The following is a 144,179-nucleotide window of genomic DNA, read 5'->3' on the forward strand; positions in this document are numbered from 1 at the left end:
GTAGAATTTAATCGGATAGATAAAATATCTACTCACCAAATGGCGACAGAACACACACATTCGGTATTACGTATGCAAGATTTCAGAACCAGTGACGCCTTCTTCTCTCCTTCTTCTGGGAAAAGGGTTGAAGACGAAGGAAGAGGGGTGAAGGAAAAGAACTGACAAGATTTAGGAAAAGGGATACAGTTCAGAGAAGTCATTCAGAACCCTGGGTCAGGGGAGACTTAGTGGACAGTATTAGATTTTCTTTCTAATCCCGTCCAGTAAGTCTCCCCTGGTCTGGTTTTCTAGATGACTTTTCCATACTCTACCCCTTTTCTAAATATCATCACCAGTCTTTTGCCCCTTTTCCTTCACCCTTCCTCCTCCTCTTTCAATCCTTCTGCCAGAATAAGGAGCCACTGGCCCCGAAAGCTTGTATATGATCAAAAATTTCTTCCAAGGTCTTAATAACTGTGTAAAAACAATGCAGCATAAAGAGCAGAAACCACTGGCTAGAAAAGTAAGAAAGAAATAAAGAGCCAGTCATGAAAAAGGGATTGACTGCTGTAAATCTCGTCTGAAGGCACATGTCAAAACTCAGTCCTAGTCTATCCACGTTGATAAACTCTGAGCAGGGTACAGACTACAAATAAGCATTTTACATACATAGGTCATAACAAAACTCTGTTGTGATTCAAGGTGATACTTTGCTGCAATAGCAATCTTTCCCACTACCTACATAAAACAAAATATTGTTAACTTCAACTCTTCAGATGGCTAAGAAACACTTATGGAGGGGGAACTCCTTTCTTTCATTCCAATATATTTCTTATTTTCTGTTGAAGGTCATACTAAACCAATACTTGCAGCTCACTTGTAGGTAAAAGGAAATAGTTGTAATGAGCAACATGTAAACAAACAGCCTACTTTTGAACAGTTCCGCACAGTCACTTCCATCACCTGTCAGTAACCAGTGAGGTTTAGTCTCCCTGCGAGTGCCTTACCGTTAAGTCACATTCAACCTCCTATTAAGTGCTCATGTAAGGCCTGGCGAAATGGAAGGTATAAATCCCCACACCTCCTCCTGCCATTTGCATAAAGAAAGCCCTTCCCCATTGTGCTTCCTGACTGAGAGGAGCACGTGCAAATACACACACACACACACACACACACACACACACACACACACACACACACACACACACACACGAACTTCACACTAAAATGTCTTCACAAAGGAAATTAGTTGCGTAGCACAGTTCATAAAATAAGAATACATGTGCACTTGTTAGTTATGTTATGTGTGTGCACTACTGCTTTCAACGAGTGATTCATCAGAAACTATTTAGGGAGCTGTTTGCTTCTTAAATTATTTCTGCGGCATGTAGGTTATTCCAGATTGTCTAGTCTGAGCCACGGGACATTTTGGCAACATTCACTGTTTGACTCTTCACTTCATCCTATATTCACACTGACAAGATGTTTAGTGAATAGATGACTCTAACTTGACGGTGCCACACTAGTATTTATGCTTTATGTTGACAGCTTCGTACACAGCATATTTTATCATCATCAATGTTGAGTGCCTCATTTATAACCAATTCATTCCAGTAAGCATTCAAACTTTTTCATTAACTAAAAACTATTTCTTCACTTTCACTGTAATCTCCAGTGCGGTCTCAGACTTCCTTTCTGGATTTCAGTGGAAGAGTATGAAACATAGCATTCTGCAACCTGCAGTGACAATAATATGCAGCTTAGGATGCAACCTGAAACTGGATTTTCCTGATTTTCTAGTGATAATGAAGTTAGGGCTTGTAGCAGTTTGTTTATTAAAGCAATGCCCACAAAAATTCAATGATGCATACCATGTTTTGCAGAGCTGTGTGACAACATTTGCCACGTGGAACTCAAGAAAAATTAACTTTTCATTACCTTGAAACAAGCTCTAGCATTTTGCACTGTGAAGCTGCTTCAAAATATTGGTCAATACACCATGCCACATAACACATGAAATAATAAAATTGCCTTTTTATGGATGTTTGTACACATATTGTATCATCTCATAGCATTGTGATATATAAAAATAAGTTACAAGTTAGTTAGAGAGTTCTTTGCGTCATGAAACATCAAGAGACTAAAATGATACATTAAATTTCAGCTGTTCTCCAAAACACAACAATGAGAACACATGGAAAAGCAATTCTATCATTCAATGCTTCGTATTTACATCTATCACTTCTTTCAAAAATGAACAATTCTGAATGTCAAGCATTTATTGCACATAAATTATTGTGAGGGTGAGTCAAAAAGTAAAACTACAGAACACCTTTATTTGGGTCCCATTTCATTACACAAGACCAGGGATCTGAGTACTACTTCTCCCAAAAATGTGCCCTGCGTGTTGAGCATTATGCAGTCCCCCTTAGTAATTCATTAAAGAAGTTATTCAAGCATCTGCCATACAATACTGAGCTTATTTCCATTTTCATGAGCCAAAAGTTGGCAGGTGACTCATCACTACGTTATAAAAAATTAAAAAGAACTTTTCCATACATGTTTCTTCATGTTCAGATAATTGCTGATTCATCCAAAGATGTCAAGTCTGAGCTTAAAATGGAAAGACTATAAATAATAATTAAAAAAAAAAATGGTACTGAAACAAATGTCTTCTTTTTAGGGAATTCACTTTTTGACTTAGCCTCATCAATAATACTACCATCACTAGTCATATATCAGTTTTTATTTGTATTTAATATAATGGAAGGAAACATTCCACGTGGGAGAAATTATATATAAAAACAAAGATGAGGTGACTTACCGAACAAAAGCGCTGGCAGGTCGATAGACACACAAACAAACACAAACATACACACAAAATTCAAGCTTTCGCAACAAACTGTTGCCTCATCAGGAAAGAGGGAAGGAGAGGGGAAGACGAAAGGAAGTGGGTTTTAAGGGAGAGGGTAAGGAGTCATTCCAATCCCGGGAGCGGAAAGACTTACCTTAGGGGGAAAAAAGGACAGGTATACACTCGCACACACGCACATATCCATCCACACATACAGACACAAGCAGACATATTTAAAGACCAAATATGTCTGCTTGTGTCTGTATGTGTGGATGGATATGTGCGTGTGTGCGAGTGTATACCTGTCCTTTTTTCCCCATAAGGTAAGTCTTTCCGCTCCCGGGATTGGAATGACTCCTTACCCTCTCCCTTAAAACCCACTTCCTTTCGTCTTCCCCTCTCCTTCCCTCTTTCCTGATGAGGCAACAGTTTGTTGCGAAAGCTTGAATTTTGTGTGTATGTTTGTGTTTGTTTGTGTGTCTATCGACCTGCCAGCGCTTTTGTTCGGTAAGTCACCTCATCTTTGTTTTTATATATAATTTATTTGTATTTAATATGTTAACCAGAAGAGACACATATACTTGTTTGGGGCACATGATTTTTGTATGAAAGTGACACAGGATGCTTCTTTCATACAACAAGTATGTAAGTACTGTAAGACTATCTGCATCCTCTGATACTGTACATGACATCTACACTGATTATCAGTAAGCACAGCATTTATTGAAGACTATGGTACACAGAAGTTATCACTTTGTGCCTTTTCATTTACTTTTGCAATCTATTTGCTTAAAGTATTGTGATGGTTTGGAATCCGCAGAATATAATGGTTTGGAATCCATAGAAAATACTTAGCACAACATTCGACAACAACTATATAAATATGTGGTTAATACGTTAAGAATTCAAAATTTAACATATTTAACATTGTTGGTTAAGGTTACAGTGTAGTTGTGTAATATCATAACAAAAGGTGATGGCATTTAGTGATACTCCAGTTATTTGCTGCCGATCAACAGTAACATAAATAAGAAATATGCGCAACCCACAATTATTTTGTAGACTGCTAGGTTTCTTGATCAGTATTATATTTCAAACATATCAGTTCATTTTCTTTTACACAGAAAATTCAAAGTGTAACACAATTTTAAAATTTTTCTTTGTTAGGCTATTTAGTTGTTTCAATGAATCAAAATAACAATACAAGTAATTTGGATCTGATGAGACTCAAATTAAAAACAAAATTCAAAAGCAATTAATAGGTAGACTACACCTACATTAAAAACCACAAATTAGTGGATAGTATGCTTGTAGCCTATATCCTGTCACAAAGCTACCAAAATCACAAAATATGTAATGCCCTTAATGACAATAACAACAGATTTCATCAGAATGCACCTGAAAACATATTTCGATTCTGTAATAACAAATACCGATTCCATTTGCAAACTTTATCTATTTGACATTATTTCAACACTAGCATTTAAACATTTAACCTACCAGACTCAATCTGAAATGCAGTCCAAATTATTTCCCTCTTAGCTTGTCAGAGTGACAGAGTTATAGTACATTACACATATACTACACACAAAGGTCTTAAAACACTTCTGAATGTTGTAAAAGTTTACTATTGATTCAAGATGAACTGATTCCACTGAGGTACCACCAGAAATTCATTTGGAAACTTTCTTATTTTCAAACTGAAAATGTAGACAGTGGTATACAACAATTAACACCACCAGTTCAGGCTGCGTATCACTCATTATGATAAGCACATAAGCTGCCATTACAGTTTATCTGTACATTCTGGCAATGAAACACAAAGTCCACAATGCGACTGAGGAACCATACACCATAGTACAAATACAAACAGCTTTGAATAAAACACTGAAATACTGGCATGACTAATGCAACTGCCCTACCAAGCACGATTACTGTTTTGCTAGTAATAATTTAGCTGTGTGCGTTATGAATGAAGTCTTTTCAACAGTAGCGGAACAACATTAATCTTTACCTGTCTAATTGTTTCAATGGTCTGACACAGTGAAAGAGACTGAAAACCTCCTACAATGATGCAAAAATGTAGATGACTATGGTGACCATGTATAACTTTGGATGTATGGAATGCATGGGCATATTTACACAACAAACTGTCTTAATGGTAAAAGTGAGCTTTGCAGAGTACATACTCCAGAGTTTGTGTAAAATCTGATACAATATGCCACACATTTTCCTTAATACTAAATGAATAATGAAATACTTCTGAAGGAAGAAAATCAGTCCCTGTTATATCAGTTCAAGACATGATCCAAACTATTAACCATTAGAAATGATCAATATGAAGTTGTAAAGTTTCACAGCTGTAAAGTTTATTCTTCACCCAGCTGCATTTGTTAAATACAACTGAGTTAAGTAAGGCACAACTAGTAGCCTCATTTTGTCATCTTTTGCATTCCTGTTCATTTGTTTTCTTCAATATGTTTGTAAAGAGTAGAAATGTGCATGAATCATTATTATGAGCCCTCATGAACCAAGCATTATTAATTTGTGTTCCTCGTGTTAGTCACTGAACAGGGATATAACACTTCTCATCTTGAAACTGATTAAAGCTGTGGAGATGACTAGAGACACAAAAATGCAGACATATGAATTAGTCAGCTATGGCTGTACTCATAAGTACAGCATTCCCTATGAACAGCAATGAGCAGCATATCAGAAATACTGAATAACCTGCTAAGCATTATTTGTAAGAAATAAAGAAAGCACCAGATACATCTGTGTGTGTGTGCAGCATCAAATAACATAATTTGAATGTTTTAAGGCACAAGCCTTCTCAAGTAAACAACCATATTAAAAACAAAATCTCTGTCCATAATGTCATCAAACATTTCATACATGCTCATTTTCTCTTCCTTACTGAATACATATAAAAAATTAGGAGCTATAAACCTGTGTTAAACATACAACATCTCAGGTCACCTTGTAACAAAAGTATGTCCAGTGCTTTAGAAATAGCACGGCATGGTTTCAACTTAGTCTGGAAATTGCTATAAATGCAAGCAGTGTTTGAAAATTGATTAAATCTTTGAATTTGTTAACAATATAATGAAATTCTAATGTCTCTTCTTTCCTGTGAGCCAATTCTCCATTTTTTATAAATTAATTACAACACTCTGAAACAGTTTTTGTTTACAGTTAGCATACTCCTACAAATTTCCTCAAACTTACAACTGCTTTTGCAGCAAACTGATTCTTAACAAAATTTAGGTTTTGAGGAAGGCTATAATCAGTCTTCTTTATTGTGCTGCTTATCACTAACATCTTCCTGTATGAAGTTTAGGCCAGCTCATTCCAAATTTCATGCACCAACCACTCATACAAAAAAGATTATGTAACAACAGAATAACCAAAATATTTGGTTCACTTTAACTGCTCCTTCTCTGCCACGAGACTTACATGACATGCATTACCTTATATGCGGAAACGCTTCACAATATCCAATATAAATACAGACATCATGTATGTCCACCTCCACATGAAACTCCTTTTCATACACAAATTCACTATATTACAGCACCATTTGAGTTCTTTTTCATGATGGGTGGTGTGTAGCACGACCTTTCTTGCTGCTACCAAAGGTAAACCAGGTGCCCATTTTTCGGCCCAGCGAATTACTTGAACTGTGACTTGTTGATGAGGATAGGTTGTGATGACTTGCATCAAGGTTATTCACAGGGTGTGAAGAATCACGCTTGTAACTCTTCCCTAGAAAATAATACAGATACAAAATTATCGTTCATTTCGGTTAAGTAAAAAATATAGTGCTCAGAAATGGTAGAATACAATCACACTTGGCATTAGATAAATATCTTACAATTACACTATGTCTTCTAAAGCATCTTTTCTGTATCAAGAATTTCTTTTTAATTTATCATTTTGAATGTGTTTATTCTAAATGTTGCCTTCATTATTTTCAACTCAGTTTACAAAACTCTTCTGTTATTCATCCTTGTATTCATTAAATGTGTGTCAGAAATGGATGCTGCTCACAATGAGCTGCAATGTTTTGAGGTTCTAAATTTAAGTCCGATTTATTTTTACTTTCAACATACAACTGTTAAGGCAGTAGAATATAACTAACCTTTTTAGCATACAGCCACAGATCAAAAAAACACCGAAATTCAGACCTTTAAATGCAACTTTACATAGTTTTAGCATCTCATGATTAAAACTAACAATTATTTGCTAATACATAAAATCAACAGATGATTGGCAACGTTTATTAAGCAATGAGGCAAAATATTCGCTATGGGTATATCACTGAAAGGACCCAGAGAATGAAGTGGAAGAGCCACATTATGATATTTATCAAAATGCAGCTATATGCAAATACTATATCATAAATAAAACAAAGAAACAATATCTCTGGTACATTATGTGCACGTACCTCGTGGTTTGCTCGGTGGCCGACGTCGTTGGCAGCGAGCAGCCATCCTGGCAAGTTGTCGGGCAGCTGGTGCGAACTCCAGCCCTTCACGAGCATCCTTATCTACAAGGCGACGTTCTTCTGTAAGAGCCTGCAGCCAGCGTGTCTTCTCAGCTGCCGAACGGCATGCGAAAACAAGCCCTCTCTCCCGACCCGAGCAGACTATCCGTACACAGTGTCTCACTGCTATTCCCAGCTGAGGATCTGTAAATTCACAGTACAGTACTTCAGCTACATTTATTTCACATTACAAACAGCATAAAGTACCATCAGTATACCTTTAAGTGAACTGCACATTTTCAGTTCATGTTACAAAGTGTACAACTTTGCTTCCGCCATTTTTTCCCCAACATCTGAGGCTTTAATGAAACAAATTGGTTACGCATGTATCATCCAAAGTATTTTCCATCGTTGGCCACTACTTTCTTCCATCTTTCAGGCAGTGTAGGAATCACGCATCGAAAAAATTGTTCATCTTTTGAAGCGATCCACAAATCGATCCACTCTGTGACTTCTTCATGAGATTGGAAGTGTTGGTCAGCCAGACCAGGCGCCATTGATCTAAAAAGTTGATAGTCAAGGACTTTCCATTTTAACGTTTCCAAGTACGCTTTGACCTCTTTTGCAACGTGGGGTCGAGTGTTGTCGTGCTGCAAAATCACTTTATCGTGCCTCTCGCTGTATTGCAGCCATTTGTCTTTTAATGCTCTGCTCAGACGCATTTATTGTGTACGATAACGAGCACCTGTGATTGTTTCACTTGGTTTTAACACCACATAGTACACAATGCCGAGCTGGTCCCACCAAATGCAGAGCATGATCTTGGAGCCATGAATATACGGTTAGGCCGTTGACGTGGAAGCATGGCTGGGATATCCCCATGATTTTTTGTGTTTAGGGTTATTGTAATGAACCCATTTTTTGTCCCCCGTCACAATGCGATTCAGAAATCCCTTCAGTTTTTGCCTCTGAAGCAACTGTTCACAAACACACAAATACTGTTCAATGTCTCTGTTTCGGCTCACGTAGGACCCAAGTTTCTTCTTTCTGAATCATGCCCATAGCCTTGAGACGTTTTGAAATGGCTTGCTGTGGCACTCCCATTAATCGTGCCAGTTTTTCTTGAGTATGACGCGATTGTTTACTCGGCAATGGCTCCAATTCTGCATCTTTGGAAACATTCCCTCTTCCACCGCTATGCCAGTCTACGACATTAAAATCACCGTTCTTGAAGCTTTGAAACCACTCACGACACGTTTTTTCACTAATAGCATCCTTACCATACGTACATGAGAGCATTCAATGAGACTCAGCTGCTGTTTTCTTCATATGGAAACAAAACAGTAACGCCTCCCACAAATGAGAATTAGGCTCGTAAACTGACATTTTTGATCTAGAACAACTTCATGATGCAGACACAAATCGACTAATGTTAGAATGAGGTTATGATGACTGAGGTCCAAGCTAACTGCGTGATGTCTGTGATCTGTTTCTTTCAACCGCTACTTACCGTTGTCACCACCTATCGGAAGCAAGCTGTACACCTTGTACATCAATAGTTTACTAATTATTACAATTACAAAAAAAAATGCAAGATCAATACATAATAGTTTCTCGGGGGAACATTGTGTCAAATCCAGATATGGAGATATGCAGTTTAAAATCAGAAAGCTATGCCATAATAATTTCAGACAAGTGTATGAACACCACCTGAAATAGATTTCATGCTAATTTCACCATGTCTGGCAATACTGTAATCAAATCTGATCACAGTCTTCCAAGAATATGCAACAGTCCAGTTAATTCAAGATGAACTTTTGCAGTTTTCCTAATCCACTTCCTGAGAATACCAGAATGATTACTACACAAGGTCAGAGCTGATTCTTTCTTGGATCTGTGCAACCTTGAAAAATTTTTACCCTTCGAAATTTCAGACAGGAAACTGACAATGTTTATGCCACAGAATGACACCACCTTCTTTGCGAGTGGTCAAATAGTCTAATAAGCCCTTGAGGTATTACAGGATTTGGAAAAAAATCATTCCTCGTCAGCCCTCATTTGCTCCAGAGGCTACACTGATGCAATAGCTCCATACTTCATAATCCTATACAGTCCCATTTGCTCGACAAAAGATCCGAACAAAAAGACTGGAAAGTTGCACAGGTCACACCAATATTCAAGAAAGGCAATAGGAGTAATCCATTAAATTATACATCCATATTATTAACATCGATATGCAGCAGGATTTTGGAACATATGTTGTGTTCAAACATTATGAATTACCTTGGCGAGAACAGTCAACTGACACACAGTCAAGACAGATTTAGAAAACATCATTCTTATGAAACACCAACTAGCTCTTTACTTACGCAAGGTGTTGTGTGCTATCAACAAAGGATTTCAAATTCATTCCATATTTCTAGATTTTGACATTGTACCATACAAGTGGCTTGTAATGAAATTGTGTGCTTATGGAATACCGTTTCAGTTATGCAACTGGATTCTGGATTTCCTGTCAGAGAAGTCTCAGTTTGTGGTAAGTGACAGAATGTCACTGAGTAAAACAGAAGTGATTTCTGGCGCTTCAAAAGGTAATTTTATAGGCCCTCTGCTGCTCATTGTCTACACAAATGGTTTAGCAGACAACCTGAGCAGCTGTCTTAGATTGTTTGCAGATGATGCTGTTGTTTATCATCTAGTAAAGTCATCAGAACACCAAAACAAATTGCAAAATAATGAAGATATCTATATGGTACAAAAATTGACAACTAACCCTAAATAATGAAAAGTGTGAGGTCATCCAGATGAGTGCTAAAAGGAAACCATTAAACTTCAATTACATGTTAAATCAATCAAATCTAGAGGCTGTAAATTCTAAATTCTATGAATTACAGTTATGAATAACTTCAACTGATAACAACACATAGAAAATATTTTGAGGAAGGTGAACCAAGGACTGCATTTTACTGGGAGACTTAGAAGATGCAACAGATCTACTAAAAGAGACTGCCTACGCTATTCTTGTCCATCCTATTTTGCAGTACTGTTGTGCATTGTGGGATCCTTACCAAATAGGATTAATGGAATACATCAAGAAAGTTCAAAGAAGAACAGCACATTTTGCATTACTAATAAATAGGGGAGAGAATGTCATGGACATGATACAGGATTTGGGGTGAACATCATCAAAAGAAAGGTGTTTTTCCTTGTGGAGGGATCTTCTCACAAAATTTCAATCACCAACTTTCTCCTCTGAATGTTAAAACTCTTTGTTGATGCCAACCTATTCAGGGAGAAATGATCATCACAATAAAATAAGGAAAATCAGAGCTCATATGGAAAGATGTAGGTGTTTGCTTTTTCTCTGCACTGTTCGAGATGGAATAATAGAATGGTTCAAATGGATCTGATAACTATGGGACTTAACATCTGAGGTCATCACTCCCCTAGAACTTAGAACTACTTAAACCTAAGTAACCTAAGAACATCACACACATCCATGCCCGAGGCAGGATTCGAACCTGCAACCGTAGCAGTTGCGCGATTCCAGACTGAAATAATAGGGAATTAGTTTGAAGGTTGTTCGATGAACCCTCTGCCAGGCACAAAGTGTGATTTGCAGAGTAGCCATATGGATGTAATGTAGAGACACAATGGGCGAATATGATTCTTCAAACCCAAACCCCAGGATGACAGAGACTGACTTATGGTGAGTCCTCATTACAGGTGAGTCTCTCTCAACTCCTCTTTTTTTAACCTTCCCCAGTCTGCCCCACTCTCTTCCCTGAGAAAAGAATTAATAGTTCTAAAAGCTAGGATTATGTCATCATATTTACTTTTAGGCATATCTATCGGCAGTACTAAACATTTCACCTTCTGGAGATAAGTACAAGTCAGAAGTTTAGTCTCATATTTATCAATTGTGTAATTACTGTAGATGTGTGGATGGACCGATTCCTGAGGATTCTTCCAATGAATCATCTGGATCTCCTTTACTTGTGAATAGTTTTATGTGATCATTCCGTTTTAAGTCACTTTGTATGCATACTCCTAGATTTTTTTATGGATATAACTGCTTCCAGTGATTGTTCTGCAATCGTGATATCATCCAATAACGGGGCTTCCTATTAAATTTGCTTATGTCCAGAATCAATTGCCAAGCCGCGCACCAAGCATATTCTGCGGGTCTTCCTGAGTTTTGGTGCAAGATTTATTGTCACAACAATGCATATGGAGCACATGAAATAATTACATTTACAGATCAGTAGCACAAGCGGTGTTGAGGTACCAATTTTCAAACATTGAAAGTTCTCAGCATATAACAGTATCATCCACAAAAATCTGGAAAAAATCACATCTTGAGTGAAGTGGAAACCTCTAAAAAGTAGTACATTTTTTTTCCTGGCAGTGTATATATTGTAAAAAGTAATGGTCCTCTAACACTCCCACAGACTACGGTTGAAGTTATTTTTACATCTAAAGACTGCTCTTCGTTGGGAATAATAGGCTGTGTTCCATTTTCTAGAAACTGTTCCATCCAATCACACAGCTGGTCTGAGACTTCCTATACTTGTATTTTAATCATTTGGAAACATTGCAGAACTGTATCAAACACCTGGAGACCAGGGATTATTGTTTCTGAAACCCATGCTGATTCCTGCAGGGGAGATTTTCGGTTTCCAGAAATGTCGTTAATACTCGAGCATAAAATGTGTTCCAAAATTCTACTACAAACCAACATTAGAGATATATGTCTACACAGCTTTGTGCATTTGTTTGGCAACCCTTCTCAAAGACGAGAATGACCTGCACTTTTTTCCACTCTTTATGAACACTTCACTCCTCCAGAAACCTACCTCATACTTCTGCTAGAAGAGGAGCAAGTTATTTCACATACTCTATGTACATGGGATTGCTGAAAAATAATGCCTCCAATTTTTTTATGTGGAATCTCTTAAAGATTTTTAAATAAAACAAGTATTATTAGCATTCTACATCTTTAATCTCCACGTCTACATATTTGCAGCCCTCTGTTGCTAGAATGCTCCGAACTGTAGCACGAAACACAGTGGTGTGTAACATAATTATGTCAGCACAAGAGAAACAGCATGCTATAATCTAGTTTTGAATCCAAAGAGTTTATCCAAACATGGAGCATCCTCTCTTTCAGCACGACAATGTGAGACAACACACGAGTTCTGCAACATCTGCAACGATCCAGCATCTGAGGTTCGCTGTTATCGATCATCTTCCATTCAGTCCTTACTCAGTCCCATTCAATTTTCAGCTGTTTCCAAAACTTAAAAATACCTTCAAAGACTTCACTTTGATACTGATGAAGTGATGCAAGCAGAGGTGAGGTTGTAGTTCCATCAACAAAGTCAAACATTCTATACTGAAGGTATCAACAAACTGGTCTCTTGTTGGGAGAAATGTGTTTGTCATCAGGGTGGCTAGGTTGAGAAATAAATATGTAGACATGAAGAATAAAGATGCAGAATGTTGATAATATTTGCTTTTATTTAAAAAGCTTTAGTTTCCACATAAAAAATTTGGAGGCATTATGTTTCAGCATTCCCTTGCCGAATCATAGTGGTACCCTATCAGGTCCAGTAGCCTTTCCTCTGTTGAGCAATTTCACTTGCTTTTTCTATTGCAGGGTCACTTATTTTGATACCTGTCATTTTGAAGTTTGTTTAGCAATTTAAATGACAAGCGACTGTATGATCTTACACAGTGAAATAGTTCTGGAAATAAACATTTAGTGTTTCAGTTCTCTGTGCCAACCTCCGCTTTGATGTTTTTTGGGTCGTGGAGTTTCTGGACAGATGGCTTTGATCCATTTACTTATTTAACATAAGATCAAAGCTTCTTAGGATTTTCTGTCAAGTCAATAGATACAATTTTACTTTTGAATTCACTGAAAGCCTTACACATGGCTCTCCTTACGATGATTTTGACTTTATTCAGTTTTTGTTTGTTGTGAGGATTTCGCTACTTTTAAGTTTGCACTGAACCTCTCTTTGCTTTTGTAGTAGCTTTCTAACACGGCTCTCGAAACACAGCGAGTCTTCCCTGTCCCTCACAACTTTGCTCAGCACAGACTCATCTAATGTATATTGTACTATATTCCAAAACTTTGTCCATTGATACTCAATATTATCAGTGCTGGAGGTGAAATTTTCAGTTCGACTACTTAGGAAATCTGAGATCCGTTTTCTGTTGCTCTTGTTAAGCACAAATATCCTCCTTCCTCTCTTTATATTCCTGTTTATTGCCATTAAATGAAGCTTTAATGGCTTTATGACCACTGATTTCCTGATCTCGGCTAACTAAGTAGAAAGTTCAGGTCTGTTTGTCACCATGAGATCCACATATTATCTCCGCAAGTCAATTCTTTGATTAACTGCTCAAGATAATTTTCAGATATGCATTTAGAACAATTTTACACAATTCTGTATCTGTATTACCCACTCTAATCACTTGAGTCTTCCAGGTCAATACAGGAAAGTCGAAAATGTTTGCAAATTATTCTCCAAGTTTCCCTTCTAATGTTATGGAATGCTTTTAGAAAATAACGAGACATGATTTCCATGTCTGTTGACAGGGAATGAAATAAGTGAGATGTAGTACAGCTGTGTGTGGTAATTCACTTGCAAGTACAATACTGACAGACAAGGTAAAATATAGTTGTGTGTTCTGCTTGTATCAGCAGGAAATGGTTATTACAATATTACTGCATACAGATACACAGACAATTATTGCATTGGCTACATAAAGCCATCAGAAACAGAAATTTGACAACTAGCTCTCTATTCTCACTACTACAAAGGAAAAGGTCACTTTTTAATATAATGCAAGACAGGGATCTATTACAAATTAGATCAATGACCTTAACTGGATATTCACTACATACCGAGAACACCCTAAATAAAAAGGAAGACTGGTGTCTAAGATCCCACCAACAGACAAGGTCATTGGAAAGAGGGCAAATGCTTAGATAGGGAAGGAAGTCAATCATTTCCTTTTGAAGGGAATCATCCTAGCATTTACATTAAGTGAGTTGGAAAAACGATGGAAAGGCCTAAATATGTATAGTCGGTTTGGATTTTGAACCTTCATTCTCCTGAACATAAGTTCAGAGTTCTAACCATTGTACCACCTCATTCGGTGTGTGACCAACACGTGATAAAAACTCCGAAACATCATTTGAGACCCGTTTGGGTTGTATGGTGATTGTTCCTTTCTGAAAGTGACAAAATGTCATAAATCTAATTTGCATTCTTCATATGTAGCCAGAGTAGCATATTATGACAATGACAGCACTCAGGATGACATAAAAAGTGAATAATATTAGCACACAAGGGCAGAGTATGGAAAAAGGAGGTGGCATCTCCATAGACTACAAAGGTAGAAGTCATGCCCCCAAAATACTATGTGATTCCAATGTTCTTCTGACTTGAACCTATCTGTGCATACTTCATGCATTCCATACTCATGATCATCATCATCTACTGAAGCATACCAACATTTTCACCTGAGATATCCCTCTAAATTTTGCACAAATCTATCTGAGGAGCCAGCAACTCTCTCAAGGTAGCAGCTCTCCTGGCCAATTTACCGTGTCACATTTAATTTAGGAAGCAAATATACTTTACAGTAGTTTAATGATAGTTAATTATTAATGTACTTTCCAATGGCTACTGTGCATATGACAGATAAAGGTAACAATTTACTCTTCACTGAAATATAAATAGATATCATTCAGATATTTCTTATCTGAAAAAAGAAAACTCACCTTTTCCATCAGGCACATCAATAACCTCACTTGCATCCAGAAGTATTCTACCCTTGTAGACAAAAACATTTCTTTTCAAGATGTCCTGAAAAAAAAAAAAAAAAAAAAAAAAAAGATAATAAACATGTTGTACATTAATACAAGGGCTATTCAGAAAGTAGATTACATTTTTGCCTGCAGCAACAATGTGTGGGGGTAACACAGTCATACTGTTATCTGAGCATTTGTCTGTTCAATCAGTATCCAGCCATGCTAACATGAGGTTCATCTCATTTCCCGTTATTTCACAATAAAAGTTTTGCACTGTCTGCAATCGAAAATCTTGTAGTGCAAGTTGTTAAGTGCTCTCAATAATGAGGTTTTTGTTGGCAAAACACTATAAACTGATTGAAATTTATCGGCAACTTTGTGAAGTGTACAAAACTAACATAATCGCTGAAGGTGGAGTCTGCCCATGGTTCATTACGTTTAAATGTGGCCAAATTAATGTTCATAATGAAGAGCACAGTGGACAAGCAAGCATTGTGACTCATGAACTGGTTGCAAAAGTTTATGAGAAGAGTCAAAAAAATTACTGTTTCACAATGACTACCATCTGTTTCCAAAGATTAAGACCTGGCTCGCAACACAATGCTTTGACAATGATGCAGAACTGCGGGAGGATGTAACTAATTAGTTGAAGTTGTGTGGAGACTATATTGAAAGTAGTATATCAGTGTTGTTTTCAAATGAATAAAACCTTTCTTGTTTCCTATACTTTTTTTAACACCAAAACGTAATCTACTTTCTGAACAGCCATCATAGATTGCCTCTTGAGCCAAAATGCTCTTGATGATGATATTTCTCCTGCACTACATGAACTCTTACCTTCTTGCAGTAGACAAGTTGATGATCAAACAGAAACAAAGTTATGTTATTGGTCCACATTCCAGTTGTCACACGTATTACTTCACCATGGTGAATTAATTGAGAACTGACTTCTATCAGATCTTCTCCCTGAAATAAATATTATGTACTAAACAATATCAACGGATAATCCATTTTAAAAAGAAAAATAATCCTGACTATTATTTTTAGCATAAATTACACAAGTCAGCTGCATTTAACAATAGTGGCTACAGCAATGACAGAACTTGATGATGTTTCCAAACAATCCTTTATCTACAATCAGTCTCAATCTTCCTCTAAGGACATCTTTTCAGAAAATACTATGTAATACACAACAATCATACAACACAACAAGTTCCTCTAACTTTCTGCTCATCTGTTACTACAACATGCAAGAGTCACAGCTATCATTGCTACAATGTCCTGTTGTATTGATGTACTTACTTCCCAGCCTTCTACTCTCTGTTGCCAAGCAGCAAGCTTCTCCAGGCTCTCCATTCTACGTTTCCGCTCATTTATAAGGACAGCCACATTCCTCATTGCTTCAAGAGCTTCTTTAATTTTTTCATAATCAGGATGATCAACCTGCAACAAAACAAATTTTCTTTACTTTTTGAAATAAGCTATGTAATTTAAGCAACAATTTTAAAATTTTTAAAATATCAGTAATCAAAGAAACACCCTCATCAAAGATATTTTTTACAGATACATACCTTGGTATACTTCAGAAGCTCTGCAAGCTGAAGAGGGTATTTGCATATCCTTTGTACTGGAGTGAGAAGGTAGCCATCCAGTGGAATTTCTATAAGACCACGCATGAGCCTACAAGCTTCAAAGAACTTGCTGTAGCTGTTGTGCTGATACAGCTCTTGAAGTGTTGCAGTAGCCATTGGTTGACTGTTACAATACTCAGAGTATATTCGAAATCCAGACCTCTGAATAACACACAAAAAAAAAAAACATATTATTAGGTCAAACTCAACGGGTGAGATCGCAAGCTCAGCCTCTGCCCCTACTGCTACACATATATGTGCATGTGTACATTTTTATTCACTGTTTTAACATAGAATTCATAAAGGATGATAATTAAGGATTTTAAGTAAAGACTTAATACATAACACAAAGCATGAGGAGTAGATTAGACAACCTACCAACCAGTATGTGAAAGCAAGTGTACCTGATGTCAGTTCCAGTTTGTCAGATGTTTTCTACCATGTCACTTTAATTTTATTCAGATTTCTTACAGTTATTTCCTTGTACGCTAATTTCTTTGATGTCTATTTCTCGCTGGGCAGCTTCTATTCCAGGGTGAATAATAATTGCAAAAAAAAAAAAACTACTTACAGGATTACAGGTCTTACAAAACTGGCTAATAAGTTTATTAGACATTATTTTGTGTTTCTGCTGTCTATTCTTCAGTCACTGAAGGAAGCTGTGCTTTTTCTTTACTATTTACTTTCACCCAATTGTTGTATCTTCTACATTTATTTTACCAGTTCATCTTTCGTTTGTAATTTCTCAGGCTTTCAAATCTTGCTGGCTGCTGCCAATGCAGTGTTAATTTTGACATCATCATATCCTGCATAGTATTCTAAGACCATGGTTGTGCAATACTTGCAAAATTCCATCTCCTCCAATTTTTGACAAACCTTTTTTGTCATAATTTTATCAGTCACTTGGATTCTTTTCTCCAACAATGGAAAACCCAGTATGGAATGCAACAATATTATGGAAAGGAAAGTTGCCACTCACCATATAGCGGAGATGCCGAGTCTCAGATAGGCACAACAAAAAGACTGTCACAAATAAAGCTTTCCGGTCATAAGGCCTTTGTCAAAAATAGATGACACACACACACACACACACACACACACACAACACACACACGCACAAAACTGCAGTCTCTCAGGCACATTGGCTACAGTTGCCTGAAACTGCAGTTGTGTGTGTGTGTGTGTGTGTGTGTGTGTGTGTGTGTGTTGTCTATTTTTGATGAAAGCCCAGGCCTTATGGGCTGAAAGCTTTATTTGTGACAGTCTTTTTGTGGTGTCTATTTGAAACTGAGCATCTCCGCCATATGGCAAATGGAAACTTTCCTTTTCATAATGTTGTTGGATTCATTTCTGATATTCACAAAGTTTCTACCTTATTGGGATAAAAATAAAATAATAATTTACAAGAATTTTTTGAATGATTCCATTCTTAATAAGTGTGGAATAAGTTCACAGAAAATTATATGTAAATCTGCTTTAAATTTAGTTATAATGCACGACTTACAAGACAGAATGTGGAAAGTGCAATTTCACAGCTACTACCATCACCACCATCACTCCCACTGCACCATTCCCAGTTCAAGCAAACTACGTGTTAACAGTTTTTTCTGCTTTTAGATTTACTCCTCCTTACAGTTTTCACATCCTGTCAGTACCAATTGAATACCTTAGTTTACTACAGGAGGAAGATGTGACCAGTGTTTAACATCCCATTGATATCAAGGTCATTAGAGGCGGCACAAGGTCAGATTAGGGTAGGATGAGATTAGCGTAGGATGGAGAAGCTATGCAACCCTTTCAAAGGCAACGTCCAAGCTTTTGCCTTGAGTGATTTAGGGAGATCTTGGAAAACCTACATCAGGCTGGTCAGATGCGAGTTTGAACCGTCGTCCTTCCGAATATGAGTCCAATCAATGTGCTAACCACTGTGCTACACCACGCACTCCCTCTGATAGAGCCTATCTCCGTTTTTGGATTCTTATTCCACACAGAATCCTTAGTAACTGTGCAGGATCTGTCTGAATTCATCCATGTTCCCAACAGTGTTTTGTGACATACTGTTTGTGGCAGCTCTTTAGTGCAATCCTGAACAATCTGCAGTTTTGTTTTCTTAGCAGTTATCAAATTTCAGATCTTCTCAGCTAGCCAGTAATTGTTGGCACTGCATATGTATTCATGTTGATAACTGATGTTACTGTCTTCCCTAGATATGAACTCCCTCTTTATAAACTTACTGATTGTCCCACTGTGCTCAGAGGCAAGATGCTTGAACCACACTATAATGTCTTAACTTGGCTCCAACGCTAGGTGTCTTCTTGTCGTAAAACCTTCTCACCAGATAATAGGCTCCATGTAACTTTAAGACCCTAACACTGATTTGGCCCTATTATGGCCTATCCTCCGGAATTATCACCTCACCTAAATATCTCAATTTCTTGACTTTATGTATTCTTCCATACTTGGTGCTCATACACTTGGGTTCATAATTGAGGTTTGGCACATAATAATAAGTTTACAAACTTACATGTGTCAAAAAACATTCACCAATGCAAGATCGATGTGGAGCATCCCAGTCCACACATTGCTCAAGGTCTTCCAGAAAGTTTGACTGGAATTGTAGCAACTCTTCCAAATTCCCAAAGATGGTGTTAATCTGCTCTGGGGAAAACATATCTGTTCTCCTCTTACATTCTGCCAGATAACCCTGCAAAATAATTAAAGAAAGCCAATGAAAATTTTTTGCAGTTTTTCATTTTCACAAGTATAATAGTATTTTAATCAGAGACAGCTAAAAAAGTTGTATCAATCAGGCTGTGGCAAAGCCACAATGAAAAATTTACGTAATCACCATATTTTGGAAGCAAACCTTCTGTCAGTCACAAAATGGAGGAAATGTGAGCGAATACTCTAATAGTGAGCGTCACAAAGATGAGTGTCATGCCCTATAATCCTCTGCTGCAACACCATACAGAGGTACATCAAATATGATAATTTTAGACTCTTTAATATGACTTCATATATTAATATAATTAAAATATCTATGCATGCATTTTTAAATTTTGTTTCAATATGCCAATGTATGTGGAATAACACATTAATAGTTAGTTACAAGCCCACATTAGCTTTTTCAATGTGAATGACAACCTTCAGTCGAAAAAAAAAAAAAAAAAAAAACAGAGAGAGAGAGAGGATTAAACTCCTGCTTGTTCTTCTGGTATTACGTCACTGTATTTTAAACATTTTAACTATGACGTAATCCGTATAGCTTCATAGGTTCACTTTTACCTTTTAAATTTATTTTCATTATTGTCTGTTTTGTAGGTTTGATGAGGGCTGATACCAGTTTATTTCTCACTGAAACTACGTGTGATTGTTCCAGAAAATAAACCATTTTTAAAAAGAGGAAGATCCGTGTTGATGGCCGGGTCTTTTGAAGCAGAACACAAGCTTGATTTGGTAAGACTGAGAAAGAAATTGTCCAAGGTATATCAGAGGAACCATTCTAGTATTTGCTGTTATTTACAAAGATTGTGAAAAATATAACAAAGCCTGACAAAAAAAGTGAAGCACTAGAGGGGGAAGAAGGAATGAAATGAAACCTCATGGGCGGCGATGGTGTAGGATGTTATTTCAGTGGTTATAAAATCAAGTGTACAAAGAACTTAGCAGTATGAGCACACTTATCAGTAGCATGCTTCCCCGACAAACTGATACAAAAAGGGACCTGAATTTCCCAAATGGTAATATCACCGACCAGATGATCACATACTTATATACGAGAGGTGCAAGGAGTGTATGACAGATATTAGGTCTTACATAGGGACTAAAGTGGACACAGACTATTACCTAGTAATCGCAAACTACAAACGCAGCTATTGTATAAAAGAATGAGGAATAGCATGACCAAAGGAAAGTTTGATATTGAGAAACTGAAGAATACAGAGTCGTGTCACCAGTATAATATTAAGAGTGCATAAAAAAGATAGAAATTGTGTAGAAAACAGGAAAAAGTCAAGAAAATGAAAAGAAAAACAAATACGACTCTGAAGACAGAGAAAATAAGTTAACGACCAAAGTATTAATGAAAAATGGGGGCTAATACAATGTCTGACAGCAGAAAAATATTTCAGATGATGAAACGTGAGGAATGGTCAAATATATGAGGCATTACTTATTAATGATAAGGATGGAAATATGCTAACAGACAAGGAAAAGATTCTGGACAGGTCGAGGGAATATATTGAGAAACTGCTGAATGCTGAAGATCCTGACTTGCTAAGTAGGCACATGTTGATTGTGACACTCATCTGCATGTATTGCCATTTTGATGTTCATAATCGAGATCAGGCATTCCCAGTGCATCTTCCATAGGTCAGCCTCAGTATGTCAGTTTCTAACTAACTGGTTCATTCTCATGCCTGAACTACCGAGGCTGTACAAATAGTGCCTGAGCTTGATAGTGAACATCAAAATGGCAATACATGCTTTATACAGCAATCATAGGTAACTGTCACACCATGTGCTTACTTAACAAGTCAGCATCAAATACAGATCAATAAATTATGAGACAGTATTTCTGGCTAACCCTTCTCTTCAGGAGGTAAAATATTTAGTACTAATAAAGGATATGCAATAGTACTGACCAGTAATTTTGTCTCACAATTTGTTAGTTTTCTTCCTCTGGTATAATAAAAATACAGCTCAGTTGTTGCTTGCAGTCCCATACAAGAATAACAAAGAGATGCAACTCATTATTATTTATCAAACAATGGAAAATCCAGGATGGAACATAACAATATTATGGAAACGAAAGTTGTCACTCACCATATAGTGGAGATGCTGAGACGCAGATAGGCACAACAAAAAGACTGTCACAAATAAGCTTCCAGCCAGCAAGGCCTTCGTCAAAAATAGACGACACACACACACACACACACACACACACACACACAAGCACGCATGCTAACACAACTCAACACACACGACTGCAGCCTCTGGTAGCTGAAGCCACACCATGAGAAACAGCAGCAGTGCATGATGCGAGTGGCAACTGGGTGGGGGTAAGGAGGAGGCTGGGGTGGGGAGAGGGAGGAATATCACGGTAGGAGTGAAGGACAGTGGAGTGCTGCTGCGGAGCACGCAAGAACGAGGTGGAGAGGCTAGGTGCCGTCTGGAGGCTAGACATAGGTGCAGTTTGGAGCCTAGACAAGAGGGCAGGGAAGAGGTGGGGGTAGGGGGGGGGGGGGAGGAGGCCAGGAGGGGTGTAGTGGAAAAGAAGAGAAGTAAGAAGACTGGTTGCATTGGTGTGACCCCCCCCCCCCCCCCACACACACACACACAGTGGTATTCCACCATCCACCGAACCTACATAATATACTCAATCATCCCTATATAGCCCCTGCTCCCAACCCTTTACCTCATGGGTCATATCCCTGTAATAGACCAGATGCAAGACCTGTCCCATACATCTACATCTACGTGATTACTCTACTATTCACAATAAAGTACCTGGCAGAGGGTTCAATGAACCCCCTTCAAGCTCTCTCTCTACCATTCCACTCGAACGGCGTGTGGGAAAAATGAGCACTTAAATTTTTCTGTGCAGCCCTGATTTATTTTATGATGATGATCATTTCTCCCTATGTAGGTGGGTGCCAACAGAATGTTTTCGCAGTCAGAGGAGAAAACTGGTGACTGGAATTTCATGAGAAGATCCCGTCGGAACGAAAAACGCCTTTGTTTAATGATTGCCACACCAATTCACATATCATGGCTGTGGCACTGTCTCCCCTACTTCCCGATAATACAAAACGAGCTGCCGTTCTTTGTACTTTTTCGATGTCAACCGTCAGTCCCATCTGATGCGGATCCCACACCGCACAGCAATACTCTAGAATAGGGCGGACAAGTGTGGTGTAAGCCATCTCTTTAGTAGATCTGTTGCACCTTCGAAGTGTTCTGCCAATGAATTGCAGTCTTTGGTTGGCTCTAGCCACAACATTATGTGTGTGATAGTTCCAATTTAGGGTATTTGTAATTGAACCCCTAAGTACTTAGTTGAATTTACAGCCATCAGATTTGTGTGACTTATTGCACAATCGAAATTTAGCGGATTTCTTTTAGTACACATGTGAATAACTTCACACTTTTCTTTATTCAGGGTCCATTGCCAGTTTTTGCACCATACAGATATCTTTATCTAAATCATTTTTGCAATTTGTTTTGGTTATCTGATGACTTTACAAGACAGTACATGACAGCATCATCTGCAAACAATCTAAGATGGCTACTGAGATTGTCTCCTATGTAGTTAACATAGATCAGGAACAATAGAGGGCCTACAACACTTCCTTGGAGAACGTTGGATATTATTTCTGTTTTACTCGATGACTTTCCGTCTATTACTATGAACTGTGACCTTTCTGACAGGAAATCACGAATCCAGTCACACAACTGAGGTGGTATTCCATAGGCACACAGTTTGGTTAGAAGGCGCTTGTGAGGAACAGTGTCGAAAGCCTCCTGAAAATCTAAAAATATGGAGTCCACTTGACATCCCCTGTTGATAGCACTCATTACTTCATGAGTATAAACAGCTAGTTGTATTTCGCAAGAATGATATTTTCTGAATCCATGCTGACTACGTGTCAATAAATTGTTTTCTTCGAGGTACTTCATAACGTTTTAATAGAGTATATATTCCAAAACACTACTGCAAATCAACGTTGGTGACATGGGCCTGTAATTCAACGGATTACTCCTACTTCCCTTTTTGATATTGGTGTAACTTGAGCAATTTTCCAATCTTTAGGTACAGATCTTTCTGTGAGCGACCTGGTGTATATAATTGCTAAATATGGAGCTATTGTATCAGCATACTCTGAGAGGAACCTGACCGATATACAATCTGGACCAGAAGCCTTGCTTTTATTAAGTGATTTAAGCTACTTTGTGACACTGGGGATTTCTATTTCCATGTTTCTCATCTTGGTAGTTGTTCTTGATTGTAATTCAGGAATATTTACTTCATCTTCTTTGGTGAAGGAGTTTCGGAAAAGCGTGTTTAATAATTCTGCTTTAGTGGCACTGTCATCAGTGCATTCACCGTTGTTATCGCGTAGTGAAGGTATTGACTGTACCTTGCTGCTGGTATGCTTTATGTACTACCAGAATCTCTTTGGGTTTTCTGCCACATTTCGAAACAGAGTTTCATTGTGGAAATTATTGACAGCATCTCACATTGAAGTACGCACTATATTTCGAACTTCTGCAAAACTTTACCAGTCTTAGGGATTTTGCATTCTTTTAAATTTGGTATGATTTTTTTCGCTGCTTCTGTAACAATGATCTGACACATTTTGTGTACCATGGGGGACCAGTACAATCACTTATTAATTTATGTGGTATGTATCTCTCAATTGCTGTTGATAGTATCTCTTTGAAATCATTCCACAACTTTTCTACGCTTACATGATCAGATCGGAAGGAGTGCAGACTGTCCCTTAAAAAGGCGTTAAGAGCATTTTTATCAGCTTTTTTAAATAGATATACTTCGTGTTTCTTTTTGATGCTTGTAGGAGTTACGTATTCAGCCTAGCAGCTACTGCCTTGTGGTCGCTAATCCCTGTATTTGTCACGATAGTCACTATTTGTCCAGGATCATTTGTTGCTAAGAGGTCAAGTATGCTTTCACAACGATTTACGCTACAAGTGGGCTCATGAACTAATTGTTCAAAATCATTTTCTGAGAAAGCATTCAGTACAATTTCGGATGACGTTTTACGCCTGCTGCAGGCTTTAAACATATAATTTTTCCAGCATGCCAAGGGCAGATTGAAGTCAGCACCGACTTTAATTGTATGAGTGGGGTATCTATTTGAAACGAGACTCAAGTTTTCTTTGAACTGTTCAGCAACTACGAGGGTCGGTCAAAAAGTAATGCCTCCCATTTTTTTTCTACTTAAAGAAATTAAGTTAAGTGAAAAATTTGAATTTGGCGCCATTCCTCAAACCTTCTTCTGCAATCCACTGCAGTAGTAACTTTCTGTGTCAACAGGTGGCAGCACAGCAGAAGTTTGTAAGATGGCCGACATCGATGTTCGTTTGAGACAGCGTTGTGTGATTGAATTCTTGAATGCAGAAGGTGAAACGCCCATACGCATTCATGAAAGACTGAAGAAGGTGTATGGTGTTGTGACAGTGGATGTCAGCACTGTTAGACGATGGGTTCGTCGTTGTAAGGAAGCTGAAGGGCAAACACCGTTGACTGACGAAAAGCGGAGCGGCAGGCCGGTGAGTGCAGTGACTCCACACAACATTCAGCAAGTTGATGACATCATTCGTGGTGACCGTCGGGTGACTGCAGATGAAGTGTGTCGCATTATTTCTCTTAGTAAAGGCAGTGTGATCACGATTATTAAACAATTAGGGTACTCAAAAGTTTGTGCACGGTGGGTTCCAAGAATGTTAACCGATCAGAATAAAGAGGCAAGGAAAACAATAGCCTCCCAACACTTGCAGCGCTTCCGTTTGGAGGGAGATGAGTTTCTGAAAAAAATTGTGACCGGGGACGAAACATGGGTGCATTTTTTTGAACCCGAATCAAAGAGGCAGTCAATGGAGTGGCGTCACACAAGCTCGCCGAGGAAGAAAAAATTCAAAACTGTGCGATCGGCAGGGAAAGTTATGGCAACAGTTTTCTGGGATACAGAGGGTGTGATTCTGGTTGATTTTTTGGAGCAGGGATGCACAATAAATTCTGTTCAATACGTCACAACCCTCAACAAACTTAAAGCACGTCTTCAGCGAGTTCGCCCAACAAAATCAATGGCAGATGTTCTTCTTTTGCATGACAATGCAAGACCACACACCAGTCGTCACACCTCTGACGAGATTGTCAAAATTGGATGGGAAGTTTTGCCTCATCCCCCATACAGCCCTGACCTGGCACCATCAGACTTCCATCTGTTCGGGCCACTAAAAGAAGCTCATCGTGGGATTCATTTTGAAGATGAGGAGGCCGTCAAAACATCCGTGCGTCAATGGCTTAGGAAGCAGAGCTGTGATTTTTACCGTGCTGGGATACATGCCCTTGTTCAAAGATGGACCAAAACTGTAGAGATGGGCGGAGATTACATTGAAAAATGACAAAATGATCCTCAATGTTGTGGTTTTCAACCTATGTAATTGCATTTAAATTTCCTGACAATTAAACGTAGAAAAAAAATAGGAGGCATTACTTTTTGACTGACCCTCGTATATCTTCTCAGTATGGGGGTCGGTAAACGACCCAATTAATAGTTTAGTCCGATTGTCAAGTATAACCTCTACCCATACTATTTCGCAGGAACTATCTACTTCAATTTCACTACAAGGCAAACTACTTTTGACAGCAATAAATACTCCACCACAAATTGTATTTAATCTATCCTTTCTGAACACTGTTAGATCGTTAGAAAAATTTCTGCTGAGTTTATTTCCAGCTTTAGGCAGCTTTCTGTACCTATAACTATTTGAGCTTCAGTGCTTTCTATTAGGGCTTGGAGACCTGTTTCTTTCCCAACACAGCTATGACAATTTACAACTACAATACCGATCGTATCTACAACTAACTTACTGTGTTTTATATGCCCCCTTTTAGACAGACGCCCTTTCTGTGCTTCCCTGAGGCCCTCTAACCTAAAAAATCACCCAGTCCCTTCCACACAGCCCCCGCTACCCATGTGTAGCCACTTCCTGTGTGTAGTGGTCTCCTGACCTATTACGTGGAACTCAGAAACCCACCACCTGATGGTGCAAGTCAAGGAATCTGCAGCCTACACGGCACGGTCACAGAACTGCCTTAGCCTCTGATTCAGACACTACATTCAGTTCTGCACCAAAGGACCACAGTCAGTTCTATCGACAATGCTGCAGATGGTGAGATCAGCCTTAATCTCAAAAGCAAGACTGGCAGTCTTTATTTACCACTTTTGCTAGCCACCCAAGACCAAAGAGAATCTCCTCCGATCCAAAGCGACATGCGCCATTGGTAAAGACATGAGCCACCACCTGCAGTTGGCTGCACCCTAACTCTTCATGGCATCCGGAAGCAGCCTTTCCACATCCAGAATGACTCCCCCCCAGTATGCATACGGAGCGCACACTGGCTTCCTTCTCCTCCTTGGCAGCCACGTTCCTAAGAGGCGCCTAGCACTGGAGTTGCAATTACCAGCAAAACCAACCCTCTGCGAAAGCTCAGATCTTCTGGGCCGAGACGCTTCCTCTGGAACAGGGTGGATGACTGCATCCGGCTCAGATACATCGTCAACCACAGATAACGTCCGAAACCTGTTTGTTAAACGAACCAGGGAGGCCCTACGATCAGCCCCTCGGAAAGTTGTTCGCTGTCTGCAAGACTTTGGAATGATCTCCCACTTGATAACAGGTGAGGGGTCAACCTCAGTGCAGGCAGTACCCAGGGCGGCCACAGCAGTGGACCAAACAGGGGACACGTGGGATGTGCTCAACGTCTCTTGCATACCCACATCCAACACCCCACAGTGATGCCCCTTGGCAGCAGCCTCAAGCTGTGTGACAGAAGCCAACACAGCCTGGAGCTGTAAGCGAAAGGTCACCAACTCAGCTACCATCTGTACACAGCAATCACAGTTCCTATCCAATACTGCAGTTGCTCCCATTTGAAGCTCGTAAAAATATACAACAAACGAACAGTGTACTCGGCTTATTAGCAACAGGAATTCGAAGTGCTCTCTCACTATCAGTCTAAATGACACTGAGCTTCATTAACCAAAACAAACAAAAGCCTGTACGATCTGAGGGTCGATAGCAACGGTGGTGCGGTATGCTACACTGTTATTAAAATAAAAGCTTGTGCATATTAAGCACTTGAACACGCAAGAAATTACAAAAATAATCTAGTAACTACACAGGTATCTGTCGCTCCTACTGGAAGCTCATAAAAATGTACAACAAACAGTGTACTCGCCTTCTTAGCAGCAGGACCATGAAGTGCTCTGTCACTGACGGTTTACCCTCCCACCATCACCTACTCCAGTCTGGTGACAAACATCACCTATCCCATCACAGGCAGGGCTACCTGCGAAACCAGTCATGTAATCTACAAGCTAAACTGCAACCACTGTGCTGCATTCTATGTGGGCATGACAACCAACAAGCTGTCTGTCCAAATGAATGGCCACCAGTAAACTGTGGCCAAGTAACAAGAATACCATCCTGTTGCTGAGCACACTGCCCACCACATCTTTCATTTCAATGACTGCTTCACAGTCAGTGCCATATGGATCCTTCCCACCAACACCCACTTTTCTGAATTGTGCAGGTGGGAACTCTCCCTGCAATATATCCCACATCCCCATAATGCTCCTGGCCTCAACCTTTGTTAGTCATCTTTTTCACCCATACAGCATGTCAGAAAGGTTATGCAATTGCGAATCAAATTCATACATTTAGTACAGCTGTGCAACCCTTACCAACGTCTGTTTCCTTCAGGCATTCTTAAAATCAATATATAACTGTTATAATTGTTTAGGCATGATGTTCATCACCATGTAATCACTAGAGATGTGCTATAAATCACTGACTGATAATGCAATTTAAGAGCTCTTGGCCATACAAATGTGAGTAAGCTGTGGAGATTTGTCCAACAAAGTTTTGAGCAGTTTGCACTGCTTAAAATGGATCATACTATCACAACAATAGTGTGGGGAAAGTGAAACGTTTATTTTATTGAAGTGGCCACTATCTGAGCTATTCTGAGGAAACTGTATTATGTCTCTAGGATCAGTGGAAGCAGTGCCTTACAATGGATTATGCTTTTACGCTGCATTACTTGAAAGATGGAAGTGAAGTGAGGATTTTTGGTGGCGCATCAGCAACAGCAAATGGTTTGTGTGTTATACTGAGAGCTCAGATTGAGGAACTACACTCGAATTGTCAGCCAATGATTAACTTTGGTCTAGTTCTGTCTCCATTACTGATCCAATAATTACCAATCATAAAACAATGTAAATAAAGTTTTGCATTCTCTGAAAGGTTTATTAACATTTTCAATGCTCTGCTATACAACCAGTTCAACACAAAGATGTGTGTAGAAATTCATAAGTCACGCAAAGTAGAAACAATAAGTTTAATTCAGATTTAAACACAAAAAATAATTAGTACAAAAACAAACCTCTGCCACATCTGTCAGAATCTTCACAAAATCCCGTTCAGTGTTTATTAGCTCACGGACGACACTAGACCTGACCTGGTCATTAGACAAGAGGGAGACACTTGTGCGACGCCGAAGTTGAGATGTAGCAGCTGAACCTGCAGCCATGGCAGCAAGACAGTCTTCCACTGTATCCTCTTGACTCACACGTAACTGGAACAAATTATCATCAAATATTTAGAATTGGAACTAACTGCAACTAGGTACATTCACAGAAACGAACAGAAGCACTGTTAACTCCACAATGTCCTTGAAAGAAGTAACTTTCTTGCATGAAGGTGTTTTTATTTAAAATAAACACTTTACTTCACTTGCGATAGGCTAATTTCATCTCCATAGCCATTATCAAGTACCATAACACAAATATTACATTGTTTGCTTCCATGCTGACAAATGAAAGCATATTATAAATGTCATTTTGTTCTGATGCTTCACAACGCTATACGTGGCAAAACAAAATATCGCAAACTGAACAAAATTTCTGTCGGATTCAATGCAGCTATAGACCCAAGCAAAAAAACTGTCACTATGTTTCTTTTATTCTATACACTGGGCAAAGTATTTCAACAATTAAATATATTGCTGTGAATAATTTATCAAGACTGTAAATAATTTTGTACAGTGTACAACATTACACATTAATTTAAGACAGCTGAAGAGAGAGACTTTTAGCTTCAGGCAGAACTCACCCTGACAAAGGCAGCTGGAAACCACCCACTGTCTTCTCCTCTCGTCCCCCACCACCAGTCCCTGTTGACTGAGTCAAGAACTTCTATGACATCTCCTGCTCGGAAAGCCAGCTCTTCAGGTTCCATTGTTACATGATCCCACACTGCTTCTGCCAAGATTACCAGATCTTCATCCATGGCCTTATTACAACAAACATGAGACTTCATAATTATGTTGCCATGAAATACATCTAAGATTATAGAGAAAAAGACACTCAACAAACACAATTTCAAGTTTTGATGACAGAACGACAATTTAAATTTGATTTTTGCCACTCATCCTAGTAGCAAAAAATCTGAATTTTCTGAATATGGCTCTACTTTTGAATGTCCTCAAATCACTTAGAGAAAAATTTGTTTCAACTATCACTTAGAATACCACAGAAAATTGATCTCAGATCTTTATTGACAACAATCTGCTTCAGTTTTAATTATATTTAGCATGAACATAATGGACAGAAATCTTCTATCAGTGGCAATTTCCATGATAATACTACCACAGGTCACAGCTTAGTTGAGGTTTCCTTTAACAGCCACAGGTTTGAGACATGCCCATGTGAATTTCCCTCACAGCATAGCACTGCCATCAAAGGCTGTGATAAATCTTTTACGCAGGCCATGTATAAGCAAGCATTCTTCAGGAAAACTGCATATGTGCATACACCCAATGACACGTAAACTGCTTCTGTTATTCCACGCTCCTATCACAATGTTCCCATTCCCATTCCCATCCCCATTGTAAAAATTACTGACAATGTTGTTGGATCACACATATGGTTTCCCTTCTCTCAGACCCCATTTGCGACTTTGTGAGATGCACAGTGAACTCCACAGCACTTTCTCATTCCTCAGGGATTGCAATATTTTGCTACCTAGACTGCTTTACACAGCAGGAGAATCTAAGATGTCATCATTCTTGGATGATGCACAGAGATCTAACATATTGTTACTGCACATATGTAATATATATTTTGTGCCATATCATGTGATCTAGGCATTATCAATCCATGGTAGTGCAGTAGTTATCATGTGACCTACACATTGTGAATCCATGATAACAGTATTGTTACAATTACATACTAAATATTGTGGGCTTCTATTACAAAAACTGCAGTAATTTGCAATTTGTAAAATCAATAATGAAATCTTCTTTCAGATGTACCCAGAAAATACTACAACAAACAACTCAGTGAAATATATTTGAAACTGTAAAAAAATACAGTTTATTTCTTAATCTAACTACAGAAAGGGGCATTGATACGTATCTGTGGTGCAATGACAAATAATTATGCAAAAAAGATGTACCGACAATTATTCTACAACGCTAAGTCACTTGTTTGCTTTTGGGTTTTCTTAAACCATATCACACACTACCCATTAAAATAAAACAAAAAATAAATCTGCATACCAAGATAAATAAAGGGCAATTTTTGTGAGTGTTAAGGGCTACTGACAGTATGAGAAAATAATGTTGATTCTTAGACTTCTGCAACCAGAAATTCCCACTTTGGAAATTAAAACACATGGAGAAACAGAAAGCAGTGCAAACTCTTTTATTTGAATTAGAAAACTAATTTTACATTTTTCATACATTATCATAAGATTACTCATTATCATTATAGTATCATCATCATCATATTACCACCATCACTGCCGCTTGGAAAAACTCGTAGCTATATTATCTGTTCAGGCTCCACTGTCTCAGGTGCAAGCACCACTTTTTCCGTCATTTGACAACTCTGCTTAAGAAAAACAGCTATGATAGCACTTTGTTGCAATTAGATTTAGGGTGCAGAACCCAGGTGTTTTTTAAGATTTTGCCTCATGTGGATCGGTTGTTGTGTCATTTGGCCCCCTTGCAGGAATCAGCCTCATTTTCCTTTGACGAAATATCTGATTAATTGTCCTCTTATCATCACAAGCACACCCATGTTACTGCAGATATGTGGTTCATCTGTAAAGGAGACTGCGTACAGGCTGCTAGTGTGACCTATTCTTGAGTACTGCTTGAGTGTTTGGGATCTGCAGCAGGTTAGATTAAAGGAAGACATCACAGCAATTGATAGGTGGGCTGCTAGATCTGTCGCGTGTATGTTTCATCAACACACAAATATTGTGGAGATGCTTTGGCGACTCAAATGGGAATCCCTGGAGGGAAGGTGAAGTTTTTTCAAGGATCACTAATGAGAAAATTTAGAAAACTTGGATTTGAAGCTGACTGCAGAACAATCCTATTGCCACCAACATACATTTCACATAAGGACTACAAAGATAAGATATCAGAAATCAGAGCTCAGACAGAAGCACTTAAGAGTCATTTTCCTCTTGACATATCTCCGAGTGGAACACAAAAGGAAATGACTAGTACTGGTACAGGGTAACCTCTGCCACGCACTGTATGGTGGCTTGCAGAGTATGTATGTAGACATGAATGTACGTAGACGGTGTCATCCTTTTGTTGGGTTGTGACTCCCATGGTAATGCTCCGGGCAGTCTTAACCTTGCTACATCAAGGTCGCTGGGGAGCCTCCCATACTAAACAATGGGCATGTTTTGGCCAGGTATGGAACACAGGGTAGAGCACCTCGTCGTGGTGTGCTGCCAGTGTTCGAATCAACAGGTGGCACCACACACTGTACTTTCCCTCGGCCAGCACCCATGCCAACTTGGGAATGAATCCATACAGATTCTGCTGGACCTTTATTGGAAACTTTCTGGCTGTTGATTGTTGACGCCTTTTCCAATTTTCTTACACTATTCATTGCCTGTCTACCATGGCAGAAATGACAGTCAAGGCATTATCAGTAAATTTTCTATCAAATGCATAGCTTTTAACATTGTTTCGGATCAAAGTCCTCAATTTGTAGCTCAATCCTTTGAAGATTTTTGTTTCCGAATTGGCACCTGCCACATCATGGTGGCGCAGCCACATTTTCATCCACAGCCCAATGGTTAGGCAGAATGTCTCATGAGGACCTTCACAATGCAAATGCTTAAGTATGTCACAGAACTCCCGGTGGAAGAGGCTCTTATGTTCTTTCTCAGTTCTTACAGGACGACTCCAACTGTGGAAGAGTGTGCGTACAGTCGACAGCTGCAGACACTGCTCTATCTTCTACTTCAGGATGGGCACTCTGCAATAGCATAGATGTCATCACAATCTGCACCTGGCACTTAGGTCTGAGTTTGGACAACACCTGTGTTGCCTTTGAGACATCAAACACAGCAAGCACACGTGCCATTTGTTAATGGTGTGCACTGACGAGCACCCTGTGACATGCCAATCCAATTAGCTGCGCTCTTGGTTGGGCATTGAGACGTATCAGCGGCCCATAGTTCTGGTGCCTCTTCCACGGCATTGCCTTTTGTTGATTGCCCACCCTCCTGCTGTGGTCTTCCACTGCTCTGGCAGTGGCGCAGACACACATGGGTGATGCGGCTTTGCCTCTTACCGCCCCTGTGGTGCTGGCTCTTGCGGAAAGGAGGGAGGGGGATGCGGGGACTTCGTTGGCACACCCATGGGCACCTCTTCACTGACATCAGCTTTACCATCCCCCTTCTTACGCTGCCTCCTGACCCCAAGTATCCCCAGCTCCCGGCCATGATGCTGCCGTTTGCCAAGTCCATTGCGTACGAGGAGCTGGGTCATCCGCATGCAATCCAGGAGGGGTAGGAAGATGCATGTGTCTGTGCTCATGCCACTTCCAGTTCTACGCACGTTTGCATGGATCGGGATGGGTTCACATCCAGAATGAATGTCTTTGACACCATGGACTTGTCAGCCATATCAGAGCGTTTTGGAGGAGCCAACATCTAGCCTTCTTCCCCCTCCCCCCCCCCCCACCCCCACCCCGAAGAAGAAAGGAGTTTAGCAACCCACTGTTACTGCATCTCCACCACTACAGCCACGGTGTGCATCTCATTCAAATGGCGTGCTTTTCAGCAGCTCCAGACATTTCCAACAGAGACTGAGAGACTGTCACCCTTGAACAGCACCTCAGTCATCTACAGCAGGAAGCCAGCGACCGCTTGTTGGCGAATACCCTTTATATTGTCTTGTACTGGCTCTGGCCAGTCTCTCTTGTACAAGCTACTAAATGACCATGTTCCCTCTTTACTTTGCTGTGTCTATTTACTTTGCAGTGACTCAAATAAAAGTTATCAGTTTATTATAACCATGTTTCTTATTGTGTTCAGAGTCAGAATACACATGGCAGACCTCACAGCAGATAGCTTGATGAAATCATAATGATTAACGCAAGTCATACTGTTTCATCTACTGGAAGAGGAAGTGATTAGTGTTTAACGTCCCATCCACACAACAACAACAAGCTCGAATTAGCGAAGGATGGAGAAGGAAATTGGCCATGCCCTTTTAAAGGACCTATCCCAGCATTTGCCTGAAGTGATTTAGGGAAATCCAGGAAAACCTAAATCAGGATGGCCAGACACAAGTTTGAACTGCCGTCCTACCGAATGAAAGTCCAGTGTGCTAACAACTGCGCCTCCTCACTCAGTATTTCATTTATTAAAATGTAAAATGCAAGGGAATCACAGTTATGTCACAGTTTAGGCTTTATTGCAGGCTTATAAGCAACATGTGAAAATTACTGTATATAATACTTGTTCTGTGAATGGGAAACGGTATTAGAAACATGGCACATATTTTAAATGTAGCTGCAAATGTTCAAATCAACAGGATTAATTAATCAACAAAACAGCAATTTTAAGTGTAATAGGGCTGGTTATTCATTTTGTCAACTGTTACTTGGGGGATTCTTCCAGGACAACAACATTTCAATGTTGTAGTTTGTTGCAGAGCAAAGCTAAATCAGCTAAGTCTGATCTTCCATTGGTACTTCAAACTGCCTATGAGTGCAGAAATATTTGAAAGAATGATACTGCGACAGGACCTGTCATTTGTCTTGACAGAAAGGAGTAATAGTTTGCTGAGTGGAGACCAATGAGACTCAGTCTTGACAAAGTAAAATATTTCATACGGACATTTTCACAAAATTCCTTTTTTTTTCCTTGTTTGGCACTTCCTTTTGTACTAGTTAGTAAATGTTGCTTCCCCATACGAAATTCTGTATTAGCAATGGCAATACATTCCTTCAACAAGATTCTATGACAATAATGGAAAGTTTCAGCATAGTGTACTTTTAGAACATATGTAATAAAGCACTAATGTATTGAGATTGAAACCAACATGCAAAATCAAATTCATAAGATATTTCATCTTCAGTTAATAATCACTTCCAAGTGCTGGAAATATTGTGTATTAGTTAACTTAATTCTAACTACAATGCAGAAACATGTAAAAGTTATATACACTGTACCTGTTCAAATGATTTCTTCCTATCTGAAAGAGATGCAACAGATGACTCAGAATCAGACATCATCTCGTCATCAGAAGTTCCAGCGCGGGCATCATGTTCATCTTCGCTTAACACATTACTGGTGGATGTACGAGGTTTTCTCCGCAGGAGTGGAGATAATTCATTCAAACCTAGGGGCTGGCTCAGAGATCGCCTGAGTTGTGGCCTCGCAGAACGCCGTTTTGAGCTGTAAAAAAAAAAAAAAAAAAAAAAAAAAAAAAAAAAAAAAAAAAAAAAAAAAAAAATTGTGATTGTTTTATTTCTGATCAGAAAATTCATGTGTGACACCTCATGTTCGTTTTAACACTGACAACTTGAACGAAATTCAATATTGTGCAAGCACCACAAAATTTAAGGCTCTGCAATCATTTATATATAACCATATGTAATGAAAAAAGCTAACTGGTTAGTTATATTTTCACATTCCATGGGGCATCATGTGATGTAACTACTGAGCGTGTCAAACAATGACCTATTTTGAACATTTTAACAGACCATTAAGATGTAAGTTATACATTATTGGTTACATTGTTTGAAAGAACACTTCATACCATTTTATTAGACAAGTCAGTTGCTATAAATTATCTCCATTAGGAGGCCGCAACTGTTGGCAATGCAATTTTCGGCATGAACATGCACACTTGTCATAACCTTGCAAAGAGTGTCGCTTGTTATTGGTTTGATTTTGGCATGAATGTTGTTTTTGAAGTGCTCCAGAGTTGTTGGTTCAGAAATCCCCACAGAGAAATGTCAACAGTCAATAAATGGGATAAATGTGGTGGCTAATTGACATTACCAAAGTGGAAAACCAGACAGACTGGAACTATTCTGTGTAAGGTTGTCATGGATAATCCAGCATTGTGACTGATTGTACCACCATCTCAGCATGGCAGATACTGCATATGAATATTCTCTCTATGTATTTCCTGCATTACATACTGTTGCAACATAACAATATATCTACATTACTTTGGCAGTACTACCTGCACCATTCTCAGAAAAGTATGGACTGGTAACACCCAGCACAGACACAGAGTACAGAGTGCCTTTGGCACTTTGAACTGGCCTTCCATGTGTTTAATGAGAATTGGTTGGCATCCAGTACCTAAAGTTTTGATTGCGCACACTGTCTGATTCATGAAAAAGGGCCTCATCAGACATCTTAAAATCATTGAAAAAAATGGGACTGACTATTGTTCATCCCCAGAATCTGCATACATCACTTGTGGCTTGCTTCCTGGTCTCTGGGCAATAACTGTTACATCAGCTGGTGCTTGCAAGGATGAAATAATTATCCAGATGCATTATCCATCGCACACTTCTGTTCAAGATGTTAAGGACATGTGAATGTTGATGAAGTGATTGCACTGGGCTTCACTGAAAAGCAGCTGTCACTGATGCAATACTGTCCAATGCACAACCCGTTCACGGTCTGATAGGTGGTGACTGATTTGTTGCAGATGCTGTTGCTCTTAACTGCTAAAGACATCTCCTAAAAGACTTCTGGGATAGAACTTAATATTATGACCAATGTCAACATGTCGCCAATACAAATGTTACATTCCTATGAAACAATCACTAAATTTGAAAACCGTTTCAATTGGGAACACACGTCGTTCGTTCGACCAAAAATTTATACTAATTAGTGAGGCTTTGAACCACACTATGCACTGATACCACAACCTTCTCCCTCGGAAGCCGTGTTCAACAATGGTGCACCATTTAAAACAGGTCACTGTTTCTGCCGTGCCCTGTGTTTTTAATATGTAATTTGGCAAGTGGTAAATATTTTGTGACACACAATAATTTCTGTTTTGAAGGTCAAACTTTTACACAAATCTGTCAAATATCATTGGTACCCTTGCATATCACTTTTCTGCTATAATCTGTTTAAGACACTTCTAGTCCACTTGATGTCTTAAGCTCTTTATGTGGTTCAAACTTATTTTCTTCCTATTTGCCTAAAGGACACTCGAATTTGCACAATGTGGCCACTGCACATAAATAAATTTCTCAAATATGTCCATAAATACTCAACAGGGTAATAAAAGTGTGAAAATGGTATCCATTTCATTGTATTTGCCCTCCAATCCTGATCAAACTGAATTTAGTCACTCACTGCAGTGGTGGTGATGGGAATCCAGACAAAGTAATAAAACACAGTACAAGATATATAGTCTCAGCTTGCTGACATCATGATTAATGTATCATTTAACAAAGGAGTCTTCCCATTAAAACACAAAAACAAAAAATACTATTTACAGGAAGGATGACCATTCTGATATCATTAATCACCTACCTACATCACTGTTCTCCAATTTTTCAAAATTAATTGAAAGGATAATGTATAATAGAGTCTCTCTTTTTCTCAATAAAAAACAAGTATTGGTTAATGGGCAAAACAGTTTTAGGAAAAGTAAGTCAGTCACACAGCCATATATAACTTTTTAAAATTGATCACTAATTTCATATATAACAGTGCATTAAATTGTGGCCTGTTTTTTGATTTATCAAAGGCATTTGATGTCAGTAGTCATAATTTACTGCTAAGAAAACTATACTGTTATGGGATTTGTGGAATAGAATACAATTAGTTCCACAGAAGACTGAAATAGAATATCAGTTTCTTTATACATTATGAGACAGAACTGCACTTGGACTATCCTGTTTCTTCTTATGCCACTCATAATGTTAATATTTTTTCTGTCTTCTCTCATTTTGTTATTAATACCAATATTATGAACAGGACAGTTGCTACTCACCGTATAGCGGAGATCCTGAGTCGCGGATAGGCACAACAAAAAAGAGTTGGAAAAATTTGTTCACAATAGAAAACAGAAAAACACACAAACTCATGCAAACACAACTCACACATACATGACCACGGTCTCTGGCAGCTGAAACCAGACTACGAGCAGCAGCATATAATGGGAGAGGCAACTGGGTGGAGGTAAGGAGGAGGCTGGGGCAGGAGGGAAAGGATAGCAGGGTACGGGTGGGGGACAGTGAAGTGCTGCTAGTGGGAGCAAGTAGGGACGAGGTGGAGAGAGGGTGGGGCAGCTAGGTGCTGGTGAGAGGTTACACGGAGGGCGGGGGAGAGAGGGGGCGGTAAAAAGACTGGGTGCATTGGTGGAATAGAGGGCTGTGTAGTACTGCAATGGGAACAGGGAGAGGCTAGACTGGTAAGGACAATGACTAATAAAGGTCAGGCCAGGAGGGTTATGGGAACATAGGGTATATTGGAAGGAGAGTTCTGTGCAATTCAGAAAAGCTGGTGTTGGTGGGTAGGATCCAGAATGCACGGGCTGTGAAGCAGTCACTGAAATGAGGAATGTCATGTTGGGCCGCATGCTCAGGAACAGGGTGTTGCAGTTGTTTCTTGGCCACAGTCTGTCAATGCCGATTCATGCGAACAGACAGCTTCATAGTTGTCATGCCCACATAGAGTGTAGCACAGTGGTTGCAACTTAGCTTGTAAATCATATGACTGGTTTCACAGGTAGCCCTGCCTATGATGAGATATGTGATGCTTGTGACCAGACTGGAGTAGGTGGTGGTGGGAGGATGTATGGGACAGGTCATGCATCTAGGTCTATAACAGGGATATGAGCCATGAAGCAAGGTGTAGTGAGCAGGGGTTTTGCAGGGAGGGATGGGGATATTGTGTAGGTTCGGTGGGTGAAGGAATACCACTGTGGGAGAGGTGGAAAGGGTAGTGAGGAGGACATTTTTCACTTAAGGGCATGTCGAGAGGTAGTCAAAACCCTGGCAGAGAATGTAATTCAGTTGCTCCTTTCCCGGGCAGTACTGAGTCACAGGGAAATGCTCCTCTGTGGCCAGATGGTGGAACTTAGGGAGGTGGTGGGTGAGCGGAAAGATAAGACACAGGAGATCTGTTTTTGTACAAGGATGGGAGGGTAATTACGGTCTGTAAATGCCTCAGAGAGACCCCTGGGTATAATTCAGAGGGGACCACTTGTCACTGCATATATAACAGCCATGGACAGCTAGGCTGTATGAAAGGGACTTCTTGATATGGAATGGGTGGCAGCTGTCGAAGTGCAGATATTTCTGGTGGTTGGTAAATTTGATATTGATAGAGGTATTGATGTAGCAATCTTTAAGGTGGAGGTCAACATAGAGGAAGGTGGCTTGTTGGGCTGACTAGGACCAGGTGAAGTGAATGGGGAGAAGGTGTTCGCGTTCCGGAGGGATGTGGATAGAGTCCTCACCATTTATCCAGATCACGAAGATGTCATCAGTGAATCTGAACCAGGTAAGGGGTTTGGGATTCTGGGTGTTTAGGAAAAATTCCTCTACATGGGCCATGAATAGGTTGGCATAAGATGGTGCCATGAGGGTGTCCATAGCCATACGCAGAATTTGTTTGTAGGTAATGTCTACAAAGGAGAAAAAATTGTGGGTGAGAGTATAGTTGGTCATGGCGACTAAAAAGGAGGTTGTTGGTTTGGAATCCATGGGTCGTTGGGAAAGGTAGTGTTCAATAAAGATAAGGTAAGTTCCTGTTCCTTTACCACACAGTGCCCTGCTCGTCGCTATTGACGTCACCTCCCTTAACACCAACATCCCTAATGCCCATGCCCTTACCGCTATTGGCTACTGGCTCGGGAAATCTGCTTTTGAACTTGGCTAGTGAGTTAATTACATTCTGTGGAGGCTGAGGTGAGAATGGTGGTTTATAGCTGGAAAGAGTCTACATCCGAACAGACAAGTGTTCCTCAAATGGTGAGACTGTATGGGAGTGAACATTTGACATGGAAAGGATGGCAACTGTCAAAATGTAAGTACTGTTGTTTGTTAGTAGGTCCAATGTAGAGGTTAATGTGTAGCTGGGCTTCAGTGAGAACTAGACCAACATCACGCAAAGGATGGCAACTGTCAAAATGTAAGTATTGTTATTTGTTAGTAGGTTTAATGTGGACACAAGTATGAAGCTGGCCTTCAGTGAAGATGAGACCAACATCAAGGAAAGTGGCATGTGATTCAGAATAGGATCATGTGCAATTTAATTGGCAGAAGATTTTTATTTCACAAATTTTAACAGGTCATCCCCATCATGAGTCCATATGGAGAAAGATGTCATCAATGTACCTAAACCGAAGCAGGGGCTGAAGACTTATGGATCACAGGAAAGTGACCCATGAAAAAGTTGGCATAGGTAGGAGCCATCCTGGTTCCCATGACCCGTGCCCCTGTTCTGTTTGTGTGAGTGCCCCTCAAAGGTGAAGTAGCTGTTGATAAGTATGAAGCTGATTAAGGTGAGCAGGAAGGGTGTCATAGGTTTGGAATCAGGTGGCTGCTGACTGAGGAAATTTTCAGCAGCAGACAAACCATGTACCTGGGGGGATGTTCATATAGAGGGAGGTAGCATCAATGGTGACAAGTAAGGGGTGTGGTGGGAACGGGATGGGCACAGATTTCAGACAATCTAGGGAATGGTTAGTGTCTTTAATATAGGATCAAAGTCTTTTTACTGTGGGTTGCAGGTGTTGATCAACTAAGGCAGATATACATTCGGTGGGTGCTAGAAGCCAGCAACTATGTCGGTTGGGGCAAGAAGTTCTATGTATTAAGGCGTTTGTCCACGTGAGAGGCTTGAGGTTTTAAGGAGGGACTGCAGGTCAATTTGTATAAACGGGATGGGATCTTGATGGCAGCTGCTGTATGTAGAGATGTTAGACAGCTGGCGTAAACCTTCACTAACACACTCCTGTCAGTCAAGCACAACAATGGTAGATTCTTTGTCTGCTGGGAGGATAATGATAGAGTGATCAGCTTTTAGGTAACACAAAGCCTGGAGTTCTGCAGAGGACAGGTTAGCGTCACGTTGTGGGGACCTGAGGAAGGGTTGTGAAGCAATGCTGGATGTGGGGAACTCTTGGAAGGCTTGGAAGGGATCACGTTAGGATCACAGTCAGAACTGTTCAAGGGTCCTTCACCAAAGCAGCAAGATTAAATGCAGGTTATGGCTCAAGTGAGATCCTTGTATAATACAGATAATTCAGGAGGGGAGAGTGCTTCACACAATAGGTTTCGAACACTGTACTGTTGTGACTGGTTCTTGTGATTATGAATTATTATTGGTCTGGAAGGCAGTGGTGAAGGCTGTGGGATGTTAACGTGGTGGTCAAGCCTGGTTTTCAGGGGAGGAGTGGGACTTGATGGTGTGGCTCTTTAGGTAGCTGCAGAGGGACAGGAAGGGAAACACCACTGTTTACGAGAAGGTGGGATGGCTTTTTGAGCTGAAGTCTGGCATTTTGTTGCAGTTCGAAGTTGGCTTGGCAAATGATACCACCAAGGAAATATGAGCAGCAGATAACTGTACGATTTTGTAGAAGGAGAAAAGTGTGATGGAGTGGAAATTGCTAGATGAGGCATATAGGTCTCAGATTAGTTGGGTACGTGTAAAAGATTGCTGTATTTGAACCTGTAAAAGATCTCTGTGTACAGTAGGATTACATCCAGAATAAGGACTTTCATTGTTAAGTTTTTGGGAATAACTTCAAAGGACAAGCAGGTTTCAAGAAACAGAAAGTGGGACATTAGTTTTGATAGTGCAAAAGTATGTTTTTCAAAAGAATGGATGTAATATGTGATGGGATTCATCACAACAAGAGAGAATGGTTTGGAGTCTTAGAAATGGTGGGAGTGGTAAAAAAGAGAAGCAGTGTGGGAAAGATAGAAAAACGGAAGAAAAGCAAGGAAAAAATTCGGAAAAAATCAGAAAAAATCATACACAAATTTTAAGAACAGATAATGGTTTACAATAGGTAATGAGTGGGTGAGAATTTCTCGCCAGAAAATGGCCTATATAATGTTTCAGGCAGGTTTTAAGAACAAATTTTCAAGAAACACTTTCAGCCAGAAACCTGCATTTAATCATGTGAAGCACCTACTTTTCTTCACATGTAATGTCAACTGGAAAAATCACTCTGCAACCCAATGCCAAAACCTTTACAACAGCAAACCTGACACTGAAACCTGCCTTGAACAGCTCTGACCACAATCCCGACCTGATTCACCATCACTATCTCAAAATCATCCCTTCCAAGCCTTCCAAGAGTTCCCCACATCCAGCATTGCTCCACAACCCTTCCTCAGATCCCCACAACATGACACTAAGCTGTCGTCTCCAGAACTCCAGGCTTTGCGTTACCTAAAAGCTGATCACTCTATCATTATCTTCCCAGCACACATAGGACCCTACCATTGTGGTGCTTGACTGACAGAGTATGTTAGTGAAGGTCTGCGCCAGCTGTCTAACATCTCTACATACAGCATCTACCATCAAGATCCCATCCCACTGATTCAAACTAACCTGCAGTCCCCTCTTAAAATCGAAGCCTCTCACAAGGCAAACACTTATACGTAGAACTTGTTGCCCCAACCAAACCATGCACCCCACTTTTTGCCTTCTTTCTAAGATTCACAAACCCATCAATCCTGGCCACCCTACAGCTGCTGGCTTCAAGCACCCACCGAACATATATGTGCCTTAGTTGATCAACACCTGCAACCCATAGTAAAAAGACTTTGATCCTATATTAAAGACACTAACCACTTTCTAGATTGTCTGAAATCTGTGCCCATCCCGTTCCCACCACACCCCTTGCTTGTCACCATTGATACTACCTCCCTCTATATGAACATCCCCTAGGTACACGGTTTGTCTGCTGCTGAACATTTCCTCAGTCAGCAACCATCTGATTCCAAACCTATGACACCCTTCCTGCTTACCTTAATCCGCTTTATACTTTTCACTTCACCTCTGAGGGGCACAGATACAACAAAACAGGAGTACGGTCATGGGAACAAGGATAGCTCCTTCCTATGCCAACTTTTTCATGGGTTGCTTTCCAGGGATCCATAAGTCTTCAGCCCCTGCTTTGGTTTAGATACATTGACGACATCTTTTTCGTATGGACTCACATATTTGTCCGGATGCAGACTTTTTACATCAATACACTACCATTCTCACCTCAGCCTCCACTAGATGTAATTAGCCCACCACCCTAAGTCAAAAGCAGATGTCAGGGCTGTCACATCCAGTCCTGGTACTGCTGATCCCACTAAAAAACAACTTCATAGCACACCACTTGTCACTCAGTATTTTCCATAATTTCCTAAAATTGTCTCCTGAAATGAGATTCATTCTGACATTTTGAACACCACACCTAGAATACCTTTTTGTTGCCCATCCAATCTCCACAATGTCCTTGTCAGACGCTATGCTCCGTCTGCATTCATCACCCTACCCTATGGCTCCTACCCCTGTGACTTGTCCTATCCACCCTCCTACCACTCCCTATATCAGCCCTGTAACTGGGAAAAAAAAAAAAAAAAAAAAACTATCAAAGGGAGAGCCATATGTGAAACATGTCATAAACCAGCTTATATGCTAACATTGTTCGGTCTTTTACGTCAGCATGACTACCACCAAATTATCACTTAGGGTGAATGGGCATAGGCAGAGGGTATATACTAGCAACACACACTATCCTGTTGCAGAGCTTGTTCTACAACATGACAATCATGAACTCGATGCCCGTTTCATCACAGCACTATCTGGATTCTTCCCAACACTCCAGTTTCTCAGAACTCTGAAGGTGGAAATACTGCCACCCACATGGCCTCAGTTTACCATATCTAAGCCGCACTCGAATCTAAGCCGCACCTGAAAAATGAGACTCGAAATCAAGGAAAAAAAATGTTCCCGAATCTAAGCCGCACCTGAGATCTGAGACTCGAAATTCAAGTGGAGAGAAAAGTTTTAGGCTGCACCTCCAAATTGAAACAAAGTTGGTCCATTGTAATATGAGACACAATTTAGGTCGAATGAATGACGATACAGCTACATTAGTTTGGTTCGAGTCATAAGGTTAGCAGTTAAGCTTTACCAGGTAGCCATTGCTATGCGTCAGGCACTCCATCCGTATTTATACGGGTACCTTTCCTTTTTCATGTGCTTCGTCTGGTTTGAATCGATTACTTATTTTTCTTTGATCTGATAAGTGCCACTCTCTTTGTTATAGGTGTTTACGTCACTCTAAGTTGAAAATGCATTATTTTAATGTGGCATGCATTGTTTGTCACATTCTGATAATGAGTGTTACGGCCTGTCGCCGCTCGTGGCATGGCTTGCTTTTTGCTTTTGAGCGTGCTACTGCCCCTTTTTTTTTTTTTAAAAAAAAAAAAAAAAAAAGAGAAGAGAGAGAGAGAGAGAGAGAGAGAGAGAGAGAGAGAGAGAGAGAGAGAGGGATCGTCTCATTGGCGAAACAATGGCAAGAGACTGCTATTTGTTGGTACTTACACTGCTGCTTTCTTTGATAATGATCAACAAGAACCAAATAATAGACTGCGTATGATAGAAGATGTTCTGAACAAGAGTTTAGCGAAAATTTTTCTCTGTTTGAAAATCTTAGCAGATGCCTCTTTAGTACATTACATTCTGCACAGAAATTAGAGTCATCTTAGATTTAAAAATCTAGTCAATTGCAATGCTTCATTTCTGACTGTCTCACTATTACGCATAAGAATAATACAAATATAAACATGACATGATACGTATATTCTTCCGCATTTGCTGTTGTCTCCCTCTAGTTTCGTAGTTTATTAGGCAGACAGGATTTAAATGAGATAGCAGCAAAAACAAAATAATACATGGCAAAATGTTTATATTCGTATTATTCTTATGGTGAAGAGAATAGGCCTACTGCATGTGATTCACAATTCATAAAAGTTCCTATTAGTAACCATCTCTTCTCACAGGTAGGAAAAAATTCAGAACGTAGAGTTGGCCATATTGACAAACATCCCAAACAGTCTTGCCAGTCGGATTTTCGTAGTACACTGAAATGCTGGTACATTCGAAGATGAACAATACGGAATTTGTATATACTTCTTTGGATAATGTATGAAAATGCAGTGGTTGAAACTCGGGGCGGAGAAAAAAAGCTTGTTTTCCACCTTTTTTTAAATTTATTTACTGACGCAGAGGTTTTGGCGCCAGTATTTATCTTTGTGCCTGCAAAGCATGCCTGTGTAGCGCTACATATATTTGACTGCAGAAGTTAGTTGTGGCGGCACCTACCAACATTTTTCAGAATTTCCGCTTACTTTGCACTGAATTCTAAGCCGCAGGCGGTTTTTTGGATTACAAAAACCGGAAAAAAGTGCGGCTTAGATTCGAGTAAATACGGTTTATTATTTTTTCTGTCTCAGCATATCTTCACAGTAACTACTCCTTTCTTCATTCAGTTTTTGTTTTCTACATCTTTCATTTTCTGACCTGTCTATTTTTCGCCATCTCCCTCCCACCTTTACATAATGCACTTCTCTTTTCACTCTAATCGACTCGTGCATGATGTTTTAGCAGTGATTTCTGTCTTAAATATTAACCTGACTTCCACATTCAAGATTTCAGGTTTTCAAATCTCTTACGGTGCAGTCCCTAACAATCAGTCTTTCCTTCTAATCACGTTCGGTAATTCTCTCCTGACCTGGGGTTCTGAGTGGGTTTTCCAAACTCTAACCCTTTTCCTAAACCTCTCCAGTCCTTTTCCTTCACCTTCCTCTCCCTTCAATCCTTCTGTGAGAAGAAGGATCCACTGGCTCCAAAAACTTACATACGTAAAATCTTTTTTTATATGTATGTGCCCTGCCGCCACTTGGTGAGTAGTTTTTTTATCTATCCAGTTACATTATACTGTTAGTTTGCTAACTATTCCAATTAAAAAATTTCACTTTCTTGAAACATTTTGGCAGCCTTTGGGAATCCCTGTGTACACTAAAATCACCGTCATAAAGTAGTACCTATTATTTTTATCGTTTTGTAGTTACACTTATCTTTGTTAAACAAACTTACACCACTGCCTACTGTGTCTCTGTTCCTTCTAATATCCCTGTCTTTCATATTATTAACTAAGCTGTAACAATCTTATACTCTACCAAATTGTAATTTTCCATATCACCCATGCAGTACAAAGCTTTAGTCAGCACACAGCAAGCTGTCATAATGGAAGTCACTAAGTCTGTGGAACTGCAAATTATTTGTGTGTCATTAAGTATTTTTCAGTTCAACTTGTTTATGCAGTCCGGGAGCAGTAGCGAAATTGCAAGTATCAGGTAGCTCTCTATGCCAAACAGTTAACATGTGAAGCCATTATGTTTTTCAGAGATGTGTAAATTAATATAATAGTCTGCCACCTGTGAAATTTGTGACTTCTTGTTAGTGTAGCTTTCTATCTGATTAAAATACAGAGATTCCTGCATGTTACAGAGATGACCATCAGAAAGGGAATATTATGTAGCAATAAATATGAAGAGATTGAAAATCATTTGCTATAGTTTTGTGTATTTTCTTTCACAAATGTGCATCATGCCCATTAATAGCACAAGGGATCCACCTGCAGTGAGCACCAAGCCTCATGACTAACAATGCTGCCCCGTAATTTATTTATTGAATTTTCCTTCAATAAAATTAATTTCTTCATACTTTCAAAACAGAGGGACAACTGAAAGTCTTATTCCTAAGACGGAGGGATTAAGTTGATCTGTTTTCAGCTCTGTCAGCACTTCGCAAAGTCGCCATCATCAATCACACAGTGTATTGCAATTTTAAAGGCACAGAATAGACGTACTTCCGTAATTGTACTGGCTGCTCTAGATTTGCCGGACGAGGATGAGGTGGACTAGCTCGTGGGGGCCTCATCTTGATGGGTGAAGGTGTGGAAAACATACGTCGATAGCTAGAGCGCACGTCCCACTGAAAGAGGCGCTGACCACCAAGATCGGAGTGCGCCCGTCTGACGTGTTGGTGCCGTCCCTGCTGTGCTGCACGTGTCTGTAGATCTGCCTACAAACACAGGAATAGAAATAAGTCTTACCGGAAAATTCTGTCACATACTGATAGTAACACATCAGAGCAAAGGTAACTCTTACAAAAACCAAATCAAGGAATACAATTAAAACTCCATAGGTAATAATGCTGTTCTCTTAATATAAATCTACACAAATGATACACATTTTTAAACAAAAGTACATAAAGATTGCGAAAAATGCCTTCAGAGAGTGAAACAATAACATAAGTAAAGAAAGGTCCTCAATTTCTGGTAACTTCTACGACAAGACCCACGCTTCACCCTAAGAGTGAATGTGACACTAGTATTTTAATAAACTCAAGTTATCCAGAAAACTTTCAAAAACCCTTGAAGATTAAGTACTTGACATACAAATAACCGAAGGTGCGATTCGTAATTCTGAAACCATTAATCTCTTCATTTTTCTCTGGCACACCATATACATTTATTTAAATGAATTAGCGATTGCCTGTGTCCTCACTATTAGACACACATCTAAAGTATTTTTAGAAAACAGTCTACCACTTTTCAAACAAATGATTGCACTAAAAACGTTACAGATATAAGTCCACTTCTACAACCCTCATTTCTTGAATTTTTTTGTTTATTTTAGCAAATGTAAAAAACAAGCAAGAAATTTTATGAAGAATGGAATTCTGAAGCCTGTGCCATCCCCCATTGCCTGTGTCATCTCCCAAACTTACTTACAATTGCAATATTCACGAATTTTTCTAATGAATATGTCTGGAAATGAGTGATTGTCTTTTTCACTTATGATAAAAATTATGCAAACAGTGATGAACGAACACAAGAGTATGATAACTCTCTGCTAGGACATACTTTCAAGAACCTTGCACTGAATATGTACACAACTGCTTTGAACTTTTGTTATATCATGCACATTCCTCATCTTTAATGAGATTATCTAAAAAAATCTGATGCCCGTTGATGTCGTATGATTCTTCATATGAAAATATAATCCACAAAAAATGGACAATATGAGTAAACATAACAGTTTCATTTTTATACACAAAGAACAATTAGGAATTATTTTAATTACCTGTGCACTAAAACAGTGTCAAAAAAAAAAAAAAAAAAAAAATTGTTCTTATCAAGAAACGAAGTAGAGTTTTTGAAATTATTTCCCTTATTTTAATTTACACACAGCTTTTTTCCATCCCTAATCCTAGCTGTGGCACCAGATACATTTGTTTCTATCACTAATGATTGCAACACCAACTGAGAACACATGCACTCAATGAATTTTCTCAAAAGGCTTCATGCACTTTGGCATTTAATTCTTGTTATTTACATCATTGTTACTAGATTTGTGTGTGTTCTGTAACTAGCAGTTAGATCCCACCTTTGCTAAATACAACATATGAGAACTGAAAATTCCATTAAATGAAGCAGAAGTTCTTTAGGATTAACATTTGTGATATAATTTCTCTGCCAAAATACAAAGATTATGGAGAAATAAAAGAATGTTTAAAAGCATGGTTTAAAAAACTACCTTTTAGTGTCCTCATATTATTGTTGAATTTCATAACTGTATTCAAACTTTTATGCAAACATAATGCACATGAAAACTAGCCAATACACAATATTTCACTAAAGAAGTCTCAAAAATGACAGAATGGAGGCAGTTGTCATGCCGTATTTCCACCTCATATGATGATTACGCCACATCCTGTTTTATTTCCTGCCTTATCTCTTAACTTATGTGCTGTTTGGGTTTGTGAGTCCTGTCAAAGACCAAAGCAACTATAAATGGCAGGGGAATAACACACAATTCAGCTAATACAAGGTAAATATGTAGTGAAAAACTTAACCTTACAGCCTTTGTCTTGTTGCAAGTCATTTTGTTATTTTAGTAATCAATATCTATCAGTTTAGATGCAAGTGACATGAAATGCATTATGTGTGTAATATATCATTTATTATTTAGCGTTTTCTTCATTCTCCCTGAAAGTGTAAAGATCCCTTCATGGATTTCATTTTGCTTACAGTAATGACAATGAAGTAAATAAACTGATCGTCTTTGATTTACTTTCCCTGGCGCAGACACTGAAAAGTATTTGGGTCTATACTTTTCAAAGATTTATTCAAATGAAAAGTGTCAGCTCACCTTAAACTTATCTATGAGGAGTTGCTGAATAACTTCTGACTGTGGTCGAGATGACTTTTCACTACTTGTTACTCTTCTTCTTACCTAAATGAAGAGAAATAATTTTGCATTGGTTTACAGTAATCCACATCTGACATATTTTCTTTACAATGCAGAGTAGAAAAATATGCCTTTATAAAATATTAGTCTTCTCACAAAAATCAATACTATAACAAAATGACAGATGGGAATTAAAAAATATAATCATAATTAATGAAAGCCTTGCTACAGTAGAATAATTAGTAAAATACTCCAACTAGAGTAAATATCAGCCCTGTTCTTTTATAACCTATTTCAATACTTATCTGATACAGTTCATGAAAATCACTAAAACCTAAATTACTAAGGCTGGGCATTGAATTTAACTTCACTGCTGCAGAGGAATATCTAATGAAAAATGCATTAATCTACACCTGAACTGACACAAAATTATTTAAACCTTCTTTCATTAGAATTTCAGCAATAGTACAAAAACTTAAAAAGAGAGAAAAGAAACAGAAAGAAAGACTATTAACACATATGGAATTTTGTTCTTTTTTCTTTTCCTTCAGAAGCCTCATGAAGTAATTTTTCCTATATACGCAACTAGTAAAAATCAGTACCATGATGGTCAACCCAAGTGCTCATTTTTAGCTCTGACAGATATATAACTGTAAAAAGATGTCTTTCAGTTTTTTTAACTCTGTTTTGGCCAAGATGGGGATCAGAATAGATAAATTTTCTGTCAACCATGGGTCTGTGGAGAAGACAGAGGAAAGTATTATGATGTGATAATGGGCAGCATTAGCCTATTTAGTATGTCTGCCTACAAAAAAAATTTAAAAAAGTTTCACTTGATAACAAAGGGATGTGGAACTTACACTGCTTCAATCCTCAATAGTGGAAACTGCTACCTAGAAATTATTTTTGAAGCTTGTTCAGTTTTCTGTTAAGTTAACTGTGTTGTATGTAACTGTGAACGTATCAGAAGAACCAACATGTAAGGATTGCCTCAGTGTTCACACAGAGTGGCCTAAAAACTAGATTTACAAGCATTTTTGAGACTGTAAATTCATTCAAGCATCTTCATACCTTAACTCATCTGATTTACCTCAACAGTAATGTGCATAGCCATCTTCGTAAGTTCTGTGTTTAGCTATGATATCATAATGTACAACTTTCACAGGGAACAGTATATTTAACATTTATTATGGACACCAAATTCAGTTTGATAAAATTACATCTCTAATTTTCACTGAACCAATGAATTCTGAATTTCACTTCTACAGAAAAAAATGTTTTCAATACAAAACCAAATAAAAATAAATATTACTACCAGAATTTCTATATCAATTAATACAGTCTTAATTTCCATTAAACTTGAAACAACTTTTACTTCCTCTCCTCATCTACCATGTTTAAAACATGTTTAAAACTTTAAATTTCATCCCTTTCTTTCTACTCACTATATTTTCCTACCTCTTGATAAAGAACCTATTTCAAAGCTTGAACAACTACAATTACATGATTTTTATTTGAACCTTACAGCCTGGTTTCAGTTGTTCTATCTTAAACAATTAGATTTCTTTATACTACTTTTTTGACAGCAAAATTTGTGTGACTTATTTTGTTGGTTTGTTTCTTGTTCCACTTATAAGATCGGTTTGTGACATTAATCACCAATTTCACTGTGAATAGTGAATATGCAAATCACATTCCATTACAGGTATTCACAAAATGTATTTAAATACAGTTACATGTTTGTACGCCACTATGACAGGTCCAATGTTTTTGGAAAATGAGCCCCTTCTCCTCCTTGCCTTCAGTATGGGTCGTAGAATTAACCAATGAGTCAATTTGTCCAGTTACACATATCCATTTATTCACCAATGCTTGGGCACCTCCTGCATCTTTTCTTTGATGAATATGCTCCCTTAGTTGTGATAGTGTGTGTCTCTCATCCTCAGTGACACCGTAGGAAGAGTAATATGACCAAATACCTGTCTTAATGTCTAGGAAACCACAACAATATTTCTTCATTATGTATTAAGCACAAACCAGATATTATTATTTGGTAATGTTATCATCAGCTCCAACAACAAGAAACACTTTTCCTACTGAATAGTACAAGCAGTCAAATGCCAACATGAAAACTTCAACTTTCCCTCTTTGTGGTGCTTGAGAAATAAGAAGTATGGATGTTCCATCATGCCAGCAAAACAATATAGCTTGATTATATAATTCAATAATTTGTTACCACCCTATGTGGCACAACATTTAGCAAGTAACTAAATAAGATGTTCTTTACTTACAGCTGGCGGGCTATCCATTTCATCTAGGGGCTCATCATCAACAAGGTGATCAGTATCGTGTGATTCAGAGCTGTCACCTCCAGTAACATGAGCCGAGCCAGGCAGCATCTGTAACCAGACGTATCCTCTAACGAAAACTAAATTTATTATTAATTTAATAAAAATTAACAAAACTGTTGAAATGAAACTGGTAGCTAGTCCAGCTATTGTGTTCACCGGTTCTAGACATTAAATATTTCATAGCATAAGACTGTCATAAGCATTCTGTTGAGTAGAAAGTGTTTACACTGTCATCCATTAACCAGAAAACCACTTCACAAATGAGTGAACAAAAAAAAAATATGGAAGGAAGTTTAGAATTTTAAGCAGAAATAATAAATGTTCATTGAAGTACTCGTGGAAAAGCTAGTGCTTGGTTGTCTCGGAAGGATGCTTACATTGTGTCTGCACCTTCGGGTTGTAATTTTTGTTCTGTACTCCATTTTCCTCTAATGCTGCTTTGAGGGATGAAGAGTGCATGTTTCAACACAATGCTGACGAGACGAGTCTCTGACAAGGCTATATGAATTACAACATTTGCACATTCACCTTCAAACACTCATAGGGACGATCCTCATGGCTGAAATTACCCCTCCAAATCTCACTGAACCCTCTGACTGCATCAGAGCACAGCTGTCAACCTAGAGAAGAAGCTATCAGTTCACATGCCAAATATAGAAGGGGCTCTGACCCCCTGCCCCAGAAAATTTTAAAAATTAGGAGCCTGATTTAGGCTTTTAAATGCTATATACAGTATATTTCACACATAGTTCACTGACCCCTGATAAAGAAGATATATTTAACTGGCAATTTATTTATTTTTATTTATTTAAATTAATAGTAGTAATCATTTTCAATACCCCCCTGCCACATCCACATTTTCGACTGACTGCTGCCTCCTATGTACACCCATCTCTGTCTTGTAGAAAGCATTGTCCCCTCACCCTTTTTATTAGCCTTTCAGTATTTTTCATACAATTGGCTTCGTCAAAGTTTACAGAGGGTTTTAGCTTCAGTGCGATATTCAAATAGTTACAGAAAGGGGAGAAAAGGAACTAAATACCTTTTCTTCCGCATTATGTAAAACAATGTTTTACACAGTAATTAAATACACACATAAGAAAAGAATCACAGTAAATAACTAGCTTATATAATATCAAAACATTTTCTTCATAACTTAGTTAAAACATATATTTTGATGATTAGTTTCTAAGAATTCTTCGGTTGTATAGAATTCCTTGGTTTTTTAGCCAGGTTTGCAATGTATTCTTATATTTATTTAGTGGTACTGTACGAGCTGAGCATGGTAACTTATTGAAAAATTTTATGCTTAAATACTTATAGTTATTATGGACTACAGCAAGTCTTGTGGAAGGCAAGTCCAGCAGGTGACTGTTTCTTGTACTGTGTGCATGCACATCACATCTCACGTTCAATTTTTTCAGATTTTCTCTGGCATTCAGTAGACAGTTATATATGTACATGCTTGGCACTGTCATCACGCCAAGAGATTTAAAATAATTTCTGCAGGACTCTCTGGGTGCTAACCCCTCCATGCACCTGATTGCTTTCTTCTGCCATCTGAAAATACATTCAGCCCCTGGGGAGTTACCCCAAAGTAATATTCCATATTGCAGTTGGGAATGAAAAAAAAGCATAGTATGAGTGGAGTAGCAATTGCTTGCTCACACTGTTTCTTAATTTATACAATAAGAAAAGTACTCGTGCTAGTTTACTACATAGATAACTGGTGTGTCCTTCCCATGAGAGCTTTTGGTCTATGATTAGCCCAAGTAATTTCACTGTTTTGTTTTCATTTTTAGTTACTTTCGAGATTAAATATTATTTCTTCTGTTTTTGTTTGATTTATGCACAGCTGGTTAGCCTGACACCAGTAATTAGCCATTTGCATCATTTCTCTGTTTTTGTCCAGTACACTATGTAAGTTCTCTCCTGTACTTATGAATGTCATATCATCAGCATATAGTATGTTCTTACACAGTATGTAATTCGAGAAGTCATTAACATAGGCAATGAACAGAAAAGGTCCAAGAACAGAGCCTAGGGGTATTCCTCTTTCTATAGGGAGTATTTCTGACCTCTGCCTATTTGCATATACAAGTTGTAACCTATTGCTTAGATAAGATCTGAATAGTCAGAGTGTGTCATCCTCAATGCCATAGTATTTTAACTTTTTGATGAGTATGTCATGTGACACCGAGTCAAAAGCTTTACTTAGGTCAATAAGTGTTCCAGACATTGATACCCTTTTTTCACACCCTTCATAAACATTGGTTACCAAAGCTTCTACTGCTTTTACAGTTGATAGGTGTGACCTGAAGCCAAACTTTGTTCATTTAAAATTTTGTCGGTTTCAAAATACCTGTATATCTGCTTATGCACACAATTTTCTACTAACTTGGATATGATTGGTACTATTGAAATGGGTCTGTAGTTATTTGGGAGGTTTCTTTCACCTTTTTTATACACAGGCAATGTAAATGTGAGCTTAAGACAGTTGGGGATTATTCCTTCATCAAGTACTCTGTTTGATAGTGAGAGAAAAGGCATTTCAATTTCTTTTGCTATATATTTAATGATGAGATTACTGAGTCCATAATAATCTTCAATTTTTGGAATTACTTAATTTGTTTATTGACTTATGAATATCATTTAATGTGATTCGAGTCCAAGTGAACTTCTCACTCCTTGTCTGTTTTGCACAAGTGAGCAATGCTTCTGCATCAGAGGCAGAATTGATGGGTGGGGTGGTGACGCTATTTACAAAATATTCATTGAGAATATTGCAGTCAATAGGGAAACTCGTTTCTTTATTGGTATTATTTATTTCCCTTTTAATGACAGTCCAGGCAGCTTTACAGTTATTTTTAGAATTTAAAATATATTCATCATTTGCACAGCACTTAGCATTTTTTATTTCTAATCTGTAAATAACAAATCCTCTCGTTGTTGTTGTTGTCATGCTGCAGCACTAAGAAATGAGAGACTTAATTTTTTGTTTACATCACTGATGGTAATGTGAAGCAATATAGCATTTTGTAGGGAATCATGCTTCTGATTTAATATTTTTATAACTATGACTCTGAATGTGTCAGAGGCACTCCTCTGCTTCAGAGAGAGTGACAGATTCTCAAATTTTGCTTCTTGCCCACTCCATTTCATAAAGAAATACAATACCAGCACTACAGACAGAGCAACAACAAACACCATCACTGCATAGCAGCATTTAGTGGTAGCATGTCAGGAATAATGTTCCTTTGATCAGTACTGACACAGCCATAGACTACTGGTTTTGTGTTGCCAAGAGGTCGACAACATGTTGCAAACATCAACAGTCCAGTAATAGCCATGAACAATGTCGCAGGACGTGTTTCGAAATCAGTGTAAACATGCCTTTAGAAAGCTATTGGTGGCATTTTGTGTTAACTACCGCGCCACCTTGCTCAGTTGCACGAGCCCTAATTCAAAATTTAGGTAACGTGCTACAAATTTTGTCAGGTAAAGGAAATATCTTTGGCAACACGTAGTTCACTACACATTCAATGGGCAATTCTTCCACTCTGCTCATTCCAGCATGGGAACGCACTCCTATTGATTCTTTAAGAGCTAAAGTTTTACCTCAATTTGTATGCCGCTGTCGCCACTGTTGCACTTTGCATTTCTGGCTGCCTTTTTTCCTTTCTTGCGTTCTTTGCTCGATCTCCATACCAGAGGGCCAAACCTACAAACAAGCAATATTTTCATGACACAGTACATCGGACTGTTTTGTTTACAGATTATAGCAGTTTACATGTGTTCCACGTAACAGGATGATGACTTTGTTTAATCACCCAAAAGTTCAGTTAGGATTTTCAGTTTCCTCAAAACTCTGTAGGTTATAAGCTTTTACAGCCTGCAGAAATTGTTTCATTACTGGTAACTGTCACCACTCTGTGCCACGCTATGTCATTGTGTGATCACCATGAATACAAGTTCTCACAGGAACAGGCTTTGAACTGTTGTCGCTGGAATGTGGTATCGACAGGCTTTGACAGCAACGACACATGACGTTTGAGATTGGACAATTTTCACACTATCGCACTCCTTACCTTAAAGCACAACACTGTGAGAAAGTCAGTAAAGTACTACTTTGCAACCAAAAGTAGTCAGAAACAACCGAAGCTGGAATATTCAATTTTTATCCACAAAACATGCATATTTAGATATGGATCCACACTTATATTTTTTGTAATTTAAAAACACACATTTATTCAGAATTAACAAAACTAGTGGTGAAAACATCTACAATGAATGAACTAGAAGATGATCCCAAAATCCATGCTATCCTACCACTCTAGGTTGGTTTAGCAATGAAAAGGTGGCAGGAGAACTTCTCGACAGGACCATAGCAGGTCAAGAGGTGTAATACTCAGAATGTAGGTGGTGGTCATCAGAAATTAAAAAGCCACCCTTACTTTCATGTGAATCACAAATCACCAAATGCATGTTACGCTCCACTACACTCACAATCATACAATAGGAAATGGACCTGGAGCCCGAGAACCCACAGGCAATTATAAGGCACCCATGATTTAAAAAATAAATTACAATTCAATGCCCTTCTTCATTTTTCCTTATGTGGCTCCAAAATCAATTGTTTCTGAAGGAGAACTTCAGACTGACTTGTAACAAAATGACCTGGAACTTTTTTCCCTGGCTATTAACATTTCAAACACCCCAGAATCTCTCCCAGAATTGCATGAGTCTTTAAGAATTTACATGGCTATTTCAGTAAACTCAATTTCCTCAAGAATTCCTTGTTTTCCATGCTTCCCAAACAAGTCATCACCTTGAAGCAATCATTTATAGAGTAACATTGTAGCGTACTAGCATGAGACCGTTTATCTGGGTAAGGAGACCTATACTCGTACAAATCCTGCAGTACATGGATATGTACTCCAACCTAAATTATGTCCCTTGTCAAACAAGTTGTATCAAGACACATTTATTGTCATATATGTCAAGAGTTACATTACAAAATAATGTTGCCAGTAATCAGTAACTCACAAATGAAAGTTAAATTCTCAGGTCATTAAAGGATACACAAATGAAAGGTACATGAAAAGTTGGTAAAATATGAGATAGTCATGGGGAAGAGTCAGGGAGGGTAAAACTGAGATAAAAATTATGTAATATAATAGAAAGGACATATTCAAAATGGAGAGAAGTGTTCGGGTATTAGAGGAAAAGATAATGCAGAACAAATAGATAGAGTTTAATGGCTGTAATCAGGTAGATCAAAATTCTTACATTATTGTTCCTAATACCACTAAAATTGAAGAAGTTTTAATTGAAGCAATGAAAATTATTAATAAGAATAGTAAGAAAATAAGTTGTGGGAAAGAATGAAACAATGGAGGTAGAAGAAACTGGGACAAATTATACCAACTGCATGATGTAAGATTGAAGAGTCAATGGCTGTCTCCAGAGTTCACAAGCACTGGTGCTGTGGGAGAAAAAATGAAATAAAACAAAAATAATCAATAAATTTACTCTTGTAAGCACAATAAATTTCATATTCCTCAGTGTCTATATGACAGGAAACACCAGTAACAATATAAACTTTCACATCTTTCAATTGGTCAAATAATCAGATTGCTGCAATAACTCTCTTACAACAGCCTCATGACAGCACCAGGGAGGAGACAACAATGCCCTCAACAATGAGAATTATATCCCAAATTCATCATGAACAACATCAACTAGAATAGTAGTAGTAACAATATTATATAAGTTGTGACCATCTGTAGAAAATGTAACAAACATACATTTGTTTTCAGGAACACACAGCAATTAGCTTACTTGAACTTAGGATCTGATCCTGCTTCCTCCTTTGTGGGTTCTTGTGGTAGTTGTTCGTGTGACTGTGATGTAGCTAATTCATCATCAGCACAATTCTCCTCTTCAACGTCTCCTTCACCATCTTTACTAGAGCCAAGCTCAAGGCCATCTTTACTGCCACTCTTCTTGTGAAATTTAAAGGCAAAGCTTTTACGAAATTTCTGTAGAACACTCTCTGATGTACTGCCTGCAACAAAAAGTATAAAATATATTATCAGAGAATGTCTTCAAAATTCTGTATTTGGATGCAGATTTTGCAATACAAATTTAGAGAATCCCTTGCGACAAAACTTTAGAGTACCCCCTGGGTCTATGACAGTACACACAGGGATTATTAGAAATTGTTACCTCTAGTACATGTCAACAGTCAGACTCACAGAAGGAAAGAGGAAACTTTCGCACAAATGACATGCCCATATGAGACACAAGGCAGATACACAATAATTATGTGCAATTTAAAGCAAGATTTTAAACATAGCAGACAAATAAACAGATAATAATTCAAAGGTATTCAGTCGACAGATATCTGGGTGGTAAAACACTAGACATTTCAAGTCTAAACAGAACCTGTAGCAAAATAGGAAAATGCTGTAGCACTCAGTAATGAGTAAGACAGAAACATATGTAAGACAGGAGAACACTACATTAGGACAGACTTGGAAGAGCACGTGACCTTTGACAGGAATTGAGGCTAAGGAAAAGTGTAAGAACTGTAAGTCACATTAAGTTAAGAAACAAACGTGCACCTCCTGGAAGGCAATATAAAAAAACTGCATAGGTAGTACTAACACACAAAAGGAAGTGTAGCTTGTGCCCAAATAGGCATTAAAATTAGGAGAATATTCAGTTAATAACTCTGGGAGGGAATGTTCTATTTCAGGAGTGTTACTAATGGGATATGAAGGGGTGGCACTGTCTTAGATACTAAAATGTTTTATAAGGTAACGTGTGATTCATATCAAGAAAAAATATCTGACAAATATATTAATCGGCTGATTCATTTTGTGGACAACAACAAACAGTGTGGCAGCTAAAATACTGAATGCAGACTGGAACTGCATCTGGCATGAGCAGCAATTCGGTGTGGGTGGTGGGAGTAAGGAGGTGGCCTGGGGTGGGGAGGAGAGGGTAGCAGGGTAGGAGTGAGGAAAGGTGTTAATACTGCCTGTGAGAGTGTGGAGGGGACAAGATAAGGCTGCTAAGTCTCAATAAAACCCTTGGCATATCTGGAGAACGACTGCTATAACTACAGATGTGACTAACATAGGTGGCTAAGCTGTGCGTACGACCCTTCTTGGTATGGAATGGGCGGCAGCTGTCAAAGTGGAGAGATTGTTGGTGATTGGTACGTTTGATATGGGTGGAGGTACTGATGTTGTCATCCTTGAGGTGGAGGTAACATAAAGGAAGGACAGGGTGGGGGTATAACTACTGTCCTGCTTGACGCACTCAACTCATTTAAATATCTGGCTGTAGCACTGCAAAGTGATATGAAATGGAAAAGCATGTGAGAACTGCGGTAGGAAAGGTGAACGGTCAACTTCGGCTTATTGGGAGAATTTTAGGAGTGAGTGGTTCACCTGCAAAGGAGACTGCGTATTAGGACGTTGATGCGACCTATTCTTGAGTACTGCTCAAGTGTTTGGGATCCTTACCAGGTTGGATTGAAAGAGGACATCGAAGCAATTCAGATGCGGGCTGATAGATTTGTTACTGGTCGGTTCAGACAACATATAAGTGTTACGGAGATGCTTCAGGAACTCAAATGGGAACCCCTGGAGGGAAGACAATGTTCTTTTTGAGAAACACTATTGAGATACTTTCGAGAACCGGCATTTGAAGCTTACTGCCACGATTCCAATGCCACCAACACGCATTGTGTGTAAGGACCACAAAGATAAGATAAGAGAAATTAGGGCACATATGGAAGCATACAGACAATCTTTTACCCTCTCTCTATTTGCAAGTGGAACAGGAAAGGAAATGACTAGTAGTGGTACAGGCTACTCTCCACCATTTACTGTACAGTCAATGAAGAGAATGGGGAGAAAGTGTTGAAGTTCTAGAGGAAAGTGGGTAGGGTGTCCTCAATCTCTGTCCGGATCAGGAAGATGTCATCAATGAATCTGAATCATGTGAGGGACTTGGGATTCTGAATGGTTAGGAAGGATTCCTCTAGATGGCCCATGAAGAAGTTGGCATAGGATGCTGTGATTAGGGTACCCATTGCTGTACTACGGCTTTGTTCATAGGTGACGACTGCAAAGGACCAGTAACGTTGACTTCTACCTAAAGGATGGCTACATCAGTACCTCCATCCACATCAAACCAACCAAACACCAACAATTTCTCCACTTCCACAGCTGACACCCATTCCATACCAAGAAATATCTTCCATACAGCCTAGCCACCCACATCTGACACATCTGTAGTGACAAGCAGCTCCTCTCCAGATATGCCAAGGATCTCACCGAGGCCTTCATGGACCAAAATTACCCTCCCGACCTTGTACAAAAACAAATTTCCCATGCTTTGTGTCTCCACCATAGCACCTCCCACATGTCCACTGTCCAGCAACAATGGAGCACACCCCTTCACTCAGTTAGTCCCAGGACTGGAGCAACTGAATCGCGTTCTCAGCCAGCCTCGCAACTTCCTCCTGCCGTGCCCTGAAATGTGGATAATCCTACCCACTATCCTTCCCACCCCTTCTACAGCCCACAGTGGCTGCAATCACTGTGCTGCTTTCTATGTGGGAATGTCAACTAACAAACCGTCCATCTGCACGAATGGTCACTGACAAACTGTGGCCAAGACATAGCTCGACTACCCAGTTGCTGTGCAAGCTGCTCAACATGACGTGCTTCACAGCCTGTGTCATCTGGATTCTCCCTAATGACACCAGCTTATCTGAACTGAGCAGGTGAGAACTCTCTGAACAACATATCCTTCATTCCCACAACCTTTGCTAGTCTGCCCTCCACCTACGTATCCCCTTTCCTGCTCCCACTAGAGTGCCCCCCCCCCCCCCCCCCTCCCACCCAAGCACAGTGTCTCAATCATGCACCTAACATTCATATTCCATCCCCCCCATTGTCTCACAGGCAGCACTAACACCTTACCTCACTTCTACCCTGTTATCCCTACCCCTCCCCAACCCATGCCTCCTACTTATCCCCTCCACATACACCGGATTGTTGCTCCCATCAGATGCAGGTCCAGTCCGCAGTCAGGTCACAGTGGCTGGATACAGTGGCCATGGGTGTTTGAGTTGTGTTTGTGTGAAGGCGTGTGTGTGCTTTCTGTTTCCAAAGAACATCTTTTGGCCAAAAGCTTAAATGTGCACCACATTTCATTGTGCCTGCCTTCAACTCAATGCCTCCTCTATGTGGTGAGTAGCTATTTATGCTTTCCATAATAAACTGGCGTACATGCAAAAAACTACATACTTGATATGCTGCGTTGAGACTGCGACAGCTCCTTGTTGTCAGTCAGTCGATTGGTTGAAGTCTGGGATGAAAGATAATTTGATGAACCACTTGTAGCTTCCTTATCAGCTTCAGCTTCAGGCCATGTCCTAGGAGGGGCAAAAGGTAAATCGATCAGTAAATACATCGGGATGAAGTGAACTGTAAGCAATATCTGTTGGGGTTTGCTTATGGATGTCACAAAGCTCTGAGTCAATGGCAATATACATGGCTGAGTTTAATTTTTATACTGTTATATAATAATGGAATATTTTAGATTGAGGATGTATAATTTTCTGCCTCTGTTTCATTGTAAAAATAACATGATAAACAATTCACAGCTAATGTAAGTATTGTGTGAGCTATACTGTATGTTTTCATGGAATTTCAACACTTGCATATTTATATATACCACTTAACAAAACTTGTTCTACGGAATTACTCAGTGAAATGATACGTGCTACCATGAAGCAGAAGAAAACATTCTAGTGCAATAGTAGCTGAAGTAAAAGGATAAGAAATCAGAAATGCAACATTACCAGTTAGAAGCAAATCACACGTTTTACTTAAAATTGACCGAATGGGATGAAAACATAAAAATTTTTAAAAAGAGAGTGACTTGTTCTTATGCTGGCAAACAGAAAATAATGCGAGAAAAATATAAATGAAACTGTTAAAGTGCTGATACAAAAATGTGAAAGGTATGTATACAAACTAGCAAAGAAAAACAGTAACATGTAAAAAAAGTGCTAGGGAATACATCGCAGTGATTGAATGTGAGGACCTACCCAATCCACACCAGTTACAGCAATTTTGTCTACAATGTGCAACATATAATTATGGCTGTGTATTGTTTTGTAAGCTGTATTATGTATATGTCAGAGTAAGAAAGAAGATCACCATTTTTTAATTGTCAAATCAATTATTAATGTTTTAATTAATTAAAATGTGTACTGAATTTCTCGAAGCATCTAATCTCTAAAAAGTTAGAACTGTAAATAACTGTAAGAATGAGTAACTTTACAAAAGTAAGGAATGAACATAATTATCATATGAAATAACTATATCCCAGTTTGTGAATCTTCATCAGCCTGGCCAGCCACTTCTGTATTACTATTTACACCAAAGCATATTTTCCAATGGCATTACATTTTTTCATTAACACAAAGTATTTATTGCAAGATCTGAAAAACACTACATATACAAAATGAGAGAGAAGTTCTGTCTTACTGTACAGGATGTTTACTGAAAAGTCAAATAGTTCCATAATTATTACCCCGAATTTTCTAATGGAAATACAATTTGCTACCTATATTTGCACCAATTGTTTTGAAGTGAGAAAAAGTGCCCAAATGATTCTGGACTTACTCATACACATTTTGAACTGGTCAGAGAATTTATTTTATATCACTGGTGCCTTACTGCACATTATTTATGGTCTAATCTCGCCAGACAGTGCATACACTTGCGAATTCTATTTTTCTTAAGACGTTTTCATGATTCTGCAATAACTGAAATGCTTGGTGAAAAAAGAGAAAATAATCAAAATCAGCTTCTAATTCAGTTACAAACACAGTAAGCACACAGCTGCTACATGGGACATCTCTTATTTGTACCACGGGGTGCAATATCTTAATGTAGGGTCAAACCAGGCAAGTATCTAAATATATGAAAGAATCATGAAATGATCACAAAAATTAATGAAAATTACCACTCAGCTAGAAAAGCAGAATGGCCTGAATACACTAAATAAAATGTTTTTGTAATGATGAGATTAACAGGAAATCAGTAGGGGCAACACTCATTCCCCATTTCCTGAACAATAATCTGCACATCTTGGTCTTGGGTGCAGAGAGCTTCAAAAAATTATGTTATGGCACTTTTTTTTTTCTTCTTACCTACTTATTCTCTACCATACCACTTGCATGAAATATGCTTCCTTAGAATAAAACTTCAACAAGAAACAGAAAAAAAAACATTTTAACTCACTGACATCATGATGATACCACAAAATATTGCTAGCCTGCTAACACTAGTCAATATTGCAAGGCACTTCTAACAATGGGATTTCCACTGAAATAGTCTGCGCATGGCTATTTATTTGAAGATGTTAACAGAGGTCATATTTAATTTATGATAATTTTGATACCTTTCTGTCGCTCAAAGCCTTATATTTTTATATATGGAGGAATTTTTGTCCAGTAGATACGACTTTACTGTAATTCTACAATAGAGTTAGTTCTTTTCACCCACTGAAGCCTACTGGATGTGTACGTAGCTGATGTTACAGCACAGAGAATGTTTTCAACTTGACAGGTTACAAAGGTTTCAATCAATGTTACCTTAACATTGCATGATTAAAGTACAGTCCACTCAACAAGACAGCAATGCCATGGCGACACTATAGTCTTCTCGTTTTACACTTCCGCTGGCTTTTAAAAGCAATTGAGTTCCATTAAACTCTTTTGTTCTGATGGAAATTAAGTGTATCCTCTGCTTATATTGCTGACAAATCATTTATTCACTCCAAAATGAAAAACAACCCAAGTTGAGGGCCTTTAATAGGTCAATTTTAGATAATCACTCACTACGATGTTTCTCTGTGGGAGTTCCTGTAAAGAATTCAAATACGACACTTGCACAACAAAAACATTTTGGTGTTCATGATATATATTATTCTTTATACTTCATGCCACTAGTAAAAGAATATAAATTCCACTTGCGATTTTATTAATTTTTCTGAAATTTTTATTTTATTCTTAAATGCGATATGAATGTAAATTTTAGACAAGATATTGTCATGCTCTTTATTTCAAATACTAAATTCAAGCAATACACAAATCAACAAAAATTATATCATATACAGTTCTCACTGGAAGCAAGCTCCTTTAAACTTCTAACAAAATTTTGCCTTCAATTTACTTACAGTAATTATCTACATCGAGTGTTACTCTTGAGTATTGACTTTCTGTCACTCAGTTAACAGAAGACATAAACAGAATGAGTTGTTTATTTATTCTTTGCTTGACTTAATGCAAATAATTTTAATATAATACTGACAAGCTTCTATAAAAGCTGATATTAGGAGGGAATTTTATTCCACAAAAAACAAAACAAGATCAAAGCAGTTTTAAGGAACAGTTAATTTTTCTGGCAAGTAACATTTTTATGAGACTGAAATCTCCGTTACATTAGGGGAAAAAAATGAAAATAAGTAATGATATCATTTCATCATCTAATATTAGAATTTTATATTGGTCACAATAAGTGTACATTATTTGTGCTGAAAGACAAGTTCTTTTTCTTGTGTATGACTTACATTACAGTGGCTATATGCCCTTCTATCTAACAATAGGTTATGATTAATACTAAGTGATAATTTAATAACAACAAACATGATTTACAATGAAGAGAGTGTTTACATCATTTAAACATGTAACAAGTTTGAATGTGTAATGAGGTGAACATGCTACATGAGTATGGTTACATGAGGTGAATCCACAAACCCATTTTGTTATGGTTTGGATCCACAGCAAATTTCAAGATATTTATTGGTTTAATCTTTTACTGCAGATAACTTACTTTCCTGGCTTATTTAAAGCTGTATACAGCTTTAAGCAGTTAATCACTATTACGGAAAAGCAAACAAGGAAAGACTTCACAGATATTTGCCAGCAAAGCTGTGATGTGTTATAATGTTTTCCATTAAGTAAAATAGATATTTCCTTAATAATTACAATAGATGAAAATTTTAAACATTTTTAGTTCTGCACTTGTATACAGTAAAACACCGCTCACCATTAAACATTAAAATGTTTCCACAATACATCCAGCTGTTCATTCCCGATCAGACAATTGCTTATAATTACCAAATTATGCATCTTCTCTTTTCCAAATGTAATTAAAATGTAGGTGTTGTGTTAATGAACTGAAGTAATTGTTTCTTATTTTGACACTGATTGTATCTCTTCCTTTTACTTGTTTTTACAAATGTTAACCCATTATAATGAAGAAGTTTGACAGTGTAAGTATTTATTTGTTTATTCGTTCATATAGAGCATGCATTTCAAGGCGGATAGTAAACCAGGCACATCCTTTTCTTGGATACGTTCATATGAGTACAACAAGCTCTGCAAGGCGTGCATGAAACACAAAAAAGTCATTCCTTTTAGCTTTCAGAATCATGAAATAGAGAATAAAATTGTAAAAGCAAGACAGGCGCAGCAATATTACTAAAACAGAATGGCTGACTGGCCATATGAAGAATATTTATGCCACCATCAAATCCAAACAACATTCTTATTATTAATTACTACTATCAACTAAAGTCAAAATAGACTAAAGATATTCAGAATTCTGAATACCCTAACTGCTTTCCTACATCCTGGCCAGCCAGATTCTTGCCAGAAAACAAGTTAAATATGCAGACAACACACTAAAATACGTATTGAAAAGGTCAGACAAAATAAAGTGACTGTCTGCAAGGCAATTTAATTCCAGACATCTAATATACATTAATTGTAATCATTGTTCTGCACGTTGAATAAAACTGTATCTGGCAAGAGAATAATATTTTTAAATAGAATACTGCACTATATGTGCTGCTAACAAACATTTTTCATAATAATTTGGCATGAAAAGAAACATACACTACTAAAATCTCAATGACAAGTTAAAATCTGAAATTATACATGCTTGTTTTAAAAAGAAAGCTGAAGAAATGAATAAACATATACCAAGAAAGCTTTTAAATTCAGTAGAATGTAACATTTAGGAAGTTGGTTCCAGTTTATCAAAATATTCTCAGTATCATGACAACAAACTGCAGAAAATTGGAGTGGCAATTATTTTCCATTCCCTTTCTTTATTACCACCCTCCCTCTCCCTTATTCATTAAAACTGCGTCTAAGATGCCTGCAATGTAAAATACTTATTCCCTACTGACAGTATTATGAAAGGATAGATTGCTACTTACCATATAGAGGAGAGGAGATGTTGATTTGCAGACAGGCACAATTAAAAAGACCCCCCCCCCCCCCACACACACACACACAACGACCACCACCACTGTCCCTGACCACTGAGGCTGGCCAGTGGTCATGCGCGTGTGTTTGCTTTAATGTGTGTGCTTAAAGCTTAAATGTACAGGAATCTTTTTGTTGTGCCTGTCTGTGACTCTTTATCTCCTCCATATGGTTAGCAGCAATCTATCCTTTTCATAATACTGTTGTTATTCCTTCCTTGATTTTTCCATTGTTTAATTTTATCCCCTACTGAATCAATTTATGTTTCCTAACTGCTCTCTAGAGCTACTCAACTAGCATCATGTTTTGCCAAGAAATTTAACTACAAAAAGTGGATTTTTCATTGTGTAGTTACTGAAAATATTATATAAAAGTCAAACACTGAAACAAAATACATAATGAAATTACTGCTAGAAAGTGTAAGTTACAGTAACCTACAGCTGATTGTGCAGTAAATGGCTGCTTGGATTTTTACCTCACTGAGAATATGAAATAATTCATAACCAACCAGTCCAGTGAACTATCAGGGAGCGTTGATTCTAATGCTTGCATGGAATGGGGAATAGGTGTAGAATGCAAATGAATGGGAAGATTGCTTAAAGAAAATTTTACTTGGAACCCTCGGTAGTAAGTCTGGGCAACTGATAGGGGAAGAAACAAAGAAGCGTCACGCTAAATCGGGCACAAACTAAAAAATTCTATTGGTATTATGATTCAGTGTAGTTCCATTTCACATAGTGCTTACAATTTCTGAAGGAACAGAATGAAATACAAATGTGAAACAACAACAACAACAGCATAGATATCCAGGAATAAGGAAAAATATGACAGAAATAGACATAAAATGAGCAAACACAGGAAAGAAAACCATAAATACTAAGTTAACTGGAATACAAAGAAAACTCAGTAAATAGTTAAATCAATGCTAATAAAATGAAAACATATGTCAATGGAAATAAATAAAATTTTATTGAAATAAACAGAACATAACTGTCAAATGACACAGTAGTACTTGATCTGAAGTACTCCTGTCTATAGCATCAAAGACTGTGTCTTGGGGAAGTTCACAACACAGTGATTTCATTTTCAGTAAAAATGTGCCAGTACAACAGTTACATGCAAAATTTGAGCAGTCAGCTATCTGACACACGAAATCGATACTGCACCAAGCAGTATCAGCACAAAATTATGTGATTTTTTGCTTACAATGTTGTTCATAATTTTTGACAAGATTTAGAGAAATACAGCTTTTTTTGCAACTGCTTCTTGCTTTTAAGTGCTCAACGCTTTATATGATACAGTAGTCACGAATGGGGGAGAAAGAATTTATGGCAAAAATTGACTAAAAGAAGGGATCAGTTAATATGATATATCCTGAGACAACAACGCATCATCAATTTGGTCCTGGAAGGAAATGTGAGGGGGAAGGAGATTTTAGAAAAAGATAAATGCTTGGATAAGAAAGCATGTTCAAATGGATGTAGGCTGGAGCAGCTGTGCCAATATGAAGAGGCTTGCATGGGGCAGACTGAAGTGGAAAGCTGCATCAAGCCAGTCTTCAAACAACAACAACAACAACAACAACAGTCATCAATAATTACTGTGGGCATAAAATTACAAGATGTGATTAAGGTATATGGAATCCATGGACCAAGTTACAGCTGTGTTTAACTACTAAAACAAATGCTTCAGACTGCAATTTTCCCAACAACTTGTGGTTCCATTTCTCATATAAATGTAAATGTGAGGGATAAGGGCAATTATTTCTCTATTTCAAAAGCAATGGTAGTTAGAACAGGTATAATAACTACTTAACACAACTGAAGATAATAGATTTTTGGCTTTCAGACCTGCATCTGGTGCATTACGCACAGTCGTGAAGAGGAAAAAGTGCTAACAAAATAAAGAAAAGTTGTTTTACCAGTGAGAAGATGAGAAGACTTATGGGCTCATTTTTTATCCGTTGGTTAAGGACAGTAACTGGCTAAGTTCCTCATGTCTAATCCTTCATCTGAGCTTCCCAACTTCCACAACATTGTTATTAGTCTTTTAACTTTCATGATTCTGTTCACTTAATATTATCTTCTCTAAGTAAGCCTCTACCATACACTTCTCTTTTTTATTGTAGTCCTCACTTCTTTGTTTGCAAACCATTACTGTTCCTGTTTACGTTTCCCTTTTCTAAAACACTGATGTGAAAGGAAAAAAGCTTTATACGAAACAAACTAATAACGGGATATTTGTGATATTAAGACATCATGCAACAGCATATCTTAGATTAATCTTCAGACACAAAATATTGTTACTAATATTTTAATATATCAGCTATGTGACAATACCATGACCCCTCTAAACACCAAGAGCTGAAACTGTAAGTGCCATGCAAACTCACTCAGTGATAAGAAGTTAAAAATTACTATAACATAAAAATGACTAAAATGGTACAGCATACTTAAAAATTAACCTTATCCCGCATGACATTTGTAAGGAGGATACTGAGAAAGCAAATGATGTCAACGACAGTGAGCAACACACTGCTTCCTCTAGTTAGCACCTACTGATATCAGTAACTAAGCTACAATGTTGACAGCATTTTCACCTTTACTTTTTTACCAGTGAATGAAAAACTGAACTTTTATATTGATTTTGTTATCAGTTAAACTTGTTTTCTAGCATCATCCATCCACCTCAAGCCTACAATCATTTTCTCTACACAGTCAACATTATTAGCGGGTAAACATAGTTTAATTTGTTTCCTGTTCAGCTGGCATCAGTACTGTCACAACAAAGGCAAACATTCCAAGCAGACCAACAACACACATAAAAAGCACATTCAGATTTCAAGATTTCAGAAACATTTAATAATCCCATTAGCATGAGAAAGGTTAACACAATAAATGCTAAAAAGAGAGACTATGGAGTACAGGTGCTGTGGGAATGGTAAATCACTCCAAAAAATGTTGAGACTTTTTCTGCCACTTCTTGACATGTTGCCTGTTGGCACTCATCACAGAATTTTTGCTAGATAGTCATTTAGTGGATTTTCTGACAACATTAGCAACTGGTGCCGGTGAACACATGAAAAAAATACATGGGATGAGTATAGTCTGAAGATCCCAAGTTCATTAGTTTACTAGTATTTCTGAAACCTTTCCTGCAGTCTTACAAGATCAAGTCTTTTTCATTCATCACGAATTTACCCATCATATCCCTTATTTCCCATATTTCCTACCTCTCTTCTTCGCAATGAAATACTTTTTAAAAATATGAATCTAGATATTAAATTAGCATATTTCTTGTACCAAGACTGCTCCAGTTGTCCCTCTCTTGGCAAATCAGTGTTAGTATTCATTTTTGCCTTGCATATTCCAAATTACATGTAATGTTTCTTTAATACTTGTTTCCTTAAAGAGAATTTCTTGTCATTGGCTAGCCACTAATCTTTCTCACATTCATCATCTCATATTGTTTCATTGTTACACAGAATATTAGAAAATTAAAAAATTATTATTTTTTAAATCAATGGAGGTGTATCTATACAGTTTGCACATAGTAAACCCACTGAGGAGATACAAAACTCCAAAATTCATGTCCCTTCCCATTAACAGAGAAACTGCAACGTTTTGCAATACTGTTGTCAAACTAGAAGATAACTTACACCAAGTTTTTGTGTCTGCTTAACAGACTCATTCATTTCTAAAACTGAAGCATTGTTTCCTAAACAACACAACTCACTCCTTTTACAACCTCTGGCACACAGCAGAACTGAACAGTTTGTCCTGATATCATATCATGTCATTAAAACTTCACCAATTTCATCCCCTTCAATACAAATTTCAATGACTTTGATTTAGTTCATACACATCCCTCATGGTAGGATAAGTAACAGTCTCCCACTGCCTCCATTCCACTAGGGTGTGATTTGCATACACCTCATGGGAACCTCTGGTAGTTGTAGTGTATAAAAGTACTATGAGGAAAAATAAGTGAAAATGAATGAATGAGTCAGGTGTAGGTAGTCAAATGAGGTAAGGTGTTTATTAACAAAAAAGTGGTAAATCTGGGTGTGAGTCTATCGGGCACATATATTCAATTGTCACAGCATGTTCATTCCAAATATGAAAGCCAAAATTTGTTATTAGCAGTACCTGGGACATAAAAGGAGTATTCACTTACCTGTTGCTGAAAAAGGACACAAAGTGGAGAAAAGTCTCATAAAATTATTTCTTAGGTTTTTGTTTTGCCCCTATTTCTCACTGAAATACCTGCTTTCAAAGTTCAGCAAGACAGAGATTTAACAAATTTTTTTCCCCTCCCCTCCTCTCCATCTGTGTGTGTGTGTGTGTGTGTGTGTGTGTGTGTGTGGCCCATTCCCACGCCTGTTTTACTAACTGGTAAGAATATACTTCATCTACCTCTTACATTACATGTGAGTAAATCTTATTCATGTGTACTCAAGTGTAAATAGTCAACTAAATACTGTCTCTAATCCAAAAAATCATTCAATACATTTACATGCACAAATTTTGAAACATAATCTCTTTTCTCGGGAAGTAAATAGTAGATATTTCTGGCTGAGAAACAGTGTCACAATTGTGTATGACGTATTACACACTAAAATTTGCAAGCATTTGTAGCACTAAAATTTGATCTTTATAACTACAAATTTGAATCACACAATTGTTATATGTTATGTTTTTAAAAATATTACATTTGTCTCTCGACAGAGCAAAATCAGTATACACATATTTATATAGTCCGAATTGATGGTTTTCCCACTTGTAATAGAAGTTGCCAAACGAAGTGATTAGTTCAATGCAAGTATCCTCTTAACAATGTTGAAGCGTTGAAAACCAAAAATGAGGTCTGAAAGAGTTTGTTTTGCTCTGCCCAGTGTTACACCTCGCACGATTTTATCATGGTCAAACACCATAAATGAAAATTCATTTTTAAATCAGTATATTTTGTGAGAAAGACGGGACACCAGAAAAAGTAAAACTCAAACCTAAAAGTACACAAATTGCATTATTCTACTGCTGTTAACAAAAGCAAACCAATGACAAAAACAACTTCAAGTTCAGGAACATGACTAACATTCCTTTAGTGAACAAAGTGAGTTTTTAAAATACTATGCCATATACAGCTCCAGTGTTCCCCTTATATTTTTGGCAGGTTAGGATTTGAGCTCCAGTCCTTACAAATGCAATGGTATTATTCCTTGATTGGTGCTGCCTTTTCAGACTTATGATGTGATGCAGTGATTAGAACTCGGCAGCAAATTGCTGGTGACCACAAAGGCTATCTGAAGCAACAACTCCCTTTAAGATAAACGGAAGACTAAATTTCTCTTGTAAGCAATGTGATGTAAAAACTAGTACCCTTGTCTGATGTAAATTTAAAAGAAGGAAAGAAGATTGAAAAAATTAGGTTGTAATGCTGTATTGATAAGGAGGGCATCTGAAATGCAGCACAAGCTTGGATGAAACAAGGGTGGGCAAAAAATTCATGATGGTCTTTGGAATAATACCATTATGGGATTTGCCTCAGATGGTTTTAGGAAACCATAAGGAATCTGTATCACAGCAGCCAGGTTAGGATTTGAGCTCCAGTCCTTACAAATGCAAATCCAGTGACTTCAGCACTGCGCCACCTCGTCGGTAGGAAGTTTCAAATAAAATGCTTCGTGACAACGAGGTCATTAGTAAGGCAGAGTAAATTGGGCATGAAATCGCTGGTAGCATTTTCAAATTTTCTTTTCAACGATTTATGGAACTGTAACTTTCCCTTCAAGGATGTAGCCTTTCAATCAAACAAACCACACAAAATCTCATTTTAGATTTCTGATGATGATCCCAACCTCTTTTCTTTCAAATGTGCAGTGCACGAGCCTCTTTCTGCTGAAGATAAAGACAGAAAGAGATTATTAAGAGGCAGTTGTGACATCAAACATAAGAAGAAATGGATTGAGCTTATCCAGACTGGGAGGAGACAATTCTGAGAGAAAATCGTGAATTTTCAATTTGAGGAATAATCAGGATTCTCGAGCTGCTTCTAGCTGAGACATGCCATTCCATCTCTGTGTCCACACTCTTTATTTTGGTATTTCTGTAGACATATCAGCATATTTATCTTTTAATTGTTCCTTTTCTTATTTATTTTCTATTATTTAATTTATAAAACCTACCAAATCTAAGACTCCAGCAACTTCGCATTTTCTGCTGACTACTTGGCTCTAGCCACATAGACAATGATTTCCTATATTATTGCAGAAAGAATGTGTCAGGATCCTAATGAAGAATAGTTTGGGCAAATGAGCGAAAAAATGAGAATAAAAGCTAAACCACCTTAATAAGACCTCACTTCAAATAAAAAACAGACATATGAATGATCCAGCTAATTAGTTTACTTATATAAATGATTGATTTTATCAATAGTAAATATACACTGCAGTATAATTATGTACACAAGAATAGATCACAATTCGCCAAACACAGGTGGTGTTGAACAATGCACACACCTGCAAAAATGATAATAAACAGTTTTGTAAATTTCTTCTCACTGCACAGAATTTTCCATAGTGACGGAAAAATTTCCTGGATTATGCATAGTTTATCCTCTTTTTCTACTCTGTTTGTTGCTCTGTACCTCTTTTATTTGGTGAACAGTAATCTACCCTACTATACATAATGTTACTGTATTTGATCAATTTTGAAGTCCCCTTTAAATTAAACAAGTTTTTCAATATTTTTAAGAAAAGTAAGTGACATCTTTGTTTATTAACAAATAAAAGACCAAGGACCAAGTAAAAAAGATAAATACTAAACACCTGATTCACTTCAAACAATTGTATGAGCATGAATTTTACTGAATGTTGTTTATCTGATAACTTATAGCACAACAAACACCTTTCAGCATTCTGGGGCACCTCATGAATCCTGTTTATTTATGGAAGAACTCAGCAACTGAGTTACACTTCAAAAGGCAAGATACCATGCAAGAATTGAAACAGTCTATCATAATTCAATGCGCCATGCATGCTTTTGCTGCAGAAAGAATGTATGTGCTCTCAGTGCCAAAATCTAAAACATGCACGAGCAAGTTAGTATACTGAATTTTACCCACTTTGTGATAGAAAACTCAAAAATATTAAAACTTGTTTTTTTTTTTCTTAAATGAAAGTGTGAAAATTATGCTGACTGTGAGAAGGGGAAGGCACGCCTTGCAATTTCTTCAACACTCGTTCACTTTGCAACATGCTGTCCCTCTTACATGCATTTTGAGAGAACTACTCTTGGGATTCCACTAGACAGGCTATGGACTGACAGTTCTGGTACCAAATCCCCCTCCCCCTCCAGTGGTAAAGACCTGTAATAGTGGGATCAATGATAATTTCAAGATCATTAATTCCACACAAATAGCTATAACTATAGCAAAAACCAGTGGAGAGAGACGGACTGTCATTCAACAAGAGGTCTTTTCGTGCTGTCAGTCACTGAGCATAATTAATAGTAATTAATAGGCAGTCTACAGTGCTACTCATAGTTCAACTCTGAACACTACTGCATCAAACAGGAGAGCATAACCACAACCAAGACAAGCTCAAATAATACTTGGATCAAGCATATTTAAAATACTGGAATTGGTGAAGTCTCTGTAGTGACAATGGAGCAGAAAAAGACCACTTGTAAGTGAAAAACCTATAAATTTCAAGCAACATATTTAATAAGAAATCTTTAGTTATTTAAGGAACAAATTGATTCTGAATTAAGGAGCACAATAAATTTCTTAGGAGAGAGGAGTAATGGAAAATTTGGAAGACTACAAATTACAGGCTGACATGAGCTCACTGTTCATTTATCATGTGCAAAGATATATTCTGTATGGATATAAACAGTGCTGTACACACTGGCCAACAAAATTCAAATTTTCTTAGTGGAGACAAGAGTTAACGAGTTGGACAAATGGGTCATTGCTCATTTTGTAAAGAAAGTGTTATTATTGCTATAGCTTAACATTAAACTGTTGGCACTTCAATGTCGTATTCATACTTCTAGAACAAATTAATAACCGCACAGCTTCCTATCTTTCTCCCACATCTGTCTATCATGAAAAGGTACATGACTTAAACAAACAATCTATAAAATACCTTTTCTCAATATAAAGAGCTCCACTACTCATCATTAGACTGCTTGGTAGGAGTGCATCAGGTGAATTCAACAAATCCAAGTGTGAGAGCTAAAACTAAGGTGTTGCACATCATAATGAAGACCGCTCTCACAAATCCTACAAGCTCTTTTGACAACAGGAGTTAAATCTTGTGACTGATTGATACATCAGAAAACATGGGGTCTGTTCTGAGGTGAACAAATACTCCACTTGCCAGGCTAATGAGGTACCATGTCTATGAAACACTTTACTTAAGTTATCCACGTTAACAAAACATTTAAACAATTGAAAGTCTGGGTTGGAATAACAACAATATTATGAAATCACCCTATAGATGACACATTCAGTTGCAAAAGGCATGATGAAAAGACTGTTGCCCACTGATCTTTTGGCCAAAGCCTTTTTCAGAAAAGAAACGAACAAACACACACACAATCACGCACGCACGCACATTCACACAAGCAGGCCCACACCATGAACACATGACCGCTATCTCCAGCCTCTCTGGACAGACTGCAACTGTCAAGTTGAACGAAAGTGGCAACCCAGAGTGGGGCATGGAAGGGGGTGGGATATTAGGGTACAGGTGGGAGGAGAGGAGAGCACTGTCTGGCAGAGCATGCAGTGACTAGAAGGTGATGGGCTAAGGCTGCCATACACAGTGTCAGGAGATTATGGGGGAGAGGGAAGGGGGAGGTGGGAAATGGGGAGCAGGAAAGGAGAAAAGTAGAGAGGATGAAAAGACTGGTGCATGCATTAGCAGAAAGTGGTGCACAATGAGGGTGAGGGGATGTGATTTGGGAGGAGGTGATAAGACAGAGGGAATCCCAACTGTTCGGTGAAGGGTGTGGGGACAATAGGTTAAAGCAGGTTAAGGGCAGGGCAATTTCGAGAATGGTGAATGTTTTTATAAGGACAACTTCCATCTTTCCAGTTCACAAAAGGTGGTAATAGAGGGCAGAATCCAGACGGCACGGGTTGTGAAGCTGCCACTGAAATCAAGCATGTTATGTTCAGCTTCACATTGTGCCACAGGATGGTCCGCTCTGCTCTTGGCCACAGTTTGGGGGTGACAGGACAGCTGGGTGGTGCTACACCAATATAAAAAGCTGGTATATGCCATGACTGCTTTCACAGGTCGCCCAGCCTCTGACGGGGTAGGATAAGACTAAGATGGGAGTAGTGCTGGGTGGGTGGATTGGGCAGGTGTTACATCTGGATATACCACAGGGATATGGTACCTGTGGCAAGTGGTCGGGATTGGGAGTGGCATAGGAATGGATTAGGATGTTATGAGTTTAAGTGGGTGATGTAACACCACTTTTAAGAGTTGTGGGAACCAATCTTGGGTACGATGTCCTTCACTTAACAGCATGATGAAAGTTAATAGCGTCCTGACACGTCTACCTTGTCCTGCCACCTTCCAGCTCCTGCATCATCTTTACGGTGGCTTTAGAGAAAATCTCAGTTCACTTGTATGTTAAGTTCTCCAGTCACTCTGTAATCATCCAACAATCAATTGGGAAAATTACAGTTAGTTAATGGTGGGTGATACAACATCCTGAGAAACATTACCCTGCCTTCTCTGAAAACTACCTAGAACAGATAGTATGGAAGCTCACTCATGAAGGAAATACGTTGGATCTAATGGCAACAAAGAGAGCTGATCTCTTTGAGGATATTCGCATTGAAACTGATACCAGTGACCATGACATGGCTGTGGCGACAATGATTACCAAAGTACAAAGAATGACTAAAACAAGCAGAAAGATATATATGGTCAGTAAGAAGACAAAGATTAGTAGGTCATATCACAATGCTCAACGCAGAGCAACAACATGCAGAGGAACCACAGCTCAAGTTTAAAAGAATAGGTGATCGTGCACGAGCTAATTATGTACCCAGTAGAATAGTTCATGATGGGAGGGACCCTCAATGGTATACAGTCACTGTAAAGAAATTCCTCAAGAAACAGAGACTACTGCATAATAGGTGTGTAACAAAGCATAGGACTATAAACACAGAGATACTGAATGAAAAGTGTCTGGCTGTCAAAGACCAGCAGTGTGCAAAGTCTTCATGTACTACCATAGTAATGAACTGTCAAATGAGCTTTCATGAAATGCAAAGAAATTCTAGTTGTAAAGGCTGTTAGTGGCACCAAACTTAAGTGTCTAGTCCTTAGCAAGCAAGAGGAAATGAAACTGAAGATAGCAAAGCAAAAGATGAAATGAAATGCTTAACTCATTTTAAAATGTTCCTTTACAAAGGAAAACCCAAGAGAGTTGTCCTAATGTAATCCTTGTACCACTGAAAAGATGAGCGAACTAAGTGTTAGTGTCAATGGTATTGAGAAACAGCTGAAATGCTTAAAAATGAATGATGTTCCAGGGCCCACATAAATCCCTATCAGATTCTATACTGAATTTGTGGCCCCTCTTCAAACTGTAATCAACCGTAGATCCCTCGAACAAAAAACAGTACCCAGTAGTTGGAAGAAAGCACAAGTTACACCCGTCTACAAGACGGGTAGTAGAAGGGATTCATGAAGCTGCCATCCATTATCCTTACCACTGATTTGTTGTAGAATCTTAGAACAAATTCTGAGCTCAAACATAATGGGGTATCTTGAACAGAAAGGCCTGCACCATGCCAACCAGCTTGGATTCTACAAACATCAATTATGTGAAACCCAACCCACACTTTTCTCAAATGAGAAGCTTTGGATCAAGGCAGACAGGTAGATGCAGTAGTTCTTGATTTCCGAAAAGCATTTGACTCAGTACCACAAATACACTTACTGTCAAAAGTACGGTCATGTGGAGTATCAAGTGGAATTTGTGACTGGATTGAGGACTTTTTGGTAGGGAAAACACAGCACATTGCCTCTGATGGAGTCATCATCAGATGTAGAAGTAACTTCGCATGTACCCTGGGGAAGTGTGTTGAGGTCCTTACTGTTCATATTGTATATTAATGACTTTGCAAAAAATATTAATAGTAACTTCAGACTTTCTGCTTATCATGCACAGATCTGTAATGAAGTACTGTGTGAAAGAAGCTGTGTAAATGTTCAGTCAGATCGTAATAAGATTTTGAAGTAGTGCAAAGATTGGCAATTTGATTTAATGTTCAGCAATGTAAAATTGTGCACTTCAAAAAATGGAAAACATAGAAGTGTACGATTACAATATCAATAAGCCACAGTTGAAATCAGCCAACTCATACAAATACCTAGGGGTAACACTTTGTTGAGACATGAAATGGAATGATCACACAGGTTCAGTCATGCGAAAAGCAGGTGCTAGACTCCAGTCTATTGGTAGAATACTGAGGAAGTGCAATCAGACTACAAAGGAGACTGCCAACAAATCACTAATGCAACCCATTCTGGTATATTACTTAAGAGTGTGGGTCCTGTAGCACACAGGACTAACAGAGGAAATAGAACATATACAGAGATGAGCAGCATGAACGGTCACAGGTTTGTCTGACCTGTGGGAGAGTGTCACAGAGATGCTGAAAAAACTGAACTGGCGGACTGTTGTAGATAGATGTAAACTATCCTGAGAAAATCCACTAACAAAGTTTCAAAAACTGGCTGTAAACAGTGACTATAGGATTATACTACTGCTCCCTCTGTATCACCCACAAAGGGAATGTGAGGACAATATTAGAGCAATTACAGCATGCACAGAGGTGTTCAATCATTCTTCCTGCACTCCACATGTGAAAGGAACAGGAAGAAATCCTAATAACTGGTAGAATGGGGTACACCCGCTGCCATGAACTTCACAGTAGCTTGCAGATGTAGGTATCTTCAACTTCAGAATAAATGATCATGGGGCAGCATATTGTTGTTCTTGACTTCAGTCAAAGAGTGGTTTGGTGCAGCTCTCCAAGTTAAACAATCCTGTGCAAGCCTTCGTCTCCCTCTACAATACCCTCTTCCTCCTCACCAAATTGACAATTTCTGTTTTCTCCTATTCAAATCAGTACCTCTTTATCAGTTGTTCAACCCACCCATCTAATTTTCAACAGTATTCTGTAGCATCACATTTAAAATGCTTCCATTCTCTTCTTATTTGAACTGCTTATTCTCTATGTTTCATTCTGTATTAGACTACACTCTGTACAAATAGCTTCACAGTTTTAACAAATTCCTTATATTTCAGGAACACTTTTCTTGCTATTGCCAGTCTGTATCTTAAGTCCTCTCTATTTCACTATCATCGACGCCCAAATAACGAAACTCATCAATTGCTTTTAGTAGCTCATTTTCTAATCTATGTGCATCACCTGATTTAATTTGACTTGTTTGTCTTTTATTGGTATTCACCTTATAACATATCTTCAATACACTATCCATTACATTCAACTGATCTTACAAGGCCTTTGTCATTTATGACAATATTACAATATTATCAGCAAGTGATAGAGTCACTAATGCCACAGTTTCCTAATGGAAGTTGATAGTGCACACACGCAAGTATGAGGATAGACAGTAGTGCATAAGTACGTTAGTACAATGGATTAAGGTGTAAATTAATTAGCTTGATATTACCACAAAAATTTGAGATGTTTTAGTATGGATTTGGTTGAATATTTCCAGCTCATTACACTCTACATTTAACATACGATCAAGCTCACCAGGAGCTGCAATAAATGTTAATATCTTTGGATTTATCAGGAAGACTATCAGATTTTGATAACTATTCAAGTGAATATTAGCATTAGAAGTGTTGTCGAACAATATAGAAACTACCACTGCCTGTAATGTACGAATGCTCAGCTTTTATCACCTGCATTCTGTGCACTGCAACACGTTCTGGCGCTTATACTTAACATTCTTTAAGTCAGACTTCCTTCTTTGTTCACCAACTACATGTACTCATGCATTCTAAGAAAATTTCAATAATGCAGTAACATATACACAGAGTCACAAAATTACATCCGTATTTCATGGCCGTGATTTCATATGGGAATTTTCAAATATAGAGTTCAACAGAGAGAGAAAAGTGTGGAATGTACAAAAGACATGCAAGTTAATAAGTTGTTTAAATTTTCATCCTTTTCACGAGAGTTTTTCGCTCCCATCAAATAAAGGCAGAGGGAATTTAAAATTTCTGGTACATGCAAACACGCGCATAACCAATTAAAAACTCACTGAGCCCACTTTCCTCCGAGTAATTAAAACGGGTAGGAGGAGAACACACAGAAGACGAGACTACCACACAACAATGCACGACAAAATACGGCAGTATTTTACAAACAGTGAAGGGTTCGGAAATAAGTAAATAATAAAGTTTTTTATCGTTATATTCAATTACCTGTGGATATCCCAGTCGGATCTGCTTGTTGGTGGTTCATCAACGTGTCCAATGGTTCCGTTCTTAGTGTGCCGAACAGATTTGGAGAGTCCTGGAGAACGCCTATACTGCCCTTCTGTTGAATTGTTCGCTTCCTTTATCGGCTGTGGAAGACAAGGGAAACAAGTAACAATATAGTCGCTGGATATTCATATTCTACATAAGAGTTATCAAAGCTATTTATCGCAATCTCTACCTTGGAAATTCCATGGCAATGTATTTCTGTTGGGTTATTCAACAGATGATTCTACGAAAATTGGTCTTTTAACACTTGACAAGCGTCCGCAAGGTGTGGCTTTATGCCCACCCTAGAAAAAAAGAGTTTGAAAAATTCTGAAATTGTTGTTGGCTTATACTAACAACATACTTTTTAAAGAACTTACTAAATTACATGTACGATCCACAACATGAAAACATCAAAAACCACACTCTTAGTAATTCAGTAACGTGCACTACCAAACTGGGATACTTTACCAACACAAAAAAATTAAAAAGGCAAATTTCATTCATTTCTGTTGGCTTTTACTCGGAATATAACTTTCAAAGAGTTCTGATGTGTAAGCAAGGTCGTGAACCTGAAGATATTAAATGACACTCATAATTGTCTTACAGACATAAATTTTTGGGGTCAGTTTAACCGAAAAATTCAAAACATTTAAGAATTTCGTAAAAGAAAAACAATAAATAATTTACTTTGTTAAAATTTTAAAATTTAAAGTAACTGGCTGGATTGCAATATTTTCGAAAAGTGGGCTTAAAATAGCACCCTCCCTCCCCCGTCGGTGTTGTGAAGGTTAAAAAACGCCATGCGTCGCCAGGTCAACGAACATTTTGTCTGTAACAAAAGTTGTTCGCAATCACGTTATCTATCACCCATCGTTCCCAATGACGTTATCTATCACCTCTACGCGTTTCGTGCAATGAGTTTAAACACCATATATGCAAAAGATAACAAGTAAGAAATATATCGAAACGTAACCCTGAAACGAACATATTAGTCGCCTGAATTCCCGAGTAGAATTCAACAATCTCGTCTTAACATCACGGTAAAAATGGTTCAAAAATATTTGTAAAAAATGTTGAGACGAGGTCTCAGTATACTTTTTATCTGTTTTTAGCTTTATGCCGGCCGCGGTGGTCTCGCGGTTCTAGGCGCGCAGTCCGGAACCGTGCGACTGCTACGGTCGCAGGTTCGAATCCTGCCTCGGGCATGGATGTGTGTGATGTCCTTAGGTTAGTTAGGCTTAAGTAGTTCTAAGTTCTAGGGGACTGACGACCACAGCAGTTGAGTCCCATAGTGCTCAGAGCCATTTGAACCATTTTTTAGCTTTATACTCAATGTGCATAACAAGCATTGCATGTAAATTACTGTTTTCGGAATTCCAGATCCTTTCTTTATGATAAGTAGTTCGTCTTTGAAAGTTCGTAACGGCTTTCTTGGTAAATAACCTTCATGTTTCCCAGTTTATTTCCTTTGGTTCCTCATTCCGCACTAAGATAATTTTATCTAATTCATTCAATAATGGCGAGTATTTTACTCCTGAACTGGCTATAGGGCGCTCTTAAACTTCAGTTCAGTCTGCGCCTAAGTCAAGCTACAAGACGTAAACATTTTCCGCTTTTCGGCCAATAGCCAACTTCAGAATACCAGATTCCAGAACCAAAGCCAAATGTGAAAAGTATTGTACGAGGGTCATTCCATAAGTCTCGGCAACTATGGTATATATCGTGCGAACAATAATCGCAGTAAATATAACCGAATGCCCACGGAAAACAGTGCCGAGATCAACATGCAGATTGCTACAGCATCCGAGAATGGCTCGGTACAGCTCCTGAAACATTTACGGGTGACGTTGGCCGTGCTACAGAATGGATGTAAGCAGGGTAGAACAGAGAGCATACGTGAAAATTGCCTTTCTCACAGGAAGAAACACGACTCGGTGTAATGAAGAACAGCGTGCAGCTGCGGGTGACGGCGAAAACCTCCGGCACTGCTGGATAATACAGTCATACGCCACGATAATGATACATTTCACACTGTAGATATCATCATGAATTGTTTACAGCAGTTGGGGTGGGAAATCATCCCCCATCCGCCAGAGGCGCTTTGCAACAGGGAAGGTACTCTCACGGCATTTCTGCGACACGCATGACAATGCCAATGGCATTGAACGCCCTCCCTATCGTCGGCAACGCTGTTAGTATCCAATGGGGGGACTATTTTGAACGACAATAGTCGATTTTCATTCATTTTGTTCCATATGCGCTCGTGCATAATAAATTTCCACGGAGTTCCAGTGTGTGTGTGTGTGTGTGTGTGTGTGTGTGTGTGTGTGTGTGTTTCATCCTCTGCCGCGACCTCTCATAATGCAACCCTATTTTGTGTTGACATTCAGGTACACACTGCCTTGCGGATTCAGCGAGCATCGTGGATTTCCGACGTAGTCGCATTATCGCAAGATATACCACAGTTGCCGTGAGTCGTACAAGTAACGTGGCAGTAGACACCCATCAGTAAAAAAATACATAAAAAATGAAAGAAATGTGTTCAAAGTATTTCATCAGACAAGTAACCGCCAGTATCAATATCAAGTGTTACTGAGTTAAGTGAATGACATACGTTCGCTATCAACGAGGCGCTTTTTGCTACGTGAAATACCGATCACATTTACTGTGAAGTTTACATGGACAGTGGCAATGGAAAACGTTCTATGCGCCAAATCAGACATTTGTCAAGGGAACGGGAAACAATGTATCTCTGTTTGTACGTAACGTTGACAAGTCTGGTGTCGCACTTGTTGTTGTTGTTGTTGTGGTCTTCAGTCCTGAGACTGGCTTGATGCAGCTCTCCATGCTACTCTATCCTGTGCAAGCTTCTTCATCTCCCAGTACCTACTGCAGCCTACATCTTTCTGAATCTGCATAGTGTATTCATCTCTTAGTCTCCCTCTACGATTTTTACCCTCAATGCTGCCCTCCAGTACTAAATTGGTGATCCCTTGATGCCTCAGAACATGTCCTACCAACCGATCCCTTCTTCTAGTCAAGTTGTGCCACAAACTCCTCTTCTCCCCAATTCTATTCAATACCTCCTCATTAGTCATGTGATCTACCCATCTAATCTTCAGCATTCTTCTGTAGCACCACATTTCGAAAGCTTCTATTCTCTTCTTGTCTAAACTATTTACCGTCCATGTTTCACTTCCATACATGGCTACACTCCATACAAATACTTTCAGAAACGACTTCCTGACACTTAAATCAATACTCGATGTTAACAAATTTCTCTTCTTCAGAAACGCTTTCCTTGCCATTGCCAGTCTACATTTTATATCCTCTCTACTTCGACCATCACCAGTTATTTTGCTCCCCAAATAGCAAAAATTTAAGTGTCTCATTTCCTAATCTAATCCCCGCAGCATCAGCCAACTTAATTTGACTACATTCCATTATGCTCGTTTTGCTTTTGTTGATGTTCATCTTATACCCTCCTTTCAAGACACTGTCCATTCCGTTCAACTGCTCTTCCAACTACTTTGCTGCCTCTGACAGAATTACAATGTCATCGGCGAACTTCAAAGTTTTTATTTCTTCTCCATGGATTTTAATACCTACTCCGAACTTTTCTTTCGTTTCCTCTACTGCTTGCTCAATATACAGATTGAATAGCACCGGGGAGAGGCTACAACTCTGTCTCACTCCCTTCCCAACCACTGCTTCCCTTTCATGTCCCTCGACTCTTATAACTGCCATCTGCTTTCTGTACAAATTGTAAATAGCCTTTCGCTCCCTGTATTTTACCCCTGCCACCTTCAGAATTCGAAAGAGAGTATTTCAGTCAACATTGTCAAAAGCTTTCTCTAAGTCTACAAATGCTAGAAGTGTGGCACTTGAAGATAGCAAAACGAAAGCCGAAGTTATGAATTTCGCGATTAAGTAATCGTTCACGCAGGAGAGTCGTTCAAACATGCTGTCGAGTCACCAACGAACAGGATCCCGTATGGACGACATATTAATAAGCATCCCTGGGGTAGAGAAACAACTGAAACAGTTGAAAACAAGTATGTCACCAGATAAAGATGGAATCCCAATTCGGTTTTCCAAACAGTACTCCACGCCATTGGCCCCTTACTTAGCTTGCATTTATCGCGAATCTCTCGGCCGCGCGAAGTTCCATGCGACTGGAAAAAATGCGCGTGAAAGAAGGGTGAAAGAACAGACCAGCAAAATTACAGACCAATATCCTTGTCATAGGTTTGCTGCAGAATCCATGAACATATTCTTAGAACAAATATAATAAATTTTCTTGAGACCGAAAAGCTTATGTTCACGAATCAGCACGATTTTAGAAAGCATCGTTCGTGCGAAACTCAGCTTTTCTCACATGATATGCTGCGAACTATGGATGAAGGGCAACAAGTAGATTCCATATTTCTAGACTTCCGGAAAGCATTCGCCACGGTGCCCCACTGCACACTGTCAATGAAAGTACGAGCATAAGTAATACGTTCCCAGATATGCGAGTGAGTTGTAACACAGTAACATTCGCTAATGATACCGGTACTAGTAGGTACTGAACGACAGAGATGTGCGGTGCTAACACATTAGACACGTATTCGAGTCTCGGGTTACAATACAGACCATTCGTACTTGCCTTCCTTGCGGAATGGACATTCATGTTCTATATAAATCAGTACTTCGAAAGCCACCTTATGGAGTGTGGCAGAGGGTACTTCGTGCGCCGCTGTCACTTCCCCTTTTCTGTTCCAGTCGTAAATTGTGAGAGATAAGAACGGTTGATGGTAAGCCTCTGTGTAAACTCGCATATCTCTTATTTTAATTTCATGGTCTGCGAGATAAACGTAACGTAGAAGGAAGCAGTATACTGGCTGACTTTTAAATGAACTTTGTTGTTGTTGTTCTTGTTGTGGTCTACAGTCCAGAGACTGGTTTGATGCAGCTCTCCATGCTACAGTATCCTGAGCAAGCCTCTTCATCTCCGAATAACTACTACAACCTACATTCTTCTGAATCTGCTTAGCGTATTCATCTCTTGGTCTCCCTCTACAACTTTTACCCTTCACGCTTCCCTTCCCTACTAAACTGGTGATCCCTTGATGCCTCAGAACGTGTCCTACCAACCGATCCGTTCTTCTAGTCAACTTGGGCCACAAATTCCTAATCTCCCCATTCTATTCAGTACCTCCACATTAGTTATATGATCTACCCATCTAATCTTCAGCATTCTTCTGTAGCACCACATTTCGAAAGCTTCTATTCTCTTCTTGTCCAAGCTGTTTATCGTCCACGTTTCACTTCCATACAAATACTTTCAGTAAAGGCTTCCTGACACTTAAATCTACACCTGATGTTAACAAATTTCTCTTCTTCAGAAGCGCTTTCCATGCCCTAGCCAGTCTACATTTTATATCCTCTCTACTTCGACCACCATCAGTCATTTTGCTCCCCAAATAGCAGAACTCAAAAAATGGCTCTGAGCACTATGGGACTCAACTGCTGAGGTCATTAGTCCCCTAGAACTTAGAACTAGTTAAACCTAACTAACCTAAGGACATTACAAACATCCATGCCCAAGGCAGGATTCGAACCTGGGACCGTAGCGGTCTTGCGGTTCCAGACTGCAGCGCCTTTAACCGCACGGCCACTTCGGCCGGTAATAGCAGAACTCATTTACTACTTTAAGGGTCTCATTTTCTAATCAAACACCCTAAGCATCACCTGATTTAACTCGACTACAATCCATTATCCTCGTTTTGTTTTTGTTGGTCTTCATCTTATATCCTCTTTTCAAGATGTTATTCAATCCGTTCAGCTGCTCTTCCAAGTCCTTTGCTGTCTCTGACAGAATTACAGTGTCATCGGCGAACCTCAAAGTTTTTATTTCTTCTCTATGGATTTTAATTCCTACTCCAAATTTTTCTTTTGTTTCCTTTACTGCTTGCGCAATATACAGATTGAATAACATCGGGGATAGGCTACAACTCTATCTCACTCCCTTCCCAACCACTGCTTCCCTTTCATGCCCCTCGACCCATAACTGCCATCTGGTTTCTGTACAAATTGTAAATAGCCATTCGCTCCCTGTATTTCACCCCTGCCACCTTCAGAATTTGAAAGAGAGTATTCCAGTCAACATAGTCAAAAGCTTTCTCTAAGTCTACAAGTACATAGGTTTGCCTTTCCTTAACCCATATTCTAGGATAAGTCATAGGGACAATACTGCCTCGCATGTTCTAACATTTCTATGAATCCAACCTGATCTTTTCCGAGGTTGGCTTCTACCATTTTTTCCAGTCGTCTGTAAAGAATTCATGTTAGTATTTTGCAACCGTGACTTATTAAACTTATATGAACGTATGTTCTCGAAACTTTAACAATAAACCAGTAAGTGACATACAACGCCTCTTTTATAATAACTGCCATTGGGTAATGGGCCAAGGTAATATTCCTTATTGACCTACGACGTTCAGGCAAAAATTCATGATGCATTACGCTACGGTAACTGAAAAAACAGTGATCATAACTTTGACAATTGGTTGAACTTGGCGTGATGTTTCGGCCTTGGCTCTCCAGGATGCTTCCATTGGGACGATTGGGCTTTGGTTTCGACGTCATAACTGTAAACTCATTTTTCGTCACCAGTTACGACCCTTTTGAGCAAATCAGGATCATCATCGACGTCATTTAAGAGCTCCTGAGCGATGCATATGCGGCGTTTCTTCTGATCAAAATTGAGAAGTTTTGGAACTAACTTTGCTGACACACGTCTCATGCCCAATAAATCCGGAAAAATTGCATGATAGTCGACCGATATACTAGCACCCTCAGCAATTCGACGATTTTCCAAAACAATTTTCTTCACAGCTTCGACGTTATCATCTGTTGTTGAAGTGCTGGGGCGTCCAGAGCGAGGTTCGTCATTGGCATCTTCTCGGCCATCTTGGAAGAGTTTGTACCACTTATAAGCATTTTTTTTTTTTACTTACAGCAGACTCACCGGATAACACTGTCACCCCGTCCAAGTCTTTTATGGCACACAAAATTAGATGAAAATTCTTTGCTCCATTTTTTGTAATAATCGAAAATCGCATAATACACTAAAACACGTCTAACCTTTCAATCTGTCAAAAACAAACGGAATATGCTGTACACTTGAAACTGTGAACATATGTTCGGGACATGTATGTCAACGTAACAAACAAAAAAAAAGATCGATAATCGAATGTACGTTGCCCGCGCAATTTGAAAAGTCATCTTACTTTTTGAACAGCCCTCGTACAGTCGCTGAATCAAGCGTCTATCTGCAGTTCTTCTTGCATTTCGTTACAATTTGTTGTCGTTGTGAATTGTCTACCAATCTGGTAATTCGAAAAGCTGTTTTTTGCAGGTACAAACACATTGTGCACGTCGCTGGATAGCAGAGAGTTCAAAGTTTTGACACCGATGTGCTGTCGTTAGTAGGAACAAGGCGACTACCAACTACACCACAAGAGACATTATTTTGTGTGTTGCAATTTGCGCAAAGTCAATCCATTGTTCAAGTGCAACGCGCATTCCGCCGTCGATTCGGGAAGAAGTCGCCTCCACACAAGCAGGTCTATAATTGGGATACAAAATTCGTGGGAGTTGACTGCATATGCAAGGAGAGGAGCACCGATCTGCCGCACACGTCTGATGAAAATGTCGAGCGTTCAGGGACGCGTTCACACGGAGTCCTCGGAAATCCACAAGCAGGGCAGGCAAGGAATTGCGATTTTCTCGAACAACGATGTGCCATGTTCTGGAACGAGGTCTGCATATGAAGCCTTGTAAGTTTCGGTTATTGTAGGAATTGCGTCCCGGAGACTACAACAGAAGTTACGAATTTTTCATTCAGTTCTCCGGGATACGCCAGAACGCACTTTGACCGATCGTCTTATCTTTTCGGAGGGATCGATGTTTCATTTACTAAGTAAAGTAAATGGCCAAAATGTACGAATTTGGGGGCCACAAAATCCTGGCATCGTCGTCGAACTTCAGAGACTCACCGAAACTTAAAATAATCCCGACCGTTTCTATTCACAAAGTTTAGTGATCTTCCTTTTTCGTGGAGTAAACTGTGACAGGAATGTCAAACTTGGAGACGCTGCAAACTTTTTTTTTTATCCAAGTTCACGAAGATTCCTCTGAGTTCATTTTCATGCAAGACAGTGCCCTGCTTCACCTTTACCTCAAGATGCAGCGTTATCTTAGCAGCACCGTTTCACAACGACGGATTGGAAGAGGTGGACAACAAGATTTTGTTGAAACTTCCTGGCAGATAAAACTGTGTGCCGGTCCGCGACTCGAACTCGGGACCTTTGCCTTTCGCGGACAAGTGCTCTACCAACTGAGCTACCCAAGCACGACTCACGCCCCGTCCTCACAGCTTTAACTCCGCCAGTACCTCGTCTCCTACCTTCCAAACTTCACAGAAGCTCTCCTGCGAACCTTGGAGAACTAGCACTCCTGGAAGAAAGGATATTGCGAAGACATGGCTTAGCCTCAGCCTGGGGGATGTTTCTTGAATGAAATTTTCACTCTACAGCGGAGTGTGCGCTGATATGAAACTTCCTGGCAGATTAAAACTGTGTGCCGGACCGAGACTCGAACTCGGGACCTTTGCCTTTCGCGGGCAAGTGTTCTACCAACTGAGCTACCCAAGCACGACTCACGCCCCGTCCTCACAGCTTTAATTCCGCCAGTACCTCGTCTCCTACCTTCCAAACTTGCCCGCGAAAGGCAAAGGTCCCGAGTTCGAGTCTCGGTCCGGAACTAAGTTTTAATCTGCCAGGAAGTTTCATATCAGCGCACACTCCGCTGTAGAGAGAAAATTTCATTCTAGAAAGATCTTGTTCATTGCTTTTGGCCTCCCAGGTCATCAGACCTCTATCCTTGCGATTTTTTTTTTGTATGGGGGAACATAAAAGACAATCTTTGTCCTACTTGTGGCAGCTATTATTCAAGAGTTGAGAAATCGAATTGTTGTAGTTGTTGATTCAATAAACTTGAAACTGTGGATTCATGTGTGGAATGAAAAGGACTACCGTTTCGATGTTCCTCGAGTAACGGATGGCGCTCATACTGAGTGTATGCTATAGTGTGCATGCGAACATAAAACTTTGAAACTTCCTCTATCCAGTGACATGTGAATTGTGTTTCCGTCTTTTTTAGTGTGTGTGTAATAAACAAATGAAATCTGTTTTCGTTCTTGAAACGCCCTGAGCATAGCAGTACTCTGGTCTTTCTGAGAGTGTCTCTCGATCTAGCTGGATTTCTTATGGTACTATGTTCTACTTCTTTTTTTCGTTGTGCCTTCGTCCTGCGTCGGCGCATGGTCAGCATGGTTATTAAAGGATTTGGTATTGTTAATTTAAGCGGTGGCTGTCGCCATCCCATCACGACCCGGGGAGGAATGGATGCACGCCAACTGTCTGCATGTAGTGTTATTCATATGGAAGTGAGGGGAAGTTTTCTAAATGTTTGCGACTCGTGTGAATAAGGCGGGACTTATGTACCAGCCAAGTATTCACTTAGTGGGATGTTGCAAACTGCTTAAAAACCACATCCAGGCTGGCCGGCAGACTGACCTCCGTCGTTATTCCGCTGGGCAGATTAGATATGGGAGCGGCGCAGAAGCAGTGCTAAAGCATGGCTATCTGGGTGGTTTTACTGTTCTTCGTAGCTGTAGTTGATTTGTATTACTATTCTTATTTGAACTATGATTTTCATTTGAGTACGTTATACTTCGTATTCTCTTCCACCCCCCCCCCTCGCTTCTCTCTCTCTCTCTCTCATATATATAAAGAAGAGTGTATGTGTGTATGTCTAGGACTTTAACCAAATTTGGCCCAGAAACATTAGGCCTCATTAGTATCAGCATTGTTGGAATTTACAACCCTCTAACTCCAATAGGTGGGGAGATACAGGTGAAAACGTTTTTTCCAGCTTCTGGCATATGGGTTGCCCTCCACAACAGGTGGATTGTATGGAAATAGCATCAGCCTGTCTTACTGCCCTGCTTTGCAATGCAGCCTAGTTATTAGGGGCAAGAAAATGTTTTCCAGCTCCTAACATGTAGGCTTCGCTGCACAACAGGCATGTTGTGGGAGTTATTTCGGCCTCCTATATTGACCACCTTTGCAGGGCCTACATGCACAGAGGGTCATGGCAAGCAGAGTGATGGGCAGTGGAAACAGATGGTGATGGGGATGATAAGTTGGGCAGAGAAAAGGGGGAAGAGAAGATGGACAGAGTGGGGGTGGAGGGGATGGACAGAGAGGAGGGAGATGAAATGTCATGTGGCGAGAGTCTCCCAGCGGGTAGACCCAATCGCTTGGTGCAAGTCTTTTGAGGTGGCGCCACTTCGGCGACTTGCATTTCAATGAGGATGAGATGATGGTGATGATGATGATGATGATGATGATGATGATGAAGACGATACAAACACCCAGTCCCTGAGCAGAGAAAGTCTCCAACCCAGCCAGGAATCGAACCCAGGCCCCCCGTCATGACAAGCCGGTGCACTGTCCCCTCAGTTATGGTGGTGGACAGTGCTGGCAGCTGTTCTGGTGTGATTGTGTACTCAGCAATCGCACCTTAAGATGGCGGCCAGGTGGATCGCCGAAATATCGTTTCATCAAGATGATCATATCTGGCAGCATACCCATGAAGAGCATAAACAGTACGGGGATACTTTACAAACACTGAAGCGCGCCATCGAGTCTAAACGCCCGGGAATGTTGATGGACCATATTATTTGTTGCAGGATAATGACAGCCCATATGTTGTCATGGTTGTTTCGACAATGCTGCGGTAGTTTCGCTGGGAAACCCTTACACATCCTACATACAGTCCTGGTCTCTCTGTATACGATTTCCATAGTTTTGGAGCCCAAAGGAAAAGCATTCTTGACCGTCAATTTACTTTGGACGAAGAGGTGCACACCTGAGAGCAATCCTGGTTCCATGGGAGGCAACTGCAAACATCTTTCTATCAAAGCGTCGACTATCTTGTCTCACAGTGGCGTGAATGCGTTAACAGCTACAGTGATTATTTTCGAAATTATTAACAGTTTATTTACTTTTTTCCATCTGTTTCTTTATAATTTGACTGCCCCTTGCCTTACAGGAGGCAATGACCTTACAACAGTGGATACACCGGTTCCCGCCAGATCACCGGAATTAAGCGCTGTCGGGCGTGGCCGGCACTTGGATGGGTGGCCATCCTGGCCGCCATACGCTGTTGCCATTTTTCGGGGTGCACTCAGCCTCGTGATGCCAATTGAAGGGCTACTCAACCGAGCAGTAGCGGCTCTGGTCATGGAAAACCATCATAACGATCGGGACAGTGGTGTGCTGACCACACGCCCGTACTATCTGCATCCTCATGTGAGGATAACACGGCGGTCAGATGGTCCCGAGGGGCCACTTGCAACCTGACGACGGAGTGCTTTACCTTACAGGACATACTGAATCAACAGTGTACTGAGCACAGAATATGGATTGAGAGTAAACCGAAGAAAGATGAAAGTAATGAAAGGGAACAGAACTCAGATTAGCGTTATCTAAACATCAGTTATTGACGTTTAAGAATCGTTTTGTTACGAGATCACAACCGGTATCGTGCCACTGAAATCACATCCACAGGTGACATCTGCATAATAATGAATCATGAAAGATCAACAGATCCTAAAATAGTAATAAGAAAAAATTTCAAAGAAGTTTTAAAAACACGTAAAACAGGGAAAGGTGCTAAGTAGCCCGGAATATGGAACCCAGATCACACCAATAAACCACTGGGATCCAAGTCCATATTTGTCGGTAGAACCTTGGATCACAACGCCTGGGTGATTCTGATTCACTGACGTAGCGTCATTTAGCGGTTTATTAGTTTGGTCTGACAACGAATATTGTGATCCATGTTTCAGACTACCTATCTCAGATCACTTAATTACGCAAGTACAGTTTTCTCAATTTTACATGTTTTTAAAATTTACTTACATTTTTTCCATGTTTGTGGACGCTTTACGGTCTGTTATCTCTCATGATTCATTGTTATGTACATGCAACCTCAGGATGTGGTTTCCAGAGTCACGATACAGTTGTGATATGATAATAAAAAGATTAGATACAACTGAAGAAATTTTTTAATTTTCAAGATGATTATTCACAGTCGCAGTTGCCCTGTCTACAAGGTTTTCTGCTGATTATCGAGACTGGGGACAATGAAGTAGACAAAGTGAAGGAATTCTGACACCTTGGAAGCAAAATAACGTAGGATGGATGATGCAAAGACAATATAAAATACAGAGTTTCACAAGCAAAGACGGCATTTCTGACAACAAGTCTGCTAGTATCAAGCACCAACCTCAACCTGAGGAAGAAATTTTTGAGACTGTACGTATGGGCACAGCATTGTATGGTACTGAGTCATGGACTGTGGTGAAAACGGAAAAGAGGAGAATCGTAGGGTTTGAAATATGGTGCTATGGGACGCTGAAAATCAAATGGACTGATAAGAAATGAGGAGGTTTTCCGCAGAAATTGCAAGGAAAGAAATATGTGGTCACTAACAACAAGAAGAAACAGGATGATAAGAAATGTGTTAAGACATTAGAAACAAGTTTCATGGCACGTGAGGATAACTGTAAGGGAGGGCAGGAACTGGAATATATACAACAGATAACTGAGGACGTTGGATATGTTGTTACAGTGAGATGAGCAGGTTATCACAGGAGATGATGATGTGGCGGACCGCATCAAACCGGAGGACTAAGGGAAAAGGAAAATTACTCTGATAAGTACGTATGAGGCTAAATAATTGCAAGTAAAGAATCAAAGGGTTGATACATCAGGTGTACTTCCAAAATTGCGATTGGTATGTTCCCAGTTCTTCACAGGGCCTACTGAATTGACCTTGCACGTATTACTAGATATTTTTAATATTTTATCCGCCGTTTCATTTGCATCTATTTTATAATTAAAGTACAAACATTTACTACTATTTCAAAATCCAAGTTGTGCGTGTTTTGGTCATCAAACCTCATGGCTGCTTTGATGCAACTCGTCATCCTTTTGCTTCGTAGCTATTCTCTTCATTTCAGTATAACTGCAGCATACTACATCATCAGGACTTCGATTTATGTCCTCATACCCAGAGATGCCATTGCGATTCTTTACCTCTCCTATGCCTTTAACTATCGTTTTCAGCAACGATGAATATCATAATACATGCCCAACGATTCTCTCTCTTCGTTTCATTAGATTCTTCATTAGAATTATTTTTCTCGTTGAGTCGTTACAGCACGTCTTCGCCCCTTACTCGATCGGTCCATCTGATCTTCAAGTCTCGTGCGATACGATATCTGAAAGGCTTCTGATCGTTCATATCCATCTCCCCCATTGTCCACGTCCCGCTTCTGACCGACCCATAAGTAGGTCTCGCCCAATATACAATAGCTCAAAGCACGCTGATTTCCAATCAACAGTGTAGTACCAGGTTTTTCTTTGAAACACGGTATTGTACACTAGGGATAAACTGAACGAGGTTGCGCTGTTTTAAACAGAACGGTCTTGTAATCGAGAGGAGAGAAGCTGCAATCTCGTTTTGGTCATCACGATTGTGGTTTACCATGCTTTCCCTAAATTACTTCAGGCAAATACCAGGATGTCTAGGTAGTCGGTGTTGTTAAGATAACGCTGCACGTCAAAGTAAGGCGGAGCACCCCCAAGCATAAAAAAGAAATAATTGGAATCTTCGTGAAGTTGAGGAAACAACCAATTCACAGTCTGTCCAAATATGACATTCCCGTCACAGTTTCCTCCACAAAAAAGAAAGGTCCGTAAACTTTATGAACAGAAACGGTACAAAACATGTTCAGTTTCAGAACGTCTCTGAATTTCGACGACGACGCCAGTATTTTGTAATTCCCAAATTCGTACATTATGGCGTTTACTTTAACAGGCAGATGAAACGTTGATTCGTCCGAAAAGACGAATCGTTCAGAAAAAGTGTATTCTGTCGTATCCTGGAGAACTGAAATGCAAATCCGGCAGCTGTGACCGAGCGGTTCTAGGCGCTTCAGTCTGGAAGCGCGCGACCACTATGGTCGCAGGTTCGAATCCTACCTCGGGCATGGATATGTGTCATGTTCTTAAGTTAGTTAGGTTTAAGTAGTTCTAAGTTCTGGGGGACTGATGCCCTCAGATGTTAAGTCCCAAAGTGCTCAGAGCCATTTGAACCATTTGAAATGCAAAATTCGTACCTTCTGTTATGGTCGCCGGGACCAATTCCTGCAGTGGCTGTAACTTACAACGCTTCACATGCAGGCGTCGTTTCAGAACACGCCACGCCATTGTTTGAGGAAGCTGAAGGTCATGGCCTGTACGTCTTGTGAACTTCCGAGGTCTCCGCGCGAACGCGTCTCGGATCGGATCGACATTTTCATCAGAAGTGCGTGGCCGACCAGTGCTCTTCCCTTTGCATATACAACCAACTTCCAAGAACTGCCTCTTGCTGCATTCTTGCAAGTTTCATCTGAACAATGGATTGATTTTGCGCAAATTCCAACACACAAAATGATTTCCCTAGTAATGTACTCGTTATGCTGCTGCAAACAGCTGAGACAAAACTTTTGAGCCTTCTTCTATCCAGAGACATGCACAATGTGTTTCTCTCTCTCTCTCTCTCATATTTTGACTGCAATAAACTGCTGAAATCTGTTCTTTCTTTTCGAATCACTCTGCACATTGACGCCTTTCAGCTGTTAGCATTTTGAAGCTTATACTATAGAAGTAGAGTTCACTGGACGTTCATAGTGGCAGTCGCGACATACGGGGCACATAAGGTCATTTTGAGTTATTTACGAAACTACTACACGCATTATTAAAGTTTGTAGCTTCTAAACAGAATCATTTAATATTAAGTGGAGATTTTAATGTAAATGTTTAGGGCGTACCTGTTTTACAGCTATACTCAAGTCCGCTGTCGTGTTATATTACCTAACACTCCCTCATACAATTTATAGCAAGATTTGTGGGGGACTTTACTGTAGTTTTGACACACTACATAAATGACGTTGTAAATGGTAGGATTGTCTTTTTTTTCTTTTCTGCACATAATTAGAGCCGCAAGTCTTTCAGCGTTAGTCCACTGTGTATTTTATATACTGAAGAAATAAAAATTGCATTTTACAAGTAATAAAAATTAGTTGGTCACGTAACTTCTGCGCTTTTATGTAGCCAAAGCAATTACTTTTGATGCAAGTACAATTTACACCCACATACATAAAAATACATATAATTATTTTTGTTATTTTGTACTCAAAAGTATGTTCTTTATTATGATCAAAGGTATGAGATTCCTGTTGTTATTGATAAATGCGGAAGTTATTTACAAATAACAGAAACATGTTTGATTTAAGTTCGACAAAATATTGAAGCATTGTTTGATATATTTTTGTTCTGCAATCTTTTTTATTTTACGTTTTTGTGGAGGATATTGCGTTTTCTAGCGTAATATGATAAGTCTGTAGTAGTTTCTTTATTTTTATTACAATATCCCAGGGTTTCACATTACAAATCAACAAGTTTCGAATAAAACCAAAATTATCTGTTTGTTCTTAAGGAATGGACAGGAAGATAACTATTTAGAACAAAAAGGTTATGTATGTTACCCGGCCCTTTATACATCCTCACTCAGTTTCTAGATGCTCACCACTTCTGGTATTCAGGGAACCTAGTAAGACACTGATCACATACCTAAGGAAAGCGATCGTTACGAGGTAACGCCTGATGCGTATGCAACACACCGAACATACAGCTAAAGCGGGTACAACCTTAACTGACCAGAGGTACTTGGAAAATTGCCGTAGTCTATATTAGTTATGGTAGCCTACAACAGCTACTGACATCTCTACAGACACACCGAGACTACAAAACCATTGTGTACATGCATCCATTTAAACTACAAGAGCAATGAATGAAAGAGGAATTGAATCTGTAACGTAATTATAGCAAGTTTAACAAATAACAATTCCTATTTATTTATTCGCAGTTATCTGTGAAGATACGCAGATTAACTAGATGCCACTGTTGCTAAGTACAGGAGCTGATTTTCCTTAGCAGACCTTGACAAGCTCGCGGGGACGTTCGAAATACTGGGCGGTGTCGAAAGAAGAACGACTGGTTGCAGGCGATAGCGCCAGCGATCCATCACCCATGTGTTGGATCCTTTAGTAGGGATGGAGGTTATCGTTGACACAACCGGTTTTCGGTTATATCGCTCTTTTTTTCAAAGCCACTTTAATCGGACTGCTAAAACCGCTCAAAATAACCGTTTTCTAAAATAACAGATTTTGAAGTTTTTATTCCTGTTATTTCCTGTAACAACGTAGAAACCGAAAGAAGATTGAAGGCATTGCCTGCCTCAGTTCGAAGATACACAGAATGAAAATATTAAATTAGAGAGCAAATAAAACTTGATCCATCTACCGTTTGCTGCTTTTCTCGAAAAATGTAAATGGTAGAATATCATTAAAAAATCACTTGCTTTCTAGTATTGATTCTATTTTTTTAGAATTCTGCTCAAGTCATGTTGCGTTGGAGGATCATTTCGCACTTAACATTTGTTTACAATGAAAAATACAGTGAAAAATACATTTATGGAAGATGATGAAAGTGACCCCGTGCAACACAATGCACAGCTGCGCACATCTAAGCATATTCAGATAGAACCTGCGTAAAGTTCGGATTTCGATTGCGGCAGCTTCATGGCTGATGTCTTTCAGTTCGTGTACTGTGTAACAGTCAGCGCTGAAAGGTAAAAACTAAGGTTGAAGAATTTTTGTTTTGTTTTGTTAATTTGTCCGTTTTCAAGGGGTACAAGCAGATAAAGGAATATTATGTAGATAATCGCAGCAAGACAGCTACTTTCTGTTTTTATTACTTTTCTCCTTATACACTGAAGAGCCAAAGAAACTGGTACACCTGCCTAATATCGTGTAGGGCCCCGCGAGCACGCAGAAGTGCCACAACACGCCGAGGCATGGACTCGACCAATGTTGGAAGTAGTGCTGGAGGGAACTGACACCATGAATCCTGCAGGGCTGTCCACAAATCCGTAAGAGTGCGAGGGGTTGGAGATCTCTTCTGAACAGCACGTTGCAAGGCTTCCCAGATATGCTCAATAATGTTCATATCTGGTGAGTTCGGAGCCGGCCGCGGTGGCCGTGCGGTTCTAGGCGCTCCAGTCCGGAGCCGCGCTGCTGCTACGGTCGCAGGTTCGAATCCTGCCTCGGACATGGGTGTGTGTGATGTCCTTAGGTTAGTTAGGTTTAAGTAGTTCTAAGTTCTAGGGGACTAATGACCACAGCAGTTGAGTCCCATAGTGCTCAGAGCCATTGAACCATTGGTGAGTTTGGTGGCCAGCGGAAGTGTTTAAATTCAGAACAGTGTTCCCGGACCCACTCTGTAGCAATTCTGGACGTGTGGGACGTCGCATTGTCCTGTTGGAAGTCCTTCGGAATGCACAATGGACATGAATGGATGCAGGTGAACAGACAGGATGGTTACGTACGTGTCACATGTCAGAGTCGTATCCACATGTATCAAGGGTCCCATATCACTCCAACAGCACACGCCCCACACCATTACAGAGCCCCCACATCTTGAACAGTCCCCTCCTTACATGCAGGGTGCATGGGTTTATGAGGTTGTCTCCATAGCCGTACACATCCAGCCTCTCGATACAATTAAAACAAGATTCGTCCAATCAGGCAACATGCTTCCTGTTATCGACAGCCCAGGCGGAGCGTAAAGCTTTGCGTCGTGCTGTCATCAAGGGTATACGAGTAGGCCTTCGGCTCCGAGATGCCATATCGATGACGTTTGTTGAACGGTTCGCACGATGACACTTGTTGATGGCCCAGCACTGATATCTGCAGTAGTTTGCAGAAGGGTTGCACTTCTGTCACGCTGAACGATTCTCTTCAGTCGTCGTTGGTCCCGTTCTTGCAGGATCTTTTTCCGGCCGCAGCGTGATATTCCTCATATTCACGGTACACTCATGAAATGGTCGTACGGGAAAATCCCCACTTCATCACTACTTCGGAGATGCTGTGCGCCATCGCTCATGCGCCGATTATAACACCCCGTTCAAACTCACTTACATCTTGATAACCTGCCATTGTAGGAGCAGCAACTACTCTAGCAGCTGCGCGTCATACCTGTTGTCTTATACAGGCGTTGCCGACCGCAGCACCGTATTTGGACTGTCTACATATCTCTGTATTTGAACTCGCATGCCTATACCAGTTTCTTTGGCTCTTCAGTGTATGCTATCGCAAGTTTATTACGGTTCCTCTAGTTTGTAACCTTTTAAAGGAAATGGAGCATTGTAGTTGATTGATTCAATATTTCGTAGAATATTTCCAGACTAGGGATGGTGCCCATCTGTAACACAATTTATTTCTGACGATGACAGTGAGGAACTGCCATTAGGCCAGGTGGGGCAAGTCTCGCACGCTGTACGTACACACGTACCATCTAATATGCCATGCCACATGCTAATACGAAGTTCACTCCAAAAGAAATGCACACTATTTTTTTTTAAATCTATGTTTTATTCTAAAAAAAAAAAAATAGCTCTGAGCACTATGGGACTTAACATCAGTGGTCACCAGTCCCCTAGAACTTAGAACTACTTAAACCTAACTAGCCTAAGGACATCACACACATCCATGCCCGAGGCAGGATTCGAACCTGCGACCGTAGCGGTCACGTGGTTCCAGACTGAAGCGCCTAGATCCGCACGGCCACACCGGCCGGCTTTATTCTACATGTTGGAAAGTTTTACAGTGTGTAGATACATGCTTTTAGGAACACTGTTTTCATTTCCCTACATAATTTCCATCCCTCTCAACTGCCTTACGCCATATTGGAACCAGCGCCTGTATACCCGCACGGCAAAATTGTGGACCAACCCGTTGGAGCCACTGTTTGGCAGCGTGCACAAGGGAGTCATCATCTTCAAACCTTGTTCCACGAAGAGAGTCTTTCAGTTTCCCAAAGAGATGATAGCCACATGGAGCAGGTCACGAATGTAAGGCGGGTGTTTCAGTGTTGTCCATCCGAGTTTTGTGATCGCTTCCATGGTTTTTTGACTGACATATGGCCGCGCATTGTCGTGCAACAGCAAAACATCCTGCTTTTGCCGATGTGGTCGAACACGACTCAGTCGAGCTTGAAGTTTCTTCAGTGTCGTCACATATGCTTCAGAATTTATGGTGGTTCCACTTGGCATGATGTCCACAAGCAAGAGTCCTTCGGAATCGAAAAACACGGTAGCCATAACTTTTCCAGCAGAAGGTGTGGTTTTCAATTCTTTTTTTTTTTTTTTTGGGTGAATTTGCATGATGCCACACTCCATTGATTGCCTCTTCGTCACTGGTGAAAAATGATGTAGCCATGTTTCATCACCTGTCACAAGTCTTCCAAGAAATTCATCTCCACCATTGTCGTACTGTTCCAAAAGTTCGCTGCATATCGTTTTTCTCGTTTCTTTGTGAGCCACTGTCAACATCCTGGGAACCCACCTGGCACAAACGTTTTTTAACGCCAACACTTTCAGTATTCTGCAAACACTTCCTTCCCCTACCCCAACGTAGCGTGACAATTCGTTCACTGTGATGGGTCTGTCAGCAGTCACCAACTCGTTAACTCTCTACACATTGTCTGGAGTGTGTGCAGCACGAGGCCTGCCGCTGCGAGGACAATCCTCAATATTACTCTGTGTTGTTAAGATAAAGCTGCACGTCAAAGTAAGGCGCAGCACCCCCAAGCATAAAAAAGAAATAATTGGAATCTTCGTAACCTGCTTGCCCACCGACTAACTGTACTGCGATCGACAGCAGCATCTCCATACACCTTTTTCAACCTCTTGTGGATGTTTCCCACGCTCTCGTTTTCACAGCACAGGAATTCTATGACAGCACGTTGCTTCTGACGAACGTCAAGTGTAGCAGCCATCTTGAAAACATGCTGTGTCGGCGCCAGTCACGGGAACAGGTTTGAAAAATCGTTCAAATGGCTCTGAGCACTATGGGACTTAACATCTGAGGTCATCAATCTCCTAGAACTTAGAACTACTTAAACCTAACTAACCTAAGGACATCACACACATCCATGCCCGAGGCAGGATTCGAACCTGCGACCGGACTGAAGCGCCTAGAACCGCTCGGCCACAGCGGCCGGCTGAACAGGTTTGAAAACAAGCGGGAAGGATTTATCTACACACTGAAAAACTTTCACACATGCAGAATGAAAACTGTATTTTTACAAAAATAGTGTGCATTTCTTTTGGAGTGACCCTCGTAGGTACATTATTGTCTCAGCAAAGCTGAACCAATTCTCACAGCATGTGTTTTTTTTGCTCATTTCTGTCGGCTTTGTCATTAAAATAACACTGATAGATTTCTCATTTTCTATAATAACGCAATATTTCAAAGCAATGGAAATTTTACGACTAAAAATTACTCGTTGTTTAAAAAAAAAAGGTTTACTTAAAAACCAAAAATTCTAGCGCTGCTGCTAACGGCTAACTGGCATTTCTATTTTTTATCTGGTTATTAGTAAAAAGTAAAAAAAAACACTTGTGTTAGTAGGCTGTTTAGGTTTTTATGTTGGTAACGAAACGTAGCGCTCTATATGAAAATTACTGACTGTGCTGTGTGAAGTCTGTGGCTGGTTTGCATTGATGGAATATTTGCTATTGTAGTGTTGAGCAGTTGGATGTGAACAGCGCGTAGCGTTGCGCAGTTGGTGAGCCGCCAGCAGTGGTGGATGTGGGGAGAGAGATGGCAGAATTTAAGAGCGGACGATTTGGACGTGTGTCCGCCAGAAAGAGTAAATCTGTAATGCCGGATATCATGAAGTGATACATATATTATGACTTTTGAACGTTATTAAGGTAAATACATTGTTGTTCTCTATCAAAATTTTTCATTTGCTAACCATGTGTATCAGTAGTTAGTGCCTTCAGTAGTTAGAACCTTCTATTTAGCTGGCAGTATTGGCGCTCGCTGTATTGCAGTAATTTGAGTAGCGAAGATTTTTGTGAGGTAAGTGATTCATGAAGGGATAGGTTATTGTTAGTCAGGGCCATTCTTTTGTGGGGATTATTGAAAGTCAGATTGGGTTGCGCTAAAAATATTGTGTGTCAGTTTAATGATGATCAGAATAAGTAAAGAGAGAAATGTTTGAGTACGTTCAGTTTTGCTCGGCTGTATGAAAATCAAATAACGTAGAGGTTTTCCAGCACAGTCATTCATAATTTTCAAAGGAGACGTTCTACCTGTTACAGCCTAGACCAAGCAAATTCCGAAAAATACCGGTTATTCAGAACTAAAATATCGGTATGAGCTTTCAGCGGTCGGTTTTTCCCATCCCTACCCTTTAGTGGGTTTGTTCATCATCGGGAAGCTACGTGGACAGTGTGCGAGCAGGAAGGGTGCTGCATAAAGGTACCATGCGCGCATGCGCCGTGAGTGTTGGGTACTCACGGTGGCCGGGGCGGTCCTGGCGGCGTCCGGCGTGGCGGGCCGCAGCGCGGAGGCGGCGGCGGGGGCGGCGTGGGCGGGCGAGGGCGACGGCGGCGGCGCGGGGCTGTGCGCGCGGCTCTGGCTGGGGCTGGAGCACGGGCTGGCGCCGCCCGCCGTCGCGCGCCGCCACGGGAACACGCCGCTGCAACACACGCACAGCCTCCGTCAGCAGCCTCTACACACTGCTACACCCTTGTTGTTGTTGTGGTCTTCAGTCCAGAGACTGGTTTGATGCAGCTCTCCATGCTACTCTATACTGTGCAAGCTGCTTCATCTCCCACTACCTACTGCAGCCTACAACCTTCTGAATCTGCTTAGTGTATTCATCGCTTGGTCTCCCTCTACGATTTTTACTCTCCACGCTGCCCTCCAATACTAAATTGGTGATCCCTCGATGCCTCAGAACATGTCCTACCAACCGATCCCTTCTTCTAGTCAAGTTGTGTCACAAGCTCCTCTTCTCCCCAATTCTATTCAGTACCTCCTCATTAGTCATGTGATCCACCCATCTAATCTTCAGCATTCTTCTGTAGCACCACATTTCGAAAGCTTCTATTCTCCTCTTGTCCAAATTATTTATCGTCCACGTTCCACTTCCATACATGGCTACACTCCATACAAATACTTTCAGAAACGACTTCCTGACACTTAAATCTATACTCGATGTTAACAAATTTCTCTTCTTCAGAAACGCTTTCCTTGCCATTGCCAATCTACATTTTATATGCTCTCTACTTCGACCATCACCAGTTATTTTGCTCCCCAAACAGCAATACTCCTTTACTACTTTAAGTGTCTCATTTCCTAATCTAATTCCCTCAGCATCACCCGAGTTAACTCGACTACATTCCATTATCCTCATTTTGCTTTTGTTGATGTTCATCTTATATCCTCCTTTCAAGATACTGTCCATTCCGTTCAAGTGCTCTTCCAAGTCCTTTGATTTCTCTGACAGAATTACAATGTCATCGGCGAACCTCAAAGTTTTTATTTCTTCTCCATGGATTTTAATACCTACTCCGAATTTTTCTTTTGTGTCCTTTACTGCTTGCTCAATATACAGATTGAATAACATCGGGGAGAGACTACAACCCTGTCTCATCCCCTTCCTTGCCATTGCCAGTCTACATTTTATATCCTCCCTACTTCGACCATTCCTATACCCTACTCTCATTTAAATTATCAGTGGCTATTGTAGATATCGATCAGTTTGGCTTCAGGAAGGGTAAAGGCACCAGAGGGGTAATTTTGACGTTGCGGTTGATAATGGAAGCAAGACTGAAGGAAAATCGAGCCACGTCCATAGGATTTGTCGGCCTGCAAGAAGCATTCGACAATGTAAAATGGTGCAAGATGTGCGAAATACTGAGAAAAATAGGAGTAAAGTGCTCAGATTAAAAAGTGTGTCAGAGAGGGATGTAGTCTTTCGCCCTTACTGTTCAATCTGTACATCGAAGAAGCAATGATGTAAATAAAGGAAAGATTCTAGAGTGGAATTAATATTCAAAGTTAAAGAATGTCAATGACACGATTCGCTGATGACATTGGTATCCTGAGCGAAAGTGGAGAAGAATTATGGGATCTGCTGAATGGATTGAGAGTAAATCGAAGAAAAACGGTAGTAATGAGAAGTAGTAGAAATGAGAACAGCGAGAAACTTAGTATCAGGATTGATGGTCACGAGCTAGATGAAGTTAAGGAATTCTGTTACATAGGCAGCAAATAACCAATGACGGGACGGAGCAAGAAGGACATCAAAAGCAGACTAGCACTGGCGAAAAGAGCGTTCCTGACCAAGAAAAGTCTGCTGGTATCAAACATAGGCCTTAATTTGAGGAAGAAATTTCTGACAACGTACGTTTGGAGCACAGCATTGGATGGTAGTGAAATATGGACTGTGGGAAAAGCGGAAGAGAAGAGAATCGAAACATTTGAGAAGCGGTGCTACAGACGAATGTTGAAAATTAAGTGAACTGATAAGGTAAGGAACGAGGAGGTTCTGCACAGAGTTGGAGAGGAAACGAACATGCGGAAAACAGTGATAAGGAGAAGGGACAGGATGAAAGGACATCTGTTAGACATGAAGGAATGACTTCCATGGTACTAGAGGCAGCTGTAGAGGGCAAAAACTATAGAGGAAGGCAGAGAGTGGAATATATCCAGCAAATAATTGAGGCCGTCTGTTAAATATGCTACTCTGAGATGTGGGCCGCATCAAACCAGAGACTGATGACTCAAAAGAACAAAAAAAAAAAAAAAGGACCTGTGCGAAACGACTTAGCTTACCTGTGGCGTGATAGAGGATTGCCCTTAAGTTTCCACCTTTTAATAAAGGTACCGTAAACCGGATACACTTTGACTGCAGTGGTTACTTTGACCACTAATCGCCGAAAGTTTTACACCTCTGTGCTGGCTCTCATTTGGGTGTTTAGTATACGCTGTTACGCAAAAGTTTGCAAACCTGTTGCGACTTATAATTACATACAAAAACAGACTACTGATCAGTTTATTGTTCACATGTATATATCCGACGTTACATTACGATTTCTGAGACTATGTGCACGAGTTCTCTGTTTCGGGGTTGCTTTGACCATTGATCATTGTTACCCCAAGATTAGAGATAAGCAGTTTATTCAACAATGTTGATGCCAATGACAGTGTGGGTCTAAGGAATAGCTACAGTAACACACAAAGGAATTACAGACATTGGCTGCGAGTGGGCATCGATTGAAATCAATGGGGAAAGTTCAAAATTTGTGCCAGACCATGATTCGAACCCGGCTCCTGCTAACTAGGCAGATGCGCTGACCACTACGCCATCCGGACACAGTGCTCACAGCAGCTGCACGAACTACCCTAGGAGATGTCTGAAAGAACAGAAACCTCATACATACGTACAATTAAGGCGTGGATGCCAATGATCTCTTCAGTGCAGATGCACAACGGACTCTAACTCTTACGGGAATCGGCGAAATGCCGCGAGTGATAAGGATAATAGGTAAGGGGGACAACATTAGTAATGAAACTTCCTGGCAGATTAAAACTGTGTGCCCGACCGAGACTCGAACTCGGGACCTTTGCCTTTCGCGGGCAAGTGCTCTACCATCTGAGCTACCGAAGCACGACTCACGCCCGGTACTCACAGCTTTACTTCTGCCAGTATCTCGTCTCCTACCTTCCAAACTTTACAGAAGCTCTCCTGCGAACCTTGCAGAACTAGCACTCCTGAAAGAAAGGATATTGCGGAGACATGGCTTAGCCACAGCCTGGGGGATGTTTCCAGAATGAGATTTTCACTCTGCAGCGGAGTGTGCGCTGATATGAAACTTCCTGGCAGATTAAAACTGTGTGCCCGACCGAGACTCGAACTCGGGACCTTTGCCTTTCGCGGGCAAGTGCTCTACCATCTGAGCTACCGAAGCACGACTCACGCCCGGTACTCACAGCTTTACTTCTGCCAGTATCTCGTCTCCTACCTTCCAAACTTTACAGAAGCTCTCCTGCGAACCTTGCAGAACTAGCAGCAGATGGTAGAGCACTTGCCCGCGAAAGGCAAAGGTCCCGAGTTCGAGTCTCGGTCGGGCACACAGTTTTAATCTGCCAGGAAGTTTCATATCAGCGCACACTCCGCTGCAGAGTGAAAATCTCATTCTGGAAACATCCCCCAGGCTGTGGCTAAGCCATGTCTCCGCTATATCCTTTCTTTCAGGAGTGCTAGTTCTGCAAGGTTCGCAGGAGAGCTTCTGTAAAGTTTGGAAGGTAGGAGACGAGATACTGGCAGAAGTAAAGCTGTGAGTACCGGGCGTGAGTCGTGCTTCGGTAGCTCAGATGGTAGAGCACTTGCCTGCGAAAGGCAAAGGTCCCGAGTTCGAGTCTCGGTCGGGCACACAGTTTTAATCTGCCAGGAAGTTTCATATCAGCGCACACTCCGCTGCAGAGTGAAAATCTCATTCTGGAAACATTAGTAATGTGTGTACAAGATGAGAATTTTGGTCTGACCCGGAGGTGTGCTAGGGTAGTCTGTGCAGCTGCGACGACCACTGTGTCCCGATGGCTTTGTAGGCAGAGTATCTGCCTACTAAGCAGGAGACCCGGGTTAGAATCCTCGTCCAGCATACATGTTCAGCTTTCCCCATCGATATCAATCAATGCAAGTCCACAGCAAATTTCTGTAATTCATTTGCGTTTTAATTTATAATGGCTATGGCTGCTGAATCAAAATGGTGGCTGTTCTTTGGGACATACAGAGGTGCATTAACCATCGGTTTATAGCTAAAGACTCATTTGTAATTGTTAATGTGTCTATAACTATGAAAAGCAAAGGACGATCATATATTGCTAAAACTGTAAGCTGTTGTGGTTCAGGCAGTGATTTATGTGTAACACACAATGCCAAATACCTCCAGAAACAAGGAATGAAGTTAGTTTGAGAACATGTTGTAGATACAGTCTCGATAAATGAAGAACAGATAACCTTAACTCTAACTACAATGGATATTTTGAAACGAGGACTGAGGTATAAGATGGATGAAATTGAAGGTATTAGGCTCAGCTAAATTTGAGCTATGTGTATGGTACTCCATTTTAGAACTTTCCATTAAATTTATAATTTTGATTTTGGATGACACTGTTGGATTCATTTACCATACTACGTTTTTTATGAGGTTTAATAAACCACTAAAGAAAACTCTAGATCAATTTATTTCTTTCTGGTTGTTCAAAGTCTTATTGCGGTTTTCAGATACTGGCCACAAATGGAGTTGTTGCTGACAGTCGTTGTGGAAGTATCGGTCAATCAATGTATACCCAAATCCATGGTAACTTTGACCACCTACATTTTTTTCCATTACTTCCCCTCCGTTTTATTAAATAAATCGTACGATTTCGTATGTACACCTTTCATACAGGCCCCTATGTTCATTAATATTAACATCACAAAAGATACGAAACAACAGTCATGATCATCATATTTTAATCTGAAAACACTAAAAGTATGTCCTGTGTACTGTACCAGGAACTAGACCAAATTCGCAAAATGAACGGATCGATCCGTTATTTGGTACTACTTGACACAGCTTCAGACTTGTAATTCGCGGTGAATCACTCGATACACTTGGAGCACTGACGAGCAATATTATCAACTGTTACATAATAAAAGTCCGTCATTCATGCTACATCGGTCGGATAATGTCGAAGAATTCATTGGGAACATTACATTTTGTGGTAAGTCAACTTTTCACTTAAGTGGTAAAGTTAATAAACACAATTACAGAATTCGTGTCAGTGAAAGCCGACGATAAACCTTCGAAGATGGTCGTGATAGCGAAGTTTACTGTCCTTTCTTTCTCAAAGAAAAACAGTAAATTGTAGTTAGATGTGCTGCTACTGCTACGTTCTGAGCTACCAACGAATTCATTAAGAGAGTACTATTATTTTTCAATTAACAGCGCTCGTAAATTTACTCATCTTGAAAGTTGATTTTTTTCGAGTTTTTTTTTAAAAATTACGTCGTAGTGCTTTAGGAAAATGAGGTCCGGCAGCTGGCCTTCTAGTCCTGTAAGTATGAAGGAAATCGAAGAGGACCAGTCCGTAAGGTTCTCTTAGAAGTAGGACGAGATCAGTGTTCGACGTCCCGTCGACAACGAGGCCATTAGAGACGGAGCACAAGCTAGGATTAGGGAGGGATGGAGAAGGAAAGCGGCCGTGCCCTTTCCAAGGAACCATCACGGCATTTGCCTTAAGTGATAAAAGAAATCACGGAAAACCTAGATCAGGATGGCCGCACGTGAGTTTGAATCGTCGTCCTCCCGAATGTGAGTCTAGTGTGTTAACCGCTGGGCTACTCTGTTCGGTCTTTTGAAAGGTAGTCTAGAAGAATTCGGGTTAGTAACAGATATAGAGCAACTTCAGTTCTTTTAATAAGTCGTTAAATACAACGAAAAAAAGTACAGCGTGATTACGACTGGCCTCTCTTCCGCTAAAAAGCCTTTTTCGAAGTTGGATTGTTCTTCAATATCACCACAAATCGTCGCTCTTCATTGTGTCGTATATTCACGAAATTTGCGTTGTTACTATATAACTACACATGTTCGGTGTGTGTTCTGACGGACGAGTCTACCAAACAGCACACAGTACATATGTAGGCGTGACTGCCTTCATAACTTCAGTGCGGATGCACGAGAGGGTCCGAGCCTCTTTCGGGAATACAGGACCCGCTGCGTGCAAGTACGGCAATGGACAGTGGACAATAGTAATATGTGAGCAGTTGAGAATTTGGGTCGTGCGGGAAGAGTGTCCGGATGCCCGAGATGGTTAAGGCAACCGCTCACGTTAAGCGGGAGATCCGGGTTCGAGGCTCGGTGCGGCACAACTTTTCAACTTTCACTTTCGAATAATTTCGATGCCAGATTGCGGCTGGCGTCGGTCTTTCTTCCGAAATTTTTGTAGTTGTTCCAGTAAGTACGGAAAGTGCGCACGATAGCCAGCGGTGTGGACGAGCAGGTCGCAGGTTCGAATCCTGCCTCGGGCATGGATGTGTGTGTTGTCCTTAGGTTAGTTAGGTTTTAGTAGTTCTAAGGGACTGATGACCTCAGATGTTAAGTCCCATAGTGCTCAGAGCCATTTCAACTACTTTGCGCACGATATTCGCCAGGTTTTCCTCGAGGCAGGTAGCGTTTCTCCACATGCGTTCGGTCATTTTAATAGGCAAATCCGCAATGTAGGACGGCTCTAAGTATGGAAACGTCGTGGCACCAGTGACGCCAGAAACTGACGGAAGAAATTCGGACGTCACTAAGCAGACGGCCGATGTTATCGGGCGACCTCTGGGGCTCTGGCAATGTACTCGGCAGTCTATGCCTCGAGTGCCTAAGCAGAAACACTGCGCGGCAGGCAGCGAACACTGCAGGGTAATTGCTATTGACATCTACAAACCACCAAAGCGACGCAGATACGCTGAGACAAGTAATGTAATATAAGTCACATGGGGGTCGTAAATGGCGGAAAATACCCTAAAAATGGATGAGAAATGTGACGTCATCAGATGACGTACCTCCCCGCACGTGCAGTGGATGGGCTTGGGCGTGAATTGACGATTGAGCGATGCAATATTTGCATTCGAGCACCTGTGAACATTTCAATTAGCTTTTGTAAATGTGATCTACTGCAAACGCAGAAGTTGCAAAATTATTGTCCTCGCTGTAACCAAGCAAAAGCTGTTCTTATTTGGTGCCTGTTTCCTTTTGTCCCTTCTGTTCCTGCAGACATTATTTAATAAAGAAAACGTACTGGTAACGACGCAGTTCGGAAGCTTACAGGGTGAGGTAAGGCAATATGGCAGTACTTTCTAAGAAACATATTGTTTTATTAGAGCAAAATAACAAAAATCTTGCACATAATTTTATTAAGTAACCACATATGTGAGCCACATTTTATAAACGTGTTACATTCTTCTTATTATTGACATTGTTCGTAACTGGACATAACCTTTAAGCATACACAGGAAGGTAATTTTGCAATAGGTAAGGTTATTTGGCAGTAGCGGTAAGATAACATCGCAACACACAATTTCGTTCCTCATCTTCAGAACTTGAATGTTCGCAATAATTGTCACACATGCGGATAGATCTTTAGTCAGTTGTTTTTGGCAGCTGTCATAGTAGGGTATGAAGCAAAACGACCAGTATGTCCGTGATGCACCTGTTTTTTCCTTCACATCAGTTACGTGTGTGAAATACTTGCCTCCAGTAATATTTGCTATAATCGTCTTGCAGAAAGGTGTAGAACTGATGTACGTAAGAGCAACATTGACAGTCATCCAAATGAGTAACCCGAGATGGAATCTGACTGTCGTAACGCTAAAGTTAACTCCCTAAGATCCTTGTTGTCATGTATTTCACAAAATAAATAAGCCAAATTATTTATAAGTCTCATAGTACCTATTGCGTATAAATAAAATGTACACTGATTGCGTATTACAGACGTAAAATAGATTCACAACTATGAAGAAAACAATCACTCTACTTCGCCGTGCTGTGTGCCACCCAATAGTAACTTGTTTAGTCAGCTCATGTAGCGCTGCTCGAGAATACACCGTCATGCCATCTGTTGGTACAACCAGGAAACACTACACTGAACAGGATCATCGCAGCTAGCTTATAACAAAATACTGCAAAATTACCTGTACTGCGAAACTACCTTCCTCATTTGCTTGTAACACAGTACGGTAGGTTTTTATTGTACCGCATTTTGCAATAAACCAGCAAAGATCATGACACCAGTAAATAAAACTATCCATCTTACCTCAATGTAAAAAAATAACTGTCAAACGCAATGAGGAAAATACTGCCTGCCAGACGCTAGACTCGAACCCAGAGCTCCACGCCCGTGGGTCCAAGAGTCCGGCCGACGAGAAGACTTGGGTTGGGATGATCAGGTGAGAGAGATTGATACGCTCAATCGCTGAACGTGTGACGTGGTGTGTCATCTGGTGACGTCACATGTTCAACAACTGCCATCCAGTTTCGGGGCTGATGAAACGCTCTCGGTTTCCCAACAGGGTGCCAGTATGGTTAAGCCGCGACGTTTCGACGGAGCGACATACTCATCATCTTCTGGCGAATTGTCGAGATTCTGCGAATGTCGTCCTACTTATATCTGCGGTGTGCTCCCCTCCACCTCGCTCCGGGACGCTGGGTACTGAGAGGCCGATGGGTGAGGTGGGGGGTGAAGTCGCGGTGGTGGGGATAGCGGGTGCACCTTTCGCGTCTCTGTCAGAGCATCCTGGCGGTTCGATACGCCACCCGCGGCACGCAGTCTAGCCACGTAGCGTCCACGGCATCGGCCCACGCACCGCCTCCTACGCGGCCTACGCACCGCCTCCTTCGCAGCCACAGAGAGACGTCAGCCGCTTCACTTACTATCCCAGGGCACAAATGCGGGAGGATAATCGCAATAAGTGTATTGCTGTGTTCGCAAGCCCTTTGCGTCTCCATATCTGACGGTGCATCGCTTCCTTCTTAATGCTGCTGTAACTGCTACCGGCTCAGGCAGAGATGCGAACGACGCGCCCGCTACCCCCACCACCGCGATTTCACCCCCACCCCACCCGTCGGCCTCTCCTACCCAGCCTCCAGAAGCCAAGTGCAGGGGGACACACCGCAGATATAACTATGGTGGCATCCGCAAAATCTCGACAGTTCGCCACGCGCCAGAAGATGATATGTCACTCGTCCAACGTCGCGGTTTCATAATACCGCCACCCGCCTGGAAACCCTATAGCTTTTCATCAATTATATACGCCGTGAAGATACACCACTGATCATTAAAATTGCTACACCACGAAGATGACGTGCTACAGACGCGAAATTTAACCGACACGAAGAAGATGCTGTGATATGCAAATGATTAGATTTTCAGAGAATTTAAACAAGGTTGGCGCCGGTGGCGGCACCTACAACGTGCTGACATGACGAAAGTTTCCAACCGATTTCTCATACACAAACAGCAGTTGACCGGCGTTGCCTGGTGAAACGTTGTTGTGATGCCTCGTGTAAGGAGGAGAAATGCGTACCATCACGTTTCCAACTTTGATAAAGGTCGGACTGTAGCCCATCGGAATTGCGGTTTATCGTATCGCTCGCGTTGGTCGAGATCTAATGACTGTTAGCAGAATATGGAGTCGGTGGGTTGAGGAGGGTAATACAGAACGCCGTGCTGGATCCCAACGGCCTCGTATCACTAGCAGTCGAGATGGCAGCCATCTTATCCGCATGGCTGTAACGGATCGTGCAGCCACGTCTCGATCCCTGAGTCAACAGATGGGAACGTTCGCAAGACAACAACCATCTGCACGAACAGTTCGACGACGTTTGAAGTAGCATGGACTATTAGCTCGGAGACCTTGGCCGCGGTTACCCTTGACGCTGCATCACAGACAGTAGTGCCAGCTATGGTGTACTAAACGACGAACCTAGGTGCACGAATGGGAAGACGTCATTTATTCGGATGAATCCAGGTTCTGTTTACAGCATCATGATGGTCGTATCTGTATTTGGCGTCATCGCGGTAAACGCACATTGGAAGCGTGTATTCGTCATCGCCATACTGGCGTATCACCCGGCGTTATGGTATGGGGTGCCATTGGTAACACGGCTCGGTCACCTCTTGTTCGCACTGACGGCACTTTGAACAGTGGACGTTACATTTCAGATGTGTTACGACCCGTGGCTCTACCCTTCATTCGATCCCTGCGAAACCCTACATTTCAGCAGGATAAAGCACGACCGCATGTTGCAGGTCCTTTACGGGCCTCTCTGGATACAGAAAATGTTCGACTGCTACTCTGGCCAGCACATTCTCCAGATCTCTCACCAACTGAAAACGTCTGGTCAATGGTGGCCGAGCAACTGGCTCGTCACAATACGCCAGTCACTACTCCTGATCAACTGTGGTATCGTGTTGAAGCTGCATGGGCAGCTGTACCTGTACACGCCATCCAAGCTCTGTTTGAGTCAATACCCAGGCGTATCAAGGCCGTTATTACGGCCAGAGGTGGTTGTTCTGGGTACTGATTTCTCAAGATCTATGCACCCGAATTGCGTGAAAACGTAATCACATGTCGTTGTAGTATAATATATTTGTCCAATGAATACCCGTTTATCATCTGCGTTTCTTCTTGGTGTAGCAATTTTAATGGCAATTAGTGTATGTCACTCGTCGAAAGGTCGCGATTTTATTATACCGTCACCTGTCTGGAAACCCTATGGCTTTTCATCAACTATATACGCCGCGAAAATAAACATTCACATACACTTTTAGGGTATCTCCCGACAATTGTGGTCCCTAATGTCTTATATTACGATTCTTGTCTCGGCGTCATCTGCATTGCTTCAGTGGTTTCTCAACGTTAGTAAGAATCGCCCTGCATGTAGGACACACGGCACTTGCAATGAGACGGTGCGTGGCCGCCTATCACGCTTTACGCGGCGCGTTTCTGCCTTGCACGCGGCGCCCGCCCGGTCCCCCGGCACGTCACATATTGAACAACAATGAGGCACGCCACGCAGAGCCACTCCGCTCGATATGCCACCCGCGCCACGCAGTCTGTCCACGTGGAGCCCGCGGCTCCGGCCTACGCACCGCCTCCTACGCTGCATCCCACAGACGTCAGCCGCTTCACTTACAGCCCAGGGAACCAATGCGGAAGGCTACTCTACATCTACACCTACATACATACTCCGCAATCCACCACACGAAGTTTAATTTCTTATTTTCAGACAATTATTATCTTTCTTTTTTGGGAGTGATTATCACATCCACAAGAAAACTTAAATCGGACAAGGTAGAAGAATCTTTTTACCCATTCGCCAAGTGTACAAGGTGGGTCGACAACATATTCCTGTGGCGCACATGCCGTCACCAGTGTCGTATAGAATACATCAGACGTGTTTTCCTGTGGACGAATCGGTTGACCTCTGACCTTGCGATCAAATGTTTTCGGTTCCCATTGGAGATGTACGTCCTTTCGTCTACTAATCGCACGGTTTTGCGGTGCGGTCGCAAAACACAGACACTAAACTTATTACAGTGAACAGAGACGTCAATGAACGAACGGACAGATCATAACTTTGCGAAAATAAAGAAAGTAAACTTTTCACTCGAGGATAGATTTGAACCAAGGACCTCTCGTTTCGCAGCTGCTCACGCAAACCACCCTACCACGTCGCTCCTTAACTCGTACTATCCTTGATGTTGCCTATCATGCGCATGGACTACTCAGTTTGTATATTTTGCTTATTTTTGTCATAGTTCCACACAACTTCTTCCTGTTTTCTCGATTGATCTGTGTTCAGTTTTTCAGGGCCTATCCACTGTGCCAATTTATAACTAAATCTGAGGGGGGTGCGATGAGGAGGTTCTCTCGTCAGTAACGATTCACGAAAAGGCCTCTTTTGCTCCAGAGACTTCCACCCGAGTTCCTGAAGCATTTCCGTAACACTCGCGTGATGATCAAACCTACCAGTAACAAATCTAGCAGCCCGCCTCTGAATTGCTTCTATGTCCTCCCTCAATCCGACCTGATAGGGATCCAAAACGCTCGAGCAGTACTCAAGAATAGGTCGTATTAGTGTTTTATAAGCGGTCTCCTTTACATATGAACCACATCTTCCCAAAATTCTACCAATGAACCGAAGACGACTGTCCGCCTTCATTACATGCTTGTCCCACTTCATATCGCTCTGCAATGTTACACCCAAATATTTAATCGACGTGACTGTGTCAAGCGCTACACTACTAATGGAGTACTCAAACATTACGGGATTCTTTTTCCTATTCATCTGCATTAATTTACATTCATCTATATTTAGAGTTAGCTGCCATTCTTTACACCAATCACAAATCCTGTCCAAATCATCTTGTATCCTCCTACAGTCACTCAACGACGATACCTTCCCGTACACCACAGTATCATCAGCAAACGGCCGCACATTGCTATCCACTCTAGCCAAAAGATCATTTGTGTAGATAGAAAACAACAGCGGACCTACCACACTTCCCTGGGGCACTCCAGATAGCAGTAAGTCTACTGCTTTTTTAGCAGGACCTTTGTGCCTCCATATCCGACGGTGCATCGCGCTCTCCTTAATGCTGCTGTAACTGGTGCCGGATGTTATTCAACCTGCTCTCCGAGCAAGCGGTAAAGGAAACGTGGGAGAAATTTGGAAAGGATATTACAGTTTAGGTAGAATAAATACCAACTGCGAGATTTGTCAGTAAAATAATTCTGTCTAGTCGGCCGGAGTGGCCGAGCGGTTCCATGCGCTTCAGTCTGGAAGCGCGCGACCTCTACGGTCGCAGGTTCGAATCCTTCCTCGGGCATGGGTGTGTGTGACGTCCTTAGGTTAGTTAGGTTTAAGTAGTTCTGAGTTCTAGGGGACTGATGACCTCAGAAGTTAAGTCCCATAGTGCTCAGAGCCATTTGAACCATTTAATTCTGTCTAGAGATGGGCAAACTCGTTCATCCTTGGGAATTAGTTCACTGGTGATCCCTCTTTTTTGGGAACCGTACATTTTTACTCGTTCACCGTTCATTGTGCTTGGTATATGGTTCTTATGAAAAATTGAAAATTAGTAGCATAGATGACTGAAGATGGAAGGCGCTAAGAGGGGGCACTTGCCTCTCCCCTGGAGTACAGAGTTTTTATTCATAACAGAAATCTCACACACTTTTAGTTTTCGTGATTCTGCAAAACATCTCGTTTAGCCAACTGCAGCGTTATGTGGCTGATCGCAGTGAAATAATATAAGGTGGCGCACGAAAAACCTGCCCCGAGTACAGACTGCTCGCCAATTACGCGCGATTTGTTGACCGCTACGACCAGAATAGACAAACATCTAATAATTAGGCAGTGAAGAAATAACAAATAACCCAATGCAAACAACTTCGAAACAATAGATGACGACTGGTAAGCGACAATGAGCAATCTAGTACTCGGGTCCGGGTTTTCATGCGCTACCTGTACCACTGAAATAATATATAGGAGTTATCATATTCTCTTTACAAAATGTGACACCATACACTCGATTACGAAGCGCGGGCTTCATTCGGTTGTAAGTCGGTCTGCCTTCCATAACAATGAACATGCTCTTTTACCTTGGATAAAAAAAAAAGGACGAAAAATTGACACTCGTGTGTGCCGTGCCGACGTCCTTTGCATAAGCAATAACAAAAAATCTTGCCTTTTTACAAGTATCTCTTCTGCTGTTTATCGAAATAGTGAAGTAAGCTAATACGGCAATTTGTTACCTGAAAATATATATGTATTACATACCACGTAATTTTTATGTAATTTACGTAATTATGGTTCAAATGGCTCTGAGCACTATGGGACTCAACTGCTGAGGTCATTAGTCCCCTAGAACTTAGAACTAGTTAAACCTAACTAACCTAAGAACATCACAAACATCCATGCCCGAGGCAGGATTCGAACCTGCGACCGTAGCGGTCTTGCGGTTCCAGACTGCAGCGCCTTTAACCGCACGGCCACTTCGGCCGGCTACGTAATTATAAAATACATTTTAATTACCGGTCGTGGACGCTGAATAGAATACGTAAAGAACCAGAAATTCAGAGTTCAAAGAAGGTTTGAAAGAGGTCTAGAATGGGCGTACGAAACGAACAACTCGATACTGAACTATGAGCAGTCGGCAGTGGAACTGCAACGACTGTCCGCGCGAAGAAGGACGAGTCCGGCCGAGCGAGACCGAGACCGAGACAGAGGGGAACGGGACCGAGGCTGGAACGAGACCGGCCGACGTGCCGTTCGGGAACGAGACCGGCCGTTTCCCGTTCCCGGGAACTATAAGTAGAAAGCCGCGACCAAAGAAAGACCGTTCCTTAGAATTCGTTCCTCGTTCGTTCCGTTCATCTTGGTGAACTGTTCCTTTGGACCCGTTAGTTCGCGAACGAACCATCTCTAATTCCGCCAGAGACACCAGAAGACTTGGAAGAGTAGTTGAACGTAACGGAGAGGTCTTGAAAAGAGGTTGAAAGATGAACGTCATCAAATATAAAACAATGTTACTGGAACTTCGTCGAATTAAATCAGGCGATGTTGAGAAAATTGGATTAGGAAATGATTTCTGTGGCGCTCGACTCTTTGATCGTATCTCGCCATCATATGCATAACTATCCTAGCTGCGTGCCGACAAGCGCAGAGATTTCCATCCCTTGTCCTCTCTACTATGAAAGACCCGTCCCCATCAGATTAAAATACTTTCTGTCCCACTCCATCGTTCAGCCAAGTTCTCGAAGTTCTTCTCAGTGGCAAGAACCCGACACTGGAATAACCTCCCTTACATTGGAGAACTGAATAACATGTCCAGCTTCAGAAGACAGTTAATGACTTGTGTACTAAAGCAACTATAATGATTGCCATTGTCGCTGTACGCACTTGTTACCCCTGTACATTCTTCTTTTCAATTAGACCTTCCCAGTATTCTTAATTAGTGCAGTAATCTTAAATTTCCTTTTCTTAGACCTCGCTACATGAGAAAGCATCTATTTTGTACAACTAGAAATTATTTTTATATCTGCCGCTATTATTATTATTATTATTATTATTATTATTATTATTATTATTATACAAGTACTGCTAGCATTAGCTTTAGTAGTTCATAGACAGTATTATTTACTCACATTGTCACTGTCGATACTTAAACCATTTTAATATTATTTGTCATTTTAAAGCTGTTTTTTTTGTGTGCAATTATGGTGTTAAAAGCCTGAAACCCTGGTACGATGTAAATAAGGGTCTGATGCACCTAATCAGATCAGGTTTAGTATTTAAATACACTACATAAATAAAATAAAAATAGTAGTTCAGTTTTGGTATTTTTGCAGCAAAATAACTGATGATGGCAGATGTAGGGTAGGTATAAAACGCAGACTTGCCATAAAAAGAAAAGCATTTCTGAAAAAGAGAAACCTGTGAGCAACTGGTATAAGCTTAAGTGTTAGAATGTCTTTTTCTGTAAGTATCTGTCTGCATTGTAGCCTTGCACAGAAGTGAAACGTGATGATAAGTAGTTCAAAGAAGAAGAGAATACAAACTTTTGAGATGTGCTGTTACAGAACAATGCTGATCGATGCGAGGTACTGAATAGAACTGGGAAGAAAATAAATCTGTAGCACAACTTGAACCTTGCACAGTATGCTAGCATGGAGTGCTGCACGAACCAGTCTTCGGACTGAAGACGACGACGACGACGACGACGACGACGACGACGACGACCACGACCACGACCACCACCACCACCACCACCACCACCATCGACGACGACAACAAGTGCTGCCGTCCAGCACGTCATCTAGGGCCTGAAATGTCAGAACAATATCGGGGCTTGCCTCCCAGATATACATGTGTTGTCGGAGGGAAATGAAACACCAGGTGCATATAATTAAACTGACGGTCTTTCGAGTGCTGGAGTGCGGAATTATACATCGTAGGACGTTGAAACAAAGTATGCTTATTAATAGGTGCACTCGCGGAGTATGCTGAAAAAAAAAGTAGTAGTTTCACGTTCTTCCACAAGGTGAAAATATGGCGCTGTAACCTGTCAGAATGTGGTGTGGGTGCAGAGAAATGGGAGACACGGCACCCTTTACACCAACAGTCACTTCACAAAATAAATCACCACACATCGCCAAGCAACATATAGCACGACGACGTCTAGGAGGGAAACATTTCACAAATGGTTGAAATGGCTCTAAGCACTATGGGACTTAACATCTGAGGTCATCAGTGCCCTAGAATTAGAACTACTTAAACCTAACTAACCTATGGACATCACACACATCCATGTCCGAGGTAGGATTCGAACCTGCGACCGTAGCAGCAGCGCGGTTCCGGGCGGAAGCACCTAGAACCGCTCGGCCACACCGGTCGGCAAACATTTCACATTCTGACTGCTTACAGTGATATATTTTCACCTGGTGGTCGAGAATGGAACTATTATTTTTTCAGCATACTCCGCAGACCGGTTACTGAACATACCTCCGTTTTTTCAACATCCTGCGAGGTATACAGCCGGCACTGCAGCCCTCAGAACGCCGTCAGTTGAATTACACCACCCGGTACGTCCCTAACAGACATCAGAAACACTGATCTTCAGCAGGCGGTTGAAAAAGACGTCTGTGCACGATGTTACGGGCGGCCTTCAAAATTGCGGAAGGCTACAGACCCCAGCGGCAGATTGTTTTACCTGCACAATGTAGTCTCAATTTTATATGCAAAATATAGATTCCTCCTTGAAAGTATAAAGATGATGTATCAGCAGGTATGTTAATTCTGAGCATAGCCTGCGTTTCCAGATAGGCACAGACACTGAAGGGAAAAGCGAGGTCACGCCTTCAGCATTTCCAGTCTGATCACCTACACCGACTCCAAATGAAAATATCTCAGTGTAGTTTGGATATGTAATTCGGAGCGTTATTACATGGATGACTTCTTTTTGGTGAAGTACAGTGCTTCAAAAAGATCTGGAAAGACAGTGAAAATCAATGATGATAAAAAATTCGTTTTGTCCATGGTAAACGAAAATAAACTTTGAAAATTGTCTGATATTCCCAGTGCAACCGCAACAATATTATGCATAAAATAAAATCACCAGTTGCAATGAACGATAAACCTCCTTTCTTGGTAAACATGAAACTATGATTGATGAGGTTCTTGTTCTTTTCTGTTTTCTACGTAAATCTTGTTTGTAGACGTTTTTACTTCGTGTAATTTTAATATCGAAACTTAACCCGCATGTCATTTTTTCAGCGTTTTGTTAAATGTTCTGTAGTTACCAACGTTTATATCTCAGATGTCAGTAACCGCCATCCCAGCCAACTTACCGCAGGGGTCTGCCAAGTTGCTCCACGTCTGGAGTATGATGGCATAGTCTGAACACGTGCGTACATCATTTTTTACGAATTCACCACACAATTCTATTTGAAGTTTCCATAATAAGTTAATAACGAAAGAGAAACTCAACCAGCAGCAGTAAGTATTAGAGGGAAAAATGTAAAAATCAAAACTGATACGGCAACTACCCTCGTCTCCCCTCTCTACTCAACATTACTGATAATACTGACAGACATTTCTTCGACCCTGCTGAAATGAAGACAGTAAGTGCGCCGGTACGGGTAGACGTGAGATGAATGAAAGGGTGACGTGGAGGGTTGTGAAAGAGAACTCGAGGCAGTGGCGCAGTATAAAGAACCCCACACGAGAGGCACATGGGGGAGGCGTGTGTCTCGGCTGCTGGGGAGCGAAGGACCAGGAGTAATCATACGAAGGGAGGGGGGGGGGGGGGGGAACCATTCCGAAATTGTTTCCTCCCTCTTCAAATCCAACATGTGTTGACGTATTAATATAACCTGAAAGAGCTGACACTTTCCTCTTCTACAGTATCGTGTAAGTTACAGATCTGCGATTCTGAATGAGATGAAAACAGTGCGCTGGTGTTGGACGAGATAAGCTAAAGTAAAAAGACCATATGCAAAGCAAGAGAGAGGAGGAAGGAAATCATGTCAGGGTGCCGTATCCAGTATACAGCCCTAGTTCTAGACGTCTAGCATTGCGCGGACACAAACTGTTGATCCAATTACAGCATCGTGCCGCATATTACAGAGGAATCGAAAAGAAAGATCTGTCAGCTGACGATCACTTTGGCTTTCGGAAAGCTAAAGTTCCGAGATAGTCAGTTTCGACGTTGATGGCGGCAACCAGACTTCAGAATAATTGAGAGACGTTCATAGGATTTAACGACCTATAAAATGTAGAAGTGCCCCAAGATATTCGAAATTCTGCAAAAAAATTAAGCTTCATGGATGTTAGGGCCTAAAATCAAGCGCCGTCACGCCAGTCGGGAAGGAGAGAGCGGACAGGGCTGTGAAGAGGAGTCAGCCAATTGCACGCCGATCGGTCCCCTTTTCACTACAACAACGCGACAGCAGCGGCCTCTATGCAAAGAGGACATAATCGCCACGCCCGACTGGCTGCGGTCCAGTTGTAGTGAAGCCTCAACTGTATTATGTAAATCTGCAGTCTGAATTTTAACAAATACTATCACTTCTCCAGCACGAACGCCAGAAAACTCCCTCTTTATAAGTGGACGCGACATTCGTCTCTGACAGTGTTCTAGCAGTAGTGGACACCAGAAGGTCCTGAGGAAGATCCCAGCAGAGGGGTCGAAACGCCGAACATTTTAGAGCAAACATGACGCGGCCTAATAACCCAGAAGATTTTTAACTTCAGTCTCAACTGTATTACTTCACTTGTATTAGGAATTGTATATACTGAAGAAACTTGTTTATTTTGTCTATCGCCCTTTGCTTGCGACACATATATATAATTCTCAAAGTTAGGTATTGTCATTTACTTTCTTGTAACAAAACACATTAATACGATTTGCTGGAATTGTTGTCTAGCGATCCGAGAAAGAAGACAACCCATATTCGACGACTAGGCAGGATTTAGCAACGGATAGACAGGTAATATGCAATACGCACAAGAACAAAGGGGGAACAGTAAGAATGCAATACGGAGAGCGAAGTGCTTGGATTGGAAAGGTTTAAGACAGGGATGTAGTCTTTCACCCCTTCTGTTCAGTCTATACGTCGAAAAGGCGATGACGGAAATAAAATACCCGTTCAAGCGGGATCGAAATTCAGTGTGAAATGAGATCATTTGTTAGATTCGCTGATGGTATTGGTATCCTCACTGAAAATGAAGACGAATTACAGAACCAGCTGAATAGAATGAAGGGAGTAATGAGCACACACTATGGATTGAGAGTAACGGAAGAAACGCGAGAGTAATGAGCAGTAGCAGAAATGATACGATATTGCAGTGCCTGTGTTATTCCGACTTACGATGCAATGTTTCTTTGGAAATGCATGCATGTCCGATGGGACAGGCCCTGCGGCGGCTACAGCCGTTACGAAATACATTAAACGTCAGAATGAGACTTTCACTCTGCAGCGGAGTGTGCGCTGATATGAAACTTCCTGGCAGATTAAAACTGTGTGCCAGACCGAGACTCGAACTCGGGACCTTTGCCTTTCGCGGGCAAGTGCTCTACCAACTGAGCTACCCAAGCACGACTCACGCCCCGTCCGGACGTAAATGTATTCGCAGTTGCGAATATGAACAATCATCAGCTGCACAATAAAATAACGACAATTAAAATTTGTGCTGGACCGGAATTCCAATCCAGATTTCCCGATTATCATTAGGCTATCCGAGAACTTCCATATATCGTGCACAATTTGTCTACAAACTGTTATCTGACATCCATTATGTATATTCCTGTACAGCAGAGACATTTTACTTGAAAGACGCTTGTTCGGTGTCGGTGGATAAATAAGATATTATATTGCCTGGGTTATTCCGAATTACGAGGCAATGTTTCTTCGGACTTTCAAGTAAAATGTCTTACTTGTACGGGAATATACATAATGGATGTACGAGAACAGGTTGTAGACAAATGGTTGACGACATATGGAAGTTTGGGTGTGGTCTTGAATCGTGCTCGGATAGCCTAATGATAATGCGATCCCTCCAGATAAGCGGGATATACGGTTTCGAGTCCCGGTCCGGCACAAATTTTCATTGTCGTCATTCCATCATGCAGCGGATAGTTCTTCATAATCGCAACTTTGAATACATTTCGCGTAATACAATTGGGTTTCATTAAATAAGATTGTTGATAAACTCAAAATTTGTGACCGCGAAGAAGACTAAATTAAGGAAAGCTGCTACCTTGGAAGTAAAATAACACAAGATCGGAAGCAAGCGAGGAGGATGTAAAAAGTAAACTGGCAGATGAAAAGGCGATATTCCTGGTCGTAAGAAGTTTACTAGTATCAAACATTCTACGTTTGATACTTGAAGCTTCTTTTGGCCAGGAATACCTTCTTTGCCTCTGCTACTCTGCTTTTTATGCCGCCCTTGTTTGCTTCCGTTCCTGAGCTGTTTCCAAGGAATAAATTTCTGATAATGTACTTACGGAGCACAGCACTGCATCTTAGTGAACTAGGGACTTGAACTTGTTCAAAAAAGCGTTTGACATGTGGTGCTGTTGAAGGATGTTAAAAATTAGGTGGAATGATAAGCAAGTAATAAGGATGTTCTCTACAATATCGGCAGGAGAGGGAAATATGGAAATAACTGACAAGAGAAAGGCACACGGTAATAGAACAAGTGTTAGGAATTAGAAAATAACTTCCATGGGACCAGAGAGAACTACATAGTGTTGAAACATTATGTGAAGACAGAGAGTGGAATATATCCAAATAATAAAGGAGGGTAATGGTGCACGTGCTAGTCTAAGACGAAGTTGGTAGAGGTGCAATATTCGTGGCGTGCCACATCAAACCATTCAGAAGACTGAGGAAATTTGATAATTTTTTATTTCGTCCGTCTTAGTTCCACTGATACAAAATTCAGCTGTAGTGGTTACCGCTTTCGGGTCGACTCGCCCATTTTCAAACCACGCACCTTGCTACCAACCGCAACTATTCATACAACATGGCGCCAAAAAGGCACAGCAAAGTATAGAATGGGCAACGAGTATCCTCATTACTTTAACACTATGCATCCGTTGCAACTGACTGACACAACCAAACTTATCAGTAGCAACGGATGCGTAGTCGAAAATCAGTGACGTTCTCGTCACCCATTGTACACTTTGCTGTGCCTTTTTGGCGCAATATTGCATTAATAATTGCGTTTAACAGTAAGTTGTTCGTTCATCTTTGGCATATACGTACTTACTCTCTGAAGTACGAGTCCCGTTATCATACAACCACAACTCGTATATGTATAATAGTTCGTTCCAAACTGGTAACGACGCTTTTTGTTTAAAGAATAGCATTATTAGCAGAATTTTTAACTCCAGAAGGTTGGGCATCTAGGCACAAAGACCATACGTCATCTACTAACGCCTGTTTGAAAGACTTTGGCACCTTGATCAAGTGTTCGGACGTACTACACAAGCTGAACTGACCCCGTGGGATATACGAGCCAACAAAGCCATACAATATTTACATTTACATCGATTATACACAGCCGCGCGGGAATAGCCGAGCGGTCTTAGGCGCTGCACTCATGGATTGGTCCCGGCGGAGGTTCGAGTCCTCCCTCGGGCATGGGTGTGTGTGTTTGTCCTTAGGATAATTTAGGTTAAGTAGTGTATAAGCTTAGGGACTGATGTCCTTACCAGTTAAGTCCCAGAGGATTTCACACACATTTGAACATTTTGATCGTACACAAATGCATGTTTTTTTACACATAAATGACCTCATAGGTGATAAAACAGGTACAGCTCCGTATTTTAGAATTATTTTTAATTCAGTTTTATCAGGGTGGTCGTAAAATTTTTATTATTGTTGTGGCCTTCAGTCCGAAAACTGGTTACATGCAACTCTCTACTTTAGGCTATGCTGTGCAGGTCTCTTCATCTCTGAATAACTACTGTCACATCCATTTGGACCTTCTTACTGTATTTAAGCTTCGGTAACCCACTACAATTTTTACCCTCCATACTTCCCTCCGTCATCAAACGAAAAATTCCTTGATAATACAAAATGCGTCCTATCAACCAATCCCTTCTTTTGGTCAAGATATGTCATAAATTTCTTTTTTTCTCCAATTCGGACTACATCCTAATTGTTAGTTATTCGCTCTATCCATCTAACGATCAGCGTTCATAGGTAACACAATATTTCAGGAGTTTCTATTAACTTCTTGCCTGAAATGAAACTATATGGTTCCACAGACGTTTTCAAGTCTCCAACATCTACGAGGGTAAGTCAATTATTATCCGCAAAGTAGTTATAAAATTTTATTGTAATCAAATAGAAAACTTACAAGAACATCATTTTTCTAAATAGTCTCCTTGCGTTTCAACGCACTTGGTCCATCGTTGTACAAGCTTCCTGATACCCTCGTAAAAAAGGTTCTCGGTTGAGCTGCGAGCCAGGAATGCACCGCTTCTTTCACTCGTTCGTCCGAGGCAAATCGACGGCCCCTTACTGCCTGTTTGAGTGGACCAAACAAGTGATAGTGAGAAGGGGCTATTTCGGGAGTATATGGAGGATGATCCAGTACTTCAAATTTGAGTTTCTGGAGCGTTTCAGCAGTGTGGGCAGCAGTATGCGGACGGGCACTGTCGTGCAACGACACAACACCTTTTGACAGCAATCCTCGGCGTTTGCTTCGAATAGCAGGCTTTAGCCTGGTAGTAAGCATCTCACTGTAACGTACACTGTTTAATGTTGCGCCCCTTTCCCCATAATGTTCCAGTACTGGACCTTGTGTCTCCCAAAAAACCGTATGCATCAGTTTTCCTGCGGACGGTTGGGTCTTAAACTTTTTCTTGCACGGCGAATGTGGTTGTTTCCATTCCATACTCTGCCGTTTACTCTGCGACTCGTAATGATGGATCCATGTTTCGTCACCAGTAATGATCCTGTCTAAGAAGTTGTCCCCTTCGTTACCACAGCGATCCACATGTTTTTTTGCAGATATCCAAGCGCATTTGTTTATGCAACTGTGTGAGTTATTTTGGGACCCATCTTGCACAAACTTTATGAAACCCAAGTCTGTTGTGGATGATTTCGTAGGCAGAATCGCGACTAATTTGCAGACGACGTGCCACTTCGTCAACAGTTAATCGCCTGTCTAAGAGAATCATTTCACGTGAACGCTCAATGGTTTCTTCATTTGTGGCAGTAAACGGTCATCCGGCTCCTTCATCGTGCGTAACACTTGTCTGACCATTCCGGAATTTTTCAATCCATTCGTAGACACTCCGTTGTGGAAAAACACTGTTTCCGTACTGTACCTAAAGTCTTCGATGAATTTCGGCCCCTGGTACGCCTTCCGACCACAAAAAACAGATCACTGAACGTTGCTCTTCTTTGGTGCAAATAGACAGCGGAGCAGCCATGATTATCAGCACGACAGCGATAACGAAACTAACGTTGTAGCTTGAAAATTGCAAAGATATAACAACAAATAAACAAAGCATGCGTCATCAACGTAAAAGGACAATACTACCAAAATAAGCAAAAATATAACTAAATTGCGGATAATAATTGGCTTACCCTCGTTTGAGACCTAAGTGACGAATTAAAATTTGTACCAAGGCCAGTATTCGAACCTAGGTCTGCCGCTCACTAGCCAGGTGCGCTAACTAGTACGCCACCCCGGCACAAAGGCTATGCACATCTGCACCGACTTTCCTAGCACGCCTGACTCCCCAGTCCAGATTCCTATTCACGCCTCAGTCCACCCCATATTCCCCCTAAACTCGAAATGCATTGCAGAGGTTCTCCAACTGTACTGGAATAGCATCTCAGCATAGAACGAAAGGGGAGATACTGCCTGACACCCAGGCATAGGTGCTTCAATCAAATGGAACTGCATGGTTCGAGAGACCTCTTCAAGTCTCAGACATGTGAATCGTTAATCGACAACTGCTGCTGGACTAGTTCACCGAGCGAAGTGGCGCAGTGGTTAACACACTGGGCTCGGATTCGCGAGGACGACGGTTCACACACGCGTCCGGTCATCCTGATTTAAGATTTCCCTAAATCGCTTCAGGCAAGTGCCGCGATGGTTCCTTTGAAAGAAAACGGCCGACTTCCTTCCCCACCTGTCCCTAATCCGGTGGGACCGATGACCTCGCTGTTTGGTCACCTCACCCAAATCAACCAACCAGCCTACCAAACAACAAGTATCACATCGAAAAAATAATTTTGTTTCTTTTTTTGCCGATACATATCTTCATTCTTGGTACACACTGAAATACCCGAGGCACAGTATCGTAGCAAGCCGCTAAAGTTGCTAGAACAAAATGTTGATGTAGATCTCCACTTCACCTTCAGCAATGGGCGGCGCCATCTTAGCACCTCTAGCGGCGTGTCCTGTGGCCCAGCATGTGATTTAAAATGGAATGATCATTCTCAATGGAGAGAAGTTTTCCGAAGTAAGAGTGATTTCAGGTGTGCCGCAGGGGGGTGTCGTAGGACCGTTGCTATTCACAATATACATAAATGACCTTGTGGATAACGTCGGAAGTTCACTGAGGCTTTTTGCGGATGATGCTGTGGCATATCGACAGGTTGTAACAATGGAAAATTGTACTGAAATGCAGGAGGATCTTCAGCGAATTGACGCATGGTGCAGGAAATGGCAATTGAATCTCAATGTAGACAAGTGCAATGTGCTGCGAATACACAGAAAGGAAGATGCTTTATCATTTAGCTACAATATAGCAGGTCAGCAACTGGAAGCAGTTAATTCCATAAATGATCTGGGAGTAGGCATTAGGAGTGATTTAAAATGGAATGATCATATAAAGTTGATCGTCCGTAAAGCAGATGCCAGACTGAAATTCATTGGAAGAATCCTAAGGAAATGCAATCCGAAAACAAAGGAAGTAGGTTACAGTACACTTGTTCGCCCACTGCTTGAATATTGCGCACCCGTGTGGGATCCGTACCAGATAGGGTTGATAGAAGAGAGAGAGAAGATGCAACGGACAGGAGCGCGCTTCGTTACAGGATCATTTAGTAATCGCGAAAGCGTTACGGATATGATGGATAGACTCCAGTGGAAGAATCTGCAAGGGAGACGCTCAGTAGCTCGGTACGGGCTTTTGTTGAAGTTTCGAGAACATACCTTCACCGAGCAGTCAAGCAGTATATTGCTCCCTCCTAGGTATATCTCGCGAAGAGACCATGAGGATAAAATCGGAGAGATTAGAGCCCACACAGAGGCATACCGACAATCTTTTTTTCCACGAACAATACGAGACTGGAATAGAAGGGAGAACCGATAGAGGTACTCAAAGTACCCTCCGCCACACACCGCCAGGTGGTTTGTGGAGTATGGATGTAGATGTAGATGTAGATATTTCAGTGTGTACCAAGAACGCAGACATTTATCTGCAGATAAACAAAAAAATTGATTACCATATTATATTTCTTCGCGGTGATAATTAATACTGTATGACTGCTCCTCGTAGCCGTTTGAGTTGAGGAACTTTCCTTATTGGCGCTCCACTTCTGACTATGTATTCCTTTGGCTGGAGAGGCTGTGCGAACACTTGCCACTGGCTGTGTAACTCCCTCGGAAAGCGTTTGCAGTCGCAACAGAGGTGAGGTAACACCGAGGATTACGGCGCGGAGCGGAGCCGGTGGCAGACGAGACAGGCTGGCTGGCTAGTGAGCCCGCTGGCTGCGAGCGTGGGCGCTATCGACCTGCACGTGTCCCGGCAGGCTGTGCGCACGCCCCGGCCTCGCCTCAAACAATACTGAGGCTGCACCTGCAGGCAGCCACCCGCCTGTCGATAAAGCGATTAGTCGCCGCCACGTGCACGCGCCTGCAGCTCCCGTCTTCCAAAGCGAACCGGGCGCCCACGTGGCCACGGGAGGAAAGGGCCCAAAGGGCTGGTACTGCTTCACACCGCAGTTGCTCTTTTCTCGGCGTTGTATCTTATCCAGTACTGGGTCCGCTAAAGTCAAGATTTTGCCATTTTACTTTTACTGAAATCTGCGGTCGGGTACCCTTCGGATTTCTAAAGGGTTCTGATATTGAGAAGGCTATGTACACTTACAGTGAAAATGTGCTCAATTCATTAGATAAAAAATTGCGGGCAACTGGTATATTTTGTGATCTGTCAAAGGCATTTGACTGAGTAAAACACAATATCCTTTTAAGTAAATTAAAATATTATAGCGTAACAGGAAATGCTGCAAAATGGTTGAAATCTTACATCACTGGCAGGAAACTAAGGGTGTTATTAGAAAAGAGACATGTATCAAGCTATCAGGCATCATCCAAGTGGGAATTAATTACATGTGCGGTTCTACAATGTTCCATTTTAGGGCCCTTACTTTTTCTTGTGTATATCAATGACCTTACATCAGTAACATTACCAGATGCCAAGTTCGTTTTGTTTGCCGATGATACAAACATTGCAATGAATAGCAAATCAAGTGTAGTCTTAGAAAGATCAGCTAATAAAATTGTTGTGGACATTAATCACTGGTTCCTAGCCAATTCCTTGTCACTAAACTTTGAAAAAACACATTACATGCAGTTCAGAACTTGTAAGTGGTGTCCCATGAGTATATGCCTGACATATGATGACAAGCAGATAGAAGAAGTGGACAGTGTTAAATTCTTGGGTTTACAGCTTGAGAATAAATTCAAATAGAAAAAGCACACCACAGAGCTGCTGAAGCGTCTTAACAGATCTCTATTTGTAATGCGAATTGTGTCAGACACAGGGGATATAAAAATGAAAAAGCTGGCATACTATGCTTACTTTCATTCCATAATGTCATATGGGATTATTTTCTGGGGTAATTCATCAAGCCAAGCTAAAGTTTTCCGGGCACAAAAACGTGCAGTAAGAGTTATATGTGGTGTGAACTCAAGAACATCCTGCAGAAGCCTGTTTAGGGAACTAGGGATACTAACTACTGCTTCCCAATATATTTATTCTTTAATGAAATTTGTCATTAAAAATATATCACTTTTTCAACCAGCAGCTCAATTTATGGAATCAATACCAGAAATAAGAATAATCTGCACAAGGATTTAAAGTCACTTAGTCTTGTACAAAAAGGTGTGCACTATTCAGGAACACGCATTTTCAATATCTTGACAGCAGCCATAAAAAGCTTGACAACCAATGAAATTCAGTTTAAGAGAAGCCTAAAGGATTTATTGGTGGCCAACTCCTACTCCATTGATGAATTTCACGGTAGAACCAACTGATTTGTGTGTATATATATATATATATATATATATATATATATATATATATATATATATATATATATATATATATATATATAACTTCTGCACCATTTCAGTGCAGTAGTGTGTTCATTGTAAATAAGTATTATAGTAGTTGTATTACACGTTTATTATCTTATAAATACATAAAAAACTTTTATTTTAAATTCAGTGCATTAGTATTTGTAAAATGATTCATTCATATAGCGTTCATTAAAAAATGACGATCATTCCGCTTGGGACATGTGGAATGGTGCATTAGCTTACTTGAGTTGTAAATATATGTCATGTATTGTTGTTTTTCTGACATGTTCTACATCCTGGAGGACCTCCTCACTACGGAACAATTGGAATGAAAGTAAATCTAATCTAATCACCGCAGTCGTCAGTCACCTACGCGAGGGAAGTCGTGTGCGCCAGCTCTCTGTGCGAATCCTGCAAACTTTGTTCTATGTGTGATCGTATTTTAACTGTTTGTCTACCGTACGAAGGTGGCCTGAAAAGTAATGCACACATGATTGTAGAACATGACTAAAAACAATTGGGAAGATGGGGCAAAAAGTACATTAAAGTAAAATCTACGTCATACTCCGCAAGCCACAGTAAGATGCGAGGCGAAGGGTACTCTGTACCACTGGTAATAGTATCCCTTTGTGTTCCACCTTCAAACAGAGCGAGGGAAAAACGACTGCCTGTATGGTACATTGGCGGCATTAAAATCACTCTGCAGTCAGCCTCACGAACCGGTTCTCTAAATTTTCTCAATACTGCTCCTTAAAAAAATTGTTGCCATCCGTACGGTGATTCCCATTTGAGTTCCCGAACCATCTCTGTAATATCTGCGTGTTGTTCGAACCTACCGTTAACATACCTAGCAGCCCGCCTCTGAATAGCTTCAATGTCTCCCTTTAGTACGACCTCCTGTGGATCCCAACCATTCGAACATAACTCAACAATGGGGCTCACTAGTGTCCAATATGAGGCTTCCTTTACAGATCAACCACACTTTCCTGAAGTTCTCCCAATAAACCGAAGTCGACCATTTGCCTTCTCTACTGCACTCCTTACATGCTCATTCCATTTCATATTGCTTTGAAACGTTTTTAACCGTCAAAATCATATATTTATTTTTCATCAAAGTCACCGTTAAGACTAACATATTTCTCCAAACGTGTAATAAGACTTTTTTCCGTCACTAAAAAGTTCTTCCGATTTTTCTCGAATACACAACTTGACTGCTGCCTTCACCTCATCGTCCGAGGTGTAATGATTACCCCTGAGGTGTCTCTTTAGTAGAGGAAACAAATAAAAATCACAAAGCGCAAGATCGGGGGAGTATGGAGGGTGTAGAATCTGTCCAAATTTTAAATTTAGCAGAACCTCCCCAGCCGCGCGCGACGTGTGTGGACTAACGTTGTCTTGTTGGAATGTTCAACCATGAAGTCGAGACGTTCGCTATATACTTCAGTATGGTTTGCGATACGCCTTTGAATCAAATCGTCGAACCCCGTCATTTGGGATCAAATCTTCGAAGATCTTGCATTGTTCGTCTTCTGTGGCAGTGATCAGACATCCACTGCTTGTTTCATAAGCAATATCGGCTTTTCCAGGCTCGCAACCACAAAATTTTAATAGCCATCAATTTACAGTGGACCTGTCAACAGGATCACCACCAAGAACAGCCTTTAATTCGATAACAGCACCGTGTTTAACTCGCGCTGACATAGCATCAGAACAGGTCTCTACACTTCCACTACTGAAGATACACTGGACGAAAGCAATCCATTCAAATCGCGCATGCGTATAGAGGAGGAAGTTGTCTTTCACATAACACTTGGCGCGTTTCTCAAGGTCATATCTTTCGCGTTCTAGAAGCGTGTGTGGACTACTTTTCAGCCTACTCTCGTAGGACCAGCACAACATTTGCCTAAACGGGCGTGGGAAACGGGCTAAGAGTCACACCCAGGCTGACCGGTGCACCTGCCAAGATCGTCAATCCGCCACACAGACTGGATCTGGGTCTGGCTCATGCTCCTTTTCTCTAAAGCCATTTCACTGCGATTTACGCTACATAAAGAGGTAGTTCTCAAAATTACCCGCGCGAGAAAGCTGCAACGCCAAGACGGGATCACCAGAGACGACTGAAATTTACATTTAAAATGTTTTAATAGCAGTACGTGGCGGATTCAAATGGCTCTGAGCACTATGGGACTTAACAACTGAGGTCATCAGTCCCCTAGAACTTAGAACTACTTAAACCTAACTAACCTAAGGACTTCACCCACATCCATGCCCGAGGCAGGATTCGAACCTGCGACCGTAGCGGTCGCGCGGTTCCAGGCTGAAGCGCCTAGAACCGCTCGGCCACAGTACGTGGCGGAATTAGATCCTTTCCTAGATCATTTTTATCGAGAATATACAACGAATAGTCCCGCGTGACTGAAGAAAAGCAAGAAGATGTGTTTACTTGGTCCGCACACATGGCCTGGCGACATCGGAAATCGTAACACCAAACGATAATTTAACCTCACGAAAATTGTACGACAAAAGTTGTTTCTTAACTGAAAAACAACAAAAAACATGAGAAAACGTAACACAGTAACATACTTGTAACTAATACATAATGAATTTATTATATATATATATATATATATATATATATATATATATATATATATATATATATACGAACGTGTATTACAGGTCACTGACGATGCTTCATAAATAAAAGAAGCGAAACACGCATGGCAAGAAAAAATGCCTTTCATTTAGGTGAAATGACGGAACGTATCACGATGAATTCTAAAGCAACTAAGGAATGACGGAAAACGAAAAAAATGGCAAACAGAATTTTCTTTGGAATGGGAAACAAATCGACGTTTTTCGTTGACATTGGGAGTCGCATTAACACGTGACGAGCAGTATTTTTTTTTGGCCGACTGCAATTACACACTGCAAAAACAAAATTGCAAATGCATCGCAGAGAATGTACCTGTCGACTCTTAACAAAGACACCCGCAATGTAGATGCATACGTAGATGTCGTCTTTCGTTGTAAAAACTGTAGGAAGGAAATTAGAAGAGGAGGACTGAACGCTTCCAAGCAACAGAAGTGAAAAAGAAGAAGATCAGAACAAGAAGAAGAAAATTTGTAGCTCCGAGATACGTACTAAAACATAGAAGTAAAATGCAGGGTGTCTGAAAAAAGTTCATACGATTTCACAACACTACTTATATCTCCTACATGAATGAAGATGCAAACAGTTATGTGATTCATTCTTGAGAACTGCTACCACATAGATAATATTGTGGGGAAGGCGAATCGAAGACTGCGCTTTGTTGGCAGAACACTTAGAAGATGCGACAAACCCACTAAAGAGACAGCCTACATTATTCTTGTCCGTCCTCTGCTGGAATATTGCTGTGCGGTATGGGATCCCTACCAGATAGGATTGACGGAGGACATCGAAAAAGTGCAAAGAAGGGCAGCTCGTTTCGTGTTATCACGCAATAGGGGTGAGAGTGTCACTAATATGATACGCGAGTTGGCTTGGCAGTCACTGAAACAACGGCGGTTTTATTTGCGGCGAGATCTATTTACGAAATTTCAATCACCAACTTTCTCTCCCGTATGCGTAAATATTTTGTTGACACCCAACTACGTAGGGAGAAATGATCACCATAATAAAATAAGAGAAATCTGAGCTCGAACGGATAGATTTAGGTGTTCCTCTTTCCCACGCGCCATTCGAGAGTGGAATGGTAGAGAAGTAGTATGAAAATGGTTCGATGAACCCTCTTCCAGGCACTTAAGTGTGAACTGCAGAGTAACCATGTAGATGTAGATTGAAGTAAGACAACGGAGAAGTTCTACTAGAGTTGTTACCGACGGGTTCGATCAACAAACGCGTACCAAGGATATACCCGATGAACTCAAATTGGAATCCCTGGTGGGGAGAACGCCTTCTTTTCGCAAAACATTATTATTAAGTCAGACTGTAGAACGATCCTACTGTCACCAACATACGTCTCACATAAGGACAGCGAAGACAAGGTCAGAAAAATCTGGGCTCTTGCCCAGACAGCCGTTTTTCCCTCGCTCCATTTGCGAGAGCAACAGGAAAGGAGTTGCCAACAGCGGTACAAGGTACTCTCCGCTATGCACCGTTCAGCGGCTTGCGGAGTTCGTCTGCACATGTGGAATGGGTGGTAGATGGACCTGACAAGTTCTTGCCGGATTTCAAGAGACAAGAAAAGACAGTGGCGACATTCTAACGGGTGGGCAGCACTAGAAAAATCGCAGAACCAGCACTACTACTTGTCACGAAACGTATAATCTACATACAGGATGGAAATTACTGAATTATATGAAAAAAACGTAAATTAGTTACAAACCACACTGTGCTCACACTTAATTCAACATGTAAACGTCAATACAGATACTCGGATTTAGGTTACGACAAATTCTATATGCCAGCCATCAATGGCGACGATGTGGCGCCGACAGAATAACAAAATTCTGCGTGACCCGCTAAAGCGTCGGAACATCGATGTTGTCGATGACATCTTGAATGGCTGTTTTCAGCTCAGCAATGGTTTTGGAGTTATTACTGTACACTTTGTCTTTAATATGCTCCTACAAAAAGGAGCCGCATGTGTTCCGATCCGGAGAATATGGTAGCCAATCGTGGCCCATGTCGGTAGCCTCTGGGTACCCCAAAGCCACAATGCGGTCCCCAAGATGCTCCTCCAGGACATCAAACACTTCCCTGCTTCGATGGGGTCAAGCTCTGACTTGCCGAAATCACGGTCACTTTGGATAACTGGGGTGAAATCATCTTCCAAAAACTTCATGTTAAGTTCGGAAGTCCCCGTGCCACTAAGGTATATCGCACCGATTATTCCGTGACTGGACATCGCACACCACAGTCACTCGTTGAGGGTGAAGAGACTTCTCGACCGCGAAATGCGGATTCTGAGTCCCTCAAATGCTCGAATTTTGCTTATTGACGAATCCATCCAAATGAAAGTGGGCTTCGTCGCTGAACTAAATCATACTAATTCCCATCGTGGCCCGCGGCCAACCGTGCAGTTTGAACGACCTAACGCAAACCATTTAGAAGTTACGACGTACAGTTCAATAACTGTCACCCTATAAGTCTTTATACACCAGAGAATGTCAAATAGATGTTTTAATTTCCACTTCTGAATCCAATTTGTGATTTGATGCTCCACTGTGACACTTCAAAATACGTGAAGGCCAGAGTAACTTAGACATATCAAAGCATTCCATATTTGCTTTTTGTACTTCGTACCGAAAGCTTTGAGAAAAAAAAAAAGGTTATTTCGCCTAAACTGTGGCACTTGATCACAGCGGATCCTGGTCTGTGTTGTTTATGTTACTCATTCCTTGGAGAGAAGGTTAGCGCAACTGTAAATGAAAGAAACATCTTTTTTACGCTACAGACGTTCCCAGTAGGCAATCCGATGTTTCTTGAATACTCGTCCGACTACTTATTTCCTGGCGGTAATTCATGTAAAAACACTTTGAATCACGGCTAATGGGAAGTGACGCGTTTGGAAACACTCTTCCCTAACAGCTGAAGACGCATTTCGTATTCCGGTCTGGGAGGGAGTGTTTCCGACTAAGAGAGGCGGACAGGTGGGTCGATTGCCCCATCCTTTCTCCCGTAAGGCGCGGTTCTGCCTCGTCAGAGTGCTGGAGCTCCGGGCGCCTTTAAAAAGGCCTTTGTACGCTTGCCTGCCTTTGTCGGACACGGTATATGAAAAAAAGGAGGAGTTGCTCTGTGCCAGCAGTTACTTAGCGGCTATTACGGCCGGCGGCTTGTCAGAAGCAAGAGCTCGAGCAGCAGCCAGCGCACGACGAAGCAAGTGCCCCATTTAACTCTCTCTCTGCTGCAGTGATGCTCCGATATCAGGTCGCGGTTGTATACAGCTTAAAGGCGTTGTTCGCGAGGTGCACCCATAACCTATCGAGTCGTAAGCAGCCCGCTACACCACTGCGAATAGCAAGTACCTCCGCGGACACTGCAAAAGTGAGACGTTCCTACTCACGTCCAGATCAGCCTGCGGTTGCCAATATTACTGGCACTGTATGTACTGTGCAGCCGACTCGAATGCACAATTTCGCCGCAGTGGAGCATACAAGACCATCGTGTTGTCGTCGCATTATCACCCTCTCTCATCGGAACTTCATCCTACTCCAACTACACAATACTCAACGATGAAATCCCGCTAGAACTACTCATTAACGTTCTGCCTCACCCCATCCTCAATTTTTCTCCCCCCTTTGCCCTGTTAGATGCGTCCTGCAGTACCACAGGGCCCAGACTGCACAACTCATCGTTCCCCATCCGTCATGAACATGCACCACCAGTATCACCCCAGACCAAAGGAAACATCGACATCATCTCTGATTACAATTTAACTTTAGTGAAACTTCATCTAAAATTAATAAAAGATAATTTTTTACCGATTTATGCCATTCTTGTTGCAGTTGTTACGGTTCTCATACCGAAGAGTGGTTTGATGCAGCACTCCAAGCTGTTCTATCGTGTGCAAGCCTCTTCATCTCTGCATAACTACTACAGCTTACATCCACTTGGGTCTGCTTACTCTATAAAAGCTTTGATCTCCTACAATTTTATCCCCTTCACCCCCCCCCACTCCTTCCCTCCCCCCCCCCCCCTCCCCCCCCGGTACACCGCACTTCCCTCCGTTTATACCAGACAGACAGTTCCCTGATGCCTCAGGATGTGTCCTACGAAGCAACCCCTTCTTTTATTCAAGTTCTACCACAAATTTCGTAATCTCAAATTAAAGTCAGTTTCTCCTCTTTTTGGTTAATAGAGCTGCCTGTCTAATTTTCTACATTATTTCTGTGCCGTCACATTTCAAAATGCTCTATTCTTATCTTATTTGCTCTGCTTATCTTCCACATTTCATACTGAAGGATATATTCATGACACTTATTAGCATTTAAATTTATGTTCGATGTTAAGGCATTTCTCTTTTTCGAAAAGCTTTTCTATTGCCAGCCCGCATTTTACATACTCTGTACATCCGCCATCGTCAGGTATTTTTCTGCTCAACTAGCAAAACTCGGCGACTACTTTTAGTGTCGCACTTCTACTTCGTCTACTTCTATTTGCATTATTTGATTTAACTTAACTACATTCCCTCACCCTTGTTTTACTTTTGTTGACGTTCATCTTGTAACCTCTTTTCAAAACATTGTCAGTTCTGTCTTTTCAAAACATTATCAGTTCTGTACAACTCGCCCTCCAAGTACATTACCGTTTAATGGCAAAATTACGTCGTCGGAAATCGTCACAGTTTTGATTTCTTGTCCCTGAACTTTTTAATTCCCTTTAGAAAAGTATATACAGGGTGTTCCGAAACTATTCGTTGAAATTAATGCAGAAGGTGGAGAACATCAAAATAAATGTATTTCGACTAGGAACATTGGTCTGAAGTCAACTTGTAGTGTTACGGGACTCTTTGTTAGTGATGATGACGCAAGCTGTTGTGTCAGGGCCTCTGACTGGGACTGTGTACTGACAATCAAAACTGCTCCGTGTACGGATGGTTGGCTATGAGGTCTGCTTGGAAACAAATCGATTCATTTGCCAAGCATCACAGCCTTGGTACCGCAAGTCATAGATTAATTGGACCATACAGTCTCCTATTCCACCTCAATGGACTGAGATAGCGTATCTTCGTGGATCATGTGTTGAAAGAGCTCCTGGAGGGTGCACCTCTAAATGTGAGACAAATGATACACGATTTGTGATCAAAAGTATCCAGACACCCCCAAAAACATGTTTTTCATATTAGGTACATTGTGCTGCAATCTACTGCCAGGTACTCGCTATCAGCGACCTCAGTAGTCATTAGACATCGTGAAACAGCAGAATGGGGCGTTCCGCGGATCACAGGGACCTCGAACGTGGTCAGGTGATTGGGTGCCACTTGTGTCATACGTCTGTGCGCGAGATTTCCACATTCCTAAACACCCCTAGGTCCACTGTTTCCGATGTGATAGTGAAGTGGAAACGTGAAGCGATACGTAGAGCACTAAAGCGGACAGGCCGACTTCGTCTGTTGACTGTCAGGGACCGCCAACAGTTGAATAGTGTCATAATGTGTAATAGGCAGACATCGATCCGGATCACCACATAGGAATTACAGACTGCATCAGGATCCACTGCAAATACTGGCAGTTAGGCGGGAGGTGAGAAAACTTGGATTTTATGGTCGAGCGGCTGCTCACAAGCCACACTTCACGCCGGTAAATGCCAAACGACGCCCCCCTTGGTGTAAGGAGCGTAAACATTGGACGATTGAACAGTAGAAAAACGTTGTGTAGAGTGACGAATCACGGAACACAATGTGGCGATCGATGGCTGGGTGTGGGTATGACGAATGCCCGGTGAACGTCATCTGCCAGCGTGTGTAGTGTCAACAGTAAAATTTTCGGAGGCGGTGGTGTTGTGGTGTGGTCGTGCTTTTTATGGACGGGGCTTGCACCCCTTGTTGTTTTGCATGGCACTACCACAGCACACATTTGTTTGTTATGCTTACAGTCAAACGTCGATACATCTCATTCTTTCTGAATTTAATATCATCACTCTGAATAACAGACACATGTAAATTTGAGTGTATGCTTTCCCGGCGTATACAGCATCCGCAAAGTCTCGGCACTTCGCCAGAAGATGATGAGTATGTCACTCGTCGAAACGTCGCTGTTTGAAGACACCGCCACCCGGCTGGAAGCCCGAGAACTCTTCGCCACATGTAAATTATCTCATTTTTATTATGATTTTCTTTTTTGTGTAATATAACAGTCTTGCAGCGAAGATTCTCATAACTGTCAGTCGTATTTCAACCGTAGTGAGTGTTATAGGGTTCATCATTTGAAATAAATAACCAACAGGACTAGAGAGCAACACTGTGCAGAAATAATCAATTGTAACATTAAAGAGAAGTTAAAACGCTCAATCTGTATAGATGTGCAGGATATCATTCGTGTCCATTTCGCATTGTTGTTATTGGTATTGCATGACGACGAGAAATTTTTAACTTTGAATATCGTGTTCCTTCAGGAATGAATGGTTGAATGTTTGCCAAGTTTTGCCTTTGTATTCTGAGAGGTTTCTCACATCGGTACCATCATCGAATTGACCTTTAGTTACAGTAGTAAGAAAATCTATATAAGGTGGACTTACGAAGAAAGGTGTCCCTTCTGTGATACTACTCTTTGTAAAATGGTCACCTATTCCGTTTTTTATAATTCAGGAATGCCTTTTGCCGCCGAGATGCTGCACTTTTTGTATTGTTGGCTACACTGACAGGTTAGTTCCTTGTACATCGAAGAGGTAATACACTCCTGGAAATTGAAATAAGAACACCGTGAATTCATTGTTCCAGGAAGGGGAAACTTTATTGACACATTCCTGGGGTCAGATACATCACATGATCACACTGACAGAACCACAGGCACATAGACACAGGCAACAGAGCATGCACAATGTCGGCACTAGTACAGTGTATATCCACCTTTCGCAGCAATGCAGGCTGCTATTCTCCCATGGAGACGATCGTAGAGATGCTGGATGTAGTCCTGTGGAACGGCTTGCCATGCCATTTCCACCTGGCGCCTCAGTTGGACCAGCGTTCGTGCTGGACGTGCAGACCGCGTGAGACGACGCTTCATCCAGTCCCAAACATGCTCAATGGGGGACAGATCCGGAGATCTTGCTGGCCAGGGTAGTTGACTTACACCTTCTAGAGCACGTTGGGTGGCACGGGATACATGCGGACGTGCATTGTCCTGTTGGAACAGCAAGTTCCCTTGCCGGTCTAGGAATGGTAGAACGATGGGTTCGATGACGGTTTGGATGTACCGTGCACTATTCAGTGTCCCCTCGACGATCACCAGTGGTGTACGGCCAGTGTAGGAGATCGCTCCCCACACCATGATGCCGGGTGTTGGCCCTGTGTGCCTCGGTCGTATGCAGTCCTGATTGTGGCGCTCACCTGCACGGCGCCAAACACGCATACGACCATCATTGGCACCAAGGCAGAAGCGACTCTCATCGCTGAAGACGACACGTCTCCATTCGTCCCTCCATTCACGCCTGTCGCGACACCACTGGAGGCGGGCTGCACGATGTTGGGGCGTGAGCGGAAGACGGCCTAACGGTGTGCGGGACCGTAGCCCAGCTTCATGGAGACGGTTGCGAATGGTCCTCGCCGATACCCCAGGAGCAACAGTGTCCCTCATTTGCTGGGAAGTGGCGGTGCGGTCCCCTACGGCACTGCGTAGGATCCTACGGTCTTGGCGTGCATCCGTGCGTCGCTGCGGTCAGGTCCCAGGTCGACGGGCACGTCCACCTTCCGCCGACCACTGGCGACAACATCGATGTACTGTGGAGACCTCACGCCCCACGTGTTGAGCAATTCGGCGGTACGTCCACCCGGCCTCCCGCATGCCCACTATACGCCCTCGCTCAAAGTCCGTCAACTGCACATACGGTTCACGTCCACGCTGTCGCGGCATGCTACCAGTGTCAAAGACTGCGATGGAGCTCCGTATGCCACGGCAAACTGGCTGACACTGACGGCGGCGGTGCACAAATGCTGCGCAGCTAGCGCCATTCGACGGCCAACACCGCGGTTCCTGGTGTGTCCGCTGTGCCGTGCGTGTGATCATTGCTTGTACAGCCCTCTCGCAGTGTCCGGAGCAAGTATGGTGGGTCTGACACACCGGTGTCAATGTGTTCTTTTTTCCATTTCCAGGAGTGTAGTTACTTTTCAAGTTCCAAAGTAGATGCCCTAGTCTTTTGAGGGTGCTGCGTGAATATATTATTACCAGAATATTGCTCATGTTAGGCGATGTATACCTGAATGTCTCTCTTATTGCAAGAAACTCGGCGGGAAAAGCTACTCATTTCACGTGGAAGCTTGTACAAAGATCCAGTTTCCATAGTGGGACAGTGGCATCGAAATCCTATTCCTTCAGTCTATTTAGATCCGTCATTGTATATCAGACACGTAGGTTTGGTATCGCCTGAAGCCTTTTGAGGTCCACAGTAGACAGATGGCAGCAGGGCTGCCAACTGTCAGGGCCCCTCTCTCACTGTACGAAGTAGTCTTCAGCAGACGGCGCTGAACCGTCGGGGTGTGTGTAACCAGGCGAAATTATTTGCGATCGATGACTTCTCTCCAAGCTTATTATGAGCGTCTTCACGATGCCTTTATTGTGAAGAATGGCTGAGACATTGCTCAAGTGCTGTCCAAGTCAAGCACAAGGTTCCTTTTGAGACGACATCTATTGATGTCAGCGCACTACTCCGGTCACGCCGTATCGATTCTCAAATGCTTACAGTTCGTACCATGCATATGATGAACCAGCCTAGACGCTTCACTCCGACGCCAATAATTCCAAAATGAGTATTGCTTTCGTCACTACTTCAAATGGCTCTGAGCACTATGGGACTTAACATCTGTGGTCGGCAGTCCCCTATAACTTAGAACTACTTAAACCTAACTAACCTAAGGGCATCACACACATCCATGCCCGAGGCAGGATTCGAACCTGCGACCGTAGCAGTCGCGCGGTTCCGGACTGCGCGCCTAGAACCGCTAGAGCACCGCGGCCGGCTTTCGTCACTACTATTTAATTTCATTTTAAAAAGGATTACACTTACTAATGTTCTACAAAATATTAGGAAGTGTTATTTTTTTAAATATTATCATCATGTTCTAGCAAGGACCGAAGTAAATTTCAATGTTGTTTGCCACAATATAATCTTAGGAATTTTAATGCTTAAACATTGGTTGTATAAAGTGGCAATGAATATGAAGGTGAAATTGTTACCTAGTATTATTACGTTCTTGGTTAGACGAACACTTTTTGTCGCCCACTGAATGGTCCGCTAAATCACGCGAACTTACCCCCAAATAAAATGTCTGACTATTGGAACAGCGGGTGTAGCGCAGAAGTCAAAATGTATGCAATTTAGCAATTCTATGACATCTGATCGTTAATGAGTGGCTTCTGCTGGATGTGATATATCTGAAGAAATTTCTGGATTGCCTTCCTCGCCGAACTGAGGCGATTATAAAAGCCATAGACGGTGATGTACGGTATTAGCGTGTTGTCTTCTGTGGATAGCAAAATTTTCGTCCGATGTTTTTATCTTATCACATATGTGGCTGATTTTGAGAAACGGATGCCAATGCGGTACACTGGACGGCAACAGAAATCGAAACAAAATGTTCAAACGTACCTACGTTCTGTATTTTAATTTAAAAAAACCTACCTGTTACCAACTGTTCGTCTAAAATTGTGGGCCAAGTGTTTGTGACTACTACATCGCCATCTATCACAAAGCGAAAAAAGTGGTCCAACTAAAACATTATTATTTCTTTACTTGCTACACGAATATGTAATAAAAAATGGGGGCCGGCCGGAGTGGCCGTGCGGTTCTGGTGCTACAGTCTGGAGCCGAGCGACCGCAACGGTCGCAGGTTCGAATCCTGCCTCGGGCATGGATGTGTGTGATGTCCTTAGGTTAGTGAGGTTTAATTAGTTCTAAGTTCTAGGCGACTGATGACCTTAGAAGTTAAGTCGCATAGTGCTCAGAGCCATTTGAACCAAAAAATGGGGGTTCCTACTAAAAAAAAACGCAGATGATATCAGTTTGACCTGTGGCAGCGCCATCCAGCGGGCCAACATAGCGCCCCCTTCAAGCTAGACAAGTTTCGTTCTTTGTAGTTTTTTCGTTTGACGCTTATTTCGTGAGATATTTGGCCCGGTCACGATCAATGGACCACCCTGAATACATTGATTTTTGTTTTCCGATGAACGGGAAACTCCAAAAAGCTTTCATCATAGCTTTTCATGTTGTTGTTGTGGTCTTCAGTCCTGAGACTGGTTTGATGCAGCTCTCCATGCTACTTTATCCTGTGCAAGCTTCTTCATCTCCCAGTACATACTGCAGCCTACATCCTTCTGCATCTGCTTAGTGTACTCATCTCTTGTTCTCCTTCTACGATTTTTACCCTCCACGCTGCCATCCAATGTTAAATTTGTGATCCCTTGATGCCTCAGAACATGTCCTACCAACTGATCCCTTCTTCTAGTCAAGTTGTGCCACAAACTCCTCCCCAATTCAATTCAATACCTCCTCATTAGTTATGTGATCTACCCATCTAATCTTCAGCATTCTTCTGTAGCCCCACATTTCGAAAGCTTCTATTCTCTTCTTGTCTAAACTATTTATCGTCCACGTCTCACTTCCATACATGGCTACACTCCATACAAATACTTTCAGAAACGACTTCCTGACATTTAAACCTATACTCGAAGTTAACAAATTTCTCTTCTTCAGAAACGCTCTCCTTGCCATTGCCAGTCTACATTTTATATCCTCTCTACTTCGACCATCATCAGTTATTTTGCTCCCCAAACAGAAAAACTCCTTTACTACTTTAAGTGTCTCATTTTCTAATCTAATTCCCTCAGCATCACCCGACTTAATTCGACTACATTCATTATTCTTGTTTTGCTTTTGTTGATGTTCATCTTATATCCTCCTTTCAAGACACTGTCCATTGCGTTCAACTGCTCTTCCAAGTCCTTTGCTGTCTCTGACAGAATTACAATGTCATCGGCGAACCTCAAAGTTTTTATTTGTTCTCCATGGATTTTAATACCTACTTCGAATTTTTCTTTTGTTTCCTTTACTGCTTGCTCAATATACAGATTGAATAACATCGGGGAGAGGCTACAACCCTGTCTCACTCCCTTCCCAACCACTGCCTCCCTTTCATGTCCCTCGACTCTTATAACTGCCATCTGCTTTCTGTACAAATTGTAAATAGCCTTTCGCTCCCTGTATTTTACCCCTGCCACCTTTAGAATTTGAAAGAGAGTATTCCAATCAATATTGACAAAAGTTTTCTCTAAGTCTACAAATGCTAGAAACGTAGGTTTGCCTTTCTTTAATCTTTCTTCTAAGATAAGTCGTAGGGTCAGTATTGCCTCACATGTTCCAACATTTCTACGGAATCCAAACTGGTCTTCCCCGAGGTCGGCTTCTATCAGTTTTTCCATTCGTCTGTAAAGAATTTGCATTAGTATTTTGCAGCTGTGACTTATTAAACTGATAGTTCGGTAATTTTCACATCTGTCACCACCTGCTTTCTTTGCGATTGGAATTATCATATTCTTCTTGAAGTATGAGGGAATTTCGCCTGTCTCATACATCTTGCTCACCATAGGTGTTCAATATGCCTCCGTTGGGATGCACGGCATATGTCAGTGCGGTACTGCTGCAATTAGTGTGAAGGTTATCGCATTTTAAATTTTTAAATTAGGTGGACAATTATATCACATACTGACTGTTAGTGGTTTCGTAAATTTAAATGTCGTATGATATTGTTGGTCGGGCAGTCCCACGGAATGGGTGCAGTCGCCAGTCGGAAAGGGTATTCTTCCTCCGCGGACACGTGCCTCTTTACTTGCTTATATGTGAGTGTGGTGCCGTAGGACAGACTGAGGTCTTCATACAAGGCTACGTAAGGTGATGTCAGATTGACTCAACAGAAAGCAACCGTCACTTTTAATTTCCTCTGCTCTGTGCTGCTGCGAACGGAAGTAAGAGATGCAGCAGCTGCTGTGTTGCTCTCTCTCTCTCTCTCTCTCTCTTTCTCTCTCTCTCTCTCTCCACACACACACACACACACACACACACACACAGAGGCAGCTGGCAGGCAGAATGAAAAAGCGCGTCGCACTTGTGGCAGCGGCGGCGGGTGGGGGCAGCTATTGACAGACAGGTGATCAAACCGTTTGGCAGGGCTGCGAAGGGCCAAGGGGCCCGGGGTGGAGGCCGCACGCCGCTCGGGTCTGAAAGCTCCGCCTGTCGATAAGGCCGGCCACAAAGAGGCCGCCCATTGAGGCGTCGACGTCAGCGACTCTGCCTCCTCGCTGCCAAACAACACACGCCCAGCGCCCGTCAGATGCGCGCCCCGCCCTGATACACAGATTACGAACTGGCGATACGCTTCCGAAGGAGGCAATACACATCAGGAGAAAAGAAATACACTACTGGCCATTAAAATTGCTACACCACGAAGATGACGTGCCACAGACGCGAAATTTAACCGACACGAAGAAGGTGCAGTGATATCCAAATGATTAGCTTTTCACAGCATTCACACAAGGTTGGCGCCGGTCGCGACACCTACAACGTGCTGACACGAGGAAAGCTTCCAACCGATTTCTCATACATAACCAGCAGTTAACCGGCGTTGCCTGGTGAAACGTTGTTGTGAGGCCTCGTGTAAGGAGGAGAAATGCGTACCATCACGTTTCCGACTTTGATAACGGTCGGATTGTAGGCTATCGCGAATGCGGTTTATCGTATCGCGACATTGCTGCTCGCGTTGGTGGAGATCCAATGACTGTTAGCGGAATATGGAATCGGTGGGTTGAGGTGGGTAATACGCAACGCCGTGCTGGATCCCAACGGCCTCGTACCACTAGCAGTCGAGATGACAGGCATCTTATCCGCATGGCTGTAACGGATCATGCAGCCACGTCTCGATCCCTGAGTCAACAGATGGGGACGTTTGCAAAGCAACAACCATCTGCACGAACAGTTCGACGACGTTTGCAGCAGCATGGACTATCAGCTCGGAGACCGTAGCTGCGGTTACCCTTGA

The 144,179-nt window shown here is 40.8% G+C and overlaps 1 protein-coding gene and 1 long non-coding RNA gene across 2 annotated transcripts; one reads left to right on the forward strand and one right to left on the reverse strand.

The window, feature by feature from the left end:
• Positions 1-3,381: 3,381 nt before the first annotated feature.
• Positions 3,382-51,573, reverse strand: LOC126456937 (rho guanine nucleotide exchange factor 4). The gene is made up of 13 exons (XM_050092874.1): positions 51,457-51,573; positions 49,127-49,210; positions 46,780-46,994; positions 35,081-35,306; positions 29,703-29,882; positions 28,975-29,166; positions 19,306-19,485; positions 16,722-16,943; positions 16,453-16,593; positions 15,988-16,116; positions 15,121-15,205; positions 7,284-7,526; positions 3,382-6,601 (listed from the first exon to the last, which is right to left on the reverse strand). Exons 1-13 carry the CDS (start codon positions 51,562-51,564, stop codon positions 6,429-6,431), a joined length of 2,178 nt encoding a protein of 725 aa, XP_049948831.1. The 5' UTR covers positions 51,565-51,573; the 3' UTR covers positions 3,382-6,428.
• Positions 48,650-64,751, forward strand: LOC126456938 (uncharacterized). The gene is made up of 3 exons (XR_007585414.1): positions 48,650-48,805; positions 51,459-51,576; positions 64,606-64,751. It is a non-coding gene; the product is annotated as an uncharacterized LOC126456938 (long non-coding RNA).
• The last annotated feature ends 79,428 nt before the right edge of the window (positions 64,752-144,179 follow it).

The sequence above is a fragment of the Schistocerca serialis genome, chromosome 2 (genome assembly GCF_023864345.2).
Source record: "Schistocerca serialis cubense isolate TAMUIC-IGC-003099 chromosome 2, iqSchSeri2.2, whole genome shotgun sequence".
Classification (NCBI taxonomy): domain Eukaryota; kingdom Metazoa; phylum Arthropoda; class Insecta; order Orthoptera; family Acrididae; genus Schistocerca; species Schistocerca serialis.

Coding starts and splice junctions, on each gene's coding strand:
- LOC126456937 (XM_050092874.1), bottom strand. CDS start 51,564: ATGCTGCCTGGCTCGGCTCATGTTACTGGAGGTGACAGCTCTGAATCA. Junction 35,307..46,779: donor CAGCCAGTACAATTACGGAA/GTACGTCTATTC, acceptor TTTTTTTTACAG/CTCAAAACGGCGTTCTGCGA. Junction 6,602..7,283: donor GCCACCGAGCAAACCACGAG/GTACGTGCACAT, acceptor ATTATTTTCTAG/GGAAGAGTTACAAGCGTGAT.